The sequence below is a fragment of the Schistocerca serialis genome, chromosome 12 (genome assembly GCF_023864345.2).
Source record: "Schistocerca serialis cubense isolate TAMUIC-IGC-003099 chromosome 12, iqSchSeri2.2, whole genome shotgun sequence".
NCBI classification, from domain to species: domain Eukaryota; kingdom Metazoa; phylum Arthropoda; class Insecta; order Orthoptera; family Acrididae; genus Schistocerca; species Schistocerca serialis.
Genome location: NC_064649.1, coordinates 122,305,032 through 122,449,210, shown reverse-complemented (window position 1 = coordinate 122,449,210; position 144,179 = coordinate 122,305,032). Strand labels below are relative to the sequence as shown.

General features: G+C 40.3%; 1 protein-coding gene across 1 annotated transcript; it reads left to right on the top strand.

Annotated features, from left to right (window-relative positions):
- The first annotated feature begins 32,209 nt into the window (after positions 1–32,209).
- LOC126428205 (F-box/LRR-repeat protein 7-like) lies at positions 32,210–141,294 on the top strand. Its single transcript, XM_050090118.1, has 8 exons — positions 32,210–32,268; positions 51,441–51,925; positions 77,385–77,553; positions 86,014–86,318; positions 104,930–105,115; positions 118,181–118,360; positions 135,355–135,579; positions 140,302–141,294. Exons 2-8 carry the CDS (start codon positions 51,534–51,536, stop codon positions 140,615–140,617), a joined length of 1,773 nt encoding a protein of 590 aa, XP_049946075.1. The 5' UTR covers positions 32,210–32,268; positions 51,441–51,533; the 3' UTR covers positions 140,618–141,294.
- The last annotated feature ends 2,885 nt before the right edge of the window (positions 141,295–144,179 follow it).

Below are 144,179 nucleotides of genomic sequence, written 5' to 3'. Positions count from 1 at the left end.
ATTGATACACCACTCCCAGCGCCATTTCCACCTTCGGAAGCAGTCTTGCTACACCTCTTGCTGGATCGCACAAAGCACCATGTGTGTATTTTCTTTTATCTCATCCATCGTTGCACAAATCTTCGTCCGTTCAGTGGGTCTCTCAACTTTGGAAATAAAAAAAGCCCTCGGGAGCCGTGTCTGGAGAGTACAGAAGATGAGGCAGCTCAGCAATTTCAGTTTGTGTGCAATAGTCATGCACCAACAGGGACGAATGTGTGGGTGCATTATTGTGATGCAAGAGACATGAATTGTAACGCCACATTTCAGGCTGTTTCCTTCTATGTCTTCTCACAGGCATCGCAACATGTGCCGATAGCACTGTCAATTAATGGCTTATCCCTGTGGCACAAATTCATGGTGAACTAATCCTTCAAAGTCAAAGAAAACTATCAGCATGGCTTTGACATTTGACTTGATGTGACAAGCTTTTTTTGGTCTTGGAGAACCTTCCTTGACATATTGTGAAGATTGAACCTTGGTCTCAACATCATAATGCTAGACCCATGTCTCATCATCAGTTATGATTTTTCAAGGAACATCTAGTTCTTATTTGTCCCAAAGCTCTTCACAGATTGTGAGGCGGAGGTATTTCTTGTCTTCACTCGTGAGCCTTGGGACGAATTTGGCGCAACACAACTCATTCCAAGATGCTGTGTCAGGATTTCCTGACATGATCCAACTGAAATGTTACATTCTTCTGCACTCTCTTGAACAGTCAATCTTCAATTGACATGTGCAATTTCGTTGACGCTTCTGATGTGAGCGCCACAGTAGACATCGAAGAGTGTTCTGAAAAAGGGTAATATTTAACTCCCCCCTGGCTGTTTTTAAACTGTGTGAACTATTTGTAACACAGCGTATGGCTTAAGCACTCATCACTATAGGCTTCCTGCATCATTTGGTGTGTCTCTGTAAAGGTTTTCTTAAGTTTCATGCAAAATTTAATGCAGAGGCATTCCTCCTGTAAATCTGGCCTCTCGAAATTCGCAAACTGTGCAACACAACACTCTACTCAATGCAGCATGAACAACAACCAACAGCTGACAGACAACAATGAAACTTCCGGCAGTTACACATTAAACACAGGTGTGTGCAGGGATGCCAACCACTTTGCATTCCAAGACAGCATTGGCGCGAAGTTACAAATGCCCCAGAATTTTTTGAATGGACATCACACAAAGATGTTCTTAGAACACACACACGCACATAAAATTCGCGATTGCTTCCTGTGGTTTAACAGACATATTGTAATGATATGAGGCAGCATAAGGAGCCATCTTGTATGTTGACAATATTGGGGCAGCTATACAGCTGACAACAACAAGCAGACAGGCCAGTACTGCGTATACTGTCTTTGATTCATTGAAGCTGCTGTCAGGATGACATTTCAGTCAACAAACAATACTTTTGCAGAGTGAAACAATAAAAAAGAAAATATGCAGTACCTTGAAAATAAATGTAGACTACATTACAATGACCTATACATAAAAATATGAAAGCTGCATTGATAGAGCCAGTGAATGGCATAGGTGATAAAAGATTAGACATTCACACAATACATCTGAGTGTACGTAATCAATTAATCATAAAATGCCACTCGCTACATTATTTGGTAGTATGTTTAAAAATATAAAATTAATGTACAGTGTTCTTATGCAAAAATTTTACAGATAGTTTTTCATGGTCAGTCAGTACACAAGTAGCAGACCGATGACATAGTTGTGATGTAAATTTTATAACAAAAAATAACTTTGACTGATATTTAAGTTACATAAAAGGATAGTCAGTTATTGGGAACATGTAAACGTGTGTTAATGTTTATTCTGAGTAATGGAAAAAAGACTGAAGGTTCTGACTGTAGCCTGTAACTATGTCTAAGATGGTAAGAAATGTACGTAAAAACACATAAGTATCATAGCAGCATATAATGCACTACAGTGAATAGGTGAAGAGAAATAAAAGTACTAGCTTATATACAATCAACATACATGAACAGTGTGTAGAGAGTGCATATTCTAACATATTCTATGAGGTATGTATGCACTAATGTTACTAATATGGCACTCATAACAGTACAAAAATGTTTAATAAACATAAGAATTACATCATCTTCAGCTAATAAAATGATTATAATCTACACTCCTGGAAATGGAAAAAGGAACACATTGACACTGGTGTGTCAGACCCACCATACTTGCTCCTGACACTGCGAGAGGGCTGTACAAGCAATGATCACACGCACGGCACAGCGGACACACCAGGAACCGCGGTGTTGGCCGTCGAATGGCGCTAGCTGCGCAGCATTTGTGCACCGCCGCCGTCAGTGTCAGCCAGTTTGCCGTGGCATACGGAGCTCCATCGCAGTCTTTAACACTGGTAGCATGCCGCGACAGCGTGGACGTGAACCGTATGTGCAGTTGACGGACTTTGAGCGAGGGCGTATAGTGGGCATGCGGGAGGCCGGGTGGACGTACCGCCGAATTGCTCAACACGTGGGGCGTGAGGTCTCCACAGTACATCGATGTTGTCGCCAGTGGTCGGCGGAAGGTGCACGTGCCCGTCGACCTGGGACCGGACCGCAGCGACGCACGGATGCACGCCAAGACCGTAGGATCCTACGCAGTGCCGTAGGGGACCGCACTGCCACTTCCCAGCAAATTAGGGACACTGTTGCTCCTGAGGTATCGGCGAGGACCATTCGCAACCGTCTCCATGAAGCTGGGCTACGGTCCCGCACACCGTTAGGCCGTCTTCCGCTCACGCCCCAACATCGTGCAGCCCGCCTCCAGTGGTGTCGCGACAGGCGTGAATGGAGGGACGAATGGAGACGTGTCGTCTTCAGCGATGAGAGTCGCTTCTGCCTTGGTGCCAATGATGGTCGTATGCGTGTTTGGCGCCGTGCAGGTGAGCGCCACAATCAGGACTGCATACGACCGAGGCACACAGGGCAAACACTCGGCATCATGGTGTGGGGAGCGATCTCCTACACTGGCCGTACACCACTGGTGATCGTCGAGGGGACACTGAATAGTGCACGGTACATCCAGACCGTCATCGAACCCATCGTTCTACCATTCCTAGACCGGCAAGGGAACTTGCTGTTCCAACAGGACAATGCACGTCTGAATGTATCCCGTGTCACCCAACGTGCTCTAGAAGGTGTAAGTCAACTACCCTGGCCAGCAAGACCTCCGGATCTGTCCCCCATTGAGCATGTTTGGGACTGGATGAAGCGACGTCTCACGCGGTCTGCACGTCCAGCACGAACTCTGGTCCAACTGAGGCGCCAGGTGGAAATGGCATGGCAAGCCGTTCCACAGGACTACATCCAGCATCTCTACGATCGTCTCCATGGGAGAATAGCAGCCTGCATTGCTGCGAAAGGTGGATATACACTGTACTAGTGCCGACATTGTGCATGCTCTGTTGCCTGTGTCTATGTGCCTGTGGTTCTGTCAGCGTGATCATGTGATGTATCTGACCCCAGGAATGTGTCAATAAAGTTTCCCCTTCCTGGGACAATGAATTCACGGTGTTCTTATTTCAATTTCCAGGAGTGTATTATTACAAACACTATGTTGCAGTCTCATACTGTAATGCAGTGTGTGTAGATTGATGTTTACATTAGTAAGATTTTGACTGCAGAACATAAAAGCCAATCCCAAGTTAATTATAGAATGTAATATCACTTGTGTAGAAATGTGATATAAATGTAGGGCAGGGCAGAAATGAGTAGACCATTATACCTCCATACATTATAGGTCCTCCACCCATGAACCATGGACCTTGCCGTTGGTGGGGAGGCTTGCGTGCCTCAGCGATACAGATAGCCGTACCGGAGGTGCAACCACAACGGAGGGGTATCTGTTGAGAGGCGAGACAAACGTGTGGTTCCTGAAGAGGGGCAGCAGCCTTTTCAGTAGTTGCAGGGGCAACAGTCTGGATGATTGACTGATCTGGCCTTGTAATAATAACCAAAACGGCCTTGCTGTGCTGGTACTGTGAACGGCTGAAAGCAAGGGGAAACTACAGCCGTAATTTTTCCCGAGGGCATGCAGCTTTACTGTATGGTTACATGATGATGGTGTCCTCTTGGATAAAATATTCCCGGAGGTAAAATAGTCCCCCATTCGGATCTCCGGGCGGGGACTACTCAAGAGGATGTCGTTATCAGGAGAAAGAAAACTGGCATTCTACAGATCGGAGCGTGGAATGTAAGATCCCTTAATCGGGCAGGTAGGTTAGAAAATTTAAAAAGGGAAATGGATAGGTTAAAGTTAGATATAGTGGGAATTAGTGAAGTTCGGTGGCAGGAGGAACAAGACTCCTGGTCAGGTGGATACAGGGCTATAAATACAAAATCAAAAAGGTGTAATGCAGGAGTAGGTTTAATAATGAATAAAAAATAGGAGTGCGAGTAAGCTACTACAAACAGCATAGTGAACGTCTTACAGTGGCCAAGATAGACACAAAGCCCATGCCTACTACAGTAGTACAAGTTTATATGCCAACTAGCTCTGCAGATGACGAAGAAATTGAAGAAATGTATGATGAGATAAAAGAAATTATTCAGGTAGTGAAGGGAGACGAAAATTTAATAGTCATGGGTGACTGGAAATTGACAGTAGGAAAAGGGAGAGAAGGAAACATAGTAGGTGAATATAGATTGGGGCTAAGAAATGAAAGAGGAAGCCATCTGGTAGAATTTTGCACAGAGCATAACTTAATCATAGCTAACACTTGGTTCAAGAGTCATAAAAGAAGGCTGTATACATGGAAGAATCCTGGAGATACTAAAAGGTATCAGATAGATTATATAATGGTAAGACAGAGATTTAGGAACCAGGTTTTAAATTGTAGGACATTCCCAGGGGCAGATGTGGACTCTGACCACAATCTATTGGTTATGAACTGTAGATTAAAACTGAAGAAATTGCAAAAAGGTGGGAATTTAAGGAGATGGGACCTGGATAAACTGAAAGAACCAGAGGTTGTACAGAGTTTCAGGGAGAGCATAAGGGAACAATTGACAGGAATGGGGGAAAGAAATACAGTAGAAGAAGAATGGGTAGCTTTGAGGGATGAAGTAGTGAAGGCAGCAGAGGATCAAGTAGGTAAAAAGACAAGGGGTAGTAGAAATCTTTGGGTAACAAAAGAAATATTGAATTTAATTGATGAAAGGAGAAAATATAAAAATGCAGTAAAGGAAGCAGGCAAAGAGGAATACAAACGTCTCAAAAATGAGATCGACAGGAAGTGCAAAATGGCTAAGCAGGCATGGCTAGAGGACAAATGTAAGGATGTAGAGGCTTATCTCACTAGGGGTAAGATAGATACTGCCTACAGGAAAATTAAAGAGATTTTTGTAGAAAAGAGAGCCACTTGTATGAATATCAAGACTTCAGATGGAAACCCAGTTCTAAGCAAAGAGGGGAAAGCAGAAAGGTGGAAGGAGTATATAGAGGGTCTATACAAGGGCGATGTACTTGAGGACAATATTATGAAAATGGTAGAGGATGTAGATGAAGATGAAATGGGAGATACGATACTGCGTGAAGAGTTTGACAGAGCACTGAAAGACCTGAGTCGAAACAAGGCCCCGGGAGTAGACAACATTCCATTAGAACTACTGACAGCCTTGGGAGAGCCAGCCCGGACAAAACTCTACCATCTGGTGAGCAAGATGTAAGAGACAGGCGAAATATCCTCAGACTTCAAGAAAAATATAATAATTCCAATCCTGAAGAAAGCAGGTGTTGAGAGGTGTGAAAATTACTTAACTATCAGTTTAATAAGTCACAGCTGCAAAATAATAACGCGAATTATTTACAGATGAATGGAAAAACTGGTAGAAGCCGACCTCGGGGAAGATCAGTTTGGATTCCGTAGAAATGTTGGAACACGTGAGGCAATACTGACCTTACGACTTATCTTAGAAGAAAGATTAAGGAAAGTCAAACCTACGTTTCTAGCATTTGTAGACTTAGAGAAAGCTTTTGACAATGTTGACTGGAATACTCTCTTTCAAATTCTAAAGGTTGCAGGGGTAAAATACAGGGAGCGAAAGGCTATTTACAATTTGTACAGAAACCAGATGGCAGTTATAAGACTCGAGGGGCATGAAAGGGAAGCAGTGGTTGGGAAGGGAGTGAGACAGGGTCGTAGCCTCTCCCCGATGTTATTCAATCTGTATATTGAGGAAGCAGTAAAGGAAACAAAAGAAAAATTTGGAGTAGGTATTAAAGTGCAGGGAGAAGAAATAAAAACTTTGAGGTTCGCCGATGACATTGTAATTCTGTCAGACGGCAATGGACTTAGAAGAGCAGTTGAACGGAATGGACGGTGTCTTGAAAGGAGGATATAAGATGAACATCAACAAAAGCAAAAAGAGTATAATGGAATGTAGTCGAATTAAGTCGGGTGATGCTGAAGGAACTAAATTAGGAAATGAGACACTTAAAGTAGTAAAGGAGTTTTGCTATTTGGGGAGCAAAATAACTGATGATGGTCAAAGTAGAGAGGATATAAAATGTAGACTGGCAATGGCAAGGAAAGCGTTTCTGAAGAAGAGAAACTTGTTAACATCGAGTATAGATTTAAATGTCAGGAAGTCGTTTCTGAAAGTATTTGTATGGAAGTGAAACATGGACAATAAATAGTTTGGACAAGAAGAGAATAGAAGCTTTCGAAATGTGGTGCTACAGAAGAATGCTGAAGATTAGATGGGTAGATCACATAACTAATGATGAAGTATTGAATAGAATTGGGGAGAAGACGAGTATGTGGCGCAACTTGACAAAAAGAAGTGACCGGTTAGTAGGACATGTTCTGAGGCATCAAAGGATCACAAATTTAGCATTGGAGGGCAGCGTGGCGGGTAAAAATCGTAGAGGGAGACCAAGAGATGAATACACTAAGCAGATTCAGAAGGATGTAGGCTGCAGTAGGTACTGGGAGATGAAGGAGCTCGCACAGGATAGATTAGCGTGGAGTGCTGCATCAAACCAGTCTCGGGACTGAAGACCACAACAACAACATTACAGGTGAATACTTAAGATTTATGCACTGTACAAGCCTATGCAATTCTAACAGAAAATCGAAACTTTAAAGAGAAGGGCACATATGTCTGTTGTCTGGAAACATAGAAATGCCATATAACATAATTATAAGGTGCTGTTCATATCTCCTGTCTTGTAGTACAGATGTGGAAGGTTTATATTATACACCCTTTCTGTGTTTTCAGATAACAGATGTTTGCACTTACCTTCAAAATTTTGATGTTCTATTACGTGGCAGTACATAAAATTGTATGGTACATGCATCCTGCGTGTTTCCCTGTAATCTGTGGAATTATAATTGTCTACTCATTTCTGCCTCTATACACTACATTTATATCATGTTTCTATACAAGTGATATAACATTCTATATTTAACATGGGATTGGTTTTATGTTCTGCATCTAACATAGTAATGACATAGATATCGATCTATGTACAGTGTAGTACAGTGCTAAACTTAGACTGTACATTAATAGTAATAGGTTATAATGATTTTATAAATTGAAGATGCTGTAATTATCATGTTTATGAAACATTTCTTGAACTGTTATGATTGCCATTTTGGTAATATTAGTGGATATTGCTCATGGAATCTGCTTGAATGGTGCACTATCTACACTGTGTTCAGTTATGTTGGCTAATGATTTTATTTCTCTTCACCTACTCATTGTTCTGAATTATATGCTCTTATCATACCCATGCCTTTATATGTATGTGTTTGCTATTTTTATATAACATTTGCAACAACCTTAGATGTAGTTATCACGTTAGGGTCAGAATCTTCAGTCATATCCTTTTTCTGTTATTCAGAATAAAATGCAGAGATGCATTTAACTGCAAACCGATAACTGAATACGCTCTCAGGTGCCCTGAATGAATGTCAGTTAGTTATAATATATCACAAATATGTTGACGGTCTGCTACATGTGTAGCGATCATTCATGATAAAAGTTATTTAAAATTTTTGTATAAGCTTATTGTATATCAGTTTTATAGTTTTAAATATACTCGTGCATGATGTGGTGACTGACATTTTACTTTTCATTATTTACATATAGTCAGATTTACTGCACTGTTGGAATGTCAAATCTTTATCGCCTACGCCATTTGGCTCTATTTACCTGTGTAGCTTTCATATTTGTACGTACAAAATATTGCAATGTACTCTACATCTAATTTTAAACTATTGAATAAATTCATTTTTTTTGTTTTGTTACACTTTGTAAAAGTATTGTATGTTTACTTAACTGCCACCTGCTGGCAACTTCAGTGAATGAAAAGTCAGTACACGCAGTACCAGCCAGTCTGCCTGTTGCTACCAGCTGTATAGCTTCTTCCAATATCGTCAACATACAAGATGGCACCTTTTGCTGCCTCGTATCCTTGTGATGTATCTCTTATACTGTCTGTCCCCAGTAGCTGAGTGGTCAGCGCCACAGGATGTCAATCTGCCGGGCCCGGGTTCGATTCCCGGCTGGATTGGAGATTTTCTCCACTCAGGGACTGGGTGTTGTGTTGTCCTAATCATCGTTATTTCAATCTCATTGATATGCAAGTCGCCGAAGTGGCTTCAAATCGAAAGACTTTGCACTCGGCGAACGGTCTGCCCGACGGGAGTGTGTGTGTGTGTTTGCTAATTACAATTTTTGAGGTATATATATTCTAAAAAAATCTCTTTTTGTACTTAACTTTTTACCAATGACTGTGATTATTTTCATATTTTTTACTTGATTTTTATCTTACAGTATGGAATCATAAACATAATTCCGACAAAGTGTCTTGCTTTAATAACTGATGTAGAGACTGCTTTCTCAATATCTGCCCTTGCAACTATTATGGAACCATTAATTTTCTCTATTCTTTATATTCTGAATAAGGGCGTGCAGCCTTCTGTATATTTTCAGCTCTGGAGATGGTCATTTAACTGGTCGAACCTAGTTATTGGTGTATCCACCCTTGCAATATTGACACACAAAAAGTTTTCCAAAAGAGGACTGCAATACTATATCTTGAGAGATGGCATTCATTGTATACCTGGACCTGAGAATAAAGTAGATTGGATAAATGACTATTTTTGTGTTTTAATACAGTTTAAAATTGGATGGGAGTATGGCACAACTGTCTATATCACAGTTCAATACAGTTTACTTGTACAAAATCCTACCACACCCCTGCAGTGCCGGCAGTGATGGTACGTGACAACAATATGGGACTGTCATCTTATCAACCAGGTCCTGGTCCTTTAGACATAGCAAATTGGGGTTTAATCTAGCCGTAATGCTTTCAGCTTCCAAGAAAAACTGATTTTTTTCTTCTTTTTTTCATGCTATGTATAGTACAAATGCACTTCATAATACAGGGTGATTCAAAAAGAATACCACAACTTTAAAAATGTGTATTTAATGAAAGAAACATAATATAACCTTCTGTTATACATCATTACAAAGAGTATTTAAAAAGGTTTTTTTTTTTCACTCAAAAACAAGTTCAGAGATGTTCAATATGGCCCCCTCCAGACACACGAGCAATATCAACCCGATACTCCAACTCGTTCCACACTCTCTGTAGCATATCAGGCGTAACAGTTTGGATAGCTGCTGTTATTTCTCGTTTCAAATCATCAATGGTGGCTGGGAGAGGTGGCCGAAACACCATATCCTTAACATACCCCCATAAGAAAAAATCGCAGGGGGTAAGATCAGGGCTTCTTGGAGGCCAGTGATGAAGTGCTCTGTCACGGGCTGCCTGGCGGCCGATCCATCGCCTCGGGTAGTTGACGTTCAGGTAGTTACGGACAGATAAGTGCTAATGTGGTGGCGCTCCATCCTGCTGAAATATGAATTGTTGTGCTTCTTGTTCGAGCTGAGGGAACAGCCAATTCTCTAACATCTCCAGATACTGTAGTCCAGTTACAGTAGCACCTTCGAAGGAAAAGGGACCAAAAACTTTATTGGCTGAAATGGCGAACAAATGTACAACTAAATGAAACTTTATAGCTTCCTTAATTCGCCGACAGATAGTGCTTAGCTCTGCCTTTTGTCGTTGCAGAGTTTTAAGTTCCTAAAGTTGTGGTATTCTTTTTGAGTCACCCTGTATTATATCATGTGTACACAATATCTAAAATTTCCATTTTTGCAAAATCTCTTGTAAACTTTTACATCAGTTGTTTATAGTTATGTTCCTGGTCACAATAACACTATTAATTTTACTGAAAGCCCTTGAAGCTAACCCACATCTGTTCATCCTGATTTAGGTTTTCCGTGATTTCCCCAAGTCGCCTCAGGCAAATGCCGGGATGGTTCCTTTGAAAGGGTATGGCCGACTTCCTTCCTTAATCCGACAGGACCGGTGACCTCGCTGTTTGCTCCCCTTCGCCCATATCAACCAACCAACCTCAGAAGTTACAAGATTCAGATAATCAGTCTTCTGTCTGGTTTGATGTGGCCCACAACTCCTGCGCCAGCTTCTTTATTTCAGGATTACACTTGCACCGTATGTCCTCAAATATTTGCTAGATATATTCCAATCTCTGTCTTCCTCTACAGTTTTTACACTCTACAGTAACCTCTAGGACCATGGAGGCTCTTCCTGTTGTCTTAACAGATGTCCTATCTTCCTGTCTCTTCTTGTCAGTGTTTTCCATATATTCCTTTCCTCACTGATTCTACAGAGAACCACCTCATTCTTTATCATATCAGTCCACCTGAGCATCACATCTCAAAATGGTTCAAATGGCTCCGAGCACTGTGGGACTTAACATCTGAGGTCATCAGTCCCCACGATCGTAGAACTACTTAAACCTAACTTTCCTAAGGATGTCACACACATCCGTGCCTGAGGCAGGATTCGAACCTGCGACAGGCAGGATTCGAACCTGCGACCATATTGGTCAGGAGGTTCCAGACTGAAGCGCCTAGAACCACTGAGCCACACTGGCCGGCCAGCATCACATCTCAACTGCTTCAATTCTCTACTGTTCCAGTTTTCCCATTGTCCATGATTCACTACCATACAGTGCTGTGCTCCAAACGTACATTCTCAGAAATATCTTCCTCATGTTTGACATCAGTAGGCTTCTCTTGGCCGGGAATGCCCTGTTTGCCTGTGCTACTCTACTTTTTATGCTGTCCTTGCTTCAACCTTCATGGGTTATTTTGCTTCCAAATTAGTGGAATTCCTTAACTTCATCTACTTTATGACCACCAATTTGATGTTAAGTTTCTCCCTATTTGCCTCTCAGTACTCTGGTTCTTTTCCACTTTAGTATCAATCCATATTCTGTACTCTAGACCGTTCATTCCATTCAACAGTTCCTATAATTCTTCTTCGTTTTCATTGAGGATAGCAGTGTTATCGGTGAATCTGACCATTGATATCTTTTCACTGTGAATGTTAATCCCACTCTTGAACATTTCTTTTATTTCCCTCATTGCTTCTTTGATGTATAGGTGAAGAGAAATGAAAATACTAGTATGGGCAAAAGACTACATCCCTGTCTTACACCCTTTTTAATCCAAGCACTTCATTCTTGGTCTTCCATTCTTATTATTCCCTCCTGGTTATTCTACATATTATGTATCACCTGTCTTTCCTTGTAACTTACTCCTATTTTCCTCAGAATTTTGAACATCTTGCACCATTTCACATTGTCGAACACTTTTTCTAGATCAGGTTACCTTCCATTAGGAAGAACTGTGACAGATGCCTGAACAACAGGGAACTGACATGCCTTGATACTGTGAACTAATGCATTGATAACGGCTAGGCACTAGTCGAAATCTAGATTTGTCAAATAAATCCTGCAAAAAAGGACAACTGATTACTGTGCTGTGTCACTTGTAAAGCTTTATCTAGATCAACAAATCTTATGATTTTTCTTCAGTCTCACTTCCATTATCAAGGGCAGAGTCAGAACTGCCTCTCTGGTGCCTTTTATGTTTCCTAAAGCCAAACTCGTCATACCCCTTGCAGTATGTGGAGCTAGAATAGACTGCAGCCATTCCATGCGTGCTGTAAGAGTTGACTAGTAGGAGTCTCTCTATTTGGTCACATTTTTTACCTTTGTAGTTTTACTACTTTTTGGCTTCTGAAGGTTTCCAATCTTTTCCCTTTCTTTCTTTTGTTCTTTTTAATGCACTTTCCCTCACCTTTTTTGGCTCTTTGTATTCTGGTCTCCATTTTGGGTTTGACCTCCACTTCCCAAATTTTACAGAATTGCAGTCTGTTTGGTGGAGAGCACCTTACTGTGGTGCAGTAACTCTCCACTGTGGACTGTTACCTTTTGTACCTATCAATCTAGTGGATCTATCTTTGCCCCCTAAATCCAGCACAGTAGCCAGTCTGTTACGGGTGGTTGTCAGGTACCTTCTCGGTAGTAGCTCCTTGACAACGCAGCAATTGCACTGCCGATGCCTGAGCTGTAAACTCTCCTTGTCAGAAAGGAGTAGATAACTATCCACTTTGGGGTACCAAGACTCTGGGCAATGGCTGCTGCACAAGATGGCCTTTGTCTTGGTGGGCTGGCACACATGGGGAGAGCATCTGAGTTTAAGATCCGTAGTTAAATGGATCAGACTTAACAATGGCCGTGCCAACACAGCTGTCTCAAAAGTCAGGAACAGTAGTTTTAGTTTTAATGCTGAGGTTTACAATCCTATGGTATTTCCATTTAACCGTGCATCAGGACAAAACAAGGTAAGGAGAAATGGAAATGGGCTGTTTGCCGAGTTCTTGGTTTGGCACCGAACTGAAGGTGGCTCTTTTACTACAAAGAAGCCAATGATTTTTTGTTGAAACTATTGAAGATCGGATCTATGCTGATCAAAACATTGCACACCATCCAATCACGGGCACTTCACGCCTGTGTTGAGATAGGAGATATACCAGACACCATTTCTCCTTGTGCCAAGTTCAGTAGAATCCAAGGTATCTTCTGTTGAGACCCAGTGCTACAAAGTGATGAAGAGCTGCATACTAATCTGGCATGGTGTAGAGTGCATTTTGTTTGCCACATCCAGAGATGACCCAAGGGTAACAGAGTGGTCACAGAAACTTTTATCCTAGTCTTCGAAGGCAGCTTTTGCCTGAGAAGCTTAAGGTCACAGTTTATGTGTGTGGTGTGAGGTCTCATTTTCCTCCTCCAATGAGATGTTTTGGGTGCCAGAGGTTCGGATGCGTGTCCTCCCGCTGTTCTAATGAGGCTATCTGTCAGGCATATGGACGGGCATTACATGAGGGCAGATGTTGTTACCAGTGACCCCCTCAGTGTGTCAACAGTCTGGAACCACACCCTACTTGTTCTCCACAATGTTCAGTGTTCAAGAGGGAGAAGAAAATTCGAGAGTAGAAAATGCATCTTATCAAGATGCAAAGGAAAAAGTTTGAAAAACTTCATCGGACTGAAATGGTCTCAAATTTTGTGACTGTTCTGTCACAGTCCGTCCCCATGTGACTAAAAGGTCTCACACGACACCACCTGCCCCTGGTTATATAATGAGGCCTTTCCAACAGGTGGAGGACAGAATGTCGGCTCCCACGCCCCCTACCCCTATAGTACCAGTGGTTCCCACACTATTGGTGTGGCCAGAGATGATTAGTCATCCACTGGCATCATGAGGGATGAGAACACCTGTCGAGGTGCCCCCCTTTCATATGAGGACCAGCAGCCATAGGCTGCAAACCAGCAAAAACAACGGTCCTCTTCACCCCCCCCCCCCCCCCTCCCCCCAGATGATAAAATGAGGGATAATAAGAAGGATAACCAGAAAGATAAATTATTTTCTGTGGTTTTGGATGTTCTGCTCCCCATCCCTATAGAGGTCGAGCCTATGTGTACTGATGACAGATCACGCAGTCAAGTGGACTATGATTTGGTAGTGAAGTAATCACACCCATCTGTTCCATTCACTACTTTCTCAGACTTGAATCCAATGCTCCTTCAATGGAACTGCAATAGTTACTGCTGTCGTCTCACCAAACTCTGTTATAAAATGGCTACTTGCTCCATAATTAGTATAGCACTTTCAGAAAACATGGTTTATAGCAACACATCTCCCTGCTCTGAAAAACTACAAACCCAACTGTACCAGTCACATTATTGTTGAGAGAGCGTCCGATGGGGTCTGTGCCCTCATCCGCTCCTTACCACTGCATTAGAGGTCGTGACCATTAAGTGTCTACCTTCGAGTTTGGATGACAGTATATAATGTTTATCTACCACCAGATGGACCTTTCCGATATCGCGAGCTGTTAGAATTAATAGAACAGCTACACTATGTGATCAGATGTATCCGGACACCTGGCTGAAAATGATTTAAAATTTCGTGGTACCCTCCATCGGTAATGTGGAATTCATTATGGTGTTGGCCCACCATTAGCCTTGATGACACCTTCCACTCTCACAGGCATACGTTCAATCAGGTGCTGGAAGGTTTCTTGGGGAATGGCAGCCCATTCTTCATGGAGTGCTGCACTGAGGAGAGGTATTGATGTTAGCCGGTGAGGCCTGGGACGAAGTCAGTGTTCCTAAACATCCCTAAGGTGTTCTCTAGGATTCAGGTCAGGACTCTGTGTAACCACTCTGCCACAGGCCATGCATTATGAACAGGTGCTTGATCGTGTTGAAAGATGCAATTCGCCATCCCCGAATTGCTCTGGAACAGTGGGAAGCAAGAAGGTGCTTAAAACATCAATGTACGCCTGTGCTGTGATAGTGCCATGCAAAACAACAAGGGGTGCAAGCCCCCTCCATGAAAAACATCACCATACCATAACACTACCGCCTCCGAATTTTACTGTTGGCACTACACACGCTGGCAGATGACGTTCACACCCTGCCATTGGATCAGCGCATTGTGTACCATGAATAATCACTCCACACGTGTTTCCACTTTTCAGTCGTCCAATGTTTACGCTCCTTACACCAAGTAAGGTGTTGTTTGGCATTTACTGGCATGATGTGTGGCTTATGAACTGCTGCTTGACCATGGTGGATCCTGATGCAGTTTAGAATTCCTGTGTGATGGTCTGGATAGATGTCTGTCTATTACACATTACGGCCCTCTTCAACTGTTGGTGGTCTCTTTTGTCAGTCAACAGACGAGGTTAGCCTGTATGCTTTTGTGCTGTAAGTCTCCCTTCATGTTTCCACTTCACTATCACATTGGAAACAGTGGAACGAGGAATGTTTAGAAGTGTGGAAATCTGACATACAGACATGTGACACAAGTGAAACTCAATCACCTGACCATGGTTGAAGTCCGTGAGTTCCACGAAGTGCCCCATTCTGCTCTCTAATGATTTCTAATGACTATTGAGGTCGCTGATATGAAGTACCTGGCAGTAGGTGGCAGCACATTGCACATTGCACCTAATATGAAAAACTTGTTTTTTTTGGGGGTGTCCGGATACTTTTGATCACAGTGTATCTTCCCTCATCCTCTTAATTGGAGACTATAATGCCCGTAATCCTATGTGGGGCGTTGCCACTTTGTCTCGCAGAAGCAGAGTACTAAGGCACCATCTGTTGGTACCGAGCGAGGTGGCGCAGTGGTTAGCACACTGGACTCGCTTTCGGGAGGACGACGGTTCAATCCCGTCTCCAGCCATCCTGATTTAGGTTTTCCGTGATTTCCCCAAATCGTTTCAGGCGAATGCCGGGATGGTTCCTTTGAAAGGGCATGGCCGATTTCCTTCCCCATCCTTCCCTAACCCGAGCTTGCGCTCCGTCTCTAATGACCTCGTTGTCGACGGGACGTTCAACAACACTAACCAACCATCTGTTGGAATTCGACATCTGCATACTCAATAGTGGAGCTGCAACACATTCCAGTGTAGCCCAAGGAACATACTCAGCTAACGATCTCACAGTTTGCAGCCCAAGTATATTACCCCTGATTCAGTGGCACATCCATGGTGATCTTTGTGACAACAACCATTTACCTGTTGTTCTCTCCCTCTCCACGCACACACATTTGGAACATGCTCCACGTTGATCGCTTTGGAAAGCTGACTGGCAGGCTTTCTGCTCTACAGCCACTTTTGCAGCTAGTTGCGTGATATCAACAAAATGGTACAGGTTACTTACTATTGGTACTATTATTCATGCCGCAGCAGCAATGATACCCCACTCCTCCGGCTTATCCCAATGACCGTTGGTGCCGTGGTGGTCTGAAGATATAGCCCCAGCCATGAGGGAATGCCACAGGGCACTTCAATGACAAAAGCATCATCTCTCAATGATGATTTAACAGCATTCGAGAGACTTTGGACGAAACTGGAGATTTTAGTAAAGAAAAGGAGCAGAAGTGGTGGGAGCAATTTGTATCAATTATGTAATCTGACACTCTGTTGTCCCACGTATGGACTAAACTCTGCCACATTTGCTGCCGTCCACCACCCACATTAGTTCCTGGCATCCTTATCGATAATATCTGCATTGGTCCCGTGATACTTGCTGAATGTTTTGCAGCATACTTCACCGAAGTGTCCACTTGCAGTAACCACCGACATCGTTTCCTGACCCGGAAACACCTTATTGAGAGCCTCCGGCTATCCTTACATGCACACGGCTCTGCATGATACATTGTCCCTTTTAGTGAGTGGGAGCTTCGCAGCGCATGGGCAGTGTGTTGAGATAAGACCCCTGGACCCGACAAAATCCACAGCCGTACGTTAAACGTTTTTGTGCCGACATTTCCTCGGGAGTTTTAATCGTATTTGGTGGGAAGGAGAATTTCCCACTCAGTGGTGGGAAGGTATTATTATTGCTTTCCTGAAACTGAGAAAGTATCCACATATTTTAACTAGCTACTGGCCAATCTCTCTGACGAGTGGGCTGTGTAAGCTATTCGAATGATTGGTCAATCACTGTCATTGTTGGCACCTTCAAGACAGAGGGGATATATCACAGTTCCAAAGTGGCTCTCAGGCTTTCCGGTCCACTACAAATCACAGGGGTTCATCTGGAATGTGCAGTGCGCTGTGCTTTTGTGCATTGCCAAAATCTGTGTTCTTTGACTTACAGAAGTCATACGATACCATCTGGTGACATCACATCCTATCTACATTGCACGAATGGGGTTTCCAGGGCAATTTACCCCTTTTTATCTAGAATTTCCTCTCCCCCCCCCCCCCGCCCCCCCCACCCTCCCCTTTTTTTTTTTGTTCCGAGTAGATTCGACTCTTGGCAACCGATATGTACAGAAAACTGGAATCCTTCAGGGATCAGTTCTGAGTATAACACTGTTTGCTGTCACCATCGATGATATCGTAAATACAGTGGGCCCAACAGTCTCTCTGTCACATTGAATCAAAACTGTCACTTTTCTCCTGCAAAATAACGAGTTATGCATTTTTGTCGACTCCAGACTGCGCATTCACTCTCATAAATTTACCTTGCTGACCAGTCACTTGAAGTCATTGAAACTTTACAGTTCTTTAGTATTTTATTTGACAACAAGCTAACTTGGCTGCCACATGTCCACCAGCTCGAGGCAGCTCGCAGGAAGAAACTGAATGCTCTCCATTTTGTTAGTCACTCCTCGTGGAGTGCAGACTGCACAGTTCTTCTAATATTTTACAAAAATGCTGATTTTATCCCCCTCGGACTATGGATGTGTTGCCTACAGGTCGGTAGCACCATCCGTACTTAGCTTGCCGGACTCTGTTCACCACACTGGTGCACAGCTGGCAGTGGAGACCTTCTGTACGAGCCCTGTTGACAGCCTCCTGGCAGAAACCAGTGTCGCACCACTGTGGCTTAGATGCCAGCAGGTTCTGCCAAGCTACACAGTCACAATCTGTCAGATGCCAATCCACCCGTGTCACTCAACTGTGTTTGACAACCAGCAGGCCAGACTGTTTGCGCATTGCCCTAAACTGGGAAGACCATCTGGGATCCGACTCGATATTTTACTGAAGGACCTGCGACAGCCTCAGTCAGTCTGTATTCCTAGTGCTCCTTCTTGACATCCCCTTGGGTGTACCGTGTTCTGTGATACGGATGGACCTCTTTTGTGGCTCCAAGAAGGATGCTAATCCTACCTTTCTCTGTTGTGGCCCCAAGAAGGATGCCGATCCTACCTTTCTCTGACACGTTTCTTTCAGTCATCCACGATTATTCTAATTGTGTATGCATCTACACAGATTTATCGAAAGTCAACAGGGTCAGTTACGCTATTGCACGTGCGAGGGGACTCGAGAATCACTGAGTATCTGCAGTGTACACTCTGCAGAGTTGGTTTCCATCTCTTACAGTTTGCAGTACGCCAAATCCCAGGTCACAACAAACTTTCCAATTTTTAGCAACTCCACGAGTTGCTTAAAAGGCATAATCCTGCGCTACCCAAAAATTTTGTGGTTGCCAACATCCGGGACCTACTGGCTGACGACGTCTACCGCTCTGGAAAGACAGTGACCTCTGTATGGACACCGGGACACATAGGCATTACAGGAAATGAACTCACTGACTGTCAAAATGCAACTACAGGAGATCAGACTGCCATCGGAATACCAGTCGCAGACCTAATATTGAAACTTTTGACTCAATATTTTGAGGCTCTGGGAATAGGAATGGCAGGCTACTATGACCCAAAACAAACTGAGAGTGATTAAAGGGTCCGCTAAGGTGTGGCATACGTCTTTCCAGGCCTCTCGGAATGATGCCATCGGCCACACGGGATTCACCCACGAGTTCCTTCAGCATCAGGAGGATCGTCCTCACTGCAGCTGCGGTTGTCTACTGACGATAGTACACATTCTTGTTGAGTGCGCCCTGCTGGACGATGTGTGGCACGCTCTCAGCTTGCCTACTTCACTACCGCAGATGCTTTCTGATGATGTGACCGCCACTACCAAAGTGTTGCATTTCCTAATTGAGAGCAGATTTTACTCTAACCGATAATACTCTTCCACTTCCAGTGTTACGGGGTAGTTGTGTGGGCGAGAGCCCCTCCCCTTGTGACAGGTACCCACCAAGCAACTGTAGGTTACTTTTTTCCCCTCTCAGCTTGTTGTGCCTTTAGACCCTCTTGTGCAAGATGCTGCCACCACGGTTTACGGCAACACACCTCCCTGCTCTGAAAAACAACAAACCCTACTGTACCAGTCATGTTAATGTCAAGAGAGCGGCCGATGGGGTCTGTGCCCTCATATGCTCTGCTACTTCCAATTAGCTCTATTTTCTTTTACCTGTTGTGTTACGACAGCTGTCATACCGTTTTAAACTCTTTGACTTGCTTATAGTTCGAGCAGTTGTGTCATGCCCCCCCCCCCCCCCCCACTTTTTTTTACATGTTTCTCTCATGATAAGGAGGGATTGGGGGGAAGGAATGAAAGAGGAAGCCGCCTTGTAGAATTTTGCACAGAGCATAACTTAATCATAGCTAACACTTAGTTCAAGAATCATAAAAGAAGGTTGTATACCTGGAAGAATCCTGGAGATACTAAAAGGTATCAGATAGATTATATAATGGTAAGACAGAGATTTAGGAACCAGGTTTTAAATTGTAAGACATTTCCTGGGGCAGATGTGGATTCTGACCACAATCTATTGGTTATGAACTGCAAATTGAAACTGAAGAAACTGCAAAAAGGTGGGAATTTAAGGAGATGGGACCTGGATAAACTGAAAGAACCAGAGGTTGTAGAGAGTTTCAGGGAGAGCATAAGGGAACAATTGACAGGAATGGGGGAAAGAAATACAGTAGAAGAAGAATGGGTAGCTCTGAGGGATGAAGTAGTGAAGGCAGCAGACAATCAAGTAGGTAAAAAGACGAGGGCTAATAGAAATCCTTGGGTAACAGAAGAAATATTGAATTTAATTGATGAAAGGAGAAAATATAAAAATGCAGTAAATGAAGCAGGCAAAAAGGAATACAAATGTCTCAAAAATGACATCGACAGGAAGTGCAAAATGCCTAAGCAGGGATGGCTAGAGCAGAAATGTAAGGATGTAGAGGCTTGTCTCGCTAGGGGTAAGATAGATACTGCCTACAGGAAAATTAAAGAGACCTTTGGAGAGAAGAGAACCACTTGTATGAATATCAAGAGCTCAGATGGCAACCCAGTTCTAAGCAAAGAAGGGAAGGCAGAAAGGTGGAAGGAGTATATAGAGGGTTTATACAAGGGTGATGTACTTGAGGACAATATTATGGAAATGGAAGAGGATGTAGATGAAGATGAAATGGGAGATACGATACTGCGTGAAGAGTTTGACAGAGCACTGAAAGACGTGAGTCGAAACAAGGCCCCGGGAGTAGACAACATTCCATTAGAACTACTGATGGCCTCGGGAGAGCCAGTCATGACAAAACTCTACCATCTGGTGAGCACGATGTATGAGACAGGTGAAATACCCTCAGACTTCAAGAAGAATATAATAATTCCAATCCCAAAGAAAGCAGGTGTTGACAGGTGTGAAAATTACCGAACTATCAGCTTAATAAGTCACAGCTGCAAAATACTAACACGAATTCTTTACAGACGAATGGAAAAACTGGTAGAAGCCGACCTCGGGGAAGATCAGTTTGGATTCCGTGGAAATGTTGGAACACGTGAGGCAATACTGACCTTAAGACTTATCTTAGAAGAAAAATTAAGAAAAGGCAAACCTACGTTTCTAGCATTTGTAGACTTAGAGAAAGCTTTTGACAATGTTAACTGGAATACTCTCTTTCAAATTCTGAAGATGGCAGGGGTAAAATACAGGGAGCGAAAGGCTATTTACAATTTGTACAGAAACCAGATGGCAGTTATAAGAGTCGAGGGGCATGAAAGGGAAGCAGTGGTTGTGAAGGGAGTGAGACAGGTTTGTAGCCTCTCCCCAATGTTATTCAATCTGTATATTGAGCAAGCAGTAAAGGAAACAAAAGAAAAATTCGGAGTAGGTATTAAAGTGCAGGGAGAAGAAATAAAAACTTTGAGGTTCGCCGATGACATTGTAATTCTGTCAGATACAGCAAAGGACTTGGAAGAGCAGTTGAACGGAATGGACAGTGTCTTGAAAGGAGGATATAAGATGAACATCAACAAAAGCAAAACGAGGATAATGGAATGTAGTCAAATTATGTCGGGTGATGCTGAGGGAATTAGATTAGGAAATGAGACACATAAAGTAGTAAAGGAGTTTTGCTATTGAGGGAGTAAAATAACTGATGATGGTTGAAGTAGAGAGGATATAAAATGTAGACTGGCAATGGCAAGGAAAGCGTTTCTCAAGAAGAGAAATTTGTTAACATCGAGTATAGATTTAAGTGTCAGGAAGTCGTTTCTGAAAGTATTTGTATGGAGTGTAGCCATGTATGGAAGTGAAACATGGACGATAACTAGTTTGGACAAGAAGAGAATAGAAGCTTTCGAAATGTGGTGCTACAGAAAATCACGTAACTAATGAGGAGGTATTGAATAGGATTGGGGAGAAGAGAAATTTGTGGCACAACTGGACTAGAAGAAGGGGTCTGTTGGTAGGACATGTTTTGAGGCATCAAGGGATCACAAATTTAGCATTGGAGGGCACTGTGGAGGGTAAAAATCGTAGAGGGAGACCAAGAGATGAATACACTAAGCAGATTCAGAAGGATGTAGGTTGCAGTAGGTACTGGGACATGAAGAAGCTTTCACAGGATAGAGTAGCATGGAGAGTTGCATCAAACCAGTCTCAGGACTGACGACCGCAACAACAAGGAGGGACTGATGACCTAGTAGCTAAGTCCCTTTAAACACATAATCATCAGTCTGAACAGATTTACAAGTCACTATACTAGATATGTCATTAATGTAAGGGTCATTAAGAAAGTTTCTGTTTGAAGGCCGTACATTTCAGAATCTGTATGGCAGTCAGGCATAATCACAATGAGCTTTGAGGTAATCTTACCACAAACACACCAGGTTGAAGGTACCATTTGGTAAAATGCTACATCCTGCTGTGTTAAGAAGTCCTTAACTTCCTGCTGCACACTCTAGTTTGCAGGAATCGTCGAACCTCCAAGATCTATTTCGAGGGACCTAAGGTGTGACAATCGTGTGTGGAGAGATCAGGACTATACTGCAGGTGCTAGAGTACCTCCACTCGAGTTGGCGCAACTTCTGCATTATGACATTTGCTATATGGAGACGTGCATTATCACGAAGCAGCAGCAGCACCTGTTGCCACAGTTGGTTTTCGATTCTGTGATGAATGTCTACTGAAGTTTGGCCTTCAGTGACCATATAAGAGTTACAAGAAGTCGGTCTCGTTTGTACCCATTTGCGTCACCACAGCTCACATTTCTGCATTTACTGTATGCATGTTGGAAAGACACGGATGGCACACTAATTCCTTGCCTACATGTCAGTGCTCGTATACCAGCATCAGAGTCACATTACATTGCATATGCGCTGCAACAGTTCCCTCAAATGGAAACTTTCTGCTTACTCCTTACATAAAAAAACTAGTGTAGTGCCGGCTACTTCACTTGCGTAAACTGTATGGTCTGCACATACTTTTACTGTTTCCCTTGATTGAATTTTTATGTTGTTCACAAATTGCAACACCTTCTAAACTTTTCACACTAATTAAGGCCATAGAAGCATGGTTTTTTCTGAATGTATTTCTGATCAAAAGGTAATGCTGGTAACTGAAGTCCAAGGCTTTTGTTAATTATGGCCTTTTGCATTCTTCTGGTGATATTTCCGATAGAAACTTTCATCCCATAACGTACATTTCTTTACATCTAACCAGGAAGTGAGATAGCAATTCTCATAGATGTAGCTTTAAAAATTGTTTTTAAAATAATGAAATATTTTTGCTAAAAAATTTCATCCCCTTACGGGTTGAATGTTCAAAAACAGTGAAGTACGTTTTTTTATTTGTAACAGAAAAGTCAAATAAACATTTTCATAGATTTAGCTTTACAAATGCATTCATAATGAAATAATTTCATAAAACTTTTCATCCCCTTACAATTAGAGATTAAATTTCCAAAAACACTGAAACATTTTTATTTCTAACCAAGAAGCTAAATACCAGTTTTCACAGATCTAGCTTTAAAAATGCTTTAGTAGTTCTTTAATAATGATTTATTTTCAAAAACCTTTCACTCACTATTTTACCCGGTTAGTAGTTGAAACTCCAAAAATGCTGACACACGCATTTTTTTTTTTTTTTAATTTCTGACTGAGAAACCAAATACCAATTTTCCTAGCTCTGGCTTCATATTTCCTTAATAGCAGCATATTTTCAAAAAGCCCTTCATCCCACTTTTCACCCCTTAGGAGTGGAATTTCGAACAGTCCCCTCTTAAAGGGTGGCACCCCTTCTCCAAATTTCAAGTTTCTGCCCTTGGGTGTTTGGGCTGGGCGATGATGAGTCAGTGGCTCAGTCTGGCTCTGCTGCACCCCTGTAAGGATTGCAGTAATAAAAAATAGTGAAACACAATTTTTTTTTGCTTCTACCCAAAGAGCCAAATTCAAATTTTGATAGATTCAGCTTCAAAAATGCTTTCACAATGAAATATTTTCATAAAGCATTTCATCCCCTATTTCACCCTTTAGGGGTTAAATTTGCAAAACCACTGAAACATGTATTTCTTTATTTCTAACCAAGAAGACAAATACCAATTTCCATAGATGTAGCTTTAAAAATACTTTAGAACATCTTCAATAAATAGAAGAAAAAGCTTTCTCCCACACTCTCAGTGCCATAGGGGTTAAATTTCAAAAAACGCATATTTCGTTATTTCTTACTGAGAAACCAAATAACAATTTTTGTAGGGCTAGCTTCAAAATTTTCTTAATGGTGACATTTTAAATAAAACCTTTCATCAGCTATTTCATCTTCTTAGGTGCAGCACTTCAAGCAATCCCTTCTTAAACAACGCCTAAAAAATGAGATAATAGTAGTAACACTAGGGCCCGTGACACCCGCTGCCGTGCCAAAAACTTATTCACACTCGAGGTCAGACAGAGAGCGTCCCGGAGTGCCCCAGGGAGCTATGACACCGAGAAGAATCACTTCTCGGCTTTTGGCAAGATCAATGTGTAGTGCACACTATTGAAGATCCTTCCCATTGCCCCTAAAGTGGTGTTCTGTCGCCCACCCGACCTCCTAGTCCACTCCTATGCCACCCCCGATCCCAGCCCCTTTCCTCAGGAAACATAGCTCTGTGGAAGACCCACCCGCCCACCCAGCACTTTGTATTCCAGTCCAGTTACAGGCTTATTTTATCCCATCAGAGGACAGGCCACCTGTGAAAGAAGCCATGTCATATACCAGCTCTGCTGCAATCATTGCACAGCTTTTTATATTGGTTCAACTACAAAAGAATGAAAGAGCTGATAGAAGCCGACCTTGGGGAAGGTCAGTTACGATTTTGGAGAAATGTAGGAACAAGCAAGGCAATACTGACCCTAGGACCTATATTAGAAGATAGGAAATCAAACCTACATTTCTAGTATTTGTAGACTTAAAGAAAGCTTTTGACAGTGTTTACTGGAATACTCTCTTTGAAATTCTGAAGATGACAGGGGTGAAATACAGGGACACACACACACACACACACACACACACACACACACACACACAACTGCAGTCTCAGGCAACTCAAACCATACAGTGTGGTTTAAGTTGCCTGTGACTGCATTTGTGTGTGTGTGTGTGTGTGTGTGTGTGTGTGTGTGTGTGTGTGTGTGTGTGGTGGTGGTGACGAAGACCTTAAAGGCTGTAAGCTTTAATTGTGAAAGTCTTATCTGCGACTCAGCATTTCCGCTGTATGGTGAGTAGCAACTTTCCTTCACATAATAAAATCTAATGAAACATATTTGGTGGCCTGAACGTAACTTATAGGTATGTATTTCAGAAAAATAAAAGAAAAAACTTGCCAAGGATACCACAACTGTGGTTAAACATGTTTGGGTGTGAAAACAATATTTTTTGGACTTGCTAAAATGTGGGCCCATCCATAGCTCGTTATTGATTTTAATCTGTTTCCAAAACTGAAAGAACACCACCTTGGACGACTTCACTTTGATAGTGATGAAGCGGTGCAAGTAGAGATGAGTTTGCAGCACCGTCAACACAGTCAAACATTTTATAGTGACGATATCAACAAACTGGGTGTCTCATTGCTCGAAATGTGTTTGTCGCTGAGGTGATGACATGATGTTGAGGAATAAGTGCACAGACATAAAGAATAAAATGTTACTAAAGTTTGTTTTATTTAAAAAGCCGCAAGAATTTTCACATAAAAGTTCGGAGACATTAGTTTTCAGCATGCCCTCGTATCTTGCACATTGAATGGAACAATTTTGTCATGGCTGACTCTCCCAATGATGTCAATAACTGAAAGGGAAAGATGTTTTCGACTTACGATCTTTCAGTGCTGTGTCAAGGTGGTTTTTTTTTTTTTTTTCTGGCGGTATCATGTTTGCCACCTCATCTTCATTTACAATAATGAAAATTCCAGGATGAAGCAACACATAAAAATAAGGGAAAGGCAACCGCATAGTGGACTGATGAATAAAGCAGAGAAACACATAACAGGAAGTAGCATTCATCCTAGCTTTTGAGCTCTTGCTCTTTTTCTAGGAAAAATACACACATTCACCCACATACCACAGAAAACATTAAATATTTCACTAGCGGTTCCATACATAACCGTGGTACACGAGAGAGTTTGAATGTTCATTTACCAAGGAAAAAAAAAAACAGTCACTTAGCATAAAAGAACTGAGCACCTTCAAAAGAAAACTGCAGGAACATCTCATCCCTGGATGTTGCTATAAAGTGCAGCAGTACTTGCAGGCGAAGCTATAGAACAAATGTAAATGCAAATTTGGAAATGGAGTAAAATGCTCCCTTTTTCATGTAGGAACATATATCATGAAAGAAGGAAATAGAAAAACAAAGTTTATTGCTGGAAATACAGAAGAGAGCATAGATGAAATAAAAAAGTTAATTTTCAATTTGTACCATTGTATTACAATTTTCAGCAGTATGGCAAAAAAACAACTGCCTTTTGTAGACTTTGCTTGTGTATGCAAGATTCTTGTGTAAATTAATGCAGGCTGTCAACCTGTGTACTACTATTGATTACTTATAAACATTATTATTACAAAAATTGTTTTTATGTACCTGTGACAAACTTGTAAGAAATTTGTTTATTCTGTATAAAACTCACGTGAGTAATGAATACCACACAACTACAGATTACTTAAGACTCAAGAGTAGGAATTACTAATGAAAGAAGACAGCAACAACACCCTGTTATACACCAAAGCGTGAAAGAAACTGGTATAGGCACGCATATTGAAATACAGAGATATGTAAACAGAGAGAATGTGGCATTGCAGTCGGCAATGCCTATATAAGACAACAAGTGTCTGGTGCAGTTGTTAGATCAGTTACTGCTGCTACAATGGCAAGTTATCAAGATTTAAGTGAGTTTGAAAGTGGTGCTATAGTCGGTGCACGAGCAATGGGACACAGCATCTACGAGGTAGCAATGAAGTGACAATTTCCCGTAGTACCACCATTTCACAAGTGTACTGTGAATGTCAGGACTTTGGTGAAATATCAAATCTCTATACAGGGGCGATGTTCTTGAGGACAATATTATGGAAATGGAAAAGGAGGTAGATGAAGATGAAATGGGAGATATGATACTGCGTGAAGAGTTTGACAGAACACTGAAAGACCTAAGTCGAAACGAGGCCTCGGGAATAGACAACATTCCATTAGAACTACTGACAGCCTTGGGAGAGCCAATCCTGACAAAACTCTACCATCTGGTGAGCAAGATGTACGAGACAGGCGAAATTCCCTCAGACTTCAAGAAAAATATAATAATTCCAATCCCAAAGAAAGCAGGTGTTGACCGATGTGAAAATTACCGAACAATCAGTTTAATAAGCCACAGCTGCAAAAATACTAACACGAATTCTTTACAGATGAATGGAAAAACTAGTAGAAGCCGACCTCAGGGAAGATCAGTTTGCATTCCGTAGAAATGTCGGAACACGTGAGGCAATACTGACCCTACGACTTATCTTAGAAGAAAGATTAAGGAAAGGCAAACCTACGTTTCTAGCATTTGCAGACTTAGAGAAAGCTTTTGACAATGTTGACTGGAACACACTCTTTCAAATTCTGAAGGTGGCAGGGGTAAAATATAGGGAGGCTATTTACAATTTGTACAGAAACCAGATGGCAGTTATAAGAGTCGAGGGGCATGAAAGGAAAGCAGTGGTTGGAAAGGGAGTGAGACAGGGTTGTAGCCTCTCCCTGATGTTATTCAATCTGTATATTGAGCAAGCAGTAAAGGAAACAAAAGAAAAATTCGGAGTAGGTATTAAAATCCAAGGAGAAGAAATAAAACCGTTGAGGTTCGCCGATGACATTGTAATTCTGTCAGAGACAGCAAAGGACTTGGAAGAGCAGTTGAGTGGAATGGACAGTGTCTTGAAAGGAGGATATAAGATGAACATCAACAAAAGCAAAATGAGGATAATGGAATGTAGTCGAATTAATCCGGGTGATGCTGAGGGAATTAGAGTAGGAAATGAGACACTTAAAGTAGTAAAGGAGTTTTGCTATTTGGGAGCAAAATAACTGATGATGGTCAAAGTAGAGAGGATATAAAATGTAGACTGGCAATGGCAAGGAAAGCGTTTCTGAAGAAGAGTAACATTGAGTATAGATTTAAGTGTCAGGAAGTCGTTTCTGAAAGTATTTGTATGGAGTGTAGCCATGTATGGAAGTGAAACATGGACGATAAATAGTTTGGACAAGAAGAGAATAGAAGCTTTAGAAATGTGGTGCTACAGAAGAATGCTGAAGATTAGATGGGTAGAGCACATAACTAATGAGGAGGTATTGAATAGAATTGGGGAGAAGAGGAGTTTGGGGCACAATTTGACCAGAAGAAGGGATCAGTTGGTAGGGCATGTTCTGAGGCATCAAGGGATCACCAATTTAGTACTGGAGGGCAGCGTGGAGGGTAAAAATCGTATAGGGAGACCAAGAGATGAATACACTAAGCAGATTCAGAAGGATGTAGGTTGCAGTAGGTACTGGGAGATGAAGAAGCTTGGACAAGATAGAGTAGCATGGAGAGCTGCATCAAACCAGTCTCAGGACTGAAGACCACAACAACAACAACAACATCAAATCTCTGGCATCAGTGCGGCCAGAAAAGGATCCTGCAAGAACGGGACCAACAATGACTGAAGAGAATCTTTCAACATGGCAGAAATGCAACCCCCTCACAAATTGTCGCAGATTTCAATGCTGGGCCATCAGTAAGTGTCAGTGTGCGAAACATTCACCAAAACATCATCGATATGGGCTTTTGGAGCCAAAGGCCCACTTGTGTATCCTTGATGACTGCACGATACAAAGCTTTACACTTCACCTGGGCCGGTCAGCACCGACATTGGACTGTTGATGACTGGAAACATGTTGTCTGGTCGGACGAGCCTCGTTTCAAATTGTATCATGTGGAGGATGAATCCATGGACCCTGCATGTCAGCAGGGGACTTTTCAAGCAGGTGGAGACTGTAATGGTGTGGGATGTGTGCAGTTGGTGTGACAACTTCTGCTGGCTACCAAACTCTGCATATCTGGGATGCCTTGCGACATGCTGTTCAGAAGAGATCTCCACACCCTTGTACCCCTACAGATTTTTGGACAGACCTGCAGTGTCAATTTCCTCCAGCACGACTTCAGACATTAGCATGCCACAACATGTTGCGGCACTTCTGCATGCTTGCGGGGACCCTACACAGTATTAGGGAGGTGTACCAGTTTCTTTGGCTTTTGAGGTTATTATGATACATGATCCAAATGTAACACTTTCAAAAGAAAACTACGAACCAAAATCTATATTGCCATGATAGTAATGTTTGGTCATCCTTTGACATTCGACATTTCACTCATGGTGGGGAACGCCTGTGTCATAAATAAGAGAGAAGAAAGTCAAATACAAGCATGTGAAATGAAGTTCCTTAGGTCAGCTCTACAAAAAACTAGGTGAGACCTGGAGGTGACATTGACTACAGAGGGGAGAATGATTGCTTTGAGATTGAGTCGGGTGCATTCGCTTCACATGACCGAACCACTTCAAACTCCACGCCAGTGTTTGGAGATGAAGGTACCAGGAAGAAGACCAATTGAGTGGCCTAGAAAGAGATGGACAGACCAGGTTAAGGAAGATCTCAAGAGGAGAGGAGTAACATAGGATGTGGTGCAGAGGGAAAAGCTATACCAGGACAGAAACCAATGGAGGCATATCGTTCACAAAGTTCCTACCAGGCTCACTGGAAGGAAATCGTAATGATGATGATGACGGGCAACTCTGACTCAGATTTGCTGGCAGACTGAGGGAATGACATGAAGATGTGTATGGGGCATAGCTATATGACTACGGACCTGAAATCAGTTTTCTGAACGGATTAGAGTTAGTGCAAGAGGCATAGCAGCAAGATTAGGACCCAGGAGTCACTAGTGGTTGTGTTCAGTTTGCACAGCAGTTACGAGCAAAACTATGTTTTATGCTGCATGTTCCAAACATACTGCTAGTTCTAACAGCAACCAACACAGAAAAAAAAGTCTTTGTCTATAGCCACATTTTTTAATTTTGAAAAATAAAAAAATTGCAACTACAAACTTAAACTATGCTTTTCCTGTTTCATAAGTTATCTACAGTAAATTCTGTGAAACAAAGAACATTGTACAATAGGGATCAACCAAATGAAGCAGTGCAGTGGTTAAAACACTGACTTCTTGCTTGGGAAGATGGAGTTTGTGTTGTCTGTCCAGCCTGATTTAAATTCTGTGTTGTTTTCCTAAACCGTTTCAGTCAAATCCTGGGATGGTTCATTCATCAAGGCCATGGCCAGTGACGTGTTCTGCTCTCATGAAAACATACTTATATACACTACCTGTGCATGTATATTTTGAACTATTAACTTTCATTGTATTGTGAGATGATACCTGGAGGGGGTAAATAAATAATAATTAAATTACAATTTCTTAGATGTTAAACTAAAGATGTGTACTAAGTACTGATTGATTGATATATTTTTTCATCCATAGAACAATACAAATTGTATGGATGTCATTAATTGTTGGCAAAAGGTTTCTTATTTGACAAACATAAGTGTATTTTTACAATTTTTTTTCAGTTCTTGTAATTACACTTACAATATTTATAATTATGCCATATAGTGTTGGTCAATGTATGGGGTATCAATGATTACTATGCAGCTATTTATAATTATTCTAAATATTCATTTACAATTTGACAGCTTTTACTTAAAAATATGTTTTTAGCTTTTGGCTGAAGGTATGAAGCTCATTTACACCTTTAGTTTCTTGTGACAGTCTGTTGTACAGTTTTAGGCCATTGTATAGCATACACGTCTGTGTTTTTGACTTGCTTTTCCTGTTTAGGTGTAAGTCATGAGTGGATCTAGTTTCATTCTCATGTATTGAGCTTTTTGTAGTATACAGATGAATATAGTTCCTTAAGTACATTACAGTTTTGAAAGCGTATTCAGTTGGGACAGTTAGAATTTCTAGCTTTTAAAATAAATCTACATAACAGTCCCTATTGCTGCTCTTTGTTATTTTCTGTGCATACCTTTTTTGCACCTTGAAGACAATCTGAATGTTTGCGACACTTGTTCCCCTAAACACGATTCTGCGACCGAGGATTGAATGTATATATCCAATAGATTACTTTAAGACATGAACTACTACAAACTGGTGCAAGTATTCGTAAAGGATAACATGCTGGGGGCGGTCTCTTTGCCACAGTTTTTACATGTTCTGTCCATTTCTACTGACAATCTACATTCAATCCTGACCCCAAGAATTTAGTGTCCATTGCACATCCTAATACATAACAATTCGTTTTTTTTACTGGTAGCATATACAATTAATTGTCATTACGTTAGTTACTTAAGTAATTTTTGTGTTCGTTGAATAGTAATTGTGATGTTTTGTGTGTTGTATATTTATAGTAGGTCGGCTGTGTTTTAATTGATGTAGTGATTATGGGATTTGGGATTATGGAATTTGGATTTATGAGTTGTTGTGGTTTTGGTTCCACATTTCGGAGTTGTAGGTGCTGGTTTTTTGATATCGATAGCTGCGGTTGAGCTATATAGTTAAAGGGCAATGTCCGTTTCCTGTGGTCTTGTTGGTGCAGCGAAATGTGGTAATTTAAATTTTTTTGTATTGTTTTAGGATGGTGCGGTGTTTTTTTATTGATGAATATTTAGGTTGCCTCCGCCCCAAACCCCTAATTTTCCGCGGTTGTCATAGTTTCATTTTATTTTTGGAGTGGGATATGAATATGTAATTTCTTTGTTGGCATTTCTGCCATATTGATGACGTCCTGGGTAACAGCAGGCGGGTGGAATCTGATACTTCGGCGGCAATGATGCTCGCCTGCCACAAATATCTGGCTGTTTATTTTCTTAATATTTCGCGATTTCCGATGTTTTTGTTAGGCAGGAACCTAACAGAACAACGTAAATTGTTGCGAATAAACGAGCAGCAATCATATTTATAGCCTTCCTTGTAAAAAAATATTTAATTGCAATAGAATCCGTAACAACGCTATCGTAAATTTGTCAATTAAAACAAAGATGTATGTCAATAACTCGTATGTTGTTTTATGTTATACATGTAGATTAAATATTGTAAGGTATTAGGTTAAGTTGACCTTTCCTATATAACAGGTACACTGTCCGTAGCTCGATCAATAGCGACTACATAAACATCAATCAATCGCACCGCAGACGAGAAACGTCACGTGACCCGGCGACCACTTTCCGATTTCAGCCGAGTGACAGACGCACTACCGATTTGTAGCCCCTCGTCGATATGACACACAGTTTCACCAAACATGCAACACCAAAATTCGAAATTACACATCGCATTTCTTACTACTTGAATACATTCTGTAACACATTTCAACTGTACACATATTAATCCAGTTATTCTGTATCCAAACACTAGCCATCAAGAGCGTTTTACGAATTAGGATAGTTACATTGCTTATGTGTTCTTTTATGTTGGCTGTCTTAGTGCGATACTCACTTGTTTTGTCACTGCGCGGTGACAGGGTAAACTCCGCCGGTTAAATAGTGCTGTATGCGTTGAGTGCCGGTACGAGAATTTGTAGGGTTAGTATGCACTAGTCAATTTTGACGTTAGTTGACCAGAAATTTCTATCCCGAGACCAACCTTCCTGCTACTGGAGGGTGCTTATCTCGTGGCGTAAATATACATTCCATTACTTGGTAGAAAATCTCAGTGGGAGTGGTCACTATGGTTAAGTTCTTGATCTTTCATCTTGGAATTGTACAAAAAATTTAGTTTGGTCAATCGACTTCGCAGAAAAAGTGTGGTTGTACTTGAATAAACTTGCACGAATGTCACTATTCGAAAAGTTGCGCAGCCTAGAGTTGTGGGGTAATCGATGAATATAAGGAAAGGCACCTCTACAATCTGTTGATTCCTGCGTTTACCAGCGGCAGTGAGATGGGCGTAACAACATGTAATGTACTAGCATTGTATTTGCACAGTTCCGGCATTACATAGGCATGTAACACTTTCCGTGGATCATTATTATTTTTTTCTGAAGTTACGTTTTACTTAAAAGCCGTTCAGGGACCTACGCTGAAGTGGGTGTAATTGCGGAGGCAACAAGATTGCAGTTCCCTTATGAAACAGCATTTGTATTTGACAAGGAAATAATAATCTGAATGACATCAGAAATTATTTTACCATTTTGTCCTGGTGGTTTGGCTTACAAATATTTTGTGTTAGTGTAGCCGTTGCTACATTATTACCGTTTACTTTATATTATGAGTGTTATGTTAGTTCGGCAAGTGCTTGGGAGTACATAGTTAACGAAATTCAAGTAGCAAGCAGTCTCCTTGCCTATCTGTAGTTAAGAGCTTAGTTATTTACTAGCTGAGCGGCCACTGCTTCGCTGGCGTAGACTGTATCGTCTGCACGGATTTTTTTTTGCATCTTTCGTTAATCGAATTTTTATGTTTACAAATTGCAGCACATTCTAAACTTTTCACGCTAATTAACGCCACAAAAGCGTGGTCTTTTTCGAATGTATTTCTGACCAAAAGTCAAAGGTTTTTGTTAACCATGCCTTTTGCTTTTTGTGATATTTCCATTTTAATTTTCATCCCTTAGCACATTTACACACATCTCTTTATATCCAACCAAGAAGTGAAATACGAATTTTCGTAGATTTAGCTTCCAATTTTTTAATGTAACGAAATATTTTTTAAAAAAATTTCATCCCCTATTTCATCCATTTTAGAGGTTGAATTTCCAAAAACAGTGAGAGGCATATTTTTTTAATTTCTAATCGAGAAGCAAGGTATCACTTTTCTAAGATTTAGCTTTAAAATTTTTTTCACAATGTAATATTTCATAAAACACTTCACCCTCACTTTCCACAGTGAAATTCACATTTTATGTATTTGTGTCAGAGATGCCAAATACAAATTTTCATGGATTTAGCTTCAAAAATCCTTACATAATGAAATATTTCCATAAAAACTTTCGTCTCCTATTTCACCCCCATAGGGCTTGAATTTCCAAAAGCAGTTAAGTCCCATAGTGCTCAGAGCCATTTTCCAAAATCAGTGAAACACACAATTTTTAAATTTCTAATCAAGAAGCCAAATTCAATTTTTCATGGATGTAGCAGTAACAAGCCTTACACAATGAAATATTTTCATAAAACATTTCGTCCCCTATTGCACCCCTCAGGGGGTTGAATTTCGAAGAACACTGAAACACACCTTTTTTTTATTTGTTACGGAAATGTTAAATACCAATTTTTATAGATGACACTTTAAAAATACTTGTAGTTCTTTAATAACAATTTATTTTTTAAAAAAATAATTTCATCTATTATTTCACCCCATAGGGGAAAAATTTGGGAAAATACTGGAACGTGTCTGTTTTTATTTCTGATAGAGAAAGCAAATACCAATCTTCGTAGGTCTACACTCAAAATTGCCTTAATAGCAACATATTTTCAAAAAAACTTGTCATCCCATGTTTCAGACACTTAGGGCTGCGATTTTAGAAAATCACTTCATAAACGATGCGTACAATACAAGATCAACACACTGCAAATTTCAAGTTTCCATCTGTAGTGGTTTGGACTGGGCAATGATGAGTTCAGTGAGTGAGTGAGTGAATCAATTGGGACATTACCTTTCATATATATATAGAGATTATTTTATTTATTCGTCCTTATACAATAAATATTTTAAGGATGTTGTCCAAATGTACATGTAAATTTGTGGAAACCGTTCTAAGGAAATGGAAACATACAAATATGTGCACAAAAAAGTAAGATCAAAACAATATAAGTTCATACAATACATAGTGCAACTTTATATAGCTACATGTGTGCTCATGGTGTTACAAAGACATAGTCTGTTAGCCATCTAGGGCTTTACTTTTATCCTCATTAAACATTGTGTTCCTATATACACTAGGCTACAATAATGCAGTAAAGGTTTTACATCACACAACAGATGTTCATTAGACATGCAAATATAATAAGAGTTTAGTAGCATAAGAAAGTATTTTCAATTTTGCCCTAATATAAATACTATCACAAAATGTTAGTTGTACATAGTCATTTCCTGAGTAAAAACATTGTTAGAGTAGAATTTCGAAATTCTGCTCTAAAGTTGTTCAGAAAATGCAGTCAACAGGCTTTCGTTGTAGTCCTTCAGTATTGTACATATTGAAATGCTTGTACCATTCCCTGTGTGCCAAATTCGACATCCTTCTCCAGTGGCAAAGCCAGGTAGTAAATCACTTGTAACCCATAGCTACCTGTTCTGCAGGAATTAGTCTCAGTAAATGTTGCACAATTTTGCTTTGTAAGTAGCTACTCAAAGAGACTTGGGCCTCTTTTGGTGCATCTGTACCGATGGCTAAGAGACTGGACTGTTGTGAATGCTGTGTGTCAAATGTTTCACGGTGCATGAAATGTGGAACATAGAAACATCCCAATCGCTGTGAAATGTTTGTTGAGCAGATCCAAATGAAGACCTCTATATTTTTCTTCATTACTCAGCTATGAGAAGTGGGTTATTACCCAAGGGTGCAGTAGTGTTTATATTTTGGGAAAAACTCTGTATTTGGTGTAGTAGCGTAAAAGAGTGCAAACTGTAGTGATGTTGGATGAAACAGGTGTTTTGTAGTGAAGATTATTTTTCAGTATTTGGAAAGAGGAGGCAAGGGCAAGGTGTGATACAGTGTGTCATTGTATTGGACAGTTCCTTTGTCCTTCCTCAGATACTTTTGTTATCTTTTGTCACCTGGGGCTAGATCTTAATGTATTGCAAGGTACAATGACGTTTGGTACATTTTCAAGAATGCTGTACTGTGCAAGGTGGTAAATAGGCTGAAATATTTAAATACATTTGACTTTGTATGAAAATTTTCAGTGGCATGTTAACTGTGGTGTTTAATTTTATTAGTGTCATGCATTTTTGTAATGGATAGTATTGCTAACAGAGTTTTGGTGAGAGCTGTGGGAAAATACTGATGCAACATTTTTGTGGTAATCATTTCCCTCTGAAAGTTTCCAAATTGACCAAAAAGTAAATATGTAAAATATTGGTACATCATAATGGACATTCAACAACTGTTAAACATTCTGAATGATCAAATGCCCAAGCTTTTAGATCAACAGAAACCGCTAACAGGTGCCAGCCATTATTTCCCAAAGCTCCTACAGTTTTTGAGTCCTTCAAAGGTATGTTGTCCTCACCACATTAGCCTCATATTTTCACAGTCATTATCTTCCAAAGTTTCGTTGTACTTGGTTGTTTGCACTGACAAAGAAAAAAATTGTGGGTATTCAGTGTATTAGTCTAATATCTTGGTTTGCTCTCAGCAGGAGAGTTGCATTTACTGTAATAGCTGTCAGGATGTTTCAAACTAGTTTAAACATAAAAGGACTGTCAGCTTGCCTTGTGGCACAAGTATATTGTTATGAAATGTCACAACACTGGGAAATTTTGATGTATTTGTACTAGCTAATGAATTGATGTTACACTTTAAAGGCCCTGGCCGTGTCGTTATGCACAAGGAATGATGTATGTGTGTGGAACTCATTATGGTGTTTTGCTGGGATCAGGAGTAGTGTAACATAAAAGTTGCTGGTTTTGAAGAGTGATTTATCTGAACTCTTTCAGAGCTTGAATTTTTTCTGGAGGAAGGTATATTTTTCTGTATGCTGTAATGCTCTAAGGTGATTTCTTAATAATCCTATATGTAATATTTATACAATAATATGTGCCCATTTTCAAAATATACTTTGAACACTTGGCTTCTTTTTAGGGACTAAAATAACTAATTTTGAGATATTCACTGTTGTGAGTGTCATCATTACTGCCGTCTGAAGCACATCTCCTGTGCAGCAAGCTACGTAGATTTGAGTATTAACTGTGTTTTTCTTACTTGTCACTTCTTTTTCCTTTCTGTTTTTGCTTTTAGGAAGCTTCAATTTTCGGGTACTAGTAATAGTGTTCCATAGATTTCGTGTTTGTTTTGAATACAGTCCAGAGACAGTTAGTGTTTATTTTCATTGTTTACAACAAGAAGTGTCTAGTAACCACAGTTTAGTCAGCTATCAGCCGCCTTAAGTGAATTAGCAGTCTAGTTAAAAGTTGATTACTTAACTCTCTACAGTAAATTGTTGATTTGTTAGGATGGAGATGATGTGTGACTGCTGTGTACAGACACAGGAGGAGCTGGCCACTGTCAGCAAACAGTTGAACATGCTGATGGCCGCGGTCAGCCGTCTTCAGGCTGCTGCCTCGGAGTGTAGCGGCAGTGGGGAGTCTGGTGCATGGCATGCTACACCCCAGGTGTTAGATGCTTCACGCACGGTCCCTGCTGTCGAGACATCTTCATGGGTACCGGGCACGGTTGGGCCACCCTCTCCCCAAGGGGAGTGATGAGTTCAACGGCATTCGCGTCGCACGAGGTGGAGTGTCAATGTGAAGGATGGCAGTGTGGCATCGCTCGCTCTGCCTGTGAGTGGACATGTTGCCGCTCCTTTAGCAAGGTCCGAGCAGGCACACGGGAGGAGAGGTTTATTTGTTATTGGGAGCTCCAACGTTAGGCGGGTGATGGAGCCCCTTAGGGAAATAGTGGAAAGGTTGGGAAAGAAGGCCAGTGTTCACTCTGTCTACTTGTCGGGGGGGGGGGGGGGGGGTCTCATCCAAGATGTGGAGGAGGCCCTGCTGGCGGCGATAGAGAGCATTTGACTACAAATTGTTGCTCATGTCGGCACCAGTGACTCCTGCCGTCTGGGTTCAGAGGTCATCCTCAGCTCATACAGGCAGTTGGTGGAGTTGGTAAAGGCAAAAAGCCTTACTCGCGAGGTGGAATCTGAGCTAACTATTTGTAGTGTCATTCCCAGAACTGATCGTGGTCCTCTGGTTTGAAGCCGAGTGGAAGGCTTAAACCAGAGGCTCAAACGATTCTGCGGAGATCTGGGGTGCAAATTTCTCGACCTCCACTATTGGGTGGAGAAATGTAGGGTCCCCCTGAATAGGTCAGGCGTGCACTACACACAGGAAGCGGCTACAAGGGTAGTGGAGTACGTGTGGAGTGCACATGTGGGTTTTTTAAGTTAGAGAATTCCCTCCCTAGGCCCGACAAGACGCCTCCTGAGATGCGACAAGGTAGCTGTAGGCAAAATGCAACAGGGAATGACAGTATTAATGTGGTAATAATAAACTGCAAGAGCGTCTATAGAAAGGTCCTAGAACTGTTCTCATTAATAAATGATCACAATGCCCACATAGTACTAGGGATGGAAAGATGTAAAGATGTAAACAGTAATGAAATTCTAAACTCAGATTGGAATGTATACTGCAGAGATCAGAAATGTGAAATAATTTGGGTGAAGGTTCTGGTTAAATCAGGCTCAAACATGGTAATTGGATGTCTCTATAGGCACCCTGAGCCTTGCAGATGAACAAAAATTACACGAAGTGAAATGTAGTGTGAGGAGGGCTATGCGAGAGGCGTTCAATGTATTCAAAAGTAAAGTTCTATGTACTGACTTGGCAGAAAATCCTAAGAAATTTTGGTCTTATGTCAAAGTGGTAGGTGGATCAAAACAAAATGTCCAGAACTCTGTGACCAAAATGGTACTGAAACAGAGGATGACAGACTAAAGGCCAAAATACTAAATGTCTTTTTCCAAAGCTGTTTCACAGAGAAAGACTGCACTTAGTTCCTCCTCTAGTTGTTGCACAGATGACAAAATGGTAGATATCGAAATAGATGACAGAGGTATAGAAAAAAAATTAAAATCACTCAGAAGAGGAAATGCTGCTGGACCTGATGGAATACCAGTTCTCTAATGTCGATCAGTTGTAGAATTTTGGAACACGTATTATGTTAGTGTATAATGACTTTTCTGGAGACTAGAAATCTACTCTGTAGGAATCAGCATGGGTTTCAAAAAAGATGATCATGTGAAACCCAGCTCGCGCTATTCGCCCACGAGACTTGGAGGGCCATAGACACAGGTTTCCAGGTAGATGCTGTGATTCTTGGCTTCCGCAAGGCATTTGATACAACTCCCCATAGTCATTTAATGAACAAAGTGAGAGCATATGGACTATCAGACCAATTGTGTGATTGAATTGAAGAGTTCCTAGATAACAGAACGCAGCATGTCATTCTCAATGGAGAGAAATCTTCCGAAGTAAGAGCGATTTTAGGGTGTGCCGCAGGGGAGCATTGTAGGACCGTTGCTATTCACAATGTATATAAATGACCTTGTGGATAACATTGGAAGTTCACTGAGGCTTTTTGCGGATGATGCTGTAGTATATCGAGAGGTTGTAACAGTGGAAAATTGTGCTGAAATGCAGGAGGACCTGCAACGAATTGAAGCATGGTGCAGGACAACTGAATCTCACTGTAGGCAAGTGTAATGTGCTGCGAATACACAGAAAGAAAGATCCTTTATCATTTAGCTACAATATAGGAGGTCAACAACTGGAAGCAGTTAATTCCATAAATTATCCGGGAGTACGCATTAGGAGTGATTTAAAATTGAATGACCATATAAAATTAATCAAGTCGGTAGAGCAGATACCAGACTGAGATTCATTGGAAGAATCCTAAGGAAATGCAATCTGAAAACAAAGGAAGTAGGTTACAGTACACTTGTTCGCCCACTGCTTGAATACTGCTCACTGGTGTGGGATCCGTACCAGATAGGTTGATAGAAGAGAGAGAGAAGATCCAATGGAGAGCAGCACGCTTTGTTACAGGATAATTTAGTAATCACGAAAGCATTATGGAGTTGACAGATAAACTCCAGTGGAAGACTCTGCAAGAGAGACGCTCAGTAGCTCCGTATGGGCTTTTGTCGAAGTTTCGAGAACATACCTTCACCGAGGAGTCAAGCAGTATATTGCTTCCTCGTACGTATATCTCGTGAAGAGACCACGAGGATAAAATCAGAGACAATCTTTCTTTCCATGAACAATACGAGACTGGAATAGAAGGGAGAACCAATAGAGGTACTCAAGGTACCCTCCACCACTCACCGTCAGGTGGCTTGTGGAGTATGGATGTAGATGTAGATGTAGATGTAGATGTGATCATTATACTGATCATTCAAGAATCACAGTGCAAAATAATACTAAATTGGGCTGTGGAATATAACTAATCAAACATTTCTGTGTATTCTGGTGGTCACAAGCTGCTGTGCACTGCCACATTGACTTCGACACTTTAATCATGTAAGCCCGGCAGTTGGCAGCACTTGTATATGATAAAAAAATTGGTCTTTTGCAAATGAGTACATGTTTCCACTGGAGAAAAATGTTTCTGTTGAAACTAAGAGACATTATATTTTAATGTACCCTGTTGCAGCCAGTGGGTGTGAAAGGGTTAATGGCTGCTGTGGTATCACATTTTGGTGCATATGATCACAGTTCTGTTGTTAGTTGCTGAAGCTGAGGAAGGACAAAGTTTTTTTTGTCTCTTTTTGTAATCTTTATTTAAATGCACCATTTTTATGTGAACAAACTTAATGCAAGGATCCTATAAAAATTGCAATTTCATGCAACTAAACAAGCACAACAAATGAATGGTTGGTGTACTGGAAGAGCTGCACTATTAGTATTTGCTAATATCCTCTGGAAATGGAAACCACGATTTACTCGAATATGTTTGTGGAAAGTTGTGTGCAGGAAGTAAGGAGTTGAACAGTGTTTCACAATTGCCATGTGAATATGAGACAGGAAGGGGACAGATACACATAAAGCTCCTTATTGAATGGTGCATAAACGTCGGGTGAAGAACCCAAGCCATTGGTATGTGCTTTGAAATATGTCGTCATATGGACAGATGTGAAAATTACCGAATTATCAGTTTAATAAGTCACAGCTGCAAAATACTAATGTGTGAATTCTTTACAGACGAATGGAAAAGGTGGTAGAAGCCGACCTCGGGGAAGATCAGTTTGGATTCCATAGAAATATTGGAACACGGGAGGCAATACTGACCTTAAGACTTACCTTAGAAGAAAGATTAAGGAAAGGCAAACCTACGTTTCTAGCATTTGTAGACTTAGAGAAAGCTTTTGACAGTGTTGACTGGCATACTCTCTTTCAAATTCTGAAGGTGGCAGGGGTAAAATACAGGGAGCGAAATGCTATTTACAATTTGTACAGAAAGCAGATGGCAGTTATAAGAGTAGAGGGGCATGAAAGGGAAGCAGTGGTTGGGAAGGAAGTGAGACAGGGTTGTAGCCTCTCCCCAATGTTATTCAATCTGTATATTGAGCAAGCAGTGAAGGAAACAAAAGAAAAATTCGAAGTAGGTATTAAAATCCATGGAGAAGAAATAAAAACTTTGAGGTTCGCCGATGACATTGTAATTCTGTCAGAGACAGCAAAGGACTCGGAAGAGCAATTGAACGGAATGGATGGTGTCTTGAAAGGAGGATATTAGATGAACATCAACAAAAGCAAAACGAGGATAATGGAATGTAGTCGAATTAAGTCAGGTGATGCTGGGGGAATTAGATTGGGAAACAAGATGCTTAAAGTAGTAAAGGAGTTTTGCTGTTTGGGGAGCAAAATAACTGATGATGGTCGAAGAAGAGATGATATACAATGTAGTCTGGCAATGGCAAGGAAAGCGTTTCTAAGGAAGAGAAAACTGTTAACATAGAGTACAGATTTAAGTGTCAGGAAGTTGTTTCTGAAGGTATTTGTATGGAGTGTAGCAATGTATGGAAGTGAAATGTGGACGATAAATAGTTTGGACAAGAAGAGAATAGAAGCTTTTGAAATGTGGTGCTACAGAAGAAAGCTGAAGATTAGGTGGGTAGATCACATAACTAATGAGGAGGTATTGAACAGAATTGGGGAGAAGAGAAATTTTTGGCACAACTTGACTATGACAAGGGACCTGTTGGTGGGGCATATTCTGAGGCATCAAGGGATCTCAAATTTAGCATTGGAGGGTAAAAATTGTTGAGGGAGACCAAGAGATGAATACACTAAGCAGATTCAGAAGGATGTAGGTTGCAGTAAGTACTGGGAGATGAAGCAGCTTGCACAGGATAGAGTAGCATGGAGAGCTGCATCAAACCAGTCTCAGGACTGAACACCACAACAACAACGTAACATAAATGGTAACAGCAATGTTTTTGTTTGTATGTTTTAGTCGGATGTTTGGTTTTAATATGTTGTTCATTGAAACTTCCTGGCAGATTTAAACTGTGTGCCAGACTGGGACTTGAACCGCTATATTTCACATGCAAGTGCTCTATCTATTGAGCTATCGCAGCATGACTCACGACTTGGTCTCATAGCTTTACTTCCACTAATACTGCTTTCTCTACATTCCAAACTTCTCAGAAGTTTTCCTGCATACCTTTGTTGTTCATTTCTTGTGGGTGTTGGGTTACATCATTTGTTTTAGTAGACCTAAATAGGTCAAGTGGTAGTGCCGATCCATTGGGGGAATCACAAAGTTGTAGTAACAAACTGAACTGCAGTGTAGCAAGGGTCTAGGTTAGGTTGGAAGGCCATAGTTTGGTTGTGAGTTAGTGAAGCTAGTGAATGTGCTAGAACAGTCTGTTTTTTGTATGTTTTGTGCATTCCATAGATACATCTAGCCTACGTTTCTGGTCAAAAGCTTGAAATTATTTCACTGTGCCTGATATTTTCAAGTTTTTATGGTGTGAGGGCATTAATAAGACCAACATTCCTGGTCCAAAACCAACTATTCCCATGGAGGTCCCATTACTATGTCATATTTCATTTTGCTAATGTTTTTTGGCTTCTTTGTAATGTTAATGGTCCAATGGTAGAAGTATGGATGATGTAAGCAATAAAATAGGCCAGGGCAAGCGAGCCATGAAACAACTAAATGGTATTCTCTAGAACAAAACATACCATCTACCGCACAATTATTTAAAGTATCACAACATATGGTGCAGAGTTGTGGGAACTAACTCAGAGGCAGAAAGATCGCCTGCTGACTGTCGAGATGAATTTCTGGAAACGGAGTTGTGGATACTCCAGACTTGACCATATTAGAAATGATAGGATCAGGGAGGTTATGAATGTCAAAAGCACAGTCCTAGATGACATAGAAAGGAAGCGCCTACTATGGTATGTTCACTTACAGTGTGTGCCTGACACAAGATGACCAAAACAGGTATGGCAATGGACTCCACATCAAAGAAGAAAGCGCGGTAGACCTGCGAGATGCTGGAAAGACGACGTCAACGAAGCAATGATGGTGAGAGGTCGTAATGAAGGAGACTGGAATGACCTTGAATGATGGAGATTGGGATGCGAGAGGCGGCGGCAGCAGTAGAAACCTCGCTCATATATATGTAATGTTAATTACCGATTGTCTCTTCACCCTCCATTACTTGCGCAATAATTCCTAACAGGAGTCATCCGCAACATAAATGGTGTATGTGAACAGTGTATATTAATGATTCCAGAAGTGTTTTATTTAACTCTAAATACAATACATGTGCTACACAAATATAGTAAAGTATACACTAGGTGACAAATATTTTTGGAAATTGTTTGTAAATAGCTTTATTACCTCTCTGATAGCAGTGAAAAAATCATTCTCTGCAAACATCTCTATCAAGGGAATTGTCATACCTCAGACATCTCAAGTTCAACCTGGATTGGTTTTCACTCATGCACAAGTGGCACGATTCAATGCGTTTGCCCTTTGATTTATCCCACACCTTTAATACTCTCTTTCTAGAACCTCTGAGGATCCACACAGATATATTACAGATCAATGAAAGCTATGTTATCTGTAACATCTGTTTCTTTAGAATTCCGTTCCCTAAAAACGTTACCACAGACTACACTGGTGAAAGTATTAGTGCATGTTGCAATAATGGGTATTATATTTTCACCTAAGAATAGATTATTAATGTCTGTTTCTGTATTTTTTAGATGAACTTCAGTTTTGGGTCCAGGTAAATGCGTAATAATATTACAAGATCTTGTTCTGACATTGGTGCAATATTTACTTTTCCTCCATTTAGCTATTCCATCTTTTCGTAAAAGTAGTATGTTCTCTTGAATTACTTGTTCCTGTGATTCGTATTCATCATTTACTGGCACTGCTGCTCCTGTTCCCCCAGCTCTCATTCTGTGAGTGAGCAGTATCACTGTCAAGATCTTCATCACTCAGCTCGTGGAACCATTCCAGCCGTACATCAGGATCTCTGCAATGTTCTGGATTCTTTTTGTCTTTGACATTTATTTGACAAACTAAAAAGGGTAATTACTGTTGATAAAAAGCAAATAAATTACGTACTCAGTTTCAGTGCACCTAAAATTATGCAGATGAAAGTTGGATTGAATCTAGGAAAGCAGTAAAGTAAGGTGCACTTACTGCAAGAGATCACATGGATGACAAGTGTCCTCTTAAGCTATGACAATGTTTCATAAACAGTGCAACCTTGTGTAATTGAAAGCCAGTGATGAAAGCTAATGGATGGAGAGTTAACGGAAAGGAACTGAAAATGGTGTGAACTCAGTCCAGCCCACTCAGACAAAATAGAGCTGGACAATAGTGTGAATGAGTAGTGTCATCCGCACAAGCAATGGAGGGTTAGCGGTTGTATATCTACTTGTAGTCTGTCTGTAAACTGAAGAGAGAGCAGATGAGTCATGTTCTCTCCATACCACTACATCACAAGGCTCTTTCACAAGGTTAATCCGACCCTTCCACAGCTTGCGTTTTGACTCAGTGCACAGGAGTTGTTGGGGAGTGTTTATTTTCGACTAAAAGCATTGACACTATGCAGAATACAGACATTAGTATCTCGTGTAACACTATCCAACAAAATTGTACTTTTTTCTGTAACTGGCATGAAAACAGCTAGTCTTTATATGCTCGGGTATGCTGATAATGAAAACGCAAGATTAGATCTTATTTTGAAGTTATGATAACTTTACATTATTACCTATATAAGCTATGCATGTACACTATTGGCCATTGAAATTCCAACACCACGAAGATAACGTGCTACAGACACGAAATTTAACTGACAGGAAGAAGATGCTGTGATACGCAAATGATTAACTTTTCAGATCATTCACAAAAGGTTGGCACCTGTGGCGACACCTACAACGTACTGACATGAGGAAAGTTTCCAACCGATTTCTCATACACAAACAGCAGTTGACTGGCGTTGCCTGGTGAAACGTTGTTGTGATGCCTCGTGCAAGGAGGAGAAATGCGTATCATCACGTTTTCGACTTTGATAAAGGTCGGATTGTGGCCTATCGCGATTGCGGTTTATCGTATCGCGACATTGCTGTTCGCATTGTGGTCGAGATCCAATGACTGTTAGCAGAATATGGAATCGGTGGGTTCGGGAGGGTAATACGGAACGCCGTGCTGGATCCCAATGGCCTCGTATCACTAGCAGTCGAGATGACAGGCATTTTATCCGCATGGTTGTAATGGATCGTGCAGCCATGTCTCGATCCCTGAGTCAACACTTGGGGATGTTTGCAAGACAACAACCATCTGCACCAACAGTTCGACGAAGTTTGCAGCAGCATGGACTATCAGCTCAGAGACTGTGGCTGCATTTACCCTTGACGCTGCATCAGAGACAGGAGCGCCTGCGATGGTGTACTCCACAACAAACCTGGGTGCACGAATGGCAAAACGTCATTTTTTTTTTTTTTTCGGATGAATCCAGGTTCTGTTTACAGCCTCGTGATGGTCGCATCCGTGTTTGGCGACATCGAGGTGAACGCACATTGGAAGCGTGTATTCGTCGTCATCATACTGGTGTATCACCCCGTGTGATGGTATGGGGTGCCAATGGTTACACGTCTCAGTCATCTCTTTGTCACACTGACGGCACTTCGAACAGTGGACATTACATTTCAAATGTGTTACGACCCGTGGCTCTACCCTTCATTTGAACCCTGCGAAACCCAACATTTCAGCAGGATAATGCACGACCACATGTTGCAGGTCCTGTACGGGCCTTTCTGGATACAGAAAATGTTCGACTGCTGTCACGGCCTGCACATTCTCCAGCTCTCTCACCAATTGAAAACGTCTGGTCAATGGTGGCCGAGCAACTGGCTCGTCACAATACGCCAGTCACTACTCTTGATGAACTGTGGTATCGTGCTGAAGCTGCATGGGCAGCTGTACCTGTACACGTTATCCAAGCTCAAGCTCTGTTTAACTCAATGCCCAGGCATATCAAGGCCGTTATTACGGCCAGAAGTGGTTGTTCTGGGTACTGATTTCTCAGGATCTATGCACCAAAATTGAGTGAAAATGTGATCACATGTCAGTTCTAGTATAATATATTCTCCAATGAATACCCGTTTATCATGTGCATTTCTTCTTGGTGTAGCAGTTTTAATGGCCAGTAGTGTATTTATGTTGGTGTTGCCCCTCAGTGGAAGGTCACTGAAGACGCAACTGCTTAGCCTGACATTTTTAGTTCGTGATAGTGATTTCCTGATTAGTGTCCAGCAGTAATTGGCTAACATTCATGCACTCCATTTTCCCTGGTATCTCATTTCCATGTCCAAAATTTGGTGGTGGAAATGTTCTCTGTGCTTGTCGGTTACAGCACTGCAGTTGTCAAGAAAGGAGGTTGGATGGGAGTCTAGGAAATGTAGCTTTAAGGATATGTTGCAAACAGTTTATTGAAGCAGTGCCGAAGATTTACCACAAGATCCTTACAGTTTTCTGCCCTCTTATTTCCTCGAAAGGTTGTTAACACTTGCACAAAGGCACCCCAAGTTAACTTTTCATCACCTGTCAGGGTGGTGCTGAAATGCTCATCTTTCTACAGTTTGTGTATCAGGGTACCCACGAAAATCCCCTGTTTTATTCTCATCTCACAAAGATGGGGCAATTTCTCATACAAATAGGGAAATGCCTCTCAAATTTTGTCCATTGCTGTACCAAAGTTTTAATTAGGCCAAATTTTATGTGAGTAGTAGGGAGAATTACTGTCCTGGATTCAACAAGTACTTCATGCATAACATTATGAGATTCTGGTTCAAGTGATTGAAGCTTGTGCCAGTTATTCTTTTCTATAATGAAGTGCTTTGGTGCAGCTATCCCAGAGGCTCAGGAAGCAACAGGACTTGGTGTAGCTGTGTTGTAGCCCAAGTAATATGCCTACGACTTTCAAATCCCAAAATTGGCCATTTGAACTTGTCATAGTTTAGTCACAATAACAACTGTTTGATGTTATCATATGTTTCTTGCGTGTAAGGTGCATACCGAATCAGAATCAATGGTAATACTTTGCCATTATGCAGTAGCACACACTTGAGACTTACTTGGGAGGAGTCGGTGGACAACCTCCTCTGATCATTTTTATATTCAATGTGCATAGCTGCCATTACTCCCTGTGCATCATGACAAAATACAAAGTTCTTTTCATGTTCAAGAAGTGGAAGAAATGGCATATGGCAGCTCTACATCTACATTTATACTCTGCAAGCCACCCAACGGTGGGTGGCGGAGGGCACTTTACGTGCCACTATCATTACCTCCCTTTCCTGTTCCAGTCGCGTATGGTTCGCGGGAAGAACGACTGCCAGAAAGCCTCCGTGTGCGCTCGAATCTCTCTAATTTTACATTCGTGATCTCCTCAGGAGGTGTAAGTAGGGGGAAGCAATATATTTGATGCCTCATCCAGAAACGCACCCTCTCGAAACCTGGACAGCAAGCTACACCGCGATGCAGAGCGCCTCTCTTGCCGAGTCTGCCACTCGAGTTTGTTAAACATCTCCGTAACGCTATCACGCTTACCAAATAACCCTGTGACGAAACGCGCCGCTCTTCTTTGGATCTTCTCTATCTCCTCCATCAACCTGATCTGGTATGGATCCCACACTGATGAGCAATACTCAAGTATAGGTCGAACTAGTGTTTTGTAAGCCACCTCCTTTGTTGATGGGCTACATTTTCTAAGGACTCTACCAATGAATCTCAACCTGGTACCCGCCTTACCAACAATTAATTTTATATGATCATTCCACTTCAAATCGTTCCGTACACATACTCCTAGATATTTTACAGAAGTAACTGCTACCAGTGTTTGTTCCGCTATCATATAGTCATACAATAAAGTATCCTTCTTTCTATGTATTCGCAATACATTACATTTGTCTATGTTAAGGGTCAGTTGCCACTCCCTGCATCAAGTGCCTATCCGCTGCAGATCTTCATGCATTTCGCTGCAATTTTCTAATGCTGCAACTTCTCTGTATACTGCAGCATCATCCGCGAAAAGCGGCATGGAACTTCCGACACTATCTACTAGGTCATTTATATATATTGTGAAAAGCAATGGTCCCTTAACACTCCCCTGTGGCACGCCAGAGGTTACTTTAACGTCTGTAGACGTCTCTCCATAGAGAACAACATGCTGTGTTCTGTTTCCTAAAAACTCTTCAATCCAGCCACACAGCTCGTCTGATATTCTGTAGGCTCTTACTTTGTTTATCAGGCGACAGTGCGGAACTGTATCGAATGCCTTCTGGAAGTCAAGAAAAATAGCATCTACCTGGGAGCCTGTATCTAATATTTTATGGGTCTCATGAACAAATAAAGTGAGTTGGGTCTCACATGATCGCTGTTTCCGGAATCCATGTTGATTCCTACAGAGTAGATTCTGGGTTTCCAGAAACGACATGATACGCGAGCAAAAACATGTTCTAAAATTCTGCAACACATCGACGTCAGAGATATAGGTCTATAGTTTTGTGCATCTGCTCGACGACCCTTCTTGAAGACTGGGGCTACCTGTGCTCTTTTCCAATCATTTGGATCCTTCCGTTCCTCTAGGGACTTGCGGTACACGGCTGTTAGAAGGGGGGCAAGTTCTTTCGCGTACTCTGTGTAGAATCGAATTGGTATCCCGTCAGGTCCAGTGGACTTTCCTCTGTTGAGTGATTCCAGTTGCTTTTCTATTCCTCGGACACTTATTTTGATGTCAGCCATTTTTTCGTTTGTGGGAGGATTTAGAGAGGGAACTGCAGTGCGGTCTTCCTCTGTGAAGCAGCTTTGGAAAAACGTGTTTAGTATTTCAGCTTTATGCGTGTCATCCTCTGTTTCATTGCCATCATCATCCCGGAGTGTCTGGATATGCTGTTTCGAGCCACTTACTGATGTAACGTAAGACCAGAACTTCCTAGGATTTTCTGTCAAGTCGGTACATAGAATTTTACCTTCGAATTCACTGAACGCTTCACGCATAGCCCTCCTTACGCTAACTTTGACATTGTTTAGCTTCTGTTTGTCTGAGAGGTTTTGGCTGCGTTTAAACTTGCAGTGAAGCTCTCTTTGCTTTCGCAGTAGTTTCCTAACTTTGTTGTTGAACCACGGTGGGTTTTTCCCGCCCCTCACAGTTTTACTCAGCACGTACCTGTCTAAAACACATTTGCGATTGCCTTGAACTTTTTCCATAAACACTCGGCATTGTCAGTGTCGGAACAGAAATTTTCGTTTTGATCTGTTAGGTAGTCTGAAATCTGCCTGCTATTACTCTTGCTAAACAGATAAACCTTCCTCCCTTTTTTTATATTCCTATTTACTTCCATATTCAGGGATCACTGATTCCCTGTTCTGCACTTACAGAGTCGAAAAGTTCAGGTCTGTTTGTTATCAGTAGGTCCAAGATGTTATCTCCACAAGTCGGTTCTCTGTTTAATTGCTCGAGGTAATTTTTGGATAGCGAACTCAGTATAATGTCATTCGATGCTCTGTCCCTACCACCTGTCCTAAACATCTGAGTGTCCCAGTCTATATCTGGTAAATTGAAATCTCCACCTAAGACTATAACATGCTGAGAAAATTTATGTGAAATGTATTCAAGATTTTCTCTCAGTTGTTCTGCCACTAATGCTGCTGAGTCGGGAGGTTGGTAAATAGAGCCAATTATTAACCTAGCTCGGTTGTTGAGTTATGGGACGCAGTGACATTTACCGTCTTATCGAGACCATTCCACTGTTGTAGTCTTGATGCCAATAGTTCAGCTTTACCTTCGGCATTTCCAGATTTGTCATTAAGTTCACACTGTGTTATTTTGTGAATCTCTATACACTAACTGTTATAGGCAAACTCAGGGTCTTTTGAAGAACTGGGTTTTCAGGGTTTTGGTGCAGCAGCACTAGTTTAATACTGTTCATGTTGCTTATCACAATCAGGTGGGACATGAACAGCCAGTCCATCTCCATGAGGCACTGGCTGCATGGTCAGTTGTATGGAAAGATATGTCAAGGAAAACTTTTTTTTTTCCTTGAAAATGCCAATCCCAAAGAAATCAGGTGTTGAGGATGTGAAAATTACCAAATTATCAGTTTAATAAGTCACAGCTGCAAAATACTAATGGGAATTCTTTACAGACGAATGGAAAAAGTGGTAGAAGCCGACCTTGGGGAGGATCAGTTTGGATTCCGTAGAAATGTTGGAACACATGAGGCAATACTGACCCTACGACTTATCTTAGAAGAAAGATTAAGGAAAGGCAAACCTACGTTTCTAGTATTTGTAGACTTAGAGAAAGCTTTTTGTTGATTGGAATACTCTCTTTCAAATTCTGAAGGTGGCAGGGGTAAAATACAGGGAGCAAAAGGCTATTTACAATTTGTACAGAAACCAGATGGCAGTTATAAGAGTCGAGGGGCATGAAAGGGAAGCAGTGGTTGGGAAGGGAGTGAGACAGGGTTGTAGCCTCTCCCCGATGTTATTCAATCTGTATATCGAGCAAGCAGTAAAGGAAACAAAAGAAAAGTTCGGAGTAGCAAAAGACTTGGAAGAGCAGTTGAACGGAATGGAGTGTCTTGAAAGGAGGGTATGAGATGAACATCAACAAAAGCAAAACGAGGATAATGGAATGTAGTCGAATTAAGTTGGGTGATGCTGAGGGAATTAGATTAGAAAATGACACACTTAAAGTTGTAAAGGAGTTCTGCTATTTGGGGAGTAAAATAACTGATGATGGTCGAAGTAGAGAGGATATAAAATGTAGACTGGCAAAGGGAAGGAAAGCGTTTCTGAAGAAGAGAAATTTGTTAACGTCCAGTACAGAATTAAGTGTCAGGAAGTCGTTTCTGAAAGTATTTGTATGGAGTGTAGCCATGTATGGAAGTGAAACGTGGACGATAAATAGTTTAGACAAGAAGAGAATAGAAGCTTTTGAAATGTGGTGCTACAGAAGAATGCTGAAGATTAGATGGGTAGATCACATAACTAATGAGGAGGTATTGAATAGGGTTGGGGAGAAGAGGAGTTTGTGGCACAACTTGACTAGAAGAAGGGATCGGTTGGTAGGACATCGAGGGATCGCGAATTTAGTATTGGAGGGCAGCGTGGAGGGTAAAAATCGTAGAGGGAGACCAAGAGATGAATACACTAAGCAGATTCAGAAGGATGTAGGTTGCAGGAGGTACTGGGAGATGAAGAGGCTTGCACAGGATAGAGTAGCATGGAGAGCTGCATCAAACCAGTCTCAGGACTGGAGACCACAACAACAACAACAACAACAACAACAAGAACTTATTTCAAAGATGAATCTCTAGTCCTGTAATTTGTGTGTGTGTGTGTGTGTGTGTGTGTGTGTGTGTGTGTGTTGTGTTGTGTTGTGTTGTGTTGTGTTATGTTAACATTATGGGCATTTGTGGGAAACTCAATCTACATATTTATATAACTGGTAGGTTTTATAATACACATTTGGCCATTCATTTTTTTTCTATGTTTCTTTCAGTTCCTGCAAGTGTACCTCACAGACATCTGCGTGACAACCCCTTGCTCAGCACCTTCTAACACCCAAAGGTCTGAAGGCACTCTTGTCAGCGAAATGGCTTCGGGATATGATCACAGTATTGGATTCCGCATGGTTGATGAATACCTTGCATTATATTGGAGCGGTGCTTCACCTGCAATTCCTCCATACTTTCTCCCGTCTGCTCAAAAAAATGCCGGCAACACGTATTCAGAGTCAAATGCATCTGCAAATAATTTGAACTCGCAGCAGTCAAAAGCTGCAGTTTCTGGCGTGGCTGACAGCAAACCACCCTCCACAGGCTCCTGGCAAATGAGCATTGATGACTTTCCTGATGAGATACTGATAAAGATCTTCTCTCACATGTCTTTCAATGAGCTGGTACGTGTGGTACGGAAAGTGTGTCCTCGTTGGAAAAGGCTGTCGCAGGATTCGGAGTTGTGGGCTGACAAAGAATACCATATCGGGTAAGAAATCCACTAGTATATAAAATCTGTGCAGTTTTTCTGCATGAAAGAAATATTATAAGGTGATATCTTTATTTCTTATTTTCATTTTAGATCATTGCAGCATTCTGGTTCTATATTCTAAGACATTCCACTTCTAAAATTATGTAATGAAACTAATATTTATTTTGCATTCAGTATATTTTTTTTATTTTTTAATGTGTTGTGTAAATGTGACAGTGATACCTGGGTTGCAGATGCTATTAGTGAAAAATCATCTACTGTATCATTAATCTTGTTCTCTGTCACTTCTGAACGAGAGCCTGTAGCAGGCATTTTCCTCCCCCCACCCCTAATCTGTATTTGAGCATTATCCATTTATTTTTCTTGCCCTCTTTTTATGACAACAGAAATCTAGAAAATTGTGAAAAGATCAGGGACTGAGTGTGCAGTTGGAATTTCTTTCTGCCCAGCTCCATTTGCTACACTTTCTTGAATTGGAGCAAAACGTACCACTTCAGAAGAAAAAAGAAAAGAACTGCAAAGTTTCCTATCGGAGTTGTGTTCTAGAGCAACTGAGGAGCGTTATCTTCTAAATATATGTAAAAAATCAGGAAGTGTTGAACATGATACAAACCATCAGTTTTGCCCAATGACACTGCCAGCAAGTATGGTAGTTGTGATATATGATCACGCACATTTGTCACAGTGGCAGGACGCTTGCATGCATATGGAGATTTTGAATACTTCTGGACCTAGAGTTTATATATATATATATAAACAAAGAAGCTGTAACTTACCAAACGAAAGCGTTGGTATGTTGATAGAGACAATAAAAACAATAAAAAACACACACAAATTTCTAGCTTTCGCAACCCAAGGTTGCTTCGTCGGGAAAGAGGGAAGGAGAGGAAAAGATGAAAGGATGTGGGTTTTAAGAGACAGGGTAAGGAGTCATTCCAATCCCAGGAGTGGAAAGACTTACCTTAGGGGGGAAAAAAGGACAGGTATACACTCGCTTGCGAGCGCGCGCGCGCGCGCGACACACACACACACACACACACACACACACACACACACACACACACACACACATATCCATCCGCACATATACACACACAGGCAGACATTCCCTCTTTCCTGACGAAGCAACCTTGGGTTGCGAAAGCTAGAAATTTGTGTGTGTGTTTTTTATTGTCTCTATCAACATACCAACACTTTCATTTGGTAAGTTACAGCTTCTTTGTTTTTAGATATATTTTTCCCACGTGGAATGTTTCCCTCTGTGTGTGTGTGTGTGTGTGTGTGTGTGTGTGTGTGTGTGTGTGTGTGTGTGTGTCTCCTCTCTCTCTCTCTCTCTCTCTCTCTATATATATATATATATATATAACTGTTGCCTCATCAGGAAAGAGGGAAGGAGAGGGGAAGACGAAAGGAAGTGGGTTTTAAGGGAGAGGGTAAGGAGTCATTCCAATCCCGGGAGCGGAAAGACTTCCCTTAGGGGGAAAAAAGGACAGGTATACACTCGCACACTCGCACATATCCAACCGCACATACACAGACACAAGCAGACATTTGTAAAGGCAAAGAGTTTGGGCAGAGATGTCAGTCGAGGCAGAATTTCAGAGGCAAAGATGTTGTTGAAAGACAGGTGAGGTATGAGCGGTGGCAACTTGAAATTAGCGGAGGTTGAGGCCTGGCGGATAACGAGAAGAGAGGATATACTGAAAGGCAAGTTCCCATCTCCGGAGTTCTTGACAGGTTGGTATGTCAGTGTTTAGATTGCTTTTTGAAACTAAAGGAAAATACTAAGTGCATGATCCAGTTATTTCACCAAATGTGTAATGATTTTCTGACTACAAACAAGTGTTGTCTGACAACAGATGTTCCCTCACTTAGGAGCAATGCTGTTTTTCTAAAAAAAAGTTTGAAGGTACTCGGACATTGGATATAATGCAGCGAAAATTACTTATAACTGAAGCATGGGATACCACCCGTCTGCTTTAGCCATGACGTCATCAACATGTCGAACTACAAAAAAAAAAAAAAAGGTATCAGACTCTTCAGTTGACTTTACGCAAAGAAACCATTTCTTCTTTTCTGGAACCACCTGAAGATGACACAGATACTGTACCCCAACACTGTGCAATGTTCATGCCTTGTTTATTTCTTTCTACACCCAAACTTCCTACTTCTTTGCAAATTCTGCAGCCAAGTTTTTTGTTTGAAACGATTAACCAGTCATTTTTCTCACAAAATGCAATTTCTTGTTCCAAAGTCTAACATTCTGGATGATCATTTAGTTGTCTATCACACACACATTCATTCACTGCATTTTCACACGTAAGTTCAGTGCTCAGGTTTACACTTTCACTTTTGTCATCCACTGATGTTGAACTTCCTGGCTTTTCACTCGCAGACGAGTTATTGACAGTTTTTGGTTTTTTAGATGCAGGAGAACAAGTAAAATAGTTTGTTAGGTTTCTGCTCATCTCTCACCTCCAACTTAACGTACAAGTTGCAACGAAACACAGGGCACACTGTAAAACTTTGCACAACCAACAAGAACGGAACAGCAAATGCAAACGAATAAAGAACAACAAAACAAAGATGGCAGTGAATCGCGAAGGATCGTGGTAGCAGGACCGTAGAGACATCTATCGGTTTCTCAGCGTTTGAGCGTACGCATATCCGTTTAGCACTGCCATCACCCACTATTAGCGGGCGAGGGCACTACACGCTTGCCGAACTGGCTGCCAGCGATTCAGTTGTCGAGAACGGTTGCCGTAGCTTAGAAATGCTTGAAACAGTCAATGACATCGCTTTTCCCACCAAAAACTGCACTGGTAGCGTTCGTATTGCAATTACCAACACTAAAAATGAAGTAAAAAATTTACGTCCGTGAAATAAATCTTTGGCACTCTTCCAAGTTTTCAACATCGTAAAAAAATTACTTTGTCAACAAAAAAGTTTAGGGGTACGCATCCCCCAGCGTTCCCCCAGACAAACAGCACTGCTTAGGAGAACATCTGCATACTGTCTGTCATACACTGCTATAGCTTTGTGATGGTTATGCAACCACCTTCATACACCTCCATAGAATGAGACTTCTTAAAGAAAAAACATAGTGATTTTAAAGTAATTATCCTTTTGTAATTTCAGTTCCAACTTCTATAACGTTTTTCATCACTCTAGTTCATTTTATAGATCACTTTACATACAGTGGCTTAAGTCTCCTGGCCCACTCTATAATTACAATATTGTTAAATAGCTGAGGTAGTAAAAGAATAATAAATTCTGTCTGTGCACATAAGACATAAAATGGATTAAAGCAATTGTCAGGGCACAAGCGCTAGATCTATTTCATTAAGACTGCACATAATGAAAATCAGTAGTTGAAAATATCACTATCTTAATTTTGTAGTAGTAGTACCCAGTAGCAGCAGCAGCAGTTATTGCTGCTCCTGTTGTTGTTATTGTTGCTTGTTGTCCTGAAATAAAATGTGCTATGATTTTGCCGAGGGGGTTCCTGCTTCTTGGAAATTTTAAACAACAATATGGTAATCTTCTTACTCTTAATATTTGGTTGTAATTCTTCCATCCAACAGAATCATCAGTAATGCAGTTGTGTTGTGTTCTGAAAATAATGTAATCAGGTATAAATGAAATCACTTCAAAATGAAACACTCTTTGAAATTACCATAGTATGTATTCTCTCTCTCTCTCTCTCTCTCTCTCTCTCTCTCTCTCTCTCTCGAATAAGCACATAATTATTTTCACATTTCTTCATACATTGACAGTATGTTGCACATGGATGCAATGGAGACAAGTTGAAGATTTGCCTCTTTATACATTTTGCTCTGGTATTTGAGCAAATAGAAAAATTTGTGAAAATGAAGTTTCAAATGAATTTAAATTCTCTCTTATTGAGCAGTGGAGCAACAGTCATTGTTGATGATGGCGTGCATCCTTCCCACTGCATCTGATACGGATATACAAAGTATGCAGTGATTTCAGAATAAAATTGGCTCCTGAAGTTTTTACCATTTACGAGCTGTAGTAATTTAACATCACCATCACTTCTGTACAGATTTTATCTGACAGAAGCAAGAGTAGCAGATTCACAGTTCGGAGACAATGGCCATATCATACATAATTTACACTTGCTGAACGTGGTCACAAGTCACAGTTAAATGATCCACAGATAATATCAGAGATGCTCTTTGCTTATAGCAAAATGAAGTCAGTGGCAGAACAGGAATTGCGTTTGGCACATCTGTACCATGATCCGCTGAGCTCATGGTTGCACTTAGCTTTTCTGAAATAAATATTACAAAAACCATAAGTCACATACAATTTAATAATTGTGGAGAGAACATTTATCTATAAGTGGAAACAAGAATGTAAACCTTTAACATATTTAATTATAAATCAAAGCTATATCTACTATGGAGACACCTACACAGACTGTCTGCATAGTTAAACAGAGACAAGAAAACAAGTGAGTTTAAATTTCCTGAGAGAAGCTTCGCTCTTCAGTTGTTTCAAACTCATATGAAAATACAGTTCCATCAAATCATTTCATCCACAGTGTGATTTTTCTGATTTTGTTGGTGTGAATTTACAGTTTATACATGTTTAATTACACTTTTCTTAGAAAATTTGAAACATTTCTTTAATAAAAGAGTGCACATTCATGCAAGAAAATTATTTTGACATACTTTTATACTAAAAAAGGTATGACAATCTTCAAGTAATGCTTCGTTTCCCATGTCAGGTCAATAACACAGTTAAAAAACAACTTGGCCCCTCCACAGCTCACTACCAACCTCTCAGAGAGAGAAACATAAACCAATGACATAAAAATCTTACTTACACAGACCGTAGAGTATCATTTGTATCGAAATTTGTCACAGGTGAAATATTTGTAGAATAGTTAACATTGAACAAAAAATTACAGTGAGTTTTTAACAGATTTTTATGTTAACATCAAAATTCTCTTCTGATAACTGGCAAATGGAAACATTTAGTTACGTACGATCGTCAGTGTTTCTCCTCGGTAACACGAAAATGCAAAGACATAGGCTTTCAGAAATAAAAGGAGATAAACAAACGTGACATAAGAAATATGAGTCCCCAAACATAGAAATAAATTGATAAACTGTCATTGAGAAAATTGACGACCAATGTTACAAAATATTATAAGAGCAAAATATGTATTGGGTTGTACGTTAGTTATAGCCGTACTGCCATGCACTTTACTCCAGATACCCTCCCCTTCTCTTCCCTTCCCTCCCCTCCCCTCCCCTACAATACCATGCACAGATTTGCACAAGACTGTAGGATCCTATGAATTATAGTTTCTCCTTTTACATTAATTTCTATCTTCAGTTAATTAACCAGATTTTAAATGTGAAAAAATATAACTTGCTTATATCAGATAATTTCATATTCTCTAAGTTGATAACAGCATAGGAACATATTTACAAAAGTAGTACAAAAATATTTTACTGGCGTTCCTAATCTTTATGATATCAAAAGTTCCTAAGAATTGAGAGGCTTAAGTAATAATTCTGTTGGGTGGTCTTTTGAAGAAACCATAAAAAAATGTGACGCTGGTTTAAATCTGGTTATATTTTCTTTCAGTGTAAATTTCTTATTGACTCACATAGTTGTCGAAGTACAAAGCAAATGGTACTTGGAATTTTATCCAGTCAGTAAGAAAAAATTATTTATGTTCCTCAAGAACAGCGATGATTCTCTAGTAACTTCACACCTGGCAAATTCCTTTGCAATAAATCTGATTTCGTTTTCTGTTGGAAATATGAACAGTAACTACATGTTACTATCTTCAACATTCATGGCTTTTCTCAATTTTTAACATTTGTACCATGAAATAATTTGAATTACTAACATGAAATCGCTGTATTAACCTATGACATTGATTGACTTACTTCTACATAATTCTTTACACGACACAGAAGAAAGAATGACAGTAGAAGATATTTTGCAAAAGATAAGTAGATGAGTCGGAGAAAAACATGCAGTATAGAAATGAAAACCACTTAAATTGTACTGCAAGAGCATTGGATCCCTGGATTTCTTAATCCCATGTCACACAAAGTTCATGTGGAACACTGAGGGAATATTTGCGAGTCTGTTCCCAAGACTACTGACAAATGAGGCTTGGGAACACAATCAGACAGACAGAAAAAGTATGTATGCATCACAGGGATCTCTGCTTCTGAAACATTGCTGTAAATTTTTGTTTAATGTTTACATTCCCAAGAATTCTAATAAATGAGACTTGGGTACTTCATATGACAATAACAATAAGAAATATTTGTGATTTGTAGTGACAAATGTGGTTTCTCGCATGGGTGAATAGTATCTAGTTGAAATATGGCTTTGTTCAAATGTAAGTTTTATTGAAATGCCACAGCTTAGATGAGAAGTGTGTTTTTAGTATGAGAGTACATTATGTACCATGCATACAGCTCAAAATATGAATACTTCTGGAGTGGACAGTATGGTTTTCAAATTCTGAGAAAAGTTTTCCTTGTTTTCTGAAAGGTTATAAATTTATAAAAAATCAGAATTTTATCAGATACATGCCTTAGACAAAATTCTTTATTCTTTCTAAAATTTGTATATCTTGGATATGTATTACTTCCAGATTTTTTTATTTTCTGTAATTTTCTTTTTGCTATTTCCTTGTTTAAATGGGATCACTGTATTTACTTGCATCAATTAAAATCCTCTCTTCTTGATTTTTTTACTAATTTACTTTGTTTCACAGTAGCTCCTCTAATTTTCACTCCCATGAAGTGCATTTCCAGAAAGACATTCTACGCAGAAGTTTTCTCTTCTTCCTTCTATTCAGTCTTTCCCATTTATGATTGTGTCCCTAAATTTATCTGAAATTCCGCAAGTAGTTGTTTTAATTTTTACTTAATTGCATTTGAAGTGGAGCTAAATTATAACAAATGGATAGTATCTAAGGAGGGAGTCATTTCATTGAAATAAAAGCATAAAAAATAAAAGTACCTTCAAGGAACTTTCCTCTTTTTCTTGTTTATTTCTATGCCTCTTAAACAAGTGAAGTGTGGAATATCCACATAACTTGGATATGGCATCAGACTTTGCTACACTAAGTGACTGCTAGTAGTTTGTCATACATAGCATGTGAAATGTAACCCTCAGTTTAGGCAGACAGTGTTTCCACTCCTAACAGCAGTGGCAGACAATTTATTTTGCTCCACAAGATATTGTGGAAATATTAATCTTTAATTTTATCTGTGGGATCCTGAGAAAGCATAAAAATTTCGAATTTAAGTTTTTGAGGCTTGATTGCCAGAATTACTGCAGGATGTTCTATTACAACTGCTAAAGAGGACACACAAGCTAAAAATTTCATATAGACATATGCCCTATTCCAAATGATTTCTGAGATAGCACTCATTTAATGTTAAGTTTGCTTACTTATCTTGGATAACTCTTCCTCTAGTGAAACCATGTCACATTACAAAGTTAAACTACATTAAATATTATTCATTTTATTCATTTCCTCTCAAGAACTACCGTATTTACTCGAATCAAAGCTGCACTTTTTTTTCCGGTTTTTGTAATCCAAATAACTGTGTGCAGCTTAGAATCGAGTGCAAAGTGAGTGGAAGTTCTGAAAAATGTTGGTAGGTACCATCACAACTAACTTCTGCCGTCGAATATATGTAGCGCTACACAGGCATGCTTTGCAGGCACAAAGGTAAATACTGGCACCAAAACCTCTGCGTCGGTAAACAAATTAAAAAAAAAAAAAGTGGAAGACGAGCTTTTCTCTCTGCCCCGAGTTTCGACCACTGCATTTTCATACATTATCCAACGAAGTAAATACAAATTCCATATTGTTCATCTTCGAATGTAGCAGCATTTCACTGTACTATAAAAATCCGACTGGCAAGACTGTTTGGGATGTTTGTCAATATGGCTAACTCTACGTGCTGAATTTTTTCCTACCTGTGAGAAGAGATGGTTGCTAATAGGAACTTTTATGAATTATGAATCACATGCAGTATTCTCTTCACCATAAGAATAATATGAATATAAACATTTTGCCACGTATTCTTTCGTGTTTGCTGCTACTTCATTTAAATTCTGTCTGTCTAATAAACTACGAAACCAGAGTGAGACTACAGCAAATGTGGAAGAATACACGTATCATGTCATGTTTATATTTGTATTATTCTTATGCCTAATAGTGATACAGTCAGAAATGAAGCACGACAATTGACTAGACTTTTAAATCTAAGATTACTCTAATTTCTCTGCAGAATGTAATGTACTAAAGAGGCGTCTGCAAAGATTTTCAAACACAGAAAAATTTTCGCCAAACTCTCGTTCAGAACATCTTCTATCATACGCAGTCTATTATTTGGTGCTTGTTGATCATTATCAAAGAAAGCAGCTGTGTAAGTAACAACAAATGACAGTCTCTTGCCATTGTTTCGCTAATGAGACGATTTCTCTCTTTTTTTTTTTTTAATTGTAAACCGCGGCAGCACGCACAAAAGCAAGCTATGCCACGAGCGGCGACAGGCCGTAAAACTCATTATCAGAATGCGACAAACAATGCACGACACAGTACAGTAATGCATTTTGAGCTTAGAGTGACATAAACACCTATAACAAAGACCGGCACTTATCAGATCAAAGTAAAATAAGCAATCAATTCAAACCAGACGAAGCACGTGAAAAAGGAAGGGTACCCATATAAATACGGACGGAGCCCCTGACGCATAGCAGTGGCTACCTGGTAAAGCTTAACTGCTAAGCTTATGAATCGAACCAAACTACTGTAGCTGTATCGTCATTCATTCGACCTAAATTGTGTCTCATATTACAATAGACCAACTTTGTTTCGATTTGGAGGTGCGGCGTAAAACTTTTCTCTCCCCTTGAATTTCGAGTCTCAAATTTCAGGTGCGGCTTGGATTCGGGATTTTTTTTTTTTTTTTTTTTTTTTTTTTTTTTTTTCACCCTTGATTTTGAGTCTCATTTTTCAGGTGCGGCTTAGATTCGAGTGCAGCTTAGATTTGAGTAAATACGGTAATAGTTTGTGCACAGAGAGTGAGAGGATACCGAAAATGTCAGTTGGCCGCATGCGCTGTACCTTAGGTAGTGTCCCGACTTCATAGATGACAGTGTCCTGTATCAAATTGTTTGTATTGCTGTCTTCAGCACTATTGGTGTACATTGTAAACAATAATGATGATCTGTATACTACAGAAAATAAATAACAATATACATGAAATATGTTCTATCTTGGAAACCATTCGGAAGAGTACATATGTCCATATGGTGTTTTGTTGGGACTGTATGGAGCACGATAGATGACAGTGAACCCAAGGTGTCGTACTGTTGCAGATGTCACAGTTCTCGTGTGTGGTTACAGTATTTACGCGAATCTAAGCCACACTCTAATCTAAGCCGCACCTGAAAAATGAGACTCGAAATCGAGGAAAAAAAATTTTTCCGAATCTAAGCCGCACCTGAAATTTGAGACTCGAAATTCAAGGGGGAGAAACGTTTTAGACCGCACCTCCAAACCGAAACAAAGTTGGTCCATTGTAATAGGAGACAATTTAGGTCGAATGAATGACGACACAGCTACAGTAGTTTGGTGCGTGTGGTAAACTTAGCAGTTAAGCTTTACCACGTAGTCATTACTATGCGCCAGGCGCTCCGTCCGTATTTATACTAGAGAGCCTTTTTCACATGCTTCATCTGGTTTGAATTGATTGCTTATTTTTCTTTGATTTGATAAGTGCCATTCTCTTTGTTATAGGTGTTTATGTCACTCTAAGCTGAAAATGCACTACTGTACTGTGTCATGCATTGTTTGTCGCATTCTGATGATGTGTGTGTACGACCTGTTGCCGCTCGCAGAACAGCTTGCTTTTGTGTGCGCTACCACCGCTTATAATTTATATTAAAAAAGAGAGGAATCGTCTCATTAGCGAAACAGTGGCAACAGAATGCTATTTGTTGTCACTTACACTGCCGCTTTCTTTGATAATGATCAACAAGCACCAAATAATAGACTGCATATGATAGATGTTCTGAACAAAAGTTTAGCGAAAATTTTTCTCCGTTTGAAAATTTTTGCAGACGCCTCTTTAGTACATTACATTCTGCACAGAAATTAGTCATCTTAGGTTTAAAAATCTAGTCAGTTGCCGTCCTTTATTTCTGACTGTATCACTATTCAGCATATGAATAATGCGAATATAAACATGACATGATATGTATATTCGCGGGCCGGAGTGGCCGAGCGGTTAAAGGCGCTAGAGTCTGGAACCGCACGACCGCTACGGTCGCAGGTTCGAATCCTGCCTCGGGCATGGATGTGTGTGATGTCCTTAGGTTAGTTAGGTTTAAGTAGTTCTAAGTTCTAGGGGACTTATGACCACAGCAGTTGAGTCCCATAGTGCTCAGAGCCATTTGAACCATTTTATGTATATTCTTCCGCGTTTGCTGTTGTCTCACTCTAGTTTCGTAGTTTATTCGGAAGACAGGATTTAAATAAGATAGCAGGAAACACATAGGAATACATGGCAAAATGTTTACATTCGTGTTATTCTTATGGTGAATACTGCATGTGATTCGCAATTCATAAAAGTTCCTATTAGCAACCATCTCTTGTCACAGGTAGGAAAAAATTCAGAACGTAGAGTTGGCCATATTGACAAACATCTCAAACATTCTTGCCAGTCAGATTTTCGTAGTACATTGAAAGGCTGCTACATTCGAAGATGAACAATACGGAATTTCTATTTACTTCGTTGGTTAATGTATGAAAATGCAGTGGTCGAAACTCGGGGCAGAGAGAAAATCTCGTCTTCCACCTTTTTTTAAAATTTGTTTACTGACGCAGAGGTTTTGGCGCCAGTGTTTATCTTTGTGCCTGCAAAGCATGCCTGTGTAGCGCTACCTATTTTCGACGGCAGAAGTTAGTTGTGGTGGCACCTACCAACATTTTTCAGAACTTCCGCTTACTTTGCACTAGGTTCTAAGCCGCAGTCGGTTTTTTGGATTACAAAAACCGGAAGAAAGTGCGGCTTAGATTCGAGTAAATACGGTAGACTTTGTCATGCTGAAGATGTGGGTGCTCCACGTGTGGACAAACTCTTCTGCATTTAGAAACTCGATTACAGCGCGCTGTTTCTCACGCACCGACACAGTTACATTACACACTGCTATTTAAATAGTACAGTTCAGATCCTACTTACAGCTCAGGGTTGTAGCTTGTGTCAGCAAAGTGGGAAAGTCAGCAGAGTAATATGCATGGCATTTAATACCTCGACCAATGTTGGGAACAGAATAAAAGATGTGGAGGCATCACTTTTAGCATGCTCTCATAAATACTACAATCTAAAACACTTTCCATTTGCCAATACTTTTTTAGGAATAGTTTCTCTACTATGACAGGAAGCAGAGGCCTAGAGCTCAGTGCACATTCCACTCTGTCATGTATGCAAGTGAGATTTTTAAATTGTGTTAGAAGAAAAATATATGTGACTAATTTGAAAACTACTGTAACACTCTCTCATTGGTAATTTTTTGCGGTCAATTGTGCAACTAATAAGGGGTAGAGTTCACAAATTCTAAGAGACAGAGCATTATTTTGCATGTGTGGAAAATATAAGTCGGTCACTGCACAGCATACCTGCCCCACTGCAACACCAGATGAAGTAGTGAAGTGTGAGTGGTTGGCAGAATTTTTAACATCTCACTCTATTGCCTCTGCATAGTCATAAAGTACGGTTTTTGTTCAGTGTCAAAACATTGGCCACACTATTCAAACAGTTGAATGTGCCCTACATCACAGGAGGTTAACACTTTCTTCTTGGGCTGCTGCAAGTGAGATATAACTAATTTAAAGATGTATTGTCAAACGGGGTGATTGAGGACACTGGGACGAATTCGGACAGCATGGCTTATTTGCTCTTTGTTACTGCATAGAAACAAAGAGTTACTTATTTTAACATCCATGCTCCAGTTATTTTAAGTTCAAGGTCGCATTTATCGCTTTCAACAACTTTTATTTTGCGTCAGTTGTTTCCTTAGGTGAATAATTGACGAACAGTCTCAGTGTTAAATGTCCACGAATTATCGTAAAATGGAAACTTTTTATTGTTGCGCCGAGTGGGAAGTTATTGTAACCACAATTGTTGACACGCTCAGTAGCTAACAGCATTGAGACAATTTCTGTACAAGTTTGTCGAGTTTCTCGTGCAAGGTTATAAAATAACGATGGTTTTTGTGAAACTGTGTACTGTGTGCGGTGATTTCGGATAATGCCAAGAACTTATAAGAGCAGGAGTGGTGCTACAGTACGGTGTAATTGTGACCCGGAACTTTTAGATAAAGCTGTTCGTGATATTCAGAGTGGTAAATTATCGTACAGAAAAGCATGTGATTTGTACGGTATACCTAAATCAACCCTACAAAATAAAGTGCAGGAAGCACATATGAAAAAAATGGGAGGACAGCCAGTGCTCAATAAAGAAGAAGAAGAAATGTTAAAGCAAGGTATCTTGAGGGCTGCACAGTGGGGATTTCCCTTCACTAAATTGGATATTAGATATTTAGTTAAAGGCTACCTTGATAAATGTAGCCGAAAAGAGAAGACATTTCGTAATAATTTGCCAGGAGGAGAATGGGTGCATTTATTCCTCAAACGACAGTCAGAAGATCTTTCCGTTCACTTAAGTGAAAATATTAAATGAGCTCGTGCAGAAGTGAAGAAAGAGACTGTATATTTAAATTCTTGCGAACTAAAAACTTATCTGTAATATATATATAATTCATTATATCACTCCATATCACTTATTCGTAACAAAGGGCTGCCTTAAAATGTGTAAAATGTCACCAAAACCAAATAAACAGCATGTAGAATTTAAAAAAAGGCAGTAACTGCCCGAATTCGCCCTCTATATACTGTAACTTCAGACAGAGATTTAAAAAACAAGTGTCCGAAATCACCCCAATCTGTGGGGTCACTTCGGACACTTTATTTAACTGCCTCATATAAATATACCTACACATACACTTTCTGATTCTGGGATGTTTTATTTGTTACACGTATACCCTACCACTTCCACAACAATCAATTTAACCTAACAATATATATGAAAGCTACAATCAAAATAACAACAAAACTGTCCGAAATCACCCCGGTTGACAGTACCTGTTTTGCAAAAGACTGTGTGTAGGGTGACACAGTAATTAACTTTCACAAACAGGAGTTCCTTCCAGTATCAAAAGAGAGGAAATGAGATAACTCATGAATGGAATAGCAGTTTTGCACAGAATGCTGAGATGGTTATCATGTCAGTGGAATATTAAGCCGGCCGCGGTGGCCGTGCGGTTCTGGCGCTGCAGTCCGGAACCGCGGGACTGCTACTGTCGCAGGTTCGAATCCTGCCTCGGGCATGGGTGTGTGTGATGTCCTTAGGTTAGTTAGGTTTAAGTAGTTCTAAGTTCTAGGGGACTTAAGGATCTACAAGTAAATGTGACAGTAGCTCAGAACTCTCTTCTTTAATAGATTCCTGGCACATCACACAGCAGGTATTCGAAAACAAAGTAAAAAGGGTATCTTATTAGCCACTATTCAATTTATCAGAAGGTCTGGACTCTGATGTGAATTCCAGTTAATGTTAATGTTCACACAAAGGCAGCGTCAACTTAACTACTGTGTGCACCGTTTCGGAATTCACCTCAGCACAGAGGTGTAGAGTGAGGAACCGTGGAGGGGATGAGGTTTAGTTGTCACACGGTGACAGGAAGACGGCCAATTCCTTCCGTGTCTTCAAACCTTATTAAATCTCATTGCAGAAAACAGTGAAAAGAATTTCATCGCCAGGTCTGCAGAAGGAAACACTGAGGTGACAAAAGTCACGGGGCACCTCCTAATATTGTGTTGGACTTCCTTTTATTGGGCGTATTGTGAAGCCCATGAAGAAATATTGAGTGTTACTGCCTCTGTAGTCATCCATAATTGTGAAACTGTTACTGGTGTAACATTTTGTGCGCAAATTGACCTTTGGATTATGTCCTATAAATATTTGATGGGATTCATGTCGGGCGATCTGGATGGCCAAATCATTCCCTCGAACTGACCAAAATATTCTTCAAACGAGTCGCAAAAAATTGGGGCCCAGCAGCCTGGCACATTGTCAAAAGCACTCGTATCAATCATCTGCTGCCATGGCCCATTAATGCCCAATTTCACTGCAGTGTCCTTACGGATAAGTTTTTTGTATGCTCCACATTGATTTCTGTGGCTATTTTACACAGTGTTGCTTGTCTGTTAGCACTGAGAATTCCACGCAACTGCTGGTACTCTCAGTTGTTACACGTGAAGGCTATCAGCCGGTCGGTTGTCCCGTGTGAGAAGTAATGCCTGAAATTTGTTATTTTCGGCACACTCTTGCCACCGTGGGTCTCAGAATTCTGAATTCTTTTTCCTTGACCAAAATGTCGAATTTGCTGTAAGCGGCACTATACATAGCCTTCAAAATGGCATCTGTAACAGAGGTGCGTTCCAGGTGGAGAGCTATCATTGAGTTTCTTTTGGCAGAAAACCAGAGCAGGTATTTGTAGGTGCTTGCAGGCTATCAATGGAGACTGGCAGTGAGCCAAACCACAGTAAGTACTTGGTTGAGCATCTGTCATCATTGCAACAATGTCACAGAAAGCTGTCCGATTTTCTGTGCACCAGTTATCCATATACAGCTGTGTCTCCTGGAATGTGTTTGTCATCACAAAAATGCCACCGAACTTCTCCTTCTCCGTGACAACCCGAGGCCTCACACAAGTCTGCGCACCTGAGAGGACCTCACAAAACTTCATTGAAGTGTTCCTCTTCGTCCACCCAATAGCCCAGATCTCACAGCCTATCATTTCTGCCTGCCTGTTTCAATGAAGGAAGCTCTCTCTGGGAAGCAGTATATGGATGGTGGTGAGGTTATTGATGCATCAAGATGTTGGTTCCGACATCGATCAGTAGAGTGGTACCCTGTGGTCCCTACCAGTAAGGCAGTGTAAGCCTGTCACACTGAACGGAGATTATGTTGAAAAATACGGTTTTGTCGCCAGAAGAGTGGGGAAGAACATGATACAAGGGTAATCCCAAAAGTAAGGTCTCCTATTTTTTTATAAGTACATAGACCTGTTTATTTCTGAAATGGTTTAAATTAGTCTACAGTTTGAACATTTAGCTATTTTTCGACATTATCACCATTTCTGTCGATGCATTTTTCTAGATGCTGTGGCAGCTTTTGTATGCCCATGTCATACCAGCTCGTCGCCATGCTGTTCAGAAAGTTATGAACCTCTCCTTTCACCTCGTCGTCGGAGCTGAATCGCTTGCTGGCCAAATGTTCTTTTAACCTAGGGAACAGGTGATAGTCGCTGGGCGCCAAGTCAGGACTATAGTGTGGGTGGGTGATTATGTTCCACTGAAACTGTTGCAGAAAAGCAATGTGTGGGCAAGCGTTGTCACGTGAAACGTGTACGCCCTTGCTCAACAGTCCTCTTCTCCGATTCTAAATTGCCCGTTTGAGTTTTTTCAGAGTCTCACAGTATCTGTCAGCATTAATAGTGGTCCCAGTGATTCAGCTCCGACGGCGAGGTGAAAGAAGAGGTTCGTAATTTTCTAAACAGCATGACGGTGAGCTGGTATGACGTGGGCATACAATAACTGCCACAGTGTCTACAAAAATACATCGACAGAAATGATGATTATGTCGAAAAATAGCTAAATCTTCAAGCTGTGAACTGATGTAAACCATTGTAGAAATAAACAGGTCTATGTACTTATAGAAAAATAGGAGACCTTACTTTTGGGATTACCCTCGTATATTGGAACGCTGAATAAAATGAACATGCTTTCAGAAAGAAAAAAAAATGTTGCATTACTTATTGAATGCCCCTCATAATAGGAGGATGGACAAAAACAGACAGGGAAAAAAGTAATTGGAAAAAGGGACTTACGTTGGAAGAGCAACACTGCATTGGAATGTCGTAAAATAAAGCACTGATGTTTTTCTTACGTGGTACTTGGTGTTGGTAGTGTGTTCTCTGTTGCTGCTATGAAGGCCTGAGCAAACTATAACAACACTGGATGCTGGTGTAACCAGTACTGGAATTATGCATAGGCGTGGTAAGATTGGGCCTAGGTGCCAGTATACCTTGACCGGTACTTACTTTTTTGGTAACCAGCGCTTAATTTTTTGGTAATCATGGTGAGAAACATAAATGTATTTTGAAAATGTGGAAAGCGAGACAGCAGCACTTTTGCTGCAATAGTGTTTGGTTCGTTCTTTGTGCTAAGTTGGAGGGTGATTGTCAGCTGTAGTATAAAATATCACTTTGGTGAAGGGATGTGTTCCCCAAAACAAACAAAAAAGCACAAGCATTTTTCGAACCAATGATGATGACCACTACAAAAATTTTATTTTAGTAATGAATATACTGTTTGGATATAAGTTTTATTTACTCGCATGTATCGAGAGATGAATGGATACTGCAGATCTGCAAACTCGCATTACAATAAACATCTTAACAAGTCCACAGTACCTGCTGGTCAAGAAGTTTATTCAGTGTTGTCAGTTCCTGCCTCAGAGATATTGTGTGTGCCACACAGGAACAGTGGCTATCACAATTGCTGTGAGGTCACAGGGACAAGAAAAACTTGTTACACACGGACTCAATTGAAATCTGTTAAAGTAAGACAGACCATTTTTGGAGTGGTGGTCCATATCAATGTATTGTGATTTTCCGTACAGTAAAGTACTTTTGTATTGCACAATCATTGCAAACAAGAGTAGAATATACGAAACATTGTTTATCAGAAGCATCATATTTATTTCAAGAACTGGATGTTGGATTTGTATGGTAACTGCAGGACTTTGAGAAAAGAAGTTCGATCGAGCACGCGCTAGTGTGTACCTGTCTTTTTTCCTCCTAAGGTAAGTCTTTCCGCTCCTGGGATTGGAATGACTCCTTACCCTCTCCCTTAAAACCCACATCCTTTCGTCTTTCCCTGTCCTTCTCTCTTTCCTGATGAAGCAACCTTGGGTTGCGAAAGCTTTAAAATTGGTGTGTTTTTTATTCTATCAACATACCAGCGCTTTCTCGTTTGGTAAGTTAGAGCATCTTTTTTTTGAGGGGGGAGAGGGGGGTGGTGTCATCTCCTCTGATCCCACATGTCGTGTACATGTACTGATGTCAATAAATATTTGAAGACTGTAGTCTTAAAAGTCTTTAGTAGGCTAAATATACGCTTGTGAGAGATGGGTTTTACTATGCATTCAGTAAAAAATTCAACACTTATTTTTTGAAAGCAGGTGAATTTTAATCAGGATTCAAATACACAATATTATTCCCCATTCTTTTGGCTACAAAACACTGTTTTTTCAACGTAATCTGAATTCAGTGCAATGGCGTTACACCACTTTACGGGGAGGGCCTGTATGCCCGCATGGTACCACTCTACAAGTTGACGTCGGACTCAACATCTTGCTGCATCGATAACTTCCTTATCGTCCACTTACTGCTTCCTGTCAAGTGCATCCTTCATTGGGCCAAGCAGATGGAAGTCTGGAGGTTCCAACATTGCAGGAGTCACAGCTATGTGTGACTGACTGGCACCGGGGAGATCGGACAGGTTCCTGAAATCTTGTTGCAGTGATGAAAGGCGCCTCATCTGATGACTCGCCGTACTTTTGTTCGTTGCCAGGTCTCTGTAGGTATTCGTAAATCATTCCTTGCTAATCCACAAACTAGAAAAATATGGGATTAAGGGTGCAGTACTTCAATGGCTTACTTCTTACTTATTTAATAGAAAACAAAGAACAATCATCTCTTTGAATGGTGTAAACTAGACTGGAAAACAACAACGCAGGGTGTCCCACAAGGTTCTATCCTCGGTCCAATTCTCTTTCTATTGTATGTCAACGACTTACCATTAAACATAAATTCACCATCCGTTCCGTTTGCTGATGACAAGTCTGTCTCGATAGAAAGCGAAGAAACAGAAACGATTCCTGATAGTCACTGGTACATTAGACAGGCTAGAATCATGGTTCCTGTTAAATGGTCTGAAGCCCAACATATCAAAAACAAACTTGATTGAATTCAGAACCAAACAGTCAAGAGACCAGGAAATTAGTATAAATCGTAAAAGTGAAGAATTAACAGAAGTGCATTCTGCCAAATTTCTAGGTCTACACCTCGACAAGAGTTTAAACTGGAACACACACATTGAGTACCTGTGCTGCAAACATGTCCAATCGCAAAGTAGCATATCTTTAGTAACTTTGAGTCAGTGATAAGATATGGGATTATTTTCTGGGGGAGCTCCAATAATATATCTCATGTACTGAAGCTCCAGAAGAAAAATATCAGAAATATGTGCACTGCACAGCAAAGAGAATCATGTTGTCCATTATTACAGAAACTAAAAATTTTGACTGTCCCCTCCCTATACTTATACGAGCTAATGATATTTTTACACAACAAACCGGAATTGTTCATTATACAACAAACTTAAAGGCAAAAACATCCTAAACATGGAACTAGGGATACTAAAAAAGAAGTTACACGAAATTCTTATACACAAATGTTATTACTCATTATAAGAGTTCATGGAAGATGAACTGATAATTTGAGCAGAATCTAACCACAAATTAGCATTATATTGTGGGGGGGGGGGGGGGGGGGGGTGTAGTCTATTATCAAGATAGATATTTACCTATGCTGGAAAATAAGAAAATATAGATACTGCTACATAGACTAAATATAGTTTTAAAAATTAGTATTAGATTCTAGTTCGTAATTTTTGACGTGTCTCCTACACCTTAATCACATGTTATGAGACTAATAAATCACAATCACAAAGGTGCCTGTGGCTACATGTAGCACTGCCGCCTGTCGGAACTTCATGAAACTACAGAGGCTGAAATGGGAATATTCCACGATGTCCGAAAACAAATTCCACATTTTTTCAACCAAACTGGCTGAGAAAAAGATGTGTTGCATAACTTATTGTATCTCTACGGAACATGCATAACAAACTACCTGGCAGTTGTCCCACGATCACAGAAATGATGTTTACTCCTGAAAAACTGCACTAGTATGGTGGGAGTGTGTTCTTTACCAGACTAGTGATGTAAGTTCCAGTTGTGCTGATTTACATGTTAAACTCATCACAATGATGACTGAAATAGTCTCCTCTATGTATAAACAACTTAACACTTCTTTGCGCCTCATTGCTCCCAAATAACTCTCTTGTGCCAACATAATTAGGATATGTTGAGACTGATGAGAATACAGAAGTGTGAAAGGAATTAAACTCGTATAGATTTGCGGGGGTAAACTTCCACCTTCCAGTGCAGGGTGGAAATGCAGTTATACCCACCAGACTTAGTTTCTCCTCTGAAAACATCTACCAACAGATTATTAAACTAGACAGTGAACTCTTCACTAAAACAAAAATGAAGCATATTGTGTTGCCCCAAAACAAGATCATATTTCGAGAAACCAGATAGGGTTTGGTTTTCAGAAGACGGAGATGCAGATGTAACAAAGGTGAAACCACATTACAACCATAGTCTGTTCATGAAAGCAGTTTAGTAATCAACACAGCACTGTATCCTGAGAGGTTGTATCTACAGTATGGTTGCATTATTGTGAAACCAATAAATCGCTACAGAAATGTGCTGCACCACACACAGGATATCTTCAGCACGAGATTACCATCAAGCTCGGAAAAAATATTACTGGTAAGTGACAGTAATCAAGAAAACAGTGGAAAGTACTTTTTTCCAAAGTACAGTCATTACGGTTGAATGTTGTTTAAGAACATGAAAAAGAAAAATCTAGGACTATTTCAGACATCATCACAGATAATAGTGCTCAGTTTCATCTCTTGAATGAAAAGAGTGAAACAGAAAGCTCAGTAAAAAACGTATAGATGTCGTCCAAGGCAGTGAAATGTTAAATCTCAGTCGTATGGGATTAAGGCAAAAAAGAAGTGTTTATGGCTCTGGTTATGGGTTGCAACTGAACCAACTACTTCACTAATGACCTGTCATCTTGATATTTTCTACCCCATTGAAGATTTACTGTTCCCTTCTTGTGTTTTCTTGATGCAGTGGGCCTGCTATGCAATGCCAGTAATAGTGCTGTTGGATACTTTGTTATTTGCAGAGGCTGTAAGAGAGCTCATTTATAAACTAACTCGCTACAAAATGGTGTAACTGCCATTTTAGAGAACTCTTCTGTATATGGTTGTTCGGGTACTTAACATTTCCAAATTAGGTGGCAGATCTCTTTATTACTCAGAACAACATATGCATCTGAAATGAATCTGTTTCTGTTAGTGTTTTGCATTGTCCACAGAGGTGTTTGCTGTGTCGTCAAAGACACCTGCAAGCTGTGATGCCAAAGTATAAATACCATCCCCACAGCAGGTGGAGACTTTGACCGCATTGTGTCTTGCCAATGTCCTGCGCGCTCTCCTTTTTTATCGTTTGTAAACAAATCAAAGTGCACAGTGGAAATTTTCTGTGTGCTAACTCCTTAAACAATGGTTTTACATGACCATCTTTCCTCTGATTCTGAGGAAGAGCTGGAACAATCTGTTACATCAAAGCAGGAGAGGTGGATGACTTTTAAATAACAAACTGGGGGAAGTAATTAGGAAACCTAAATATTCTAAAGTTGCTGAACAAATAGATAAAATATGTTCCCTTAATATTATTTGGTTAACCGATTACTCAGTAAAGGTTTGAGATAATATCACATTTGCAAAGAAAAGTAATCTCGCTGTTAAAACCTGGAAGAGATTCTAAGAACTATGGGCCAATATTGCTCCCAAGTCATCTGTGTAAAACCTTTGAACATACACTGCTGGCCACCGTAAATGCAACACCAAGAAAGACAAGAGGTAGCACAACAAAATTTTTTTTGTAGATAACATGTTGACCAAGTATCAACTGATTACGTTTACAGACATCTGTGACATGTGGTTCCTGCCAGAATCAGTAGCCAGAGTAGCCGCCATTGTTGGAGATCATCGCTGCCACACGTCTCGGCATTGAGTCAAAGAGAAGTTGGATGTGTTCCTGGGGTACAGCAGCCCAAGCAGCTTCCACACGTTGCCAAAGATCATCTGGTGTGGCAGCTGGGGATGTAATCGGGGTCACTCGTTGAGCAACCATGGACCACATGTTTTCTATCGGCGAAAGATCCGGAGAGCGAGACGGCCAGGGAAGCACTTCAATCTGGTTATTGACGAAGAACCTTTGGACAATGCGTGCCACGTGTGGTCGCGCATTATACTGTTGAAATATAGCTGTGGCCGAGCCCTGAAGGTAAGGAAGGACAACTGGCTCCAGCACACTCGAATCCGACCATTGTGGTGCTGCAGACAGAAGCGTGCCTCATCAGTAAAGACGTCGTCATTCCATTCTGCCATCCACATCCGTCTGTCATCACACCATTGGCGACAGAGACGTCTATGGTTCTGCGTCAATGGTAGACGAAGCAATGGACGTCTTGCGGACAGACCACTCTGCTGTAAACGGCGTCGAATGGTAAGCGCAGACACTGGATGATGCGTTACAGACGCAATGTGCTATGCTGTGCTATGGTTCGGGATGTCACTGAGCGATCCGTCACTGCCATGCGCACAATTTGCCTATCAGCACGTGCAGTGGTGCACCGAGGTGAATGCGATCGACCACGTCGGTCCGTCGTACCCTCCTGCATCCAACGGTCACATATCCGCATTACAGTTGTTTGGTTTCGTCCAAAACGACTAGCGATTTCTCTGTATGATAATCCACAATCTCGGTAAGCCACTATCCTTCCTCTGTCGAACTCGGATACTTGATCAAACGATGTTCGCTGTTGTCTACGAGACATAACTGATCGTCTTGTGAAACAACCACAAGGTAAACCCACGTGCCGAACGTACACTCGTCGAAATCGAAGCCTTAAATGGCGCTATGAGGTGGCGCCACAGGCGCGCGTGATATGCGTCTGCACTGAAATTCTAATCAGTTGCATATCTTATCGCTGCAAACCCATGGTGTAAATTTCACTTGATTCGGATGCTTCCTTCAGGGTGTTGCATTTATGGTGGCCAGCAGTGTATAATCTTGACTCATTTCGATACATTCGTAGAACCAGAACTAATATCATCTGAACAAGCTGGTTTCAAGAGGTATAATATTCTACAGCATGTGTAATTAATCATATCCAAAAAAAAAAAAAAAACACACACACACACACACACACACACACACACACAAAATTGGGCCTGTTATCTGTTGATCACACAGCCACATAGGATGTTACCACAACGTGGAATATTTGTAAGAATGCTTTTCAAAACAACAAAGAATGGTAGTGTTGCCAGATTAATATTGATATTAAAAGACCATGGAAAATTTTGCATTGATTTTTCAGAGCAGTCACAGCAGTTGGAAAGACCAGAGGAACTGTTTACTTTAGAGAAGTGCACTGTTTCACATGTTGTTCAATGTGTGTACCAGTGACCATCATCCTCAAAACACAAAGTATTTTCTGTATTTTGACAGTCTTGCTCTGGAATTCCTAGGAATACTAAGAATACAACCAGCTGACCCTTAGTCCATCAAAGACACGAGTGGCAGAATTGTGCCTGTTAAATGCAAATAATTGGAGGGCAACTAAGCATCACCTCAGATGGGTGAGGCCGAATACAGACTCACCAGTCTAGCTATGTATCATCACTGACTGGTCAGACATCTTCAAAAACTTCACTGTGAGACGTGAATACAGAGGATTGAGATGAGAAGAAATCAGTTTGTGACCTTGTCAGTTCTCGTGGAAAGCTAGCCTCTCAGTGATGTGGACTCCAGCGGTTGGGGTTTGCTAATCTACAGCTGAATTTGCTTCCCCCATGTGGACTTATTCAGCATGTGCTGAGACAGTTAACATTGCACCAAATAATACTTCCAGCTGTCTTAAATCCATCTGACTTGAAAATTTTGCCTAGCAGTGGGAATTTTTCTACCAAAGACAGAGATAAATGCCTATGGTGATGTAGAATTTATAAGCATAAGCGATAGTAAGCATCTCCTGCATGATTACATTTACTATAGGTTACGCCCCCCCCCCCCTCCACCCCTATCTTTCTCTCTCTCTCTCTCTCTCTCTATCTCTTTCATCACTAGTGTGGTTTCACTGTTGGATGACAGCAATATTCTCAAGTATCTGAATCCCTAGAATCCCTCACATCCTTTGATTTATGTTAGTTCATTGTCCTTTCTTGTACTGCATAATATTGTATTTTTTGAATGTTAAGATCTAAGGTTAGAGTCCCAGACAGCCACACAGTTTTAACCTGCCAAGAAGTTTAAAATCATTACACACACTGTTGCAGAGTGAAAATTCATTCTTGGTGTTAGTCATTCAGTATTTCTCATATTTTCCCATCAGCATTTGCAGTATATAGCTTGCCATTTTCCGTATCTTCAACTGCAGTAACCTGAGTGGTAAGCTGGAGGTACGGATGGAATAATAAGGTGGAGATATGAATGAAATAAATAAATAAAGTCACAGTATAACATTCCAGTATTCTGTCAGAGTCAGACAGTGAATAAGGTGGTCATCAAAAGTAGCTACAAAATGTGGTGACTGAAAGTGAAAATGATGACGATGATGGGGTATAGACCCAGGGAAGAAGTGGATGACAATAGGACTGGTTAGCATAATTTGAGCTCATTGCTTTGTTCGACATTTCATCTTTGTTGTTGCCCATTACCTGTGTTCTTCAGAGTGTCACTTGCTGTCCACTGTAAATATCTGGAGTTCGCAAATAATGACCTTTTGCTACCATTTTATTTGTAACTTCAATATTGATGTATCCTTTTATTTCATCTGTGTTGATAGTATTGAATGTGTTTCCTACCCCTTTCCTAATAGTTCTTACTTCTTGTTTTCTTACTTCTTGTTTTCATTTGAAGTAACCACACATTCTGAAAGTTAATGTTGGTGTCAATTCCCTCATTTTTGCGCCTGTGTTATTGTTCTTGTAGAATTAATAAACAGCCAATCAGTGCTAAATGGAAGCTTTATTTAAACCGTTTTGTGTGTGTGTGGGGGGGGGGCTAAGGAGAGCTTCCGACAAGAGACGGCACTAGTAGTATGTAGGAAGACCGTGCACAATAGTGAATGAACATTATTATGCCAGCAAGTTTAGCATAATAATGTTCATTCACTGTCACGCACCCTCGTCGCACATTCTACTGGTGCCCTCTCTTGCCAGAATTTTTCCTGGGCCCAAGTATTGCACACACGACACTTGTGCACTAGCTGTACAGCGGTGAGGTAACACTAAATGACAACCTCCATATTCTGCATGCTTTAATTGTTGTTGTTGTTGTGGTCTTCAGTCCTGAGACTGGTTTGATGCAGCTCTCCTGCTACTCTATCCTGTGCAAGCTTTTTCATCTCCCAGTACCTACTGCAACCTACATCCTTCTGAATCTGCTTAGTGTATTCATCTCTTGGTCTCCCTCTACGATTTTTACCCTCCACGCTGCCCTCCAAAACTAAATTCGCGATCCCTCGATGTCCTACCAACCGATCCCTTCTTCTAGTCAAGTTGTGCCACAAACTCCTCTTCTCCCCAAACCTATTCAATACTTCCTCATTAGTTATGTGATCTATCCATCTAATCTTTCAGCATTCTTCTGTAGCACCACATTTCGAAAGCTTCTATTCGCTTCTTGTCTAAACTATTTATCGTCCATGTTTCACTTACAAACATGGCTACACTCCATACAAATACTTTCAGAAATGACTTCCTGAGACTTAAATCTATACTCGATGTTAACAAATTTCTCTTCTTCAGAAACACTTTCGTTGCCATTGCCAGTCTACATTTTATATCCTCTCTACTTCGACCATCATCTGTTATTTTGCTCCCCAAATAGCAAAACTCCTTTACTACTTTAAGCGTCTCATTTTCTAATCTGATTCCCACAGAATCACCCGATTTACTTCGACTACATTCCATTATCCTCACTTTACTTTTGTTGATGTTCATCTTATATCCTCCTTTCAAGACACTATCCATTCCGTTCAACTGCTCTTCAAAGTCCTTTGCTGTCTCTAACTTAATTATTATTGAAGTGAAATTTTATATCTGACCGATGCCTTTTGGCTATATTTTTAATGTACCACTGTTAACCTGTTTAGGTCGTCATTATTTGCTTCCGAAAAACCGTGGTAAATGGGTATTAATAATCCTTCCATATTACAGCTGTTTGGCTGTTTACTGATTCTACAAGGTGATTTCATCCTTTGGTTATTGCTCCAGTCATTTACAAATTTTCTTTATAGAAGCTATGTTATTGTGTAGTTCTGATACAACTGACAAGGAGGCAATACAGACGTTCAACGACGTCCCGAACCTGCGTCACGTGAGCATGCAGCGCAGTGCTACATCCCGCGTCTTTCGTGCTCTCTACAACGGATGCCCCAAACTCTTGGAGCTGCACCTGCATGTCACCCAGGAGCTCAGCTACTCAGTAAGTGTTACATCCTTTAGATTAAAGTCTCACCTCTTGATACTGCATGTCCTCTTTTGCTAACAATTTTTACTATTAAATACCTGTAGGTTAGTAATAAGGACTAACTAAGCATTCCAAAGCTTGTGTAATACAACCATTCCTGGCCTGTACAACCTTGTTAGACAGTATAAATTTTTTTTACCAGATATTTGTTAGCATCATAATTTTCAGTCAAAAATTAAGTCAGCTGCAGAGAGAGGCTGTGGGTCTACCCCTGCCTTGGTCTCTGTCTGAGATTAATCGTCCATGGCTCATTACTTTGATTGACTTTGCATGTATGGTTAGGTAAAATAACCAAATTATTTCACTCAGTGATTCCTCTGGAAGAGATTTGTGCACATTATTCAAAATGATGATGCTCTAGAACAGGGGCGGGCAAACGTTGCACGTGGCTCATGAGCGCACAGCGGTGCATGTGTGCAGCTCGCGTGCAATTGTCGACCGGGGCAGTGGCGACAGCCGGCAGGTTGCGGCAGTGTAGTGTCAGGCTAAGCTACGAGCTACGGACATTGAAGTGTAGCAACCACTACGTAGTGAACGTTTTATTTCGAGAACCGGAAAATGCAGAGTGAAACAAGGAAATGGAGAAGTGGAGATTTGCTATCTTTTAAAAAAGTAATGGGAGTATAATTTTTTCTTTGTGCTAAAATGTGAAAATTCGAAATGTTTAATGTGTGGCAGTATTCTCGCTGGTCAGCGGAAGTTTAGTATTGGAGGCCGTTATAATAAATTTCACAAATACAAGTACAATTTATTGTCGGATTCTGAGCGGATGGGGAAACTGACTGAGCTTAAGAAGAGCGATCTGACAATACTAGATGAATCCGTCGTAGTTGCTGTGGTCACGAGAGATCTGCGACTTCCTTTTGTCATGTCTCTCAACCAACTGATTTAACATTTTATGGAGCACTGTTTTCAATTTTTCAGGACGACAACAATAATAGCCCAGCGGTATGTGCAAGTTATAAGATCGCGCTTAATATAGCGTGAGCTGGAAAACCATTTGCTGAATTAATAAGTCTCAGTTAAGACCAAACATCACTGATGAAAATTTACGTAACTGTTTGCGTTCATCTGTATGTAGAAATTTTGTTCCAGATATTAAACATATTATAAACTCCACCTGTGATAATTAAATAAAACGTATCGTACGTAATAGGTACTCTTTCAAACCATGATTTCTTTCAAGCACTTCTACTAACCTTATTCCTTCATTCAATAAAGCAAGCTAGGAAACAAAATGCATTACAGAGGAAGGAGCAGAGAGACGGTATGGTGGGGAGGGGAGAGAAGTGGGTGGCCAGCTTGCCCCTGTGTGCACTCAGAACATCTGTTAACTGCACGCGTGCAAGCGCACCGCACACGTGCAGGATTCCTGCCCGCTCCTGCTCTAGAACAAAAATCTTAGATTTGACCGTACTTGAAGGGCTTTTTCTTTATTGTTTGCTTTCAGGACATGCCCATTCAGTCAGTCCTGGTGAAATGTCACTTACGTTGACACAACTGCATCAACAGAGTAACACCCAGTCCCCTAGCGGAGAAAATTCCCAACCCAGCAAATTTGCTTAAGAATACTACGGTATGTTGATGATTTTCACTTATGGACCGTCTGACAGCAACTGAATAAAACACAATTTTAGTGCCATACGCGTTTCGCCTTTATTTTCTGCAAGGCATCATCAGTGGCCTGTAATATGTACATATGTTAGCTATTTTATTTACATTTTTGTCACTGTGCCTATAGGTTATAAACAGTTCTGGTGGTTGGTATTTCCTATTAAGTAGTAATGTTTTGAACTGTACTTACAGGTTGCGTAGACAGTTTCTTACACATTACGCTCCTGTTGCATTTTTGGTCTTGTTCTTCTTCCTATGAGCGCCAATTTGCTGTTTTTTCTGCATTCCACAGCACTATGCACTGAACGCTTTTTTTAAATGCAATGTTTTGGTTTCTGTTGCCGACTGTCAAATGTTTTTGCCAAAGATCGAATATTACTGCCAAACTTATGAGTGTAACTATCGAAGTATCTGTGGTCTGTTCGTGTATGCATTTGTGTGTGCGCTTGTGTATGTGTGTGTGTGTGTGTGTGTGTGTGTGTGTGTGTGTGTGTGTGTGTATTTTGGTGTTACATACTTTTTTTATGTTATCATTTCCTTTATTAAGTGTAGTAAGGAGCCTGTGCTGATGTGTGTTTGTTCATTTATCACGTTTGTTTTCTGCTAGGAACAACGGGTATGACACTCATGTGGTACACAGGCTCAATCAAAAAATAAAAACACAAATAAAAAACAAACACAACATTTCCACAATACAAAAGAACTCACAAGCTGAAAACTTACAAACACACTCAACAAACACACACAATGACAACACCACACAGAAAAGAACCAGATGGTACACCATGACCTACACACATAAACTAACACACAGAGTTGCAAACATCCTAAAGAGACAGGGCTTCAAAATAGCATATAAGCCTGGGCAAACCCTTCAATCACACCTACGCCAGCCAGCTACCAAAAGGGACAAATTCCAACAATCAGGAATATATAAACTTGAATGTCAAAGTTGTGATGCAGTATACATAGGCATGACATGCAGGAATTTTGAAACAAGATACAAAGAACATATCAGATGTTGGAAGTATGAAACAAACCATTCCACATTTGCAGAGCATTTAAAACACTACAACCATCATCCTACAAACATGGAACAAGAAATGAAAATAATGAGAATAAGCAACCATGACAAACATCTTATACAAATGCAAGAAAACTTCCACATCCAGAAAGCCATAGCAGAAAACAAACATGTGATAAATGAACAAACACACATCAGCACAGGCTCCCTACTACACTTAATAAAGGAAATTATGACTATATATATATATATATATATATATATATATATATATAATATGGTTATAATAGAGGGAAACATTCCATGTAGGAAATATATATCTAAAAACAAAGATGATGTGACTTACCAAATGAAAGTGCTGGCAGGTCGACAGACACACAAACAAACACAAACATACACACAAAATTCAAGCTTTCGCAACAAACTGTTGCCTCATCAGGAAAGAGGGAAGGAGAGGGAAAGACGAAAGGATGTGGGTTCTAAGGGAGAGGGTAAGGAGTCATTCCAATCCCGGGAGCGGAATTGGAATGACTCCTTACCCTCTCCCTTAGAACCCACATCCTTTCGTCTTTCCCTCTCCTTCCCTCTTTCCTGATGAGGCAACAGTTTGTTGCGAAAGCTTGAATTTTGTGTGTATGTTTGTGTTTGTTTGTGTGTCTGTCGACCTGCCAGCACTTTCATTTGGTAAGTCACATCATCTTTGTTTTTAGATATATATATAATCACCAAAATACAGACACACACACACACACACACACAGCCCCCCCCCCCCCCCTCAAAAAAAAAAAAGGCATAACACCAAAATACAGACAGACACACATACAATGCACACATATATATATATATATATATATCACACCAAAACACACACACACATACACAGGACATAAACAAAAATAAACAATTAAATACAATAAAATAAAATAAAATTAAATTAAATTAATATGACACCAAAAAAAACACACACACACACACACACACACACACACACACACACATACACAAGCGCACACACAAATGCATACACGAACAGACCACAGATACTTTGATAGTTACACTCATAAGTTTGGCAGTAATATTCGATCTTTGGCAAAAACATTTGACAGTCGGCAACAGAAACCAAAACATTGCATTTAAAAAAGGCGTTCAGTGCATAGTGCTGTGGAATGCAGAAAAAACAGCAAATTGGCGCTCATAGGAAGAAGAACAAGACCAAAAATGCAACAGGAGCGTAATATGTAAGAAACTGTCTACGCAACCTGTAAGTACAGTTCAAAACATTACTACTTAATAGGAAATACCAACCACCAGAACTGTTTATAACCTATAGGCACAGTGACAAAAATGTAAATAAAATAGCTAACATATGTACATATTACAGGCCACTGATGATGCCTTGCAGAAAATAAAGGCGAAACGCGTATGGCACTAAAATTGTGTTTTATTCAGTTGCTGTCAGACGGTCCATAAGTGAAAATCATCAACATACCGTAGTATTACGCGCAACTGAGGAGGACAGGACCAAAAAATTGAAGATTGCTTAAGAATCTTCTGTGCAGCTACCGAAGCAGAGTACTTACAGGGCGTAACAGCAATATTGCGGCTGGAGATAAAATTCGAGCTGCAAGATGGCTGAGGGGACAGCGGAGTTAGCAACACTGTCTAATATTTTGGCTTGGCATACAAAAGAAATTACACAGTCCAGTGACATTAATGTGACCTCCACCTGTGTTCAACATCAGTGTGCAATAACCTCTCACAGACGACACGTGGCAGCATTAGCAGTGGAGGGTCTATAAAGCGTGTCGGGAGGAAATGAAAACGGTTCAGTTTTTGTCATGATGTGGAAAAGACAGATATATTGTCAGTCACATGCCTCATACAAAATTGAACTTCACAGAAACATTGCAAGAATTTGTTTCTGTTAGGGGAGCCTACCTATGGTACCAATTGGGTTAGCAACCTGGAAGGAGCTAGTGCAGCTAGTGTGGGGCATTTATGTGATGTCCCAAAGGGCATGGTCATTAACTTTTGGACCAAGGATGGAAGCTTGCCAAAATGGCACTATTGGAAACCAGTGCAGAGGCATCTGTGGTGCACCACAGGTCTTGGATGGCAGGGGTGAATGACGGCTGTGGAGATGTGTGTATGCGAATAGATGCGTAACTGTTGAGCAACTGACCCCCAGATGAATCAAGGGCGGGCTACTCACAATGTCTCCTCAATGACCATTCAGTGAAAGAAAGTTTCTGTGTATGGGCTTTTGCTGCAGGTGCCTTGTTGATGCACCGCATGCTGACTGCCGTTCATCAGCAGTGAGGGGTGGAATCTGCATGTCGATACCGCAACTGGAAGTCACTGAGTGGCAATAGGTGGACTTACCAGATGAATGATGTTTCATCCTCTGTCGGACAGATCACCATCGTTGTACGGTCTTGCGGCAATCGAAAGGGGCCCAATGTGGAGGAGGGAGGGTAACGGTCTGGGGAACTTTTTTGTGACATTCCCTGGGTGACATCATTCTGGAAGACACAGTGGATCACACAAGTATGGATATACCGTCACAGACTATGTTCACCCCTACATGTAGTTTGCTTCTCCTCAGCTGGCAGGACAATGCAATGTCTCACACAGCTCGCTGTGTATGTGTGTGGTTTGATGATCACCATGATTGGTCTGCTGCACTCCACAGACCACCAGACTTCTGGATTTAGACCGATTCGAGAAACTGTGGGACCACCTCAGTCGGGCTGTTTAAAATGGATCCTTGAGCGAGAAATTGAACACAGCTGGCAACGGTACTGGAATCGCTACAGTTCCACACCCTTGTCGGTGCCTTCCAGAACCTCAATGATACTCTTCCTGCATGTCTTGCAGTGGTCCATGCTACAAAAACTGGCTATACAGGGTTTACACAGGTGGTCACATTAATGTGACTGATTGTTACAGTACTGGCCATTAAAATTGCTACACCACGAAGATGACGTGCTACAGACGTGAAATTTAACCGACAGGAAGAAGATGCTGTGATATGCAAATGATTAGCTTTTCAGACATTCACACAAGGTTGGCGACACCCAGAACGTGCTGACATGAGGAACGTTTACAACCGATTTCTCATACACAAACAGCAGTTGACCAGTGTTGCTTGGTGAAACATTGTTGTGATGCCACGTGTAAGGAGGAGAAATGTGTACTATCACGTTTACGATTTTGATAAATGTCGGATTGTAGCCTATCGCGATTGCAGTTTATCGTATTATCGTATCGCGAAATTGCTGCTCGCGATGGTCGAGAACCAATGACTCTTAGCAGAATATGGAATTGGTGGGTTCGGGAGGGTAATATGGAACACCATGCTGGATCCCAATGGCCTCGTATCACTAGCAATTGAGATGACAGGCATCTTATCCGCATGGCTGTAACAGATCGTGCAGCCACGTCTCGATCCCTGAGTCAGCAAATGGGGACGTTTGTAAGACAACAACCAACTGCACGAACAGTTCGACGACGTGTGCAGCAGCATGGACTATCAGCTCGGAGACCGCGGCTGCTGTTACCCTTGACGCTGCATCACAGACAGGAGCGCCTGCGATGGTGTACTCGACGATGAACCAGGGTGCACGAATGGGAAAACGTCATTTTTTTTGGATGAATCCAGGTTCTGTTTACAGCATCATGATGGTCGCATCCGTGTTTGGCGACATCGCGGTGAACGCACATTGGAAGTGTATATTCGTCATCGCCATACTGGTGTATCACCCAGCATGATGGTATGGGGTGACATTGGTTACACGTCTCAATCACCTCTTGTTTGCATTGACGCCACTTTGAACAGTGGATGTTACATTTCAGATGTGTTACGACCCGTGGCTCTACCCTTCATTCGATCCCTGCGAAACCCTACTTTTCAACAGGATAATGCACGACCGCATGTTGCAGGTCCAGTACGGACCTTTCTGGATACAGAAAATGTTCGACTGCTGCCCTGGCCAGCACATTCTCCAGATCTCTCACCAACTGAAAACGTCTGGTCAATGGTGGCCGAGTAACTGGCTCGCACAATACGCCAGTCACAACTCTTGATGAACTGTGGTATCGTGTTGAAGCTGCATGGGCAGCTGTACCTGTACACGCCATCCAAGTTGTGTTTGGCTCAATGCCCAGGCGTATCAAGGCCCTTATTACAGCCAGAGGTGGTTGTTCTGGGCACTGATTTCTCAGGATCTATGCAGCGAAATTGCGTGAAAATGTAATCACATGTCAGTTCTAGTATAATATATTTGTCCAATGAATACCTTGTTTATCATCTGCATTTCTTCTTGGTGTAGAAATTTTAATGGCCAGTGGTGTATATTGGCTCAATTGGGAAACAATATAAATCCAGGAGTCCTGGTAAAATCTGCATATATCCTTAATCCCCATTAATGCACAAGGTATAACGAGTAAGACACACAGAGATCTAATGGGTGAGAGAGAAATCAGAGCAACGATTGCACTCTCCACATGGAGAGTTTTCCTTTAATACTGCAATATTGTTTGCTACAGCAACAGTCACCTCAGTGGTGTGCCAATTTACTGGAAGAAATGAGAAACTCATCTTTCATAGTGATAGTTGCATGGCACAACTCATCTTCAACACTGTCCATCTAAAAGTGATCTCATCTTCTAACTTGAAAACTGACAGCCTTCCTTTGCTCTTCGGCTTCCGTAAATCTGCTGCACTAGCTCCTTCCAGGTTGCCAACCCAATTGCTGCTGTAGGAAGGCTCTTTTCACAGGAACAACACAAGAATTTGTTTCTGTTAAGTTCAATTTTGTACGAGGCATGAGACTGGCACTCTGTCTGTCTTTTCCACAAAGCTTGGCTGTAACGGCCTCGCTCTCACTTCCAGCCATTGTACAAAATTCTTCACGGTGTGCAACTGAGAGCTATGTATAGCCAGATACGCACTGTGTGTCAGTCATTCTTTCTCCATCTCTCTTCCTCACTCCACTGACAGTTTTTAAAAAATCCATCCATCCATACATATTATAAAAATTGGTATATGTATGTGTGTATGTTCCACATCTCCTAAGTCATTGAACTGATTTCAACCAATGTTGAAACGCGTATTCCTTACTGTCGGGCAACAATCGCTGTGGGGATAAGAACCACCAACCTGTCACAGTTAAGGAGATATGATGTCATAAATAATGAGATGTGTGAAAAACTGCCACATCATGTATAATGTTTAAATTTCTTACTTCTGTCCTACTAACTCTGTTCGCAATAAGTTTCGCAGGCAGTATCCACGTATGCCACTGAATGTACCTACACAGATACATCATTGTCAACACACTGTTCGAGAGATGTGAGGTCATAAACATTGGTATGTGTGAAAAAATACGTATTTAATTTTTAATACTATTTTTCTTTATTACTAAGACGCTCCTAAAGTCAAGTCAGCCTAAGGAAATCCCTGACATCAGGCAGTGCTGTTTGAGAGCTTTCAACTGTGAAGTGCAAATGGATGTAGGTGAATACAGTAGCTGTCTCTGGAACTCTGAAGAGGTGGTGCCATAGAGATTAATATTAACTAACTTTCTTTTGTTGGAGTGTGGTCCATCTGTTATGCTGCTGTGCAACTAGTGCTGAAATTTGATTATGTGCTTCAAAACTGACAAAAAACAATTGTTTAAACACCTTGTAATGATGCTTCTTTCCTCTCAAGGTTTCCCAGTCCTTTGTTTGAAGGTGTGTATGTGTATACTAGGGAAATTGCTGTTTGGTTGCAGGTGTTGAAGAACTTGGTTGAGAAGTGCTCCAAAATACAAAAGCTGAGGATATCCAATGAATTGCTGAAGTCTGAGAAATTTTCGGAGGCGGTGTCACAACTGCAGCATCTCCGTGTGCTGAATCTGGAAGTACACTTTGCCGAAAGCACGCCCGTGTTGCGACCTTTGGGTGATGGATGCCCACAACTAAGCGAGGTTGACTTCGGATTCTCAGTTCTCGATATGGATGATTTGAGGTACTTCCTGAATGCCAAGAGGAACACCCTGAAGGCCATATGCATAAAGTGTGCTGTGGTTGGAAGAAAGTAAGTGCTATTATCCCTGCTCGTATGATTATCTAGGATATCATAGAGTGACTAAACTTCACATGCATTCAGTCTTTTCATAGTACGCAATATCTTATTGTTTCTGGTTGTTTGTAATTGTAAATTCTGCATATTTTATCCTCATCTGTGTAAAGATACCCATTACGTACAAAATGTGAGGAAGACTACTATCCTAGAACCCAGTACCAGTTGCCAGAGTAGGGGCAACAAAAATTAGATTTTCAATATTTCGCATTATTATTAACCAAATTTAAAATCTTAAAATTCTGTCATAATCTAGTTGTTTAGAGACATAATCTTAAGATAAAAGACTAACGCAATAAGACAAGTATTAGTGTTACAGACTGTGTTTTTGGCTTTAGGCAGTGTAATGGATGGCATGTAAATACACGGACTTCCCTTATTCAGTATTTGGAAGTGAGGGCACTTAGCAACTTCGAACAAAGTTAACACTTAATTTTAAACCTGTACGAAACTTTTTCTCGCTAATGACCTCCTGTGCCCCTTCATGCCTTCCCACCGGCCCCCCCCCCCCTCCCTCCTGCCCCCATATACATTTAAAATGATGAAAGGAAACAACTTTATCACTTACTACATTTCTGATGTTCGTACAGTCAAATTTTAGTGTCAGGCATGTAGTTTCAATTTATTATTTCTTTGCTATTAACTCTGTTTGCAACACTCTTTGCGTAAAGTAACTACATGCATCAGGTAATGTGCTGCAAAATTATATCACTGTATGAGATGTAGTTCTGAAGATATGATAACATAAACATTGAGATGTCAGAAAAAAAAATAGCTTTTGCTTAAAATTAAGTGCAAATTACCCAGTTTAATTTCATCCAGTGTTTCATAATGAGAGCTCTTAGCGACTTCCAATAAACTTTAAGCATAGTTTTGAGCATTTCCTAAACTTTTTCTCAGTTACATGTTCAAAGGCAAATATTTAACAAAAGAATCGGGTCTTTACTCATTATTGCTGTTGTACCATTAACCCTTAACTGCTTGCACTGCGTCAGTACAAGCCTAGAGTTGTTCCTTCTGTTGTTGATCTTTGACATGATGAGGAGCAAAGGGATCTGACACCTGTAAATTCCTCTTTGTGCGTCTGTCTCCTATGCTCTATTTAAAACCCTTGCTGCTCTCATTGTTTCTTCATACGTGTCTTTACCCCTACGCAACTATCCACCAAGTTTGGCTGTAACGGCCTCGCTCTCACTTCCAGTCTTAGGAAGCGGCCATTGTACAAAATTCTTCACGGTGTGCAACTGAGAGCTATGTATAGCCAGATACGCACTGTGTGTCAGTCATTCTTTCTCCATCTCTCTTCCTCACTCCACTGACAGTTTTTAAAAAATCCATCCATACATATTATAAAAATTGGCATATGTAAGTGTGTATGTTCCACATCTCCTAAGTCACTGAACTGATTTCAACCAATGTTGAACGCGTTAATCGCATACGAAGTTATGCAAGAGTTCCTAACAACTGATGATGAACAGTCTCTGTCTGAAGACAGCTCAGGGGGGGGGGGGGGGGCTATTATGAAATAACACCAATGATGTAGAACTCATGCAAATATATGGGATGAGCACAAAGTGTTGCCCTGATTATAAAAATGTATAACAGAATAACCGTTTGACATAATAAGTTACATTTGATGCCGTTACATAGGTTAGTGTTACTAGTTTTTTGTAAGACCACTTACATTAGTAAACCTCAACATGTGCTTCCTTGGCAGCTTAGAGAATGTCGAGGCAGTATTCCAGTTCCTGCCAGGTGTTTCATAACGTGTTCTGTCACAGTACCCACAGCAGCTTGTATCCTAGCCTTCAGTCCGTCGACGTCAGCAACTGGTGTGACAAAGACTCTGTCCATGATTTAGCCCCAGAAAAAAAAAGTCAAGAGGGCGTAATGTCTGGAGAGGGGAGTAATGTCCAGATCAGTGGATTGGAAGGAACGGTCCAACACCCTGGCTACCCTGCTCTCCAGAATGAAAATTATTATGTCAAACGGTTATTCTATAATAAATTGTTATAATCAGGGTAAGACTTTGTGCTCACCCTGAACTTCGTTTTTAACAGTATCAGCTTTCCAATCAAAATAAAGTAACCTATAATGGCAATATTAATAATTAAATAGTCGTATGCTGCTGTTTAATAAGTCACTCATTCCTTTCATTAAATTAAACTACATTTCTAAAACGTAACATTAAAGTATTAAATGCAGAGTGATCTGTGGCATCAGCTACAGTTTAGAAACCTTACAAGTTGATGCAGTGAACAAAGCACTACCACTTGTTCATTAACCAATGTTATGAACACAAATCTTTTACCCACTCCACTGTACAGTACTTCCAGCTCCAGGCTTTGGATGGCTGCAGTGGGGCTGAGCAAATGCCTACTGGTGTAAGGTGTCTGATACCTACTGGTGTAAGGTGTCTGCGTACTAAATGAATACTACTTATGACCTCAACTGCAACCACCTTCAACAGTGAATAAACACACAAATGTTATCTATCCTTCAAAAATTAATAAAGCCCAAATAAACAAAATATAATCTGACTGTTTGAGTTATAGTTTTACAGATGCCCTTATTTATATGGTACAATGTAACATTTTGTGTAATATCTGTTGGTTGGTTGGTTGTTTGGGGAAGGAGACCAGACAGCATGGTCATCGGTCTCATCGCATTAGGGAAGGAAGTCGGCCGTGCCCTTTCGGAGGAACCATCCCAGCATTTGCCTGGAATGATTTAGGGAAATCACGGAAAACCTAAATCAGGATGGCCGGACACGGGATTGAACCGTCGTACTCCCGAATGCGAGTCCAGTGTCTAACTAATATCTGTAATACTTTAGTGTTGCCTATTGATCAACCTCCCCCAACGGTGTTTAGTATTTGCCTAGTAAGCAAGACAGAAACTCATATTTATGCTTTCACATATGAAGGTGTTATACAGGGTTTATTAAAAAGAATCATCCTGTTTGGCACATCTGTATTTCTGAAAATAATAAACATATACAATTAATTCTGTTTTTTTGATGAATGGGAAACTCAATTTTTTTTTCTTATGCCTTTTCATAGGTGTTCAATACGCCCCCCCCCCCCCCCCCCCCCCCCCCCCTTGAGGGGCACGGCATAAGTCAATGCAGTATTCAAATTTTTCCCACTCTGCAGTGAGCATGTCTTGAGGTACAGCTTTCACAGCTCCTGTTATGTGATGTCTCTATTGATTTATTGTTGTTGGTAATGGTGTCACATAAACAGAGTCGCTTGTAAATCTCTACAAGAAATAATCACATACAGTCAGGTCTGGTGACCTTGGAGGTCAGTAATGCAAGGTTGAATCATATGGTGCAGTGTGACTGATCCATCATTCAGTAATGCTTTGATTTAAAAATTCCCGCACTTCCAGGTGCCAGTGTGGTGGTGCCCCATCTGTTGGTAAATTAAGTCATTGGAATCAGTCTCCAACTGTGGGAAATGAAAGTTCTCAAGCATATTGGGAAATGTGCTTCCTGTAAGAGTGTTCACTGCAAAGAAAAATGGACCGTATACCTTTTCCCACAAAACACATTAAATTTTGAAGAGTCCCTCTCACGTTGTACAACTTCATGTGGTTGTTCCGTACCCCATATTCTTATATTATTACGGTCTATCTTTCCATTTACATGGCAGATGCATTCGCCGTCTGTGCCCGACACACTGGGACGGTTCAGCGATTTGTCTTTACATAAACAACTTGTTTCTCGGAATTGTTCATGCCGTTGTCTAAATGTTCTGTGCTGTAGGAGGATCCATACCATGCCTAGTACAAAAGTCACGCTGAGCAGTTATTACTGACCTGTACTGCACAAAATGTAGAACACAAAATGCTTTCTGTTATCACGACACCATTTTTCCAAGAGCTGAAGTGGGCGCATACTGCTGCTACCTAGCGGAAACCATATAAAACTCAAGAGTTTGTTCTTTCCAACAGTACGTTGTTCACACACATATCTCAAATAACGTAATAGTTATGATTTCTTTTTAAAATTGGATGATTTTTTTTATTCATTCTGTATACACTGGAGGAACAGTGACAATATTATGAAAAGAATAGCTTGTTACTCACCATATAGAGGAAATGTTGAGTCGCAGACAGGCACATCAAAAAGACTGCTAAACAAGTAAGCATTCAGCCAGAAAGTCTTCCTCTGAATTAGACGACACACACGCGCGCCCACACACACACACACACACACACACACACACACACACACACACACACACACACACACACACACACACAGCTGCTGTCCAGAGACAGTTGTCAGAGACATGGTCATGTGTATGAGAGTTGCATTTGCATGAATGTGTGTTATCTAATTATTCCAGCCTGGATTTTTCATTGTTTGATACAACGAAGAAAGCTGTCCATAGTGAGACAGGATCATAGCATGGTATGAAGTATTCATTGTTAAAATGCGATATGTGGAAAATTGTTGAAATTTGTCCAAGTCATCTTGTGTACTCCTACAGCCACTCAACGACGACACATTCCTGTACACCATAGCAACGTCAGGAAACAGCCGCAGGTTGCTGCTCACTCTGCCTGCTGGATCATTTACATCTATAGAAGAATCCAAGTATTTCGTCTAAGCCTTGTCCTTTCGCATCATTGTTCCTCTGCTGCTTTCAGTTGTTGCCAGCTGCTCTCTTTGAAACACTCAACAACCAGTATCTCTTTAAATATATCCAGGCCACATCTCCTTACTCTCCTAGATTTCTGCAGTTTCTTCAGTTTTAATCGGCGGTTCACAACCAATAAATTATGTTTACAGTTCACATTTGCCCATGGAAATATTTGCAGTTAAAAATCTAGTCCTCCTTCCGGTGTTTCCATATGTCTATTACATCTACAACCTCCTCTCATGATTATAAAACCAACTTCTTGCAATGATTAAATTATGCTCTGTGCAAGATTCTATCAGATGGCTTCCCCCTGCCTTACTTTATCTCAATCCATTTCTGCTACTATCAAATTTGTCCCCTGTTACAAATAAATTTTCATCTCCCTTAACTATCAAAATTATTTCTTTTATCTCATTGGACAGTGTTTCAGTCTCTTCATCTGCGGAGTTAGTAGGCATATAAACTTGTATTACTGTGGCATATTTTGGCTGTGTGTGCATCTTGGATGCGATGATTCACTGGTTGTGCTGTTGATAGTAACTTCCCTGCATTCCTATTTTCTTATTTATCATTTGACGTATTCCTGTCGATTTTTGATTTATAACCCTCTATTCACCTGCTCCTGTACTAATACCCACTATATCCAACTTCACCCTAACCATTTCCTTTTCATTGTCTAACCTACTTACTCAATTAAAGGTTGTTACAGTCCACTCTCCGACTCATCGAACGCCAATTTGGTTTTTCCTGATGATGGCATCCTACTGAGTAATCCACATCTGGAGACTGGAGTGAAGACTTACTTCACCTCCAGAATATTTTACCCGAGAGGGTGACATCATTATTTAATTGTATGGTACAGCCACATACCCTTGGAAAAAAATAACGGTTGTAGTTTCCCATGCTTTGTCATTTGCAGTACCAGCATGGCAAGGTCATGTTTGGCTAAAGTTACAATCCCAGGCCAGTCAATCATCCAGACTTTTGTCCCTGCAACTATGGGAAAGGCTGCTGTCCCTCTTGAGCAACTACACGTTTCTCTGATCTATACACAGATACCCTTACAGTGTCATTGCACCTGTGGTATGCCCACCCGTATTGTTGAGTCACGCATGCCACCACCCCATTTGACAACCTCCAAAAAACATAGGGGACATCTAACAGCTGCTGCTATCGAGTGTTTGCATAGACAAAGTCTGTCGTCAGGAAGTTTTCAAAATCTCTTCCACAGGGCTTCATTCTGGGCACATTATTTTTTTCCATTTATGTCAGTAATATTATCCCTTCAGCCCCATGCCCTTTTACCTACTACTGCTCAAATTATTGGCATCAAAAGAGCAACAACAGTATGAGGAACTTAGCAACTCATGTGTGAAGAGTACGTTGTGACACACCTCATTTAGTAATTTAAATGTACTGTATAATTTTAGTATGAAACTTTCGCAGAAAATGGCTTTCACCTGCATTTCACATAATGAGGGATTGGCTACGATAATATCATGCTTTTCTACCTCAAACAAAAATTTCATGAGTTGTTTCCACCACTTCTGTGTCAGCATACTATGATGCCGTGATATTTTTTATTCATTTTTCCCTCTTATAAGTTAACTGTTGTTCCCTGTTAACTGTTATCAGGAATTGTGGCCTGGACTATCATTGTTACATTGTTATGCATCATACTGGCAGACACAGAAATTGCATACAATTAGCCTCTCCAAAATATGTACGAAAAACATAAATCTATATAAATAAAAATCAGTTGTCACATATATGAAAGGTAATCACTTGGGAATGGCCTGACTGATTTGGCTGATTTTTGTTGTTGTTTTTGTTGTTGTGTTTGTAATTGTGAGGATAAGGTTAATATGAAAGAAAATTTTTGGAAAATTTCACCAGAAAAATTGGAAATTTGGATGGCATTTTTGTATGAAAATCTCAATAAGAGAAATGTGATGTGACAGTTTGTTTGACAGTTCTGCAGTCACATGTTTTCATAACAGAAGGAATACGAGATTCAGTTTGACAGTTCTGCTGGCACTTGTTTTCATAACAACAAATTCTGCATTGAATATTGATATTCTGCAAAAAATAATACAAATGAAAGCGATATTTCAGTGCATTATCGGTTGTGATCATATCTTTGGTGTGTTGCAAAGATTGAATTGATATTAGTTTGGGGTAAATTTCTATGTTGCAAACATTCAGTTGATTTCAGTTTGTGATTTATTACTTTGGAAGAAAAATGTCACCAGTGAGGCACCAAAATATTGGTTGGTCTAAGCACAACACAGGCCAGTTACACGATTGTCTTGAGTCGGCGAGACTGAGGAAGAGCATAGATAGTGTTTACAGGCAAATCAAATAAGTATTTCTGAAGCACGATCCATTATAACTCCCGAACAGTGGTTAAGTTTGACTCACTCAGTTGGAGCTTACACACAAAATAATTCAGAATGTCGACAAAACAGACAGCCAAACATGTGTTCACCGGTGCGATGATTACTCCACTAATCAGTACGTAGCAATGTTGGTAACCATGTTTCAACTTGATTACTAACAAAAGTTCATTTCTCACTTACAGGTCAAGAAACAAACAAAAAGATCAGCTGTATGAATTTTTATACATACCATTTGATGATTCATTGAAACGAGTACTATCACAATTGTTTCATCAGTTGTCCGTTGTTGTTGTTGTTGTTGTTGTTGTTGTGGTCTTCAGTCCTGAGACTGGTTTGATGCAGCTCTCCATGCTACTCTATCCTGTGCAAGCTTCTTCATTTCCCAGTACCTACTGCAACCTACATCCTTCTGAATCTGCTTAATGTATTCATCTCTTGGTCTCCCTCTACGATTTTTACCCTCCACGCTGCCCTCCAATACTAAATTGGCGATCCCTCGATGTCTCAGAACATGTCCGATCCCTTCTTCTAGTCAAGTTTGTCCGTTGATATGTATGTCAAAATTGAAACGGAATGTTTACAATTAATAAATTGCAAGGCCAGTCATAGGAGGTGTGGGGAATAAACGTCGAATTGCTGCATTTTTCCCACAGGTATCCTACAGTGTTGGAAACAGTCAGTGCTACTTGCTTCCTCTCCAAGTGAAAAGACAAAAAAATATCATTCATCACTGAGAGTTGTGATGAACACACTAAAACCACAAACAAATTATTGTCAAAACAATGAATTCTGATTTTTTTTTCCATGTCAGTAAATTCATGATCTTACTGAAATTCTTTTGTTTTAGTTCACACAAATTCAAGGAAAGATTTTGTTGGCTGAATCCTTTCTTGACCAATTGACTGATTGACAATGCAGTCTAAATCATTGGAAATATAGACATGTCATATATGAACACTTTCTGTTAAACCAGTTGCGAGAAAGAACATGCTAAGCTGTGCTGTGAAAATGTGTGGTTTCGTTTTCCTTTTCGCTGTAGATTTTAACAGAAAACAGGACAGTTGAGTTTATGGCTTACTTTATAAGGATGTTCTTATTCCAAGAATACAACAGATTTCAACCGACTTGCCACTCCAATTTGAGCATGTCCAGTTTCTGGTTAGCCTTGCATTCGCAATGACAATTAATAACTCACAAGGCCAGTAGTTGGAAGTGTGTAGAATAAACCTTGAATTGAATTGTTGGAAGTGTGTAGAATAAACCTTGAATTGCTGTATTTTTTCCCATGAGTGTGCTTCAGAGTCCATTTGTAGATTAAAACCATGTAAAATACTGTCATTAAAGCCACTATCCCTACAGATCCAGTAGCTGGTAAGGTCTCTCTCATACCCCATGCACTAATGATTCCAGCCAATTTACCAATTCATTTTGACTTCTATTCCCAGTCAAGGTTCCCTTTATAATATCAATAAATAAAGTCAGAGGAGGGGGGGGGGGGGGGGGGAAGGGATGGACAGAGAAGGAAGGAGGAGACGGATATAGAAATCGGGAAGGAGGATAGACAGAGAAATGAAGGAGGAGGAGGGTGTGTGATCAGAGTTGTACGCACTTGTCAGCATAAATGCATGTCAGCCACACCCTCATAATCCCACAACATAGAACACACAAAAGATAAAAAATTCTTTTAATATATACTTTAAATGCTATAATAATAGTAATAGTAATAATAATACCACGTCACAATTAAATTCACACAAAAAATGAAAATCCAAAAGAAGACACCACTAATTCTCAAATTTGATTTGAAATCCAAGAATCAAAAATTACAGAAGTATAGGCAAATCAACCTACAAACAGCTGGAGAGATTTCCAAGTGAAAATTATATGGAAAGCAAGAGAATGATCCCATTACAGAAAAAATTCAAACACCCATGGTGGAATTCAAATTCCAGAATGAGATTTTCACTCTGCAACGGAGTGTGTGCTGATATGGAACTTCCTGGCAGATTAAAACTGTGTGCCCGACCGAGACTCGAACTTGGGACCTTTGCCTTTCGTGGGCAAGTGCTCTACCATCCCTCTGCAAGTTTCGCAGGAGAGCTTCTGTAAAGTTTGGAAGGTAGGAGACGAGATACTGGCAGAAGTAAAGCTTTAAGGACCGGGCGTGAGTCGTGCTTTGGTAGCTCAGATGGTAGAGCACTTGCCTGCGAAAGGCAAAGGTCCCAAGTTCGAGTCTCGGTCGGGCACACTGTTTTAATCTGCCAGGAAGTTTCATATCAGCGCAAACTCCGCTGCAGAGTGAGGGTCTCATTCTGGTAACGTCCCCCAGGCTGTGGCTAAGCCATGTCTCCGCAGTATCCTTTCTTTCAGGAGTGCTGATTCTGCAAGGTTCGCAGGAGAGCTTCTGTAAGTTTGGTAGGTAGGAGACGAGATACTGGCAGAAGTAAAGCTGTGAGGACGGGGCGTGAGTCGTGCTCCGGTAGCTCAGATGGTAGAGCACTTGCCCGCGAAAGGCAAAGGTCCCGAGTTCGAGTCTCAGTCGGGCACACAGTTTTAATCTGCCAGGAAGTTTCGGAATTCAAATTTTGATAACACATTAGAAGAGAGACAATGAGCCTTCTTAAACTACAATTGTGCAAAGTCAGAAACCACACAACAGAATTTTTTTGAAGTCGGAAAACAAATAGCTAAAATACGTAGACTAAAAGAAAATATGTTAATGAACAGCTAAACTCAACTGAAGAAGACTTTAGGAACCACAAAACACATGACTTTTCCAAAATGTTTGCAAATCAAATCAGAGAATACACTCCACAAAACCTCGCTTTGGAAGCAAATTGGAAAATTTACGTTAACTAACAAATAAAGTTGTCAAGAAGTAGCCAAATTTTTCTCTCGACTTCTAAATTTCTCACAAACAAGTAGGAGATTCCCCATATTACAACCACAACACTCAAAAAAACTCCACTGCTGCCAACTCAAGAAAAAATTTATAGGTACATTGAGAAGTTCAAAAAGTCGCTGGGAGAAGATGGAGTTGTTGCTGAGCTATTGAAGAACCTTGCTCCAGTTCCTTAAAAGAGAGCACTCAAATCATCCAAGAAATTAGGTAGACAGAAAATATTCCAGAGGAATGGAAATGTGCACTAATTCATCCATTGCACAAAAAGGGAGAGGGGTCGGATATAAACAACTGCGGAGGTATTTCACTTCTGCTGGTCACTTACAAAATTTTATACACGTGTTTCCTAAAGAGGGCATAAGAACAACTAGAACATACAATTTCATTTTACCACGTAGGCTTTTGACTTACTAAATTGTGCCCAGAACAGATCTCTACCCTAAAATTATTTTAAAAATTAAAGCATTCGTGTCAAAACCAATAGTCTCCTCATTCATTCATTTTAAAAAAGCATAAGATTCTATAGATAGACAATCTCTATGGCATATTCTTAAAGAATGCGGATTAGACACCAAACCTACAAATCTGATCAAACAGACAGTGACAGAAAATGACTCAAAAATTAAATTCATAGATGAAATTTCAGAACCATTCTTAGTTAAAACAGGAGTAAGACAAGGAGATGGGATCTCACTGCTATTATTCAAAACAGTTTTAGACAAAGTAATGAAAGAATGGGAAATGGAACTAAAAAACAAAACTTTTTGAAGCCATTGCAGATGACTTTGTGATTCTCACCGACAAAAAAAAAAAAAAAAAAAAAAAAAAAAAAAAAAAAAAATTGTGACCCTCAAAGAATGTGCAAAGCTGCTTCTAAAGCTGAGTCAGACCTCATACCCAATCTTTCCAGCTTCCTGGCATGAGAACTAGTAATATTATCCTTCAGACAATCAATGAGATACATAATATGCGCATATGCATTGTCAAAAGTGAAATGGGTCAGTTCCTTCGAAAATTTAATCTGTGTTACATAGGCTTTCTTATTTAAGACATCTTTTGTTTTAATATAAACATCTAATTTCTTTAATAAGAGCAGTTTTCATGAGCTGCTGAATGTAACATGGTGAGCTAGCAATAATTCTATTGAAGTCTTCTGATAAAATTGGGGATCACATTATATTCTAGACACATTTTATTAAAATTAATAGTGGCCGATGTCAGATAGTCTCTTGCGTAAATTCAGAAATTGGTAATATGTTCATGTTGCCCTGTATGGCATTGTACTACAAACAATGCTGTTGGAGAAACATCTGCAACTGTGCATTATACCGGAGGTTGAAAATACTGTCACAGTTGTAAAGTTCTTTTTATTATTACATGACCGGTTGCAGGCTCTTATACGCCCATCTTGAGGTGTCATACTGAAATAGTAAGAGACGGGAGATGATGTTTACATGCAGCAATACATATAAAAAACAAAAAATTTCAGAAAAAATGTTTTAAAACTTTAACTGTTATGTAACAGTTCTAGAAAATGTTCAAGACAACTGTGTGAGTGTGGTGAGTGGCCAACAGAACATAGCAATACTCTGAAATATATGTATTCACTTACTGATGAAACTGGAAGCATACGCAGCATTTCCTGCATTACAACAATATGTCAGTGTGCCGCTATAGTTAAGTTAGGGCCAGCCCAGCTTGTAAACTTCATACATACTTGATATCAGAATACAGCGAACACAGTGAACTTTGTGTGTTTCAGTGAGAATTATTTTGTCCCAGGCTGAAATCCAGTCCTTTGTCCTGCATAATAGTAAACAGCAAAAGCCATTGTTGTTGTTGTTGTTGTTGTTGTTGTTAGCGAGTGTCCCCATTGGAGAATGATAAGCAGGTGATTTTCAATCTTTCTTAAAGGTTCTTCTTATTTTCCCAATATTTCTTCATTTTCTCCCTGAAGACTTCATTTCTTTCTGAGGTCCACTTTGCTTTGTATGGTTTTGGTTCTTCCTCTGGAGTAAACTTCCATTTGTCAGTTTTGTTTCTGAATGCATCCTTGTCTGATATGTCAGTTTTTGCTTTTGTCAAATCCTTCTTGACTTCAGTTATCTAGGGTATTGGTGCTTTAGGGTATTGGTGCTTTGTCATGCCATGTAGTCCAATAGACATTTAGTTAGTATGTTTCCAGGTAATCTGTCTAGGTGTCCACAGAATTTCATTCATCTCTTTCTGATGTCAGTTTTGATGTTTGATACTTTTTCTGCTGTGTCAGTGGAGTGCAGTCTGTATCCATATTGTGTCCCAGGATTCTTCTAATAATCTTGTCATCTACTTTCTTGTAAATCTAGTTCTCGTAAATCTAGTTTTTGATTCAGCATATGTCTTTCACTTGCATAAGTGACTGTTCGTTTGATTACGATGTTGTAGTGTCTGATTTTAGTGCCTTTTGACAGGCATTTTTTGTTACACAAATTCTGAACAACTCTGGATGCTTTCTTCATTTTGAGCAGCCTGTTTTTTTTTTGTGCTATTTTTTTTTCAAGTTCTGTTGGTTCAATAATTTAAAAAAGATACTTAAAATGTTTGACTCTGTTGATTTCACTACAGTTTGTTTTAAGTTTCGGAATATCTAACTTGGAACAGATGAATTCAGTCTTCTCAAAGGAGATTTGCAGGCCACCCTTCTTGGCACATTGTTTGAGGGTCTCGATTTGTTTTACTGCTGGTTCTTTTCTTTTCTTTTCCCTCTCTCTCTCTCTCTCTCTCTCTCTCTCTCTTTCTTTCTTTGTTAGAATCACTAAGTCGTCTGCAAATGCTAAATATGGAACGTTCCTTGACATCTTCCTAGTTCGATTAGCTTCCAAAAGTTTTGTTTTCTTAGTTCCATTTCCACCGCCTATATATGCATTGGCTACTTACTGGTTAATCTCTTGACACTGCCCATTAAAGAATGTCCAACACTCGGTCACATGTCTACGCTTCTTACAAGTTCGTGTGGAAGATCTCTTATACTGCGGGGTAATCGTATCACGTAACAAACAGTATTTCAAAGTGTTACAATGCGCTATTGAATGCTTTTTGAGATATGTCTTGTTTACAAAGATTTTCATTTTGGCATTATTTTCTCATTTCCAGTAAAGTGTCTGTATACGTCAGAAACAGTTTAAATACGGGAAGGTACAAAATAATAATTTTACATACTATACCTAGCGAAATGAGCTATATACAGGCTGCACCACAGATGGGTCAGGCATTGCATATGCACAGTAAGTATTGAATGCACACTTCACAAAAGCAAGAAAATATTATCTATAAGGAGATACCCAAAAGAAACCAAACACTATTATGTTTTAATGTATTTATTCATATTTTAAGCTCTAGCCTTCAATCCCTTTCAAAGTGGTCCCCACAAACACACTGGTCTAATCTTTTATTCCATTTTTCAGAACATTGTTTAAATTTATCTTTTGCAGTGGTTGGCAGCTCCACCAGAAAAAGACTTCTCTGTCATGTCTTTCTTCATTCTAAGGAACAAAAAAAAAAGTCGTGGGGGCAAGGTGGGATGAGTGTGGAGAGTGAGGAATGGGTCATACCATTTTTGGCCACGAATTGTACAGAGCAGGGGCATTGTCATGATGGAAAAACTTGTCACTAGACTGCAACAAATTGGGTCATGCTGCACAGTCTTTTAAAAACTACCAAGTGGAAATCTTGGTTAACTGTCTGACCCTGCAGAACAAACTCTGAATGGACGACTCTTCTCACACTGAAAAGAGAAATTGGCATTGTGTTAATATTTGATTTCATCTAACTAGCTTTCTTGGGATGATCCAAACTTGAAGTTTTCCACTGGTTTGATTGTTGCTTCGATGCAGGATCCAAAGCACAGCACGAAGTTTTGTCACCTGTGATACTTTTTGGAAAAAAAAAAGAGTTTGGATCATTTCAGGACTCTTGTTTCAAAGCACAGCATGCTTCCACTCAACTTGAGCAGTCAGTGGTTGTGACACAAATATGACAGTGACCCTTTTCATTCTCAAATCTTCTGTCACAGTTTCCAACACTGATACTTCAAGACACTCCTGACAGATTGTCAGTTTCTTCAGTGGTCCGTTGTCGATCTTCATTGATGACTGCACGAATGTTTTCAACATTTTCGTGCAATTGGGCCTCGGAAGGACGAGCACAACAAGGTTTGTCATCAATTGAAGTTTTCCATTTTTGTAATGGAAAAAACACTCAGACACTTGAGTTTCCCCCATAGCATTGTCCTTGTATGCTGTTTTTAACATGTCAGGAGTTTCTTCTGTTCAACTTTTTCTGGAGGGGGGTGGTTAGGGAGGGAGGGGGGGGGGGGGGGGGAAGAATTTTACCATTGCACACTGTGCACAAAAATCAGCCACTGCAAAAATGACAATCACACAAAACAGTTGCCACTACAAACCCGGTCAAAACTAGTCCAGACTTTCTTCAGTGACAGCATTTTGGTTACTGATTCTGTCTGGAATGTTCTCTCCGCCCACTCCTAATGGCAAAACGTGGTACTACAAAAGCTCTGTCCCCCCTCCCCAAAATTTGTTCAGTTTCTTTTGAGTACCCACTTGTATGTCTGTATGTCTGAAGCATTAGTATTACGAGCTGGTCAATGCAAACACTAAATCGTCACCAACTGATTTTGCTCAAAGCTGGTTGGTTGGTTTGGGGGATTAAAGGGACCAGACTGCTACGGTCATTGGTCCCTGCTCAAAGCTGGAGCATAGACTCGCACCATTAGTGATGTCTAACATATAGTAGCATAATTTTGTAGTTAGGGATGGTAATGAGGTATTAATGTGTTGGCCTAGAAACTGAAAGGTCGCAGCATCAAATCCCAGTTGAAGTGTGGAAAATTTCTGTTAAGATTCACCAGGAACAACAAACACAGGTTTCAGATTCCGCATTAAACTGTGGCTCTATTTTTCCACTGTAGAATTGCTCGGTAGGTTAGGGAGCCACGTCACTGACATGGCGTACAATTAAAAGACTTACACCAACCTGTTGAGCTACACAAAATTATCATTATTATTGTTGTTGTTGTTAATAGGTTGGTCCATAAGTTTATAGCATTTGTGTTTTGCATGTTCTAAATCTACATCCATACTCTACAAGCCACCTGACGGTGTGTGGCGGAAGGTACCTTGAGTACCTGTATCGGTTCTCCCTTCTATTCCAGTCTCGTATTGTTCGTGGAAAGAAGGATTGGTGGTATGCCTCTGTATGGGCTCTAATCTCTCTGATGTTATCCTCATGGTCTCTTCGCGAGATATACGTAGGAGGGAGCAAATACTGCTTGACTCCTCAGTGAAGGTATGTTCTCAAAACTTCAACAAAAACCCGCTGAGCGCTGGGTTTCACACGATCGTCTTTTTCGAAACCCATGCTGATTCCTACAGAAAAGTCATTATACTCTAACACAATACGTGTTTCAAAATTCTACAACTGATCAACGTTAGAGATATAGGTCTATAGTTCTGCACATTTGTTCAACGTCCCTTCTTGAAAACGGGGATGACCTGTGCCCTTTTCCAATCCTTTGGAACGCTACACTCTTCTAGAGACCTACAGTACACCGCTGCAAGAAGGGGGGCAAGTTCCTTTGCGTACTCTGTGTAAAATCGAACTGGTATCCCATCAGGTCCAGCGGCCTTTCCTCTTTTGAGCGATTTTAATTGTTTCTCTATCCCTCTGTCGTCTATTTCGATATCTACCATTTTGTCATCTGTGCGACAATTTAGAGAAAGAACTAGAGTGCAGTCTTCCTGTATGAAACAGCTTTGGAAGAAGACATTTAGTATTTCGGCCTTTAGTCTGTCATCCTCTGTTGGTATCCTGGTCACTGTCGATTTATTTGTCGGTTGTCATTTTTTATTTGTGGTTCATTATTGCTATTTGAATTTACCTATTGTCGTTTGGAGATAATGAGTGGAGCTGTGGATGCTAGAAAATGGAGTGCCGAGAGGTGAAATTGGAACATTTCCGACATATTCTTCTGTTTGAGTACAGTAGAAGAGTGACAGTAGCGGAGGCAGCCAGAATCATCTTATGCTGTGTATGAGGATAATGCCATTGGATAAAGCACAGCAAGAAAATGTTTTCTCTTTTTAAGGAGATTGTTTTGACATTGGTAACTCTCCACATTAAGGAAGACGTTCAGGGTTCGATGAAGATCGTTTAAACACATTAATCCACAGTGATCCACAATAGTGCACCCAAGAACTGCAGATGTGATGCTCTGTGATCACTCCACCATCGTGTGACATTTGCATGCAATGGGGAAAGTTTCGAAAATTGAGTGTACGGGTACTGCATATTCTAACCCAAAAAATCAACAGGTGGTCATATGTGCATCTTTGCTTGCTGGTCATCAGTCAGCTCGTGAACACTGACCATTCCTATCCTGTCTTGTTACTGTTGACGAGAAATGCTGACTCTATGGTAACACGAGGAAAACAAAGAAATGGTTGTGCCCAAACAAAGCAGCAACTCCACGTACAAAGACCTGTGTACATTCACAAAGGAAAAAGTTTTGGATCTGGTGGAACAGTGATGACGTGGTGTACTACAAATTGCTTCCGTGAGGTGTACAAGGGGGCACCCAAAAGAAACCGGATTGTTGTCATAAAACATTTATTGATGAACCTTTTTACAAAACTAGTTCAGTCACCTTCAAAATACTCTCCATTACATGCGATGCACTTGTCGAGTCTCTTTTCCCACTGTTGGAAGCATGTTTGGAACTCTTCAAGTGTGATATTGTCCAGCGCCCTTTGCGAAGCTGTTTTTACCGCCTCCACATCGTCATAACGCTCCCCTTTTAGCGTTTTTTTCATTCGTGGAAATAGGAAAAAGTCGCACGGGACTAGGTCCGCCGAATACGGAGCGCGGGGAACGATAGACCACCTCTGAGACGCCAAATAGTGGGTCACTCGTAAGGCCGTGTGTGCTGGAGCGTTGTCGCGATGCAGAAACCAGTCACCTGATCGCCAAAGTTCCGGGCGTTTCCTCCTCACATCCTCTCGCAGACGCCTTAAAATATCCAAGTAAAAGTGCTGGTTAACAGTCTGGCCAGGGGGCACGAATTCCCAATGCAGAATTCCACGAACATAAAAAAAGACAATGATCATCGTCTTCACATTTGACCTCACTTGCCGTGCTTTTTTTTTTGTCTTGGGGAGTTGGGAGTCCTTCACTGGTTTGACGCTTGCTTGATTTCTGGGTCATACCCGTAACACCAACTCTCATCCCCTGTAATGACTTTGTTCGAGAAGTTTGGATCACGTGCAATCTCTGTTTTCAAGTCCTGACACACATTCATGCGGATGGTTTTTGCTCCCGTGTGAGAAGGTGCGGAACAAATTTAGCAGCAACATGTCTCGTGTGCAAATCCTCACTCAAAATCCGCTGGCACGGGCTCCAACTGATTCCTGTCTCTGCTGAAATTTGGTCGATCATTTGGCGATGATCCTCGTTGATCTTTTGGAGGACCTTTTCAATGTTCTCCTCATTTCGCAATGTTGAAGGGTGTACAGAATGAGCTCGGTCTTCATTACACATCTCACCACGTTTAAATCACCCAAACCACTCGAAAACCTGTGTGCGGCTCATAGCGCCCTCCTAGAAAGCTTCCTGAAGCATTCGGTGTGTCTCCGTTGCAGTTTTTTTAAGCAAGAAACAAAATTTCACACACACACTCTTCGTTCTTTTAAAGTTGCCATAACGACTTCGCAGAGGTAACCCGCCAACAGTCAGAGAAACACAATACCACACTTGCACGTTCAGCTCTACACTGACGCCATCTGCACAGCTGTTTCATGAAGGTCTCTACTAACACCATCTAGCGTGAGAACCCTGCACTATGTCTACGAGTGGCAGCGCCCTCAGAGTACGGTTTCCTCTGGGTCCCCCCTCGTAACCATCACTGCTGAAATTTATTACCAACAACTGTCTTGCCGATGCAGTCCGAGAACAATGACCGGGAGGACTGTGTGAAGTGATGCTACTCCACGACAATGCTCGCCCATTCTACTAGACTGACAAAAAACGCTATCCAATAGTTTGGTTGGGAAGTCATGCTGCACCCCACTTATTCACTGAGTAAGTGCCCTCACATTTTCACTTTTTCCAAACATCCTTCAAGGAACTTTCTTTCCAGATGAAAATGACTTTGAACATCAGTCAACGAGTTCTTTGTCTCAAAGCTATGCGATTTCTACAGTTGCAGAATTGAAACTTAGGCCAGCATTGAGCGACTCGTAAATAGTGAAGAAGAATAATCATCGATAATATAAAGTCTCTGTTATGCATATTTATTGTGTTTATTAAATTTATGGAAGGACACTATGAACTTTACTATTGTATACTTTGTTAATAATTTGTACTTTCGGTAAAAATTAATTATAATAATCCCGTATTTCTCCAGCATGTGATGTAAGAGTCACATTTGAACATGATAAAATTACGATTGAAAGATAATCACCATTAATTTAAAGTTACAATAAGTGGTGCATTATTTCTGTGGACACTTGAAATGTGACACGAGGAAAATATTTTCACAAGCCCCTTTCTGTTGTTACACAGGTCTGTCCTGCCATTATTGACTGTCTGTGCTGACAGCTTGGAACGTCTGCAACTTTTCTATTTCTACATAGTCCACGATGGAGCGAGGCAGGCATTTACTGCTGTGGGGCAGCTGAAGAACTTGAAGGAACTTAAGATGCCGATGCTTGAACCGTTACCACCTGGCGTAGCTTCTCTGGCATTTACGTAAGTTATGTGATGCATTAAGGTGACCATATTTTGTAGACTCAAATTTGGGACATTAACATATTTCCTAGGCCCAAATCTGGGACACATTAAAAATTTTGCAAAATAGGCTATATTTATCTATTTATTTATTTATTATATGAGAAGAAGGTTTCAATTAAATGTAATAAATACAAAATATCAGCTAAATTTGTTACAAAGAAAAGCACATTTACATTTTATTAATACCTTCTAAGATGAATGAGTGTGATCAGGGCAACTGTATTTATCAGTGCTGTGAATTTTCTTTATAAAGTCTGTATTTTTCAACAACATATGAAAAAACTCGACACAAGTTTCATCATATTTATTCTACTTACTAACATTCCTTTCATGGTTTCTACAGCCAACTGCGTTTTGTCACTTGTCCATATATTGTTCATGTGGGAAAATACCCTTGCAGTAGCAGCATTAGTGCCAGGAAAACAGGAAAGAAACTCCACTAGCTTGAGTACATTTGAGAATGGCACATGATTCTGGCTGAAATGAGAAATCATCTCAACCCATCTTTGACTTGGAACAGTGTTGTTAGCAGTCCATTCAATGATTTTCTCAGTGGTTACAAACTGTTTGACACTGACATACTCATCATACATTACATTTTCTGCAAACTGAACATATGGCACAGTTTCGCTAACTAGAGAAGAAGTTCTTTCAGTGTCATCCCATACAGTTATTTGATTCAAAGTAACTGAATTGTAGCAGTCCAAGTTCTGGAAACTTTTTTCAGTCCACTTTTTTAAGTAGGATAGAGCAGTTTCGTAGAAAAATAATACAGCACCATGAAAACTCTTTACCTCTGCTGGAAGCAGACCTGCCTCTGTTTCAAGAATTGTTTTAACTTTTGAGGGAAGGAACTGGTTTTCAATTTTGGACTGTAATGTAGTTTTCAACTTACTAATACAATCAGCCACTTCAAATATAGTGACTGTCTGTCCTTCAACTTGTTTATCTGCTTCATGAAATGATGAAGCCTGACTGTGAACAAAGTATAGCCATACTTCAGACAAAGGGTTTTGAAAGAAGTTTTGAAGTAACAATGGACACTTTTTTTCAGATTGGAAGTATGATTTTAGTGTTTTAAACATTTTGATGACTCGCTCAACAGCAGGCAACAGTGCTAACCATCTTGTTTGAGCATAACCCAAAATTATTGCAAAATCTGTTTCAACAAAGCTGCAAAAGTCCTTCAGAGTTTCAACTCTCACAGTGCATAATTTGAAATACAGAAATATTTTGGAAACTACCATTTCTATATCTACAGGCAAAATATCAGTAGCTGCTCGAACAGTATTATGCAGCATATGAGCAGCACAACCAACCCCTATCAGTCGATGACCGAGTTCCACTTGTAGTTTAGTAAAAACATTATTCTGACCTTTTCTTTCAGCACCTCCAAAATTGCAATTAGTGTTATCAGCACACAGTCCAACAACTTTTTCTTCTAGGCTGCTTTTTCTGAGGCAGTCTGTTAAATAGCCACTCAGAATAGTAGATGTTTCCACAGGCAACGGTTTTAATTGTAATAATCTTACTTTTACACCAGTTTTGTAATCAAAATATCTGACAAGGATAGGAAAGACCTTAATCTCTTTGTGGTTAGATGCATCAGTCAGAAGTGAAATAAATGTCACTTTTTCTAAATCACGTCGCAACATATCTAATGCACAAGGAGTTAACACATTCACAATTATTACCTCTGTTTTTGTACGTGCATTAGCAAATGTAGGCTCTAATGTCGCTTGAAGAAGCTTCGATGTACAGTCCATAGATCTGAAACTATGATTGTGCTGAATTGTATGATACGCAAAAACGCCCTCAGTTGCAACTAACCTCTCCTGCTAACCAAAAAGTTTCTCTGATGTAAAAAATGACTTTAATGTTGCACTAGACGCTGCTGCAGAGACTGCTCTTTTATGTTTTTCACTTTTTAAATGTAGTTGTATATCACCACGTCCACTGTGACTTAATGAGAAACTAGAAGCACATGTGTTGCACCTCACTTTTCCTTTTGAGTCCAAAGAACTAATGTCACTGATGAATGGAAATTCTTTCTGCAATTGTTCATAGAAGGAGCACATGCGCGTCTGTGAACTCATTCTTGCAAAAAAGTATTGTTGTTGTTATTGACGAGGAAAAACAACTAAACTTATCAAATGTAATATACCATAACACGATGTAACACAAAATTCAATCTGATATAATATAGCACACAGATGACAAATGGTAGTATTCTAGAGACCAGCATACAATGCGTTGGCGACGCCAAAGTCAGCGAGAGCGTATATTACTGTTCGTCTGCCTCTTCCATGGCTATCAGAAAATATGCAGATTTCTTCCTTCTTCTGTTCGAGTTACGGTTAGAACCATTTTGACCGAGCGAATGCGTTCGAGTGCGACTTTTTCCCAGTTGCCGTGGTCTCTGACTGCCCATTAGCTGTTTGAGCTGCGGCCAACACGTGTTTGCACAGTAGAAACAGTTTGATAACAGTTTCGACAATTTGGCATACCCTCTTGTCAAACAATTTCCCACCATAACTAAAACTAATAATAAAATATACCAATACAGGTGAAATGAATGTCTAATTCGGGACAAATTGGGTCATGATTGTTAATTTCGGAACTAACAGATGTACCGAATTACCTTTGAAAAAATTTGGGACATACACACACAAATCGGGACTGTCCCGGAAAAAAAAAAAAAAAAAAAAAAAAAAAAAAAAAAAAAAAAAAAAAAAAAAAAACGGGATGGATGGTCAATTTTTATGACTTTATAATCTATTGGGGATGCAGTATATTAAAATTTCTGGGCTTCCATTTGGTGGGAGTGGATCAAATGCAATGAACTTTCAGCTAATAGTACACCAGCCTGACTCCTACATTGACACTCCTATATAACTGTGCTTTTGCCTTGGCAGTCTCTTCACTCTATACCTGCTTTGCTGGCTGGGTCGCATGCTGTACTGGACTGATGGCCACCATAGGCATTATGTTATTTTAATTTATGAAGCCTTTGGTACGACAAGATTCCAGCAGACATGCCAACTCTCCCGATTTAAGCGGGAGACTCCCAATTTTTCCTTCTTCCTCCCAATTTTTCCTTCTTCCTCCCGATCTCCAAACCATGAAGACCGATCTCCTGATTTTCAGAGCAGTTTCAGTACTTTCCTTACTATTTGAAGATCGTGCACCTTTGATATATTGGTGGATGACAAGGTGTGGCTGCTACTTGTCTACGTTAACTTAGAAGATTCGTGCGGTGGCTGTCAGGAGCGGCAGTAGGCGTAGCTCCCACTTCATATATACAAGGAAGTAAGGAACTTATCGTTGGCAGTGTTCGGAGACAAATGAATATCTTTCAACTAGTGCCAGCGCAATCGTAAAGTTATCGTGGACTGGGAGTAGTCGATAGTCGTTCTGACCGAAGTGATTAGCATTGTTGTGTCTACAAGGCAGTGTTGCCAAGTTGGGGGATTTCCCCCTAAATTTAGGGGGAATTAAGCTACCTAGGGGGAAGTTAGAGTGCAGAGCGATAAATGTTTCAGGGGAAAAAATATTTAGGGTTACTACCCGCTCCTCCGCTCGACAATTTCATTCTTGGCTCCCTTTCACCTGTCTCTCTCCCCCCCCCCCCCCCCCCCGCCCCCCCCCCCCTCCCCCGCCCCCCCAGCCCTCCCTTCCATTCACTCGTTCAGTTACTTGACGGTGTGATAAATTATTTAGGGGAATTTTAAGTGCAATATGGGGGGAAACGGTGAGCCAGGATTGGCATCACTGCTGCAAGACCCTTGTCTAGAACATAGGACCATTGTGTACTTGGATCTGCTGCACGATGTGTGTACTCTGTAGTAGATGTTGGCTGTGTATCATGGAAGTGTTGATTATTTTTTGTGCAGAATGGCGAAGAAATACAATGCAGTGTTCAGAAACGTGTATAAGGAAGAGTTTCCGTGTTTAAGTGAATCGAGGAAGGGACAAACTTAACACATTTTGTAGTGTATGTAGATGTGACTTTCTAGTGGCTCAGGGCAGGAAATGCAGGTGCAAACTAAAAAACACAAGGAGAGTGTCCGTAGTGTAGAATGGAACCAAAAACTTAACTTCTTGTGTAAACCCCAAAATGTAGATTCTGTGACAAATGCCGAGGCTTTATTTACCTCATTTATTGTAGAGCACAACTTGCTGTAAACTGTGCATGCGGCTAAAATTCTCCTGATTTTTCACTTTTGAAAGTTGGCATGTCTGTTCCAGTAACCACTCAGTACCCTAGCAATAGGTTATTGAATATTATGAACACCTGCTTAATAACCTGTTGGCCACCTTTGGAATGCAATACATCACTGATTCTGCATATCGTGGATTCGAAAGTTTGTGGATAGCGGACCGCTGATTTGTGTATGAGGTAATGGTTCCTGATAGCAACTCAAATGGGTTCCACTGGATTCACATCAAGCAAATTTTGTGGCCAAGACATAAATGTGAGTACACTATTGTGCCCCTCATACGACTGTAGCACAGTTCTGGCTATGAGACATGCTGGAAGATGACATCACTGGCAGGGAAGACATCAAGCATGAATGGGTGTAGGTGGTCCACAGCTATCAGCAAGTCTTTGAGTACTACTGCAGGTCCCACGCGAGCAAAGCAGCCAGTGCCCCATAGCATAATGCTGCTCCCACCAGCTTGTGTCCTCGATGTGGTGCACATTTCGAGCCACCATTTGCGAGGAAGCTCCTCGATTGGCCTCAAAAGGGTTGAGTGCACCTTGCTTGCCAACAGCACAACAGACCCAGACAATAACCCATCTAAGAGCTAGGCCCAGCCTGTGCTTAACTTAAGTGATCTAACGGGAACCAGTAAAGCTGTCGGCACACGGACCATGCTGTTGAACGTTAACGTTGAGCGTGCCAAGTTCAACGTGCTGCTGAACGCTCGGGAACGATGTGACTTGTGCATACGGTACATGGGTCCCAACGTGGTATATGCGATTACAACGCACTCCAGCAGCAGTTGAGGGATGTTTCTAGTTCGTAAATCACACTGTTTACTCAACGGGCGCGCGTAAAATTCCCACGTTAGCTCTATTAAAACGCATGTTTCCTACATCGTCCACGAAAGGGAAACTACCATGTCCAATCAATAAGGACACAGGCGTATAAAAGTTCCGTCACAAACAGTGCATTACAATCGATTAAATTTCAGGCATGCAGCCGCGCAAATAAAATTCCTCCACTGATATTTCGGCCGCGTATCGTACGGCCATCCTCAGAGTGACTCACAAGCTTGTTACTCACTATGAAGATGGCCGGACGATACGGCCCAAAATATCAGTGGAGATAATTTTATTTGCGCGGCTGTATGCCTGAAATTTAATTTGGAATACTTCTGCGCATAAGATAAACATTATTTCATCATTCCCACATTTTAGTAAAACCCAAAGGTCAGTCTTACTTGATCACTGTTCCTACCCAGTGGCAGAATCTTTGCAACATGTGAATTATGAAGCGTAAAAGAAAAAGGAGCAAAATATCTTTATACAAGTAGCGCAAGCTGTCCTGTAGATTTAGCCAATCGAACAAAGTCACCCCTCAAAAATAGGTGAACTTACATTTACATAACATCATATATTTTAGTATATATTTATATTAAACTAATAATAAAGTCTCAGAACCTAATAAAAACGCATATGTTAGGAAAAAAATTTGGAAGTGTTAAGACACGAACCACCGCCCCAACAAACGGCTCATTCCAGGAAAGTGACGCTACTCATTACGCTAAACCAACATCAGACCTTGCGTATCTAATCATATTATGTTACCAGTTGCTGAAAACGTTAATCGTAGATATGTTACTAATTGAAATTCAATTATAACAAATTGTACAAAGAATAATGGGTTTTGGTTGGATCTTCTGTGTGTCGCTGCCTTCAAATAGCCTACTCTCATAATATGCAAGTTACAATAATTCTTTTGCCACGAATATGTTTCTCATTATTTTATTGGAACGAATCACACAGTTAAAAACGGGTTTTCCAGTGATTCTCAATTAGCTGCTGCTCTGAAATAGCATATATACTTATAGGCTTCAAATGAATGTCAATATGGCGCCTCACAACTCTGTACTGAAGGGAGACGGTTTGCTTGTGACGTAGGTGGCGTTGTGCCGTCTCATTGGTCAATGCTCAGACGCACGCTCAGAATATCTGACATACCAGATATTGCTCTGCATGTTCGGAAAGAGTCCATGCTCAGACGCATGCTCAGAATATCTGACATACCAGATATTGCTCTGCATGTTTGGAAAGAGTCCTGAACGTGCTGCTCCACGCTATGACGTCAGAAACTCGGCACACTCAACGCTCAACGTTCGAATGCACGGTCCGTGTGTCGACAGCTTAAGGCTGTTGGCCCCAGTCACTTACTGCTCAGTGATGTCGTTCTATCACTTTCCATAGATGCTCACTACAGTAGCACATGAACATTCAACTAGCGACGCTGTTTTCAAGACATTCATTCATAGTCTCTGGGCCATAATAATATTATGTTTGTTAAAGTCACTTATGTCAGTAGATTTCCCCATTTGCGGTGTGTGTCATCATTAGAATGATTCACCACCTACCATTGATCCACCAATATACCTTCCTTATCGTGTCACGTTCCCACAATGCCAGTAGGCGACATCCAACCTTTTGGTAGACAGTGGTCATAATGTTTTGGCTTATCAGCGTAATTCAGTGCCTGTTTGCAAGATCATGGTATCTCTCACAAACATTTGAAAATCTCATTATATTTGGTACATGAGAGATGACAATGGAGTACCCCTTGTCAGTGTGTAAAATGATGATATCTTTGTCTTTCGTCAAGTCTGCTGAGGTTGTGTCAAGCTTCGTGGATTGAGACAGAATCAAAATGTTGGGGGTTGGGTTGTTTGGGGGAAGAGACCAAACTGCGAGGTCATCGGTCTCATCGGATTAGGGAAGGAAGCTGGTCACGCCCTTTCAAAGGAACCATCCCGGCATTTGCCTGGAGCGATTTAGGGAAATCACGGAAAACCTAAATCATGATGGCCGAATGCGGGATTGAACCGTCGTCCTCCCGAATGCGAGTCCAGTGTGCTAACCACTGTGCCACCTCGCTTGGTAATCAAAATGTGCCGTCTGTTGTGTACAGTTTGTTCATCAACATCGCAGTATGTATTACAGTTCATAATTAGTTGTAACTGTTTCCAAAATGTACAAAAACAATTACTGTAATGTTATTTGCCATAGTAAGAAATTTGGAAAAGGGTGATATTTTCACCATGAAAAGTGCATTTTTGAATAATAGAAATCATGAATTAAAAAATATGAAATAAAATGTTGTTGTGAAAGAAGACAATTACTAGTACATCCAGGTTCAGATGACCTCTTAATTTACAGAAAATATTACCTCTCTTGATGAACTTTTGATTGACGAAATATAAAAGCAGTGTGTTAAAAAAAAAAATTATCATCAAATTATACAAAGTAAAATGTTATCTTAGCACAATTGAGAAGTGTTTTTTAAAACTCAATAAATGCCAAAATAAATAAATAAACTTTAGGAAATGTGTTTTTTAATTATCACACTGAAATATTATTTACATAAATGAGATAATTTAACATGTACACAGCTTCTGTAGCCACGATTCTGCTTTCATGTTTGGCTTTTCCAAAATTATTCATTCTTTATTTCAGAAAGTGGGACAAAATTACTATATAGTATCTTCATTTTCATCATCATTGACACGAAAGTCACCGAAGTGGCATCAACTAAAAAGACTTGCAATACGGCGACTGAACCCCGAAGTCTTTTTAGTTGACGCCACTTCGGCGACTTTCGTGTCAGTGATAATGAAAATGAAGGATACACAACACCCAGTCCCCTGCAGGAATCAAACCCGGACCCCTTGCACGGTAGGCGGTAATGCTACTGCTGTGCTACGGAGGCAGACGTAAAGTCAGTGAATGCAAAGACAAAAGTCAAAAGTTTAGTTAACTACACATTCAAATTGAATTTTTTCCATTTCTTTCTTATCCTTAAGATTAACTACAAAGAAAGCTACTTTACTGTTCATTTTGCATAGAAATACTACAGTATATCATTTTAGTGCCATACTTTTCCAAAAATATGTGATAAACAGAAGTGCAAAATAGCAACAAACATTATAGAAATAAAACACAAAATACGAGCAACAACAGTACTAAATGGAAAATCCATTGATCATGTTCAACAATATCCTTACAAAACTGTTGTGCTCCTCTTGGTATGTTAAAATGTTTCACAAGTTTTAAGGTGCACTATTTCTTTTCCTTTCTAACCATGTTGGTCTTTTCTAAGGTGGCTGTGTTCCTCACTTCTTGGCTGCAGTTTCTGGATTTCTGTTCCTCGACCTCTACCAGGACTGCATTATAAGCATCCAGTACTGAAAACAATACAGTCTTCTTAAGACTTTTCATAAGTCATCACTTGCTGAGCAGTTATTTTGGAAGGCATCTGTTAGTGCAGTGGACTTGAGACCTTTTGCTTTCTAAACTTTATGGAGTGTCTTGACAATGCTATGTTGTTCCAACACTTTAAATATTCAGTCGGTGAAAAAATATTTTCCTTTGTCCCATAGTCTTTACCCACACTACCAAACGCTCTGCCAGGATAATAGCTGTGATCACGAATGTGTTTTCTTCCCTGAAGACTGTTAGTGTGCACATTGTTACTATATTTTTATTTTGACTAGTGCAAATTTTATTTGGACCATTTTCTGGCTGGAATGCTTCAAGGTTTCTGAGAAAATCCTATAGAGCAGAGGCTCCGTGGTTGCATCCTTTCAGTCCTGTTCTAAACTAGGTATGAAAAGCAATCCTTCCCTTAGTCTGTGCTTGAGAATCACTCATAATGCATGAATTGTATACCCAAATTTATCTTGAATAGGATGTTTCACCTTCAGAGATCTTTGGCATTGGCTGAGTCTGTTGTACAGGGTACACAAAAGTCACTGGACAGTTGGTTAAAAGAAAACAAAAGTAAGCACTACTGCAGTTATTAATGAATGGGGAAGACACTTTAGAGCAAAACCACCATCTAGATAAACAAGGCATGACATTTGAGATAGATTTGAAGAACATGGATTTGTTATGAGTGCACCAAGATCTGGCTGCCCAACAACAGTCACAACTGAGGAAAATGAATTTTGGGTATGTTTAGCTGTGACCCAAAGTCCGAAAAAATCGACCAGAGGATTAGCAAGTGCGCTGGATTTATCATGGAGGTCAGTGCAAAGAATGTTACAAAAACAGAAATTTAAAGTTTGCATTCCACGTTTACAACATGGGTTGCCTGAAGGTGATCCAGATCGACATCTTCAGTTTTGTGAATTGATACTTGACCAATAGAAATATGATCCTAATCTAGTCAGTAAAATTTTATAGACTGACTAGACCAATTTTAAGTTAAGCGGACAAGTTAACAGACATAATTGATCTTGCTAGTATACTGACAATCACAATCTTTAGTTAGAACAACCACTAAATCAACCTGGTGTGAGTGTTTGGATGGATTATCGTTATTTGGTGTACATTTTTGAAGAAGGAACAGTGATAAGAGATAACTATTTGAATTTTCTTCAGAATTATGCAGTACTAGGACCTATGCTGAAAACTTTTAAGAAATTTGTTTTCAACACGATGGTGCTCCACTACATTATGGCACTGTCCTCTGCGATTATTTAAACGAAACTTTCCAAAGAAAAGTGATTGGTCGAAGGGCAGATACTGACATGACTCCACATTCACCAGATGTTACGCCCATTGATTTTTTCCTATGGGGAAAGGACTCTGTTTATTCTCAAAATTCTCAGACCATTGCTGAACAGAAAAGACTATGTACACAACACATTTCATGATTTGGACAGTGATACCATACTATGCCATAAAGTATGTAACTGTTCCATAAAGACTTCAAAGATGTATTGAGGAGGATGGAAAACAGTTTGAAGATTAAAAATAATTGTAAGTGTTGTTTGTATTTGTAATGAAACATAAATTTTATCTTTTGTTTAAATCTGTGTCCAGTGACTTTAATGCCACCCTTTGTATCAAAACATACTTTAAACACATTTGGATTTTCCTCCTTCCTTATTGCATAGAACTTTTTGCAAGAAATTTGTGCAACCTGTGGTTTATTATTAATTGTTTCTTTTTCTCTAGTTCTTGTTCTGTTTGAAAGTCTGTCTTTGGACATTCCTGATGTTGCATGAAATATTACTGTACATGCAAGTACTGTGTGCCCATCATTTTTTCCTGATCAAAACAGTACACTTCCTTTTTGCTTCTTTCTTGATGTTTCTTCTTCCTGTCAAGCTGGCCTGAACTGAGCAATAATCGAGAGTTATTTTTGTTGTGTATTCCGCCAATTTATTTCTATTGTTGGTTCGGGTGGCAGGTACTTGCTTACAGTTTACGCTTCTTCTTCTTCTTTTTCAGAAAACTCTTTCATATTATTATTGACAGTGATTTCCTGCATTATTGTTCTGCCGTGGGCTCTTAGAAGCAAACCACAGTTTATATTTATCTACTTCTGCTTTATATGACTGAGTTTTGCAAAAACTTGTTTTCAACACGTGGTAACAACAGTAAATAACGTCTTCTGGCAAAACCATTTCAACAGATTGTACATGGCAACCAACTTGATTTGTAACAAGAAAAATCTAAATTTTGAAAAACTGAGCATGTTATCTTTGAAAAGACGCTCTTCAATCTTCATGTTAGATGAATAATGTGTGTGAATAACAACTGGAATGGAATGGAGTGTGTAAATAAAGAGTGTCACAGCACTCAGAGACTGCAGACATACAATTTGAGTCGGTATATATGTTGTGAGGGAAGAAAAGTTTGTGCATGAACTGAGGATTTTCTGTGGTGTTTTCTGGTTAATCCTTGACTATTAGATCAACTGTGCTAGTAGCACTGGAATGTCATTAATCTACTATGATGATAGTTTGTACTGGAGAAATAAAATGGCACTAAGATAGTGGACATGTGATACTTTAAATACAATGTCAATAATGAAATCTGAAGGCCACATGCTGTAGTTTTTACTAATGTACAGAGAGACCAAATTAACTTCTTTTGTAACAAGTGCAGTAACAGATTTTTTGTACAAAACCAAACTACTAGACAAATGTTCTCTTACTGGACAATTTTCAGCAACCTCATTGGTGATTGGCTGTCATTTTATGGCCGTAGTTCTGCAATGGTGCATATCTGACCTGTGTTGCCTACCCTTCTATGACCTATCTTCACTTATTTGTCTTCCACCTTGTATAATGATCTCCTCATATCTAAGTGTTCACAATTGGTAATCACACAAGTATATCTAAAATCAATTGAATTAAATCTTTGATATCTTTGAGACTATTATAGTTACAAATACAGGATGTTCCATTTATCTGATGACTGCACACATGGCACATTAGATGGTCGGCAGCAAGCACTCTGTTGACGAACAAATCAGACACAGTATCACCCATCTACTACAGCAGTATTAAATTTAAAGTACCTGGAAATAAGAGCAAGGAGATGCTGGAACTGCTCGCCATTGTTTTTCGCACATTTATGTCTACACAAGAAATCATCCATCACATAATATACTTCTCTTTGAGAAATTGAATTAACTGATTTGCAGATGTTATCCTTGAGTTACAGTAAAGTGCGGATTTATTATGTAAACTTTATCCTTCATTGCTCTCCACAAATATAAATCGTGCAGGGTTAAATCAGGACTTTGAGTGAGCCAGGTATTGTTGCTAATGACTCTGCCGTGGAACACATGCAAACAAACATTGGCTGTAAGAGCCCTTGCTGAATCTTGTTGAAAAAAAATGTGAAACTTCAATCTCTTTCATTCAGCTCATTAAAAATGGTTATAAAATGTTTTGAACATATCTTCCATAATTAACTGTGACATTAAAAAATATTGGGCGTATTATTTGGTCATCACTAACTGTGCACCATACTCATATTTTCTGCCCGTGAAGGTGTTCCTCTTGAAGCAGAATAGGTCTGTCAGTGCTCATTGTTGACAGTTTTGGGAATCACCAAACCCTTGTAAATGAAATCGAACCATGTCTGGAAACATAATGAAGTAAGGATCCATTTCACTTTTATACATTTGTTTGAAAATGCATTTGCAAAACCTAACCCTGTGCCCAGGATCACTAGGTTTAAGTTCTTGCACTACTGTTACTTTATAGGACCTTTGCTCAAGTAACTTAGCAGCTGTTCATAGAGAGATGCAAGAAATTTGCATTTGCTGTGAAAGGAGTCCAAGAGACTTTTTAGGGGAATTTTCCAGACACTATACAGTGTCATCTTGAGCTTCTGTGAGCACTGTACGTCGTCTATTATGCTTCTTGTCATGAATACTTCCCATTTCACAAAGTCTATTCACTCATTTGTGAATTGCATCACGACTGATTTTGAACACCTGGAACAAACGACCTCTCACCAGTTGAGTGGGCTCTGTACCCATATGAATCATAAATAAACACTCATTGTGGGACGGAATAATTCAGTCTTGGCATTGTTGCATTCACAGACTTCACTGTTACACTCATGATGTTTGTTTCATTGTTCAAAAGATACTGTCTGAAAAGGCCATTCAACTGGAGCCAGAAAAAAAACAACCCCATGTGTGGTCATCAGATAAATGGAACATCCTGTACAACTGCCTGAGTTTTAAGCGATCTAACAATTCTACGTGGCCCAAACTGGGTAGTGCATTGTGAAATGTGACATATCTCCAAACACCATAGTAGTGCTGCAACTTAATTCCTTTCACACATATTACTACAGAGTGGCATGTGAGTAACATGTTGAGGTTGTAAAATTTGGCAGGTAGGGTGTGTTATCACTCTGTTAGCAGATAATGTTAAATTGCTCTTTCTAATATTTTCGATTATGTACACAAAATAATATGCTACAACATAAATTATGTACTTCATTGTGTTTTTTAGCACTGGTGGGCTACCAAAACTGAGAGTGCTGGATCTACGAGAAGGGTTTGGCCTGGACGATGAGACGTTAATTGCCATAAGTCGTGGCTGCCCTGCTTTGCGGAAACTCATTGTCAGAAACGGTCGGCTGTTAACTGATGTTGCTTTCTCTGAGATCTACCGTCTGGAATATCTTGAAACGTAAGCAGTGTTGTTGACTTTGCAATGTAGTGCAGACAGAGGAACAGTCTGAGTAATCAAATTGTAACTGGTAAAGCTAGTGATACTTGCTTCAATTACTTGCACATGTGGTGACTGAAATAGTGTTAAGAATTATTAAGTCGTTGCATTAAATGTAAATACTCTGCTAGCGATGTCACGAAAACCATGCAAGAAACGTCTTAAGCTACTTGTAGTGTGCTATTTGTTTGGATATGTAAGTGATTATACAGGGTGTATACAACCCGGGAGATCCGGGAATTTTTTCATCCGGGAGGAAACTGGGAAAAACCCGGGAATTTTTTCGAATTCTGGGAATTTTCCATTGTTTTAGTTTTCAGTTAAATTTTTGTAATTTTGACCGGTAAGAACTGATACTCTAAGAAAGGATATTACTGTATCATGTTACTGCAAAATACTGTAGCAATAAAAGATGAATGAGAAGAAAAAACAAAAATAAAACTTAAATTGCAAAGGAAATACGCCATATACAACAACAAAACACAGTACTCATACATACGAGCGTCTGCCAGCAGCAAAATGTGTCAAACGCTTTAGGAAGACAATGCAATGCTTCATAACAGCAAATTGCCTCCGATGAACGTGATGTCAACTGTTTATATTAGAGTCGTTATAGCAGTTACGAGCATGCTCATGCGCATGCGCAGTTGAGTATCAAGTATTGTCTCGGTTCGGAACTATCATAGATCCTGGGCAGAAGTGGATAGTCTCCACGTGACCTGTGTTTACATTATATTGTGATCTTGCTGCTTCCTCTTCGTTAATGCTCTCATGTCAAATGAAAACAAAACGGATTTCTGTGGCCGGAAGCTATCAAGTGAATTAAAGCGCATTCACATAATTACGGAAGGCAAAAATTTGTTATTAGTTTCAGATTTTATTTTATTTCCACCTTTCTAACAGTCAAACATTAATCCCCTTGCAGAACAATGAAGTTGTTTTTGTCGGTTTGCTAAAGAAATTTGGCTTTTATTAATCTTTTCGGCTGAGGTAGACAATGTATTGGAAATGAAATGTTTAATTCCACAGTACTGGCTTGTTTCAACTGTTCGCTGCATTTCAGGTGCACGTTTTCATCTTCTAGCACGTATGGCATGAAGCCATAATAAAGAACCAAACATGAGATAATACAGTAGTGGTACTCCAAGAAAATTTACATCCCGAAAACCACACTGAAAAGTTTATAATATCATATCGAGGACTACTTCATTGGGAATGTTGACATATGAATGTGCACTTTAAGTATGTACATTAAATGTGCACATTCCGATGCTTTTGGGATATCCTCTGATGTCTTATTTCTTTCATGGCATAATGTAAGTTCTTTTAATGTTTTACAGTTATGAACACACGGGCCTCCTACATCATCGTAGCTGCGCCTGTCATCTGGCACACTCTGGCAACTGCTGAAATGAACCTATTTCTAACAGGTCACGGGAAAATATTGTGAATGGTGGCTTGAAAAGCGTTACTTTCAAAGTAAATTTCCTTTTACGGAAGTTGAACCATGTGCGAGAATGTACGATGAATTTCGTAAATCAAAGAGCATTTGACTCTCATTTAAAAATCAACTCTTTGATGATGAGCCATTCAGAAGAATTTCGAGCCCAGCAGATCAGACATTTATGTCGTTATTAAAAATTTTACTGGCATATTTGTGTGATGTATCTTAAAGTGTAACTCATGCAAAAAGATCAACATTATATTTGGAAGTTTAGCTTCTCTCACAGCTTATTAACCTTAAGAGACCAATATTATATGTGAAAACTTTTCTTTTCTTGTAGTAACACTATGTATACCAATTTAAATAATTAACTGTTTTTGTTTCTGTGTTTGCACTACTTAACAGAGATTTGACTAATTGGCTGACTACATCACGTGTCCTATGCTCTGAATATCCGCTGTCATCAGCTGGTGACATCACGTGACATGAGCTATGACTGGCTTACCAAAGCGCATCGCAATTTCGATTTAAATGCTTGGGAAAGTAACATGAGGGTTTTCATGGAATTAGAATTTATACTTTCTCATCAAAGATCTTTCCAAAACGTGAATTTTTCCCTGAGTTTCGTTTTGTAAAGTGCTGGGAAATTCTACGCCCGTGTATAAAACCGTAACCATTCAAAAGATTGATAAGTTTTACAGTTCTGAGCGAAAGTATACTGTCACTTAACACGGAAAAATGTGTTTTGACCCGGAAGAGATTGTACTTTTAGTCGGGAAATCCGGGAATTTTTTTTTTCCTTATCCGCGTATACACCCTGTTAGACTTAAAATGCAACTACACAAAAATTAGGTAGAAGTAACTCTGCCTACATTATGTACATCATCATTATCATCATCATCATCATCATCATCAGTGTTCTGCCCAGAAGCAAGATTTCCTGTGGTAACTCTCCACGCTCTTCTGTCTTTGCCATCCTCTTCAGGTCCACACAATTTTCCCTTCCCTTTTGTCTTCTGTCATCTTGTATTTCCTTCTTCCTCTCAAACTCCTCCCATGAACCAGACCTTTCAAAGCTTCTGTTAACAATCACTCCCATCTCATGGAATTTCCCTTCTAGTTCCTTTCTCTTATAACCTGCAGCGGACTTCACCTCTCATCTGCGTGTCCATGTGTCTGCCGCATAGAGTGCCATACTCCAGACAAAACACTTATCAAGCCTTTTCCTGAGATCTGTATCTAGTTTGCCACATAGTAATCTCCTCTTTCTATTGAACACCTTCTTCGCTATAGCAGTGTGAGTTTTCACTTCTAGGTGGCTTCAGAGTCTTCAGTAATCGTGCTTCCAAGAGATTTAATGTCCTTATTTGACTAAGAACACCTTTTCCTATCTTAATACATGTCAATCTCCTTCCTTTGCCAATCAACATACTCTTTGTTTTTGTTATACTGATTCTCATCCCGTATTCCACACAAGCATCATTCAGATTATTTAGCATTTTATTTACAGTTTGTTCACTTTCTGTCACTAATACTACATCATCAGCAAATTGTATGTATCCTATTCTCTTTCCACCAATACGCACTCTTCTTTTTCCATCTAAGCTTTTCACAATAATCTCTTCCAGGTATAAGTTGAGCAATAAAAGGGAGTCTAATGCCCCTTCCAATGCTGTTTCCTTGAGACATTCCCAATCTTTATTCTTACTTTCTGTAAATATACACTACTGGCCATTAAAATTGCTACACCAAGAAGAAATGCAGATGATAAATGGGTATTCATTGGACAAATATATTATACTAGAACTGACATGTGATTACATTTTCACGTAATTTGGTTGCATAGATCCTGAGAAGTCAGTATCCAGAACAACCACCTCTGGCCATAATAACTGCCTTGATACACCTCGGCATTGAGTCAAACAGAGCTTGGATGGCGTGTACAGATACAGCTCCCCATGCAGCTTCGACACGATACCACAGTTCATCAAGAGTAGTGACTGCCGTATTGTGGCTAGCCAGTTGCTCGGCCAGACGTTTTCAATTTTGGACAGATCTGCTGGCCAGGGCAGCAGTTGAACATTTTCTGTATCCAGAAAGGCCCGGGCAGGACCTGCAACATGCGGTCATGCATTATCCTACTGAAATGTAGGGTTTCACAGGTATCGAATGAAGGGTAGAACCACGGGTTGCAACACATCTGAAATGTAACGTTCACTGTTCAAAGTGCCATCAATGCGAACAAGAGGTGACCCAGACGTGTAACCAATGGCACCCCATACCATCACGCCGGGTGATACGCCAGTATGGGGATGACGAATACGCGCTTCCAATGTGCGTTCACCACGATGTCGCCAAACACGGATGCGACCATCATGATGCTGTAAACAGAACCTGGATTCATCCGAAAAAATGTCGTTTTGCCATTTTGTGCACCCAGGTTCGTCGTTGAGTACACCATCGCAGATGCTCCTGACTGTGATGCAGCATCAAAGGTAACCGGAGCCGTTGTCTCCAAGCTGATAGTCCATGCTGCTGCAAACATCGTCGAACTGTTATCTCAACTGCTAGTGATACGAAGCCATTTTTGGGATCCAGCACAGCGTTCTGTATTACCCTCCTGAACCCACCAATTCCATATTCTGCTAACAGTCATTGGATCTCGTAACAGTCATTGGATCTCGACCAACGCAAGCAACAATGTCGTGATACGATAAACCGCAATCACGATAGGCTACAATCCGACCTTTGTCAAAGTTGGAAACGTGATGGTACACATTTCTTCTCTTTACACGAGGCATCACAACAACGTTTCACCAGGAAACGCCGGTCAACTGCTGTTTGTGTACAAGAAATCGGTTGGAAACTTTCCTCATGTCAGCACGTTGTAGGTGTTGCCACCGGCACCAACCTTGTGTGAATGCTCTGAAAAGCTAATCATTTGCATATCACAGCGTCTTCTTCCTGTCGGTTAAATTTCTCATCTGTAGCACGTCATCTTCGTGGTGTAGCAATTTTAATGGCCAGTAGTGTATATAGTATACAAATTTTCTGTCATTCCAATCTACTGCTTTCCTCTTCAAAATATCCATCAGCTTGTTCCATTGTACTCTGTTGAAAGCTGTTTACCAAATCAGTGAAAACAGCATAAATTTCTCTACTTTTCTCAATATATCTTTCCCTTGTGATTCTTAACAGGCCAGTATCATCTTGTGTTCCTTTTCCTCTTCTAAATCTGAACTGCTTGTCCCCAATCCTTCTGTCCGACTTACCTTGTAGCCTTCTATTTGGCAGTCTCAGCAACACTTTAGTGGGATAAGAAATTAGACTAATAGCCCATTTTTTGGTATTTCACTCTTTCTCAGTTGGTATCATTACCATTGCAAGGAAATCGTTGGGCCATTCCCGTTTGTCTTATACACTATGTAATGAAAAGTATCCGGACACCCCCAAAAACATACATTTTTCTTATGAGGTGCATTGTGCTGCGACCTACTGCCAGGTACTCCATATCAGCGACCTCAGTAGTCATTAGACATTGTCGGAGAGCAGAATGGGGCACTCCGCAGAACTCACGGTCTTTGAATGTGGTCAGGTGATTGGGTGTCACTTGTGTCATACGTCTGTTCATGAGATTTCTACACTCCTATACATCCCTAGCTCCACTGTTTCCGCTGTTATGGTGAAGTGGAAGTGACACATACAGCACAGACGCGTACAGACCGACCTCGTCTGTTGACTGACAGAGACTGGCGACAGTTGAAGAAGTAGGCAGACATCTATCCAGACCATCACACAGGAATTCCAAACTGCATCAGGATCCATTGCAAGTACTATGACAGTTAGGCGGGAGGTGAGAAAACTTGGATTGCATGGTCGAGCGGCTGCTCGAAAGCCACACACCGTGCCGATAAACGCCAAACAATGCCTCGCTTGGTGTAAGGAGCATAAACATTGGACGATTGAACAGCGGGAAAATGTTGTGTGGAATGACGAATCATGGTACACAATGTGTGTGGTGATATGATGGCAGGGTGTGGGTACGGCAAATGCCCGGTGAACGTCATCTGCCAGCATGTGTAGTGCCACCCTCCCAGGAGACACCGCCTTATCGTAGGCACCTTCAGTGCCGGACGGGAGGGTTTGCGCACTCTGACGAAGTCGAGAGCTGTGCAGGTTGTAGCGTAGCTACCGGCAGGGTCAAGGAAGCCGGATTGGTCAGACAAAGTGTGTCCCACAATGTATTTGGGGGGGGGCTCTATAGGCGTAGGGAAGCCAACCCTCCTAGGGGAGTAAACCTTAAAAAAATTCAGGTCCTCCAAGTCAAGGTTGGGTGTGAGGCTAACAACCCCACCCCAGAAAAAAGTGCTGTTTCGGATACTATACACGTGCCTCGGAACGGAAAGGATTGCCTGTTGATGACCTGGCAAGAAAAATGGTTAAAGAGAAGGTACACGAATATTTGGATAGCCACCTGGAATGTGAGGACACTCAAGAGGCCTGGCAAGCTACAAGAAATTGGGAATGAACTAGATAACTATCAAGTGAAAATAGCAGCAATACAAGAAACTAGGTGGAAAGGGCAAGGAATGATAGCATCGGAGGAACATTTAATGATGTATAGCAGTGGAGATAGAGGCTTTTATGGCACTGGTTTCATTCTACATTGGTCTATGAAGGCTAATGTAATTGGTTTTATGGCAGTAAGTGACAGAATGTGTTCTCCAAGGATAAGGGCAAAATTAATGAACATTACAATAGTGAATGTCTATGCTCCTATGGAGGAGGCAGATGAAGTAGCAAAGCATATATTTTATGCCAAATTGGAAGAAGAAATTGGTAAAATTCAAAGGCACGATGTGAACATAATATTTGGAGACCCAAATGAAAAAAAAGGGAAAGAAGAGGTATATGGAAGTTTAATAGGAAAGGAAAGCCTACACAACGACAGTAATGATAATGGGCTCAGACTGATAGACTTTGCCAGTGGGAAGAACATGATAATAAAAAGCACGTATCACCCAAGGAAAGATATTAAGAAATGTACATGGGTATCACCAGACGGGAACACGAGAAACCAAACACATCACGTACTCATGGACAAAAGGCATGCATCAGATGTTATGGAAGGTAGCAGCTGCAGAGGGGCAGATGGAGACACAGACCACTACTTAGTATGAATTAGATATAGGCAGAAGACAGATTTGATGAGAAACCAAAGGAATAAGATAAGACTGAAACACAATATACAAAGACTCCAAATGGAGGAAACATAGGAAGAAACTAGAAGAGATATTGGAAGCAGGGAGAAACACAGGGAATGAAGATAATGTGGAAACTAAGTGGGAGTTGTTGAAAACTGCCATTAGCGTAGCTGCAGAAGAAATACCGGGCAGAGAACTACACAAAAAGGTGTTTATATGGTTCGACAAGGAATGCTTAATGGTAATACACAAGAGAAATGAAGCGAGGCGGAGAATGTTGCAAAGGAATACAAGGTTAGCAGCAGAAGAATACAGAGAAAAGAGGAAAACAGCGGATAAGCTTTGTAGGGTAAAGAAAAGGCGGCATGAAAGGAGAAGGATAGAGCAGATGGACGAAATGGAAGACAGTAAAGAGATCAGAAGGCTCTATGAAAGAACAAGAGATTTGAAGAAAGGTTTCCAGCTGTGAGCAGTTTTCTATAAGTATAAGAATGGAAATCTAATTTAGGATAAAAGCAAAGTTCTAGAAAGGTGGCAGAAGTATTTTACTGAACTGCTTGACGGGAAAGAAGGGGATAAAGAAGAAGTAACCGTGATTGAGAATGAAAGGGAACAGGACTCAGAATTGGAATTAGAATCAGATGTAGAGGATCGGGAAGAAGAAGTAGTACCAGAGTTAGAGGAAGTGAAGAATGCTATCAAGAGCCTAAAAAATAATAAAGCAGCAGAAGAAGATGGCATAGAGGCTGAATTATTAAAATATGGGGGAAAGAAAATGGAACACGCAGTCCATGAATTGGTAAAGGAAATATGGATAAAGGAGGTAATGCCTAAGGATTGGAATATGGGAATTATCTGCCCATTACATAAAAAAGGCGACAAGTCAGAATGTAGCAGTTATTGTGGAATCACTCTCTTGGATGTAACATATAAGATATTTAGTTAAATTTTAGCCTCCAGGCTTGAAGGGATGATAGAAGGGATACTGGGGGAGTATCAGGCTGAATCAGACATTTTTATTAAGACAAGTGCTAGAGAAGGTTTATGAGTATGACAAGCAACTACATCAGCTGTACATAGATTTTAAGCAAGCGTACAACAGCCTACACAGGAAGAAAATTATACAGATCATGAAAGAATTTAGAATCCCACTAAAATTGGTCAATTTAACAGAAATGACAATGAAAGCAACAGGGTGTAAAGTAAGAATAGAGCAAGAACTGTCTGGTGAATTCCAAGTACGGAGGGGGCTACGACAGGGAGATGTGATCTCTACTGTGCTATTTAACTTTGTTTGAGAAAAGGTGATGCGGCAAATGCCGATAAACCCAGGAGGAACAATACTTAATTGGCAAGTTCAAGTGGTACCATATGCGGATGACGTAGCATTAATGGCAAGGAATGTAAGGGCACTAAAGGGGAACTACGATGCATTAGAGGAAGTAGCAAGAGAAGTAGGTTTAGAAGAAAACATAAACAAAACAAAGTATATGGTGATGGGGGAGCCCAATATAAATGGACAAAAGAATTCAATAGTAATGAATGGGAAAATATGAAAGAGTGAAAACATTTAAATATTTAGGTTCTGTAATAACGGAGGTCGATAAAGTAGCAGTAGAAATTCAAAAAAGGATAGCGAGTGGAAATCGTTGCTATTTTGCCTTGCAGAATGTATTTAATTCCAGGAATGTTAGTAGGAATACAGAAATTAAAATATAAACGACCATATTAAGACCTATAGTAATGTATGGATCTGAAGATTGGGTATTGACATTAAAGGAGGAGAACTGGTTATTGAGATGGGAAAGAAAGATAATGAGTGGAGCAGTGAGAGAGGAAGATGGCTGGAGAGTAAGGACAAATGTAGAACTACAAACACATTTTGGACAGATGGATATTGTTGTTAAAATTAAGCAGGGAAGAATAAGATGGGCAGGACATGTACAGAGAATGCCAGAAACTCAGGAGTGTCAAGAAAGTTTTCATGGGAAAACCTGACGGGATAAGGAGACCCAGGAATAGGTGGATGGATGATATGGAAGAAGATCTAAAGGTGATGGGAATAAGAAATTGGAGAAGGAAGGCTATGGACAGAGAAGAATGGAGGCAGTTGATACAGGAGGCCAAGGTTCTTCAAGGACTGTAGAGCCAACCATGAAGAAGATATGTAGTGCCAACAGTTAAATTTAGTGGCGGTCATTTTATGGTGTGGTCATGTTTTTCATGGAGGGGCTTGCACCCCCTGTTGTTTTGCATGGCACTATCACAGCACAGGCCTACATTGATGGTTTAAGCATCTTCCACTGTTGAAGAGCAATTTGGGGATTGCATCTTTCAACACAATCGAGCACCTGTTCCGACTTCGTGCCAGGCCTCACGGACCGACATCGATACCTGTCCTCAATGCAGCACTCCGTGAACAATGGGCTGCAATTCCAGCACCTGATTGAATGGATGCCTGCGAGAGTGGAAGCTGTCGTAAAGGCTAAGGATAGGCCAACACCGTATTGAATTCCAGCATTACCGATGGAGGGCGCCATGAACATGTAAGTCATTTTCAGCCAGGTGTCCACATACTTCTGTTCACATAGTGTATCTCATTAAAGAGGTAGACTATTTCCTTCTTTACCCTGTTTCCCAAATTCTTCAACACTTATGCTGACAAGTTATCGATTCCACATGCCTTCCATTCTTCATCTTCTTTAGTATCTTTCTGCTTCTGCTCCCAAGATGCTGTGCCCCTTTCCATCTTCTGGCACACATTCCTCCTCTTCGAGCTTGATTTCTCTTGGTATTTGATCGATTTTATACAGACATTCCGTACACTCTTGCCATCTGCTCAGAACCTCCTGTTGTCCTTCAACTAATGTACTACCATCCACTCTTTCTATTTCCATGTTAGTTTTCCTTCATTTACTTAAAAAAATTATTTCCCTAGCTAATCTGTACATCATTTCATACTTTCCTTCTCTCTTCATTTTCTTTATTTCCTCTGTTTTGCCTTTCTTTCATCTTTCTCTTGCTTCTTCAGTTTCTCTCCTTAAGAAGGGAAAATAAAGTTTTGTATCTAAGGAAAGATTACTCTGTGGCTTTCTTTTCCAGAAAACTCAGTCAATTGCTGGTTGCATATGTAAAGATCTTGTTATGCCTCGTGGAAGGAGAGACGTCTATCAGTACATGTCAGAATTAGGCAGTGGCAGGCTCATGACCCATCAAATCTGCTGTTTCTCATTCTGCAATGTCGGTATTTGCATTGTTCAGGATATTATGACTTTTAATTGATTATGGAATCGGTGGGGTCGGGAGGGCCGGATTTGACACTGTAGGGGGTCTCAACTGTCCTTAGTGACAAGCAATCGAGAGGACAGATACATTGATCACTCGGCATAACAGGACCGTACAACCACGTGATTTACATTGAGTCGGGAAATGGGTCATTTGCAACAGTGAGACAGTGAGACTTCTGTAGCACCGCGGACTGTTAGTACTGCTATCATTGTTATGGCCTGCCTTGACACGGCAACAACGAGGCAGTGGTGTGCCCTACTACATCACTGGACGTGTGAGTGGCACATTGTCTTTTCAGATGAGTAGTGGTTCTCCCTAGAGCACACAATAGACGTACATGGATGCTCTGACAACGAGAGGCCCCTCAGTAGTGGGATTGATGTTTCGGTGTAGGGTAAGGTCCAAGGTATCGTACCTCTCAGCTGTCCACCCTCGTGGCCCACGTTTGTGAGTGATTGACAGAAAAAAAATCCTGAATTTTGAATGATGCTGTACAACTTGAAATATACTAATGTTAATCAATGCAGAAGATTGTGGGTTTTATCTTGTCTGACGCTTTGAAATTTTTTAGTTTGTATTGAAATGACTTTGATCATTAGTTTTACTGTATTAACTGGTTTAAATGTATTTTTTTTTAATTTCTATTCCTTTGTCACGTCATTTTAATCAGTGTATTAACTGTTTCAGTTCCTCTCGTTTTTTCTTCCTGTCATTCTTTTTCCATTTGGAATCTTTGTGCTTGTTAATTTAGTTATGGTTATTTCTTCCCTTTTATCATATTATATTTTTGTCCACCAGAATTTCGTTTTACTTATAATCCCTTCATTCGTCTAAATCTTCATCTGTGCTATTTTGTGCATAGTGCAATGAGAATTTTTGTTTTAAATGTTGATACGATGATTGCAATCCAAAGAAATGTACATTTTTTAACGAAATTACATTTTTGACCCTGTTGCACAGTCGTCTTGAATAGATTATTTCATCTTTTGTTTTTTAACCGCTAAATCGGCATTTTCAAATGTTTAAATATTATGATAAATAAATGAAAGTAATGAAATTCTCATGCATAAAGATCCCGTGTGGAAAAAGAATTATAGGAAGAAGAAATGTGAGCAGTTGAAACAGTTAATATGCTAATTAAAATGTGACAAAGGAATAGAAATAAAAAGTACATTTACACTAATGATCAAACTCATTTTGGTACATATTTAAAAATAAATTTAAAAATAAAAATATTACGATCACCTGACAAGGTTCAAACCCACAACCTTTTGTATGTGATGAGCACACAATAACCATTACAGTGACAATCTGAGTAACATTTCTATTTTTAAAGCTAAATACCAAAATATTTTTTTGTCAGTTACTTGCAAATGACAGTCCATCAGGGCAAATGGCTGCAGGGTGCGATACCTTGGACTTTAACCTACATCACTTTGTATTCGGTTTCAGAAAGTTGATCCCACCATTGGGAACCTCTCCTTGTGAGAACAACAAAGATTGCCAAATTTCGGTTGTTTTGACATGCATGCCCAGAGTCTCATGTGATGTTATGGAGCTCCATTGAGTACACAGCATGGTCACCTCTGCTTAGCGTAGCCTGTAATTGGGACAGCGGGTAATACATTTCTGACACGGTAGGGCCAGTGGCTGTGACCTTTCTGTGAGGTCTGCTCAACAGTATCTTTAAACGGGATAATGTGAGACCTGACTGACCTCGATATAGAGGATGTTAAATGTTGGTCTCGCTCGAACATTCTCCAGATCTGTCACCCATTTAACTTTCAAGTGGGTGTGCCAATTTTCATAACACAAGTGGCCACACAACATACTTCATAGACATGTAAAGGATGGCTATGTATCTATTACCAAGGTCAGCATATATGAGCAAAACCACAGTTTAATCTTAGTTTAATTGAACAACAATAGAATAAACTTACATTAGCTACCGTATTTACTCGAATCTGAGCCACAATCGATTCTAAGCCGCACCTGAAAAATGAGACTCGAAATCAAGGAAAAAAAAATTTCCCGAATCTAAGCCGCACCTGAAATTTGAGACTCGAAATTCAAGGGGAGAGAAAAGTTTTCGGTTGCACCTCCAAATCGAAACAAAGTTGGTCCATTGTAATATGAGACACAATTTAGATCGAATGAATGACTATACAGCTACAGTAGTTCGGTACGAGTCGTAAGCTTCACAGTTACCAGGTAACCATTGCTGTGTGTCAGGCACTCCTTCCGTATTTATACGGGTACCCTTCCTTTTCCATGTGCTTCGTCTGCTTTGAATCGATTGCTTATTTTTCTTTGATCTTAGCAACCATCTCTTCTCAGAGGTAGGAAAAAATTCAGAACGTAGAGTTGGCCATATTGATAAACATCCTTAACAGTCTTGCCAGTCACATTTTCCTAGTGCAGTGAAGCGCTGCAACATTCGAAGATGAACAATATGGAATTTGTATTTACTTCGATGGATAGTGTATGAAAATGCAGTGGTCGAAATCGGGGTGAGGATAAAAAAGCTCGTCTTCCACATTTTTTTAAATTTATTTACTGACGGAGAGGTTTTGGCGCCAGTATTTATCTTTGTGCCTGCAAAGCATGCCTATGTAGTGCTACATATATTCGACGGCAGAAGTTAATTGTAGCGGCACCTACCAACATTTTTCAGAACTTCTGCTTACTTTGCACTCGATTCTTAGCCGCAGGCGGTTTTTTGGATTACAAAAACCGGAAAAAAAGTGCGGCTTAGATTCGAGTAAATACGGTACATCACTGTTTAATTAAGCAATAATAAAATAAACTTTCATTGTATCACTCTGTTGTTGCAGTGTGGTGACCAGCTAAGAGCATTAAACATCCCATTTGCACCATATCCCCGACGAAGACTTATTCCATTACTAATTATCTCATATGCAACTGCCTCATTAATGGGTTGTGCTGCTAGCTTGCAATCTGGATCATTTTCTTGCTTGGTTCTTATATTTTTTCTCATGTGGCTGGCTATTTATTTTATGTTACTGCTTCTCACTTGGACATATAATAACACAGCTTATAATTGTGTTAGCTTAAGCAACAATGAAGGAAAAGAAGTGCACTCGCAAATGTGAAACAACAGTGGAATGTTAGAAACCAGTGTTCTTTATTGTTGGCAAACTTTATACATACACTCAAGGGTTAAAACATTTCGTCGTGGGATCTCCGAGAGACCAGCACTCTACCACTACAATTGATACTCTGGAATGGCATACCTGCATTTGTCATCTGAAGTTGGCTTACCTGCATTTGTCATCTGAAATGAGTTCGACTTGATGCTCAGCTGGGTTGTTACTCCCAGAGAAGGCAACTCTGTGTACTAAAATTTGCTCCCCATATAGCCTCAAATCTCTCCCACAAGACATAGCCCTATCGAAGACAACTTGAGTGCCTGGCAGTAGGGTTTGCATTCTTCAGCAAAATCATGAGCTTTGCTGCGGTAGCATAGAGGCTGGTAGAGTCACCCGAGCCAGACAAGTCGACAGAGGAGCCAGATGAATCATATTTCACATAGTGCGGGGAAGGGGGGGGGGGGGGGGGGTCAGTTTAGGCGAAGAGAAGCAAACATCCCTAGGGGAGGAAACTCCCAAGGAAAATCCTGGTCCTCCAGGGCAGGAGTTGGGCATGGGGCCAACAACCCCACCTCGTAAAATGGAATTGTTGTGGATACCACATGTTGGCCTCAGAAGGATACAGATTACAGCATGAAGACGAGACAAGGCAAAGAGAAAGGTTAATGAGAAAGAAAATCGATAGCGTGATAGCCACCTGGAATGTGAGGACACTTAAGAGACGTGGAAAATTACAAGAAATTACAGAGGAAATGGGTAAGTATAGAAAGAAAATAGTAACCCAAAAAAAAAAGTAGTGGAAAATACAGGGGATGATTGCATTGGACAAAACACATACTGATGTATAGCGGAGGACATGCAGACCATCCAGGTACTGGCTTTATTGTACATAGCTCAGTGAAGGCAAGTATAATTAGCTTCAAAGAAATTAGTGATAGGTTTTGGTCTTCGAGAGTTAAGGCAAAACTTTTCAATGTTACGATGATGCGTGTGACTATGCCCTAGGAATCAGATGGAGATGAAAAGGGTGCATATTACTCCAGAGGAAATCACCAAAGTACAAAGGCATGATGCACAAATGATCATTGTGTATCTGAATGCAAAACTAGAGGAAGAAGAAGTGTATAGAAACATAATAGGAAAAGAGAGCCTGCATGAAGTCAATAATGAGGATGAACTAAAGCTGATAGACTTTGACAATGGTAACGAGGTGATGATAAAAAGCACATGGTATGCAAGGAAAGATATTAACAAGTGTACAGGGCCACAGTACCAGATGGAGTTACAAGAAACCAAATAGACAATGTAATTATAAACACCACGCAGCAGAAGTTATGAAAGTTAGTAGATGTAGAGGGGCAGACAGGGACACAGATGAGAATCAGATATAGCCAGAAGATCGATATGGGAAGAAACGAAAAGAGTAGGGGAAAAGTGAAACACGGTATAGAAACTCTCCAAAGTAAAGAAAAACAGGAAGAAATTATAAGAGATCATTGAGACAAGAAATAGTACATAAAAAAGGGAATGTGGAAACTAAATGGGGATACTTAAAAAAGCTTTCAGTGCAGGCATGGAAGGAGCATTATGGAGGAATACCAAAAAACAGTGAAATGTTTTGAATGCTCCCTGGAAGTACAAGAGAGAAATGAAGCGAGACAAAGAATTCTGCTACGGAAAAAAAGACTGGTGGTGTAAGAGAGAGAGAAGAGGAAAGAACTGGATAAGTTACATAGGATAACGAAAAGGCAGTATGAAAGGAGGAAGATAGTTCAGTTGGATAAAATGAAAGATGATGATGAAACACGAAAGTTTTGTGAAAGGTCTGGAGGTATGAAGAGACGATTCCAACTGAGAGCTGTCTCCTGTAAGGGCAAAGATGGAAACTTAATTGGAGGTAAAAGCAAAGTGGGAAGATGGCAAGAGTATTTTGCCGAGTTACTTGATGGAAAGGGGGGAGGGAGCAGAGAAGTAAATCTTGAATGAGGAAGAGGAGGAATTGGATTTGGAACTGGAATTAGAATCGGAAGTGGAGGAGCAGGAAGTTGAACTACCGGATTAACAGGAAGTGAAAATGCGGTTAAAAACTTAAAGAATAGTAAAGCAGCAGGATGGCATAGAGCCGGAATTATTAAAATTTGGGGGAAAGAAGATGGGGACTACTGTTAATTACCTAATAAAGAAAATATGGATAAAGTGGGGGGAAAGGATTGGAGCATGGGAGTAATTTGTCCCTTACATAAGAAAGGCGATAAGTCAGAGTGCAGTAGTTACCGTGGAGATGCTCCTAGACGCAACATGAAAGGTGTTGACTGAGAGTTTAGCCTCTCGTCTAGAATACCAGGTGGAAATGGTACTTGGGGATTATCAAGCTGGATTTAGAAGAAATAGTTCCACAATGACCCTCATATTTTTATTGAGACAAGTGCTAGAGAAATTTTATGGAGATGACAACAACTGCATCAGATGTACATTGATTTTAAAGAAGTATACACTTTCCAGAATGATATTTTCACTCTGCAGTGGAGTGTGCGCTGATATGAAACTTCCTGGCAGATTAAAACTGTGTGCCGGACCGAGACTCGAACTCGGGACTTTTGTCTTTCGCAGGCAAGTGCTCTACCGACTGAGCTACCCGAGCATGACTCACGCCCCGTCCTCACAGCTTTACTTCTGCCAGTCTCGGTGTGGCACACAGTTTTAATCTTCCAGGAAGTTTCATATCAGCGCACATTCTGCTGCAGAGTGAAAATCTCATTCTGGAAACACTCCCAAGGCTTTGGCTAAGCCATGTCTCCACAATATCCTTTCTTTCAGGAGTGCTAGTTCTGCAAGGTTCGCAGGAGAGCTTCTGTAAAGTTTGGAAGGTAGGAGATGAGGTACTGGCAGAAGTGAAGCTTTGAGGACAGGACGTGAGTCGTGCTTGGGTAGCTCAGTCGGTAGAGCACTTGCCCGCAAAAGGCAAAGGTCCCGCGTTCGAGTCTCGGTTCGGCACACAGTTTTAATCTGTCGGGAAGTTTCAAGTATACACTTATTATGGACGTAACCACTGTATTACAAGAGAAAGAAACTGTGATTTGTCAATGTTAGAGGAGCACGTGACCTTGTACATACACCCCTTCTTTTAGATAAATTGGAAAAACTTGGTGTACTGTCTAGACTGATATTGTTATCAGTACCCTGATCTCTCAAAGAAAAATTTACATTAATTCAGAGGTATTATGCATGGTCCCTTTCTAGGTTTGCCCAAAGGAGCAATTATAAGTGTTTACCCTTTATGCGCATGAATTGGGAAACTCAATCTCTGCCTTCCAGAATGTTACACACACACACACACACACACACACACACACAGAGAGAGAGAGAGAGAGAGAGAGAGAGAGAGAGAGAGAGAGAGAGGGTGGGGGGGGGGGGGGGGGGAGCTTTGGCACACACTATAGTGTTGAAGAAGACACAGTGGGTCTGTCTTTGGAATTCTTTTCTTCTTCTTCTTCTCCCCCACTGTCTTTTAACAAGGATGCACAAATAAATAGTCCTTATTTTTAGGCAGTTTATGGCAGTAGCATAATAACTTCAGTACTTTGCTTTGGGGGCTCTGTGGTTGTGTTAAAATGTTGTTTTTGTTTTAATAAATAAATAAATGTCTTTCTTTCTGCAGCTCTTTCTTTTTGTAAGTATACCTGTTATCCCTGCCCCCCACCCCCACCCCCTGCCCACCCACGCCACCAAAAAATCTATGGTAGACTGGAGTTTAACTTCATGACACTTTGTCTACTAATTGTTCGTAATTATTTGATTTACTTTGAAGATGCTCTGTTTCACAGTTGATCACCAGCAGTAAAATTCATTACATTTTTCTCTATCCTCCTGTTCACAGATAAAAGGAAGAACTCTTGGGTTTTGTTTCAGACTGGACGTGTCGGGCTGTACAGGTCTTGTTGGAGCCCTAATCCCCTACCTCACTGGACTACACCGACTTCAGACTTTAATAATGGAAGACATGGAGTTTCAAGAGTTGCAACCAGGTCTGAGCAGTATTGTCGAACTAACAAGTTTGCGCTGCCTGACACTCTGCTATTCTTTTGTTACTGGAGTGCCGTTTGACAAGTTTCCAGGAAAACTTGTCAATCTCAGGTGAGAAAAGAACTCCATCTACATGATTACTCTGCAGTTCACTGTCAAGTGTTTGACCGAAGGTTTATACAACAGCTTTCACACTTTCCCTATCGTTCCACTCTCAGACAGCATGTGTGAAAAATGAACACCTTAATCTTTCCCTTTGAGCCCCAAGTTCTCTCTTACTTTATTACGATGATCATTTCTCACTATGCATGTCAAACGTCAACAAAATAGTTTGCCATTCAGAGGAAAAAGTTGACGATTATAATTTTGTCAAGAGAGATTTCTGCTGCAGAAAATGTCTTTTGTATTAATGATTGTCACACCAACTCAATTATCGTACCCATAACAGGTGTGATTGGTGATATGAATGTCTTTATATAAGGATAGTTACGTGTCCTCTTTGTCTTTAACAGCAGAATAACTAAATAAAATAATCTCAGATTCCAAGCCCCGTTTTTTGAAATCTCGAATGACAGTTGACACAGCTCAACAAGCAAGAAAATTTTGCAGGAATATGAGAATAGTTACGTTCTGTCAGTGTATCTAGATGGGTAATCAGCATGTGTGATTGTAATACGGAGGACTCGAGTTTGATTCCTAATGATGCCGGTGATTTTTCCCTGGAGGGTGGACTGGAACAGAAAAAAACGTTGCGTTGAGAGACCAATTGAGGAGCTATTTGATGCGTTCTAGTGGCTCCTGTCAGAGACAGCAAAGGACTTGGAAGAGCAGTTGTACGGAATGGACAGTGTCTTGAAAGGAGGGTATAAGATGAACATCAACAAAAGCAAAACGAGGATAATGGAATGTAGTCGAATTAAGTCGGGTGATGCTGAGGGATTTAGATTAGGAAATGAGACATTTAAAGTAGTAAAGGAGTTTTGCTATATGGGGAGCAAAATAACTGATGATGGGTGAAGTAGAGAGGATATAAAATGTAGACTGGCAATGGCAAGGAAAGCATTTCTGAAGAAGAAAAATTTGTTAACATCGAGTATAGATTTAAATGTCAGGATGTCGTTTCTGAAAGTATTTGTAAGGAGTGTAGCCATGTATGGAAGTGAAACATGGACGATAAATAGTTTGGACAAGAAGAGAATAGAAGCTTTCGAAATGTGGTGCTACAGAAGAATGCTGAAGATTAGATGGGTAGATCACATAACTAATGAGGAGGTATTGAATAGAATTGGGGAGAAGAGGAGTTTGTGGCACAACTTGACTAGAAGAAGGGATCGGTTGGTAGGACATGTTCTGAGGCATCGAGGGATCACCAATTTAGTATTGGAGGGCAGCGTGGAGGGTAAAAATTATAGAGGGGACCAAGAGATGAATACACTAAGCAGATTCAGAAGGATGTAGGCTGCAGTAGGTACTGGGAGATGAAGAAGCTTGCACAGGATAGAGTAGCATGGAGAGCTGCATCAAACCAGTCTCAGGACTGAAGACAACAACAACAACAACAACATAGTGGCTCAAGGGCCTAAAAGCAGACAGTGACCATAAATTATTCTGGTCAAGGTTAGAGTTAAACATGGCTTGTAATTTCTGTAAGGCCTTGCCATTTTTGAGACACAAATTGCGTGAAAGTTGGCTGAGAAATTCTGAAATGGCTGTATGTAAACAGCGTAAACAGTTTTAGTAAAATGTTGTTTAGGAGGGTACGATCCCATGATGACAGCTTCCCCCCTCTCATCCGTGCATGGTGTATACTTTTTGTCCCCCCCCCCCCCCCCTTCCGAGCACATAAATATGTTGGAAGATGCCTGCGAAGTCTCTTAATGACAGGCTATATCTAGTAATCCTACTGGTCTCAATCCATACTGTGAGCAACATAGGCATTATAATGAACTGCACAGTACTGGACTTTATCAAGATCTGTATTTAAATTGTACTTGCGTATTCCTTCTTTTCCTTCTTTACCCTCTCTCTCTTTTTCCTTCTCCTTGTCTGTGTATTGTCACCTTATTTCAGGTTATTGCCTGATCCTTGTTTTGTGTATATGAGGGTGAATCAAAAAGTAAGTTATACTTCCAAGTTACGGCCGTGTATTAAACGACATACACGTAGTAACACGGCTATGACAACATACAATGTTAAGTTCACTTTTCCACATAGTCCCCAAGAGACTGTAAACATTTATCGGAATGAGTAACCAGCTTTTCGATTCGAGATGCGTGGAGATCTCCTCCAGTGATATGTAACCACTTGGATACAGCAGCTTTCACCACCTCCTCATTTCGGACGTGTAGTGTACCATGGTCCTCTTTCATCTTGCCAAACACATTATAACTGCATGGTCTGGACCATATGGAGGATGTTGCTGTACCTCCCACTTGTATCGTTACAGCAGTTATGAGCTTTGGTGGGCCCGAGTGCAGTGTCGCGTTATCACACAGCAAAATCACACCCGTGCTCAATTTTTCGATGCCAAGTTTCTTTATTGCCTTGTGCAAACAATGCAGCGTTTGACAATACAAAACATAGTCGATTGTCATGCCTTCTGGGATAAATTCCACGTGCACCACACCCTCCGTGTGAAAGAACAACGTTGCCATCACCTTTTCTGCTGAAGGTTGCACCTTTGCATTCTTTTGTTGTGGTGATGTGTGCACCTGTTTCATGATGTTCTCTTTGTTTTGTGGTTGAAATGGTGGACACATGTTTCATTCCCTATGATGGTTCGCTGCAGAAACTTGTTGCCCTACAAAAAATACTGTTCCAAAATTGTCAGTGACAATTGGAAATGCCCCATGTGAGCATCAGTGAGCGGCTGTGGGACCTATCAGGTACACAGTTTATGATATCTGAAGTGCTGGTGAACAGTGGAGAGTACACTGTTGTACGAAATAATCAGTATGCTGCAAATTTCCTGCAGTGTTATGCGCCGATCTTTTCTAATGATCTTATCCACACGGTCGACATTTGCAACGGTAATGGACATCGTGGGCTTGCCTTCGTGATATTGTCAGTGACATCCGTGCATCCGGCATCAAATTATTTACGCCACTTTACAATAGCTGGGTGAGACATTGAATGCTCACCATATACAGCAATGATTTCACAATGAATTTCTATGCACCTGAGCTGTTCAGCCCACAGAAATGTGATCATTGCAAGCACATCCAATTAGGAGTGAACATCCAGTTGATGCGCCATTGAGCCTAGCCCATTTGCACATGCAACACGGCGGGATACCATACCATCTGCCGTATCGGATGTGTCAGCAGTTACTGTGTGTGCTACACGTAGGCCACAGTCACAACACACAGCGTGCTCTTGCGGCGAGCTGAAGTTCAATTCTTTTATCTTGGTGGCTCGCGCATGCCCGCCCAGACGCGGGAGATTGCTGCGTTGCCAGTTGCATACGACGCACGCGCCAATAGAAGCAACGCCAAAGTATAGTATAGTACGCAATCTTACGTTTAGGGGGGAGTGCGCAGTTTATGAAGTAAAGCCACCACGGCCGCATTAACCCTTTCGCTGCTACAGAGACGTGCTCCCCGCATTCCACGCTGTGCGCGATTTTGTCATCACTGCACTGCTCGCCTGTGCTGACACATGGTGTTCTGACTGCTTTGACACACTTATCATTCGATTTCACAAAAACATAGATCAGTCGACGAAAACATTGAATATGACATTGCCAAAGCAGCGAAGCAAAGAATTGCGTCAGACAATCAAGTAGCTCGGCAATGTTCGAGCCGAAACTCTGCTCTAAATAATACTTTTAATACTGTCGCAAAAGAATATATCTCAATATGAATAGTAAAACAGCGACTGCGGAAGAGAAGATATATATACAAAAAAGATAACACAAATATTGTATGTGTGCCTTTTCATTGTTTGTAATTTCTGTGAAAAGAAATATTGGAGGACAAAATTAGAAAAACCAAAAACTTATTATGATTATAATGAAGAGACAAAGCACTAGAAATTTCAAAAATTACATACAGACAGATAAAATTCATGAAGTAAGACACTTCAATATTGTTTTGAAATAAAGAAAATACTAAGCACCAAACAAGATTTGAACTCAGAATCTTCCGCTTAGCAGCCAAACACCTTACCCATTATACTAGCGCAGCTCTTCATTCAAGAAACGTCCTGGAGGACTCTGAAATGTCAAGCAAAATACCGACACACACTGTTGCTATGACTATGAATTACTCACATTTCCTCAAAGTACAATAGGAAATAAACAATTACCACTGTTCTTTATTACGAAAAAGCGGTTCGTGAGAATAATACAGACACCTTTCCTTGCTATCGCCTGACTTAGGAGGCTTACTACTTGTTTGGTTTAATTAATTAATAGAATATGAAGCAATTGTTATAAAGAATGCTTTTTCCAAACTTTCTATAAAAGAAAGTCTGCTATCAAGAAATTGCTTTTGTTCAATTACTTTATTTATGACTGAAGAGTTTCTAAAACTGAAGACACTCGTCCGTGCTCCTGCACTGCAGTCAATCTCTGGCAACGTCGTTATCTGTTCATTGGCTGACTGTGTTTTGTGAAGTCAGATGCACAGAATGAACCTAAACTCGGCCACCGTCATAAATGATGCGCACTATAGTGTAAGTTACTTTTCGATTCACCCTTGTAAATCTGAGCATACATTTACACAGTTGACATGTCTCATCAGTACTGTTGTACAAAACTTCGCTTTATAGAGCTACCTTAGTTGCATCTTCACATTGTCACAGTTACAGCAGTGTTTCCAATTCTCATCGTAGGCAGCTGAGAATCCGAGGGTGTCAGGGTGACCCTAGATCAATTGACGGGCTGGAAGAGCAGATGCCCAATCTTAAAATCTACGGCAACTTTGAAGCGGACGAACCGTCTTATCTCATGGAAGATCATAAGCATGATGCGGATCTTGCAGAAAATGAAGAGAATGTGGAGCCTAATGCTGCAGACAAAGCGCAGGATGGAACTTCGGAGAATGACAGAGACAGTGACGCTGATAGTATCAGCAGCAGTGATAGTGAGAGTTACAATAATATTTGGGATGAAAGCAGCATATCTGTCCTTTTCTCAGAGGATATGTAAAAGTGATATGCTATTTATATGGGAATATGAATCTCAGTACCGAATCAAACACCTGAAACTCCAGGTTGGAATTGCAACAGTATTAGGAAAAGATAGATTGCTACTCACTGTAAAGATGAACCATTGAGATCCAGATAGGCACAATGAAAAAACTGTTGCACATTATAGCGCTCAGCCAAAGCCTTCGTCTCAAAACACACACACACACACACACACACACACACACCTAACCTCATACAGACATTGAGCACTACCACTGGTAGTGCTGGCCAGAATCTACGTCTACATCATTACTGGCCAGAATCTACATCTACATCATTACTCTGCAATTCACAATTAAGTGCTTGGCAGAGGGTTCATCAAACTACTTGTAAGCTACTTCTCTGCTATTCCATTCCCAGAGAGCGCACAGGAAAACCGAACACATAACTCATTCTGTGTGAGGTCAGATTTCTCTTGTTGTATTATGATCATCATTTCTCCCGATGTAGGTGGGTACCAACAAGATATTTTCACACTCTGTGGAGAAAGTTGGTGCTTAAAATTTCCTGAGAAGGTCCTATCACAGTGAAAAATACCTTTATATATACTAAGATGGTATCTGTTCTTTCGGACATGTCCGAAAGAACAGATGCCATCGGTGACCATGCAGCTCGTTAGAATGAAATTACAGTGAAATGAACACCCTTAGCTGCTTACAGGCGTTGACGTACGTCAATGGGGACAGACGAAAATGTGTGCCCCGACCGGGACTCGAACCCGGGATCTCCTGCTTACACGCACAAACAGAGCCCGAACTCTTATGGGAATCAGCAACGCGCTGCGAGTAATGAGTATAATGGGCGGGGGCACTACGAATGTAGTGCGGGACAATACGTTGAGAATGTGGGTTTCGCGGGAGGTGTGTCAGAGATAAATCCTCGCAGTCACACTATCCTCTGTGTCTCAGATGGATAGAGCGTCTGCCATTTAAGCAGGAGATCCCGGGTTTGAGTCCCGGTCGGGGCACACATTTTCATCTGTCCTCGTTGATGTACGTCAACGCCTATAAGCAGCTGCAGGTGTTCATTTCATTGTAATTTCAAAAATACCTTTGTTTTAATTACTGCCACCTTCATTCGTGTATCATATCTGTGGCACTCTATCCCTTATTTCGCAATAATACAAAATGAGGTGCCCTTCTTTGAATGTTTTTAATGTCCTCATCAATCCTGTCTGATGCGGATCCCGCACCGCACTGTGGTACTCCAAAAGAGGGTGAACAAGAGTAGTGTGACCAGTCTCCTTAGTAGATCAGCTACATTTTCTAAGTATATTGTCAATAAATCACAGTCTTTGGTTCATTTTCCCCACAACATTATATTCGTGATCATTCCAAATTAAGCTATCCATAATTGTAATCAACCAAAAATATAGTGGATTCATTTTAGTACTCTTGTGGATGACTTCACAGTTTTCATTATTTAGAATCAGTTTCTGCTGACTACACAGATATCTTGTTTAAATCATTTTGCAATTTGTTTTGATCATCTGATGATTTTACAAGATGGTGAATAACAGCATCATCTGCAAACGGTCTTAAGAGGGCTGTTCAGAATGTCTCCTAAAATCAAGAATGAAGAAGTCTTTGGCTGAAAGCTATAAATTGTAACAGTCTTTCCTTTGTGCATCTGCAACTCAACGGATCATCTTTACGATGAACAGCAATCTACCCTTCTTCTAATATAGTTAATCTCGTTATTGATTGCATCTCAGTTGGATTGGTGTAACTGGATCAAAATTTAATACTCCACAAATGCAGTTACTGGGTGCAGTGGATTGCTAAAATGCTGTCAAACAAAAAAATAGTTGTTTGTTTGTATAAAATTTGTTATTGAAGTGGCATTCCTGTAATGTAATGTTAAGAATGACGGAAACTGTTTTGAAGGAAGATAATAACAGATCATTTTAGAAATTTATTGGTGGAAGGAAAAATATGAACAGAATGCAGGCCCTGGCAATAGTTAGGAGAATGATGGTGATATAGCAGTGACTGTGAAAGTAATACCAATATTTGGGGTGAAAGTATATCTGTCCTCTTTTTAGAGGATATGTAAAAGTGATATGATATTTATGCTGAAATAAGAATCTCAGTATTCACTGCATCTAAGCTGGAATGGTTTAGCTGGATCAAAATTTAATACTCCAAAACTGTGGTTACTGGATTTGTGTGTTGTAGTGGACTGCTAAAATGCTGTTAAACAAAAACTAGTTTTTTGTTTGTAACATTGTTAGTAACTTGTATTTCCTGTAATGTAATGTTTACGATGGCAAAAACTGTATTGAAGGTAAGTAATTAGAAATCATTTTAGAAATATCTAGGTGGAATTTAGATCATCTACAATAAGATTATTTGAATATGTGTTGTAATTATAGTGGTTTTGCAGTATCTGTTTTACAAATGATAAAATGACGACATTGTTGAGCTAGCAGTTTCAAAATATCACTCACAAAATTAGCATGTCCTATGTAGTAAACTGTCAATTATCTGTGTTACTTGTCATCAGAGAAATGTTGCCCTAGTACTAGTTATCATTGTCAGCCTTGTCACGTTTCATTGTATGTTGTTTATGGTCCCTCAGTTTTATTTTTATGTACAGCGCCAGTGCCAAAGAGGAAAATTCTAGTGAAACATAGATGCAGATGCTACACCTCTGGTGTGAGCATGAAATGGATGAGTAAATCCTACCATAGGTGATGTTTTAACTCACTGAAATGAAAGTTGTATTTGTGACAAAAAAAATACACTTCAGCAGTTGTATACACAGTACCACGTCCGCGCGCACGCCCACACACACACACACACACACACACACACACACACACACACACACACACACACTATTAAGGAAATATCATTACAGTGAAGAGGTGAGACAGTTTCTCATAACTATTTTACTCAAATCTCATAAATTCAGTGTAACAGTTCTAATGTTGATGAAATGGCATTCATGAACATCTTTTTAGAATAGTGCATACTGTAACGTTGTTGAGCATGTTGCAGTGCACACACAACTTCTGCACATCCTTACAAGCAGCAGACACTACTTGATGATGTGCTATGTTCAGTAAAGAATGCATCTGAAAATGGTACTAGACAATTGCAATGGATTTTTTTGGGTATCCAAACTCTTAAAGCCATTGTTTGTAACTTTTTATTTTGGTTTTATTTATTTTTTAAAGATTTTTCATTTTTGTATTTTTATTTTCTTTTTATATTGGTTGCTTTTGCACAGTGAATATATAATTGTTACTTGTTTCTTTTGTGAAGTGATGTGTTCATAATATTGATTTTCTTCTTAGTTTGAGTTTATGCTGCAAGCTATAAAGGAAAGGAGAAATATTAATGAGTACAAAATAGTCAGTGTAATTTACTTTTTTTGTGTAAAATGTTGCAGCCCAAAGATCTGGAAACTGTTATACAATGTCATTATTTATGCTATAGATTTTTATAGCACTAATGGGACTTCAGTATGCAGATAACATTGTGATGGAGCTAATTTATGTGGAACTGAGGTTATTT

Bases quoted from the DNA above. Each gene is read 5' to 3' on its own strand.
- LOC126428205 (XM_050090118.1), top strand. From the start codon at position 51,534: ATGGCTTCGGGATATGATCACAGTATTGGATTCCGCATGGTTGATGAA. The intron at 118,361-135,354 runs GTAAGCAGTGTT...GTTTTGTTTCAG, and splicing joins CGTCTGGAATATCTTGAAAC to ACTGGACGTGTCGGGCTGTA. The intron at 135,580-140,301 runs GTGAGAAAAGAA...TTCTCATCGTAG, and splicing joins GGAAAACTTGTCAATCTCAG to GCAGCTGAGAATCCGAGGGT.